At 41.6% G+C, this 144,179-nt stretch overlaps 2 protein-coding genes across 9 annotated transcripts; both read left to right on the top strand.

The window, feature by feature from the left end:
• Positions 1 to 6,486: 6,486 nt before the first annotated feature.
• On the top strand, positions 6,487 to 38,967 carry LOC143701402 (interleukin-1 receptor type 1-like). 2 transcript variants are annotated; one of them, XM_077194782.1, is made up of 11 exons: positions 6,487 to 6,900; positions 18,737 to 18,826; positions 23,225 to 23,477; positions 26,146 to 26,326; positions 26,778 to 26,943; positions 27,822 to 27,884; positions 28,729 to 28,864; positions 29,752 to 29,897; positions 36,014 to 36,157; positions 36,304 to 36,468; positions 37,291 to 38,967. In XM_077194782.1, exons 2-11 carry the CDS (start codon positions 18,739 to 18,741, stop codon positions 37,680 to 37,682), a joined length of 1,734 nt encoding a protein of 577 aa, XP_077050897.1. In that variant the 5' UTR covers positions 6,487 to 6,900; positions 18,737 to 18,738; the 3' UTR covers positions 37,683 to 38,967. The 2 variants fall into 2 exon arrangements, with proteins under 2 accessions (XP_077050897.1, XP_077050898.1); XM_077194783.1 differs by lacking the exons at positions 6,487 to 6,900; positions 18,737 to 18,826; positions 23,225 to 23,477 and adding an exon at positions 23,906 to 24,110.
• Positions 38,968 to 50,000: 11,033 nt separating this feature from the next.
• On the top strand, positions 50,001 to 118,187 carry LOC143701403 (interleukin-1 receptor type 1-like). 7 transcript variants are annotated; one of them, XM_077194788.1, is made up of 11 exons: positions 50,001 to 50,608; positions 72,035 to 72,151; positions 82,993 to 83,212; positions 86,348 to 86,510; positions 86,999 to 87,158; positions 104,632 to 104,688; positions 105,012 to 105,126; positions 105,224 to 105,363; positions 105,441 to 105,581; positions 114,086 to 114,244; positions 116,242 to 118,187. In XM_077194788.1, the coding sequence occupies exons 2-11, from the start codon at positions 72,091 to 72,093 to the stop codon at positions 116,619 to 116,621; spliced, it is 1,596 nt and encodes a 531-aa protein (XP_077050903.1). In that variant the 5' UTR covers positions 50,001 to 50,608; positions 72,035 to 72,090; the 3' UTR covers positions 116,622 to 118,187. The 7 variants fall into 7 exon arrangements, with proteins under 7 accessions (XP_077050903.1, XP_077050899.1, XP_077050905.1 ...); XM_077194784.1 differs by lacking the exon at positions 50,001 to 50,608 and adding an exon at positions 71,475 to 71,627; XM_077194787.1 differs by lacking the exon at positions 50,001 to 50,608 and adding an exon at positions 71,521 to 71,627 and having other exon boundaries at positions 72,040 to 72,151.
• Positions 118,188 to 144,179: the final 25,992 nt, after the last annotated feature.

Genomic DNA, 144,179 nt, shown 5'->3' on the forward strand with positions numbered 1-144,179 from the left:
ATTCTGACCCTTATTCTTACCCTTATTCTATCCCTTATTCTGTCCCTTATTCTGTCCCTTATTCAGTGCCTTATTCTGACCCTTATTCTGTCCCTTATTCTGACCCTTATTCTGTCCCTTCTTCTGACCCTTATTCTGACCCTTATTCTTACCCTTATTCTATCCCTTATTCTGTCCCTTATTCTGTCCCTTATTCTGTCCCTTATTCTGACCCTTATTCTGACCCTTATTCTGTCCCTTATTCTGTCCCTTATTCTGTCCCTTATTCTGACCCTTATTCTGTCCCTTATTCTGTGCCTTATTCTGACCCTTATTCTGTCCCTTATTCTGTCCCTTATTCTGTCCCTTATTCTGTCCCTTATTCTGTCCCTTATTATGTCCCTTATTCTGTCCCTTATTCTGTCCCTTATTCTGTGCCTTATTCTGTGCCTTATTCTGACCCTTATTCTGACTCTTATTCTGTCCCTTATTCTGACCCTTATTCTGACCCTTATTCTGTCCCTTATTCTGTCCCTTATTCTGTCCCTTATTCTGTCCCTTATTCTGTGCCTTATTCTGTGCCTTATTCTGTGCCTTATTCTGTGCCTTATTCTGACCCTTATTCTGACTCTTATTCTGTCCCTTATTCTGACCCTTATTCTGACCCTTATTCTGTCCCTTATTCTGTCCCTTATTCTGTCCCTTATTCTGTCCCTTATTATGTCCCTTATTCTGTCCCTTATTCTGTGCCTTATTCTGTGCCTTATTCTGACCCTTATTCTGTCCCTTATTCTGTCCCTTATTCTGTGCCTTATTCTGTCCCTTATTCTGTCCCTTATTCTGTGCCTTATTCTGTGCCTTATTCTGACCCTTATTCTGACTCTTATTCTGTCCCTTATTCTGACCCTTATTCTGACCCTTATTCTGTCCCTTATTCTGTCCCTTATTCTGTCCCTTATTCTGTCCCTTATTATGTCCCTTATTCTGTCCCTTATTCTGTCCCTTATTCTGTCCCTTATTCTGTGCCTTATTCTGACCCTTATTCTGTCCCTTATTCTGTCCCTTATTCTGTCCCTTATTCTGTCCCTTATTATGTCCCTTATTATGTCCCTTATTCTGTCCCTTATTCTGTCCCTTATTATGTCCCTTATTCTGTCCCTTATTATGTCCCTTATTATGTCCCTTATTCTGTCCCTTATTCTGTGCCTTATTCTGTCCCTTATTCTGTCCCTTATTCTGTCCCTTATTCTGTCCCTTATTCTGTCCCTTATTATGTCCCTTATTCTGTCCCTTATTCTGTCCCTTATTCTGTGCCTTATTCTGTCCCTTATTCTGTCCCTTATTCTGTCCCTTATTCTGTCCCTTATTCTGTCCCTTATTCTGTCCCTTATTCTGACCCTTATTCTGACCCTTATTCTGTCCCTTATTCTGTCCCTTATTCTGTGCCTTATTCTGTCCCTTATTCTGTCCCTTATTCTGTCCCTTATTCTGTCCCTTATTATGTCCCTTATTATGTCCCTTATTCTGTCCCTTATTCTGTGCCTTATTCTGACCCTTATTCTGTCCCTTATTCTGTCCCTTATTCTGTCCCTTATTCTGTCCCTTATTCTGTCCCTTATTATGTCCCTTATTATGTCCCTTATTCTGTCCCTTATTCTGTGCCTTATTCTGACCCTTATTCTGTCCCTTATTCTGTCCCTTATTCTGTGCCTTATTCTGTCCCTTATTCTGTCCCTTATTCTGTCCCTTATTCTGTCCCTTATTCTGTCCCTTATTCTGTCCCTTATTCTGTCCCTTATTCTGTCCCTTATTCTGTCCCTTATTCTGTCCCTTATTCTGTCCCTTATTCTGTGCCTTATTCTGTCCCTTATTCTGTCCCTTATTCTGTCCCTTATTCTGTCCCTTATTCTGTCCCTTATTATGTCCCTTATTATGTCCCTTATTCTGTCCCTTATTCTGTGCCTTATTCTGACCCTTATTCTGTCCCTTATTCTGTCCCTTATTCTGTGCCTTATTCTGTGCCTTATTCTGTCCCTTATTCTGTCCCTTATTCTGTCCCTTATTCTGTGCCTTATTCTGTCCCTTATTCTGTCCCTTATTCTGTCCCTTATTCTGTCCCTTATTATGTCCCTTATTATGTCCCTTATTCTGTCCCTTATTCTGTGCCTTATTCTGACCCTTATTCTGTCCCTTATTCTGTCCCTTATTATGTCCCTTATTATGTCCCTTATTCTGTCCCTTATTCTGTGCCTTATTCTGTCCCTTATTCTGTCCCTTATTCTGTCCCTTATTCTGTCCCTTATTCTGTCCCTTATTATGTCCCTTATTCTGTCCCTTATTCTGTCCCTTATTCTGTGCCTTATTCTGTCCCTTATTCTGTCCCTTATTCTGTCCCTTATTCTGTCCCTTATTCTGTCCCTTATTCTGACCCTTATTCTGACCCTTATTATGTCCCTTATTCTGTCCCTTATTCTGTGCCTTATTCTGTCCCTTATTCTGTCCCTTATTCTGTCCCTTATTCTGTCCCTTATTATGTCCCTTATTATGTCCCTTATTCTGTCCCTTATTCTGTGCCTTATTCTGACCCTTATTCTGTCCCTTATTCTGTCCCTTATTCTGTCCCTTATTCTGTCCCTTATTCTGTCCCTTATTATGTCCCTTATTATGTCCCTTATTCTGTCCCTTATTCTGTCCCTTATTATGTCCCTTATTATGTCCCTTATTCTGTCCCTTATTATGTCCCTTATTCTGTCCCTTATTCTGTCCCTTATTATGTCCCTTATTCTGTCCCTTATTCTGTCCCTTATTCTGTCCCTTATTCTGTGCCTTATTCTGACCCTTATTCTGTCCCTTATTCTGTCCCTTATTCTGTCCCTTATTCTGTCCCTTATTCTGTCCCTTATTATGTCCCTTATTATGTCCCTTATTATGTCCCTTATTCTGTCCCTTATTCTGTCCCTTATTCTGTCCCTTATTCTGTGCCTTATTCTGACCCTTATTCTGTCCCTTATTCTGTCCCTTATTCTGTCCCTTATTCTGTCCCTTATTCTGTCCCTTATTATGTCCCTTATTATGTCCCTTATTCTGTCCCTTATTCTGTCCCTTATTATGTCCCTTATTCTGTCCCTTATTCTGTGCCTTATTCTGTCCCTTATTCTGTCCCTTATTCTGTCCCTTATTCTGTGCCTTATTCTGTGCCTTATTCTGACCCTTATTCTGACTCTTATTCTGTCCCTTATTCTGACCCTTATTCTGACCCTTATTCTGTCCCTTATTCTGTCCCTTATTCTGTCCCTTATTCTGTCCCTTATTATGTCCCTTATTCTGTCCCTTATTCTGTCCCTTATTCTGTCCCTTATTCTGTGCCTTATTCTGACCCTTATTCTGTCCCTTATTCTGTCCCTTATTCTGTCCCTTATTCTGTCCCTTATTCTGTCCCTTATTATGTCCCTTATTATGTCCCTTATTCTGACCCTTATTCTGTCCCTTATTCTGACCCTTATTCTTACCCTTATTCTATCCCTTATTCTGTCCCTTATTCTGTCCCTTATTCAGTGCCTTATTCTGACCCTTATTCTGTCCCTTATTCTGACCCTTATTCTGTCCCTTCTTCTGACCCTTATTCTGACCCTTATTCTTACCCTTATTCTATCCCTTATTCTGTCCCTTATTCTGTCCCTTATTCTGTCCCTTATTCTGACCCTTATTCTGACCCTTATTCTGTCCCTTATTCTGTCCCTTATTCTGTCCCTTATTCTGACCCTTATTCTGTCCCTTATTCTGTGCCTTATTCTGACCCTTATTCTGTCCCTTATTCTGTCCCTTATTCTGTCCCTTATTCTGTCCCTTATTCTGACCCTTATTCTGTCCCTTATTCTGACCCTTATTCTGACCCTTATTCTGTCCCTTATTCTGTGCCTTATTCTGACCCTTATTCTGACCCTTATTCTGACCCTTATTCTGTCCCTTATTCTGTGCCTTATTCTGACCCTTATTCTGTCCCTTATTCTGTCCCTTATTCTGACCCTTATTCTGTCCCTTATTCTGACCCTTATTCTTACCCTTATTCTATCCCTTATTCTGTCCCTTATTCTGTCCCTTATTCAGTGCCTTATTCTGACCCTTATTCTGTCCCTTATTCTGACCCTTATTCTGTCCCTTCTTCTGACCCTTATTCTGACCCTTATTCTTACCCTTATTCTATCCCTTATTCTGTCCCTTATTCTGTCCCTTATTCTGTCCCTTATTCTGACCCTTATTCTGACCCTTATTCTGTCCCTTATTCTGTCCCTTATTCTGTCCCTTATTCTGACCCTTATTCTGTCCCTTATTCTGTGCCTTATTCTGACCCTTATTCTGTCCCTTATTCTGTCCCTTATTCTGTCCCTTATTCTGTCCCTTATTCTGACCCTTATTCTGTCCCTTATTCTGACCCTTATTCTGACCCTTATTCTGTCCCTTATTCTGTGCCTTATTCTGACCCTTATTCTGACCCTTATTCTGACCCTTATTCTGTCCCTTATTCTGTGCCTTATTCTGACCCTTATTCTGTCCCTTATTCTGTCCCTTATTCTGTCCCTTATTCTGTCCCTTATTCTGACCCTTATTCTGACCCTTATTCTGTCCCTTATTCTGTGCCTTATTCTGACCCTTATTCTGTCCCTTATTCTGACCCTTATTCCCATAAACTTTCCATCGTTTAACTTTCATATACTGTAGTGACTGCAAACAACCACAAAAAGACACACAAGATCAAAGTAAAGTATTATCCCTTTTTGAACCAGATACTGATCTAGTTTTTCTTCTGACTGATTCGATGTATGTCATAATGCCAAGCGGTGTGTGTGAAGCAAGACAAGAACACAGTGAGCAACACCAGCAGAAAGACAGCGCACTCTAGTGGCCAAAACCAGTTGGGTCGACATGGAAAAACATTTCTATTTGGCATTCCTCTCTAATTTAATGCAAACTGAATCAGCATGATAATTTGAATGAAAATGAAGATGGATGTGAGAATGAGTCTGTGTCTGGTGTGTTTTATCAGAACTGAACCTGATTCGAGATGATCTGAAGAGCTTCAGCATCTGAGCGGATGTACAGCCACATGATCCTCATTTACTTACAGTTGAGAATACAATTCCTAGAAATAGATCCATATCGTATTTCTTCTTATTACCTCTAATTTTTGCTTACATTTTTCAAGGTCCTGAATCTCAGTACAGATGCATGATATAAAGCATCTTCATTATAAAGCGCTGATAGACTCAGTGAAGGAGTTTATTTCTCTTCCCAGTGAAACAGGGAACGTTCTGGTAAGTTTCTCTCAAAGTTATAAACAAAAGTTCTTCCAGTAACGTTAAGAGAGCATTCATTCAAAGTTATCTGGTCCTTAATAATGTTCTCAAAACATTTGTGCAAAAACATTATTTATACATTGTTCATGGAGCGTTTTTAAATGTTTCTACTTGTTTTAGAAAGTTCAGAGAACATTCCATGTTTGTCGAATGATACGAATGATTCCCTTAATGTTCACATAACCAGGAAAAACATTTTAAAATGTTTACAAAAAAACCTGAACATTCAGCAAATAATGTTTTTATAACCTAATGGAAACGTTAGCTAAATGTTCTGTTTAGCTGGATTATGATTTATTGCTTAATTAAATGTATAAACAATAAAACACTTGAGAACACATGAGAGGCCGTGTTTTCCTGGTTTATCTATGGTTCGGATACGGAGTGTGTGTGAGGACTCGTGGGATTGAACAGAATCTCCACAGTCTGGAGGAAAAGTCCCTGCAGAAGAAAGATGGAAAGTGTTTATTCCTATTATAGAACAACATGAAACGGGAGGTTGTTTTCCCAAGCCTTCTCGGATCTGATGAATCCCTGAGGATCACCGATATAAAACACTAGAGTTATTCTACAGACTCCTGAAGAACAACAGTAGAAGTTACACTTACATTAACACTAAACAATAACAGCTCAAATCCTCACACAGTTCATAGTTTAATCCACAGAGGATCCGGCATGGGATAATCCTGGATAAACTACAGCGTTTGTTCTGATTTCCTTCTTCTACTAATATAATTTGTCTGTCTGTAAAGTCCTAACTCAAAATTACCTGAAATCTAAATTCTTTTCCTCTTATTTTTGCTCCTGAAACAAATTTCTATTTCTATTTTGATTTCTTAAAAAAAAAATCTCACATGCCAAATTCATGCTTTAGATTTACTTCAAATTTGTTAATTGCATTTTTATTTTATTTGTTGTATTTTATAGTTTATATTCACAGTATTTTAATATAAACAAATGTAGTGACCATTTGGCAGAAATGTAAATGTAAAATGTTTGCTTCATTATTTTTTTGCACCATGGTATTTTATATTGTTCACTGTATTTTACTCTTTTCATTGCTTTGGCAATAAATTATGTAATAGAATAAGAGCAACAGGTTTTGACATGTTCACTCATTGAACTGAACTCGTCTCTGCCCCCTGCAGGACTCAGGCTGTAACTGCACATGCTCATTCTCGTACCGGGATCGGGCTCAAGTTTACTTCATACCTCAACAACAACACTCGAAAAACATTGTTAGATCGTTTAAAAATAAGCAGTTTTAGTCAACGTGATAAAATGATTTAAGTTTCAGCGAGATCTTTCTCTCCGCCTCTCATTGCGCAACTCTTGGAGAGGAAGCTTCCCAAACCTCAGAGGATATTGCAAAACCTGCTTTTTTCTGTGGATATGGAGAAGTGGCACAACTGATCTGACACACACACACACGCACGCAGATATACGGGTTCTTTAGGCTCCGATGAACACGTAAAGCTGTCTCTTTAAGACAAACTAATGTACATGACTGGAGTATAAAGCGCGTTTTACTGAGGGAATCATGTTGTCTTGGGAAGAAGGACTGTAGGTAAGATTCCTCACTTCAGAATCTGTTTTAGCTCATTCATTTATATCTATGCTTTAACTTCTGTGCGTGGGTTTGTTGATGAGAACATTTCCACATTTCCTCTGAAACATGCGGTGAGGAAGAATCCTTGCATACCATTTAACTCGATGAATGAATGTTCATGTTCCTGTCTGTTTTCTGTCAGAAGTTAGGACACTCTTACTCATTATTTTTTATGACCTTTTCCGACATTTTAGAATTACAGTAAACCCATAAGAATTAATCACATATGCAGTTATTGGAATTATGTAGTGACCCAAAGAAAAAAAAATCCAACTTAAACAAATGAAAACTTTGTATTTGAGCTTCTTTGTGAAGATTCAAGCTCTGTGCATAAGGTACATCATGGGAGGCTTTTAAACATGTGCTGCTCAAATGCTTGTGATTTTAGTTGCATGAAAAAATTAAAATAGAGACAAATTTACATGATTGCATTAAATTTAGCAAGCTAGTTCTAGATCTTTAAGATCATGTGGAACATAACCGCAGACTGGTGTAAATGAAGCGTCCGGTATTCCTGGCTTTGACAGTGTTTTATTAGTTTGTACAGTATTTTCCTGGCACTAGTTATTAAATTGACTCAGCACAGATGTTCTGGAAAGAAAAACTCATTTTGAAGTGTGGTTTTGAAAGTCATCATCAGTGGTCTTATATATAGACATATCATACACATTACTTTTTTTAAATTCTCATATCATTTCATCATATAATTTAATTTTGTTTTAACTTTATTATTACCAGACCAATCAAATGAAAAAGTGACTGGTAGATAACCCTGACCACACTAAAGCCTGGATAAAAGCTTTCCATCATTCATGTAATCAACAAATCATTTCACACTCATATTTTATATTCACGTTTATTTATTTGTCTATTTATTTAGCCTATGGTTTAAATGGCTTCGATATGACATATATATTGAGTTAGCTAACACATTGTTTATGTGACAGAAGGTTTTGAATCTTGCAGCGATTACTTTTTGAAAACACCAAAACAAGCTGTAAAAGGCTTGTTTTATAGAAAGCCCCTTGTGTAATGTGAAGATGGCGTAATGCAAGCGAGTTTGTGTGCACAGCATGTTCTCATGCGTGATGTCATGCGTGTCCTCATGTGTGTCCTCATGCGTGATGTCATGCATGTCCTCATGTGTGTCCTCGTGTGTCCTCATGCGTGATGTCATGCATGTCCTCATGTGTGTCCTCATATGTGTCCTCATGCGTGATGTCATGCATGTCCTCATGTGTGTCCTCATGTGTGTCCTCATGCGTGATGTCATGCATGTCCTCATGTGTGTCCTCATGTGTGTCCTCATGCGTGATGTCATGCGTGATGTTATGCGTGTTCTCATGCGTGTCCTCGTGTGTTCTCATGCGTGATGTCATGCGTGATGGCGTGCGTGTCCTCATGTGTGTTCTCATGCGTGATGTCATGCGTGATGTGGTGTGTTCTCATGCGTGTCCTCATGCGTGTCCTCGTGTTCTCATGTGTGTTCTCATGCGTGTTCTCATGCGTGATGTCATGTGTGTCCTCATGTGTGTCCTCATGCGTGATGTCATGCATGTCCTCATGTGTGTCCTCATGTGTGTCCTCATGTGTGATGTCATGCGTGTCCTCATGCGTGATGTCATGCATGTCCTCATGCATGTCCTCATGTGTGTCCTCATGTGTGTCCTCATGTGTGTCCTCATGCGTGTTCTCATGCGTGACTTCATGTGTGTCCTCATGCGTGATGTCATGCGTGATGTCATGCGTGTTCTCATGCGTGTCCTCGTGTGTTCTCATGCGTGATGTCATGCGTGATGGCATGCGTGTCCTCATGTGTGTTCTCATGCGTGATGTCATGCGTGATGTCGTGTGTTCTCATGCGTTTCCTCATGCGTGTCCTCCTGTTCTCATGTGTGTTCTCATGCGTGATGTCATGTGTGTTCTCATGCGTGATGTCATGCGTTCTCATGCATGTCGTCATGCGTGTCCTCGTGTGTTCTCATGCGTGATGTCATGTGTGTTCTCATGCGTGATGTCCTGTGTTCTCATGCGTGATGTCATGCGTGATGTCGTGTGTCCTCATGCTTGTCCTCATGTGTGTTCTGATGTGTGTTCTCATGCGTGTTCTCATGCGTGTCCTCGTGTGTTCTCATGCGTGTCCTCGTGTGTTCTCATGTGTGTCCTCATGCCTGATGTCATGCATGTCCTCATGTGTGTCCTCATGTGTGTCCTCATGCGTGATGTCATGCATGTCCTCATGTGTGTCCTCGTGTGTGTCCTCATGCGTGATGTCATGCATGTCCTCATGTGTGTCCTCATGTGTGTCCTCATGCGTGATGTCATGCGTGATGTCATGCGTGTTCTCATGCGTGTCCTCGTGTGTTCTCATGCGTGATGTCATGCGTGATGGCATGCATGTCCTCATGTGTGTTCTCATGCGTGATGTCATGCGTGATGTCGTGTGTTCTCATGCGTGTCCTCATGCGTGTCCTCGTGTTCTCATGTGTGTTCTCATGCGTGTTCTCATGCGTGATGTCATGTGTGTCCTCATGCGTGTCCTCATGTGTGTCCTCATGTGTGTCCTCATGCGTGATGTCATGCATGTCCTCATGTGTGTCCTCATGCATGTCCTCATGTGTGTCCTCATGCGTGATGTCATGCATGTCCTCATGCATGTCCTCATGTGTGTCCTCATGTGTGTCCTCATGTGTGTCCTCATGTGTGTCCTCATGCGTGTCCTCATGCGTGTTCTCATGCGTGACTTCATGTGTGTCCTCATGCTTGATGTCATGCGTGATGTCATGCGTGTTCTCATGCGTGTCCTCGTGTGTTCTCATGCGTGATGTCATGCGTGATGGCATGCGTTTCCTCATGCGTGTCCTCGTGTTCTCATGTGTGTTCTCATGCGTGTCCTCGTGTGTTCTCATGCGTGTCCTCATGCGTGTTCTCATGCGTGATGTCATGTGTGTTCTCATGCGTTATTTTGTGTGTTCTCATGCGTGATGTCATGCGTGATGTCGTGTGTTCTCATGCGTGATGTTGTGTGTTCTCATGCATGTCCTCATGCGTGTCCTCATGCGTGTCCTCATGTGTGATGTCATGTGTGTTCTCATGTGTGATGTCATGCGTGTTCTCATGCGTGTCCTCATGCGTGTTCTCATGCGTGATGGCATGTGTGTCCTCATGCGTGTTCTCATGTGTAATGTCATACGTGATGTCATCCGTGATGTCGTGTGTTCTCATGCGTGTCCTCGTGTGTTCTCATGCGTGTCCTCATGCGTGATGTCATGCGTGTTCGCATGTGTGATGTCATGCGTGTTCTTATGCGTGCCCTCATGCATGTCCTCGTGTGTTCTCATGTGTGATGTCATGCGTGTTCTCGTGCGTGTCCTCATGCATGTCCTCATGCGTGATGTCATGTGTGTTCTCATGCGTGATGTCATGTGTTCTCATGCGTGATTTCATGCGTGATGTCATGCGTGATGTCATGCGTGATGTTGTGTGTTCTCATGCGTGATGTCGTGTGTTCTCATGCGTGTCCTCATGCGTGATGTCATGCGTGTTCTCATGTGTGTTCTCATGTGTGATGTCATGTGTTCTCATGCGTGATGTCATGTGTGATGGCATGCGTGTTCTCATGTGTGATGTCATGCGTGTTCTCATGCGTGTCCTCATGCGTGTTCTCATGCGTGATGGCATGTGTGTCCTCATGCGTGTTCTAATGTGTGATGTCATGCGTGATGTCATGCGTGATGTCGTGTGTTCTCATGCGTGTCCTCGTGTGTTCTCATGCATGTTCTTATGCGTGTCCTCATGTGTGTTCTCATGTGTGATGTCATGCATGTTCTTATGCGTGTCCTCATGCGTGTTCTTATGCGTGTCCTCATGTGTGTTCTCATGCGTGATGTCATGCGTGTTCTCGTGCGTGTCCTCATGCGTGTTCTCGTGCGTGTCCTCATGTGTGTTCTCATGCGTGATGTCATGCATGATGTTATGCATGATGTCATGCGTGATGTCGTGTGTTCTCATGCGTGTCCTCATTAGGGGTGTGACAATAACCGCATCACCACAATATCGCGTGAATGAGATGCCTACAGCGGTGTGAGGTCATCACCGCACTTTTTTTTTTCTGCTGAAAGTTTTCTATACCTCTTCGTTACGTTGGGCAACGTTCCTCTCATTACTTTATTTTAATGCAATACATGTTTATTCCAAGCACGCTGTATCTTTTTATGGGCAGGAGCGATGCTCAATTGCAAATGAATCACTCTTTTGAGTCGATTCTGTTTAAAGACTTCATCAAACAAGTTGGCTGATCTGTCTAAATCGGTTCGCAAATCAGTTTGAATGATCTGTTCAGTTTCCTGCACGCACTGAATCACTGAAGCGCTTTCAATTCACACTCGACCGCCAAAACCGCGGGATTTGTTGCTTCTTCACCGCGGTAAGAAAAAATCCCATACCGTCACAGCCCTAGTCCTCATGCATGATGTCATCCGTGATGTCGTGTGTTCTCATGCGTGTCCTCATGCGTGATGTCATGCGTGATGTCGTGTGTTCTCATGTGTGATGTCATGTGTTCTCATGTTCTCAGTTACATTACTCGCATGAGAACACGCATTGTCATGGGTATCGTCATGCGTGTTAGGACTGATTCAGACCAGAGGCTCCAGGCGATAACGCAGATTTCTGTGCTTGTGAGAACTCATCCCTTGAGTGCTTTTCTCTCTGATGGAAATACTGTAAAGTGCATGTTAACTTGTGCTTCACCCTGTCAGGAAGTAGTTGAACTGTTATTATAATGATGTGGCATGTTGGAATGAGTTTTCCCAGGTCAACTTCATTATCATTTCTTCAATCCAGTCCCACCCACACTTTCACTGGACTTGACAATCAGGTTCATAGTTCATTCTGATCATCCATCAGCAGTCAGTAGATCTGTTCTTCTTTGTTTTTCCAGTTCTTAGCAGAAATGGTTAAACCGGATTGCAAATATTTATGTGAATCAACCCAAAATTATTCAACACGCCTTTAAGAGTCACAGGGTGTTTTTAGACCAGGGGCCTGATGTATACATGTTGCGTACTCACAAAAAAGACATTGAAATGTGTGTACGCAATTTCCATGCACATATCAAGATTTATAAAAAATAAACTGAGTGTAAATATGTGCGAACTCTTTTACTGGAGTGAGCAAAGTAATGAAGAAACAGAATGATTTTATTAATTTACACATTTAGATTAAATATTCCACTCTCATTAATGGAGTTAAGCACTGAAATTACATGGTCATCATCCAGAAGTTAAACAAAAAGTTTATGAATTTAGATAAATGTGCTGCTTTTGAGCACTTTTCCTGTGGCACATAGTATTATTTTACTGTTGTAATGAGAGCTATATGCGCATGATAATTCCTCTTTAAACTAAACAGAACTCATGTTCAGAGAGCACACTTTCGTTCGCTGTTCGAACTGTCATTCTGTGACCTTCATCACAACATCATGAACTGTATTTGAAGCATAGAATTATAAGGAAATAGTAAGATTTGTGACTTTTTTTTTGTTTTTTTCAATGAGTCAGACAATTGTATTTTCACTGAAAAAAATGCTTATCTGTTTCCATTAAAATATATAACCATCCTAAAACATATGTTTAAACTCTAAAAAAATGCTGGGTTGTTTCAACCCAAATTTGGGTCAAATATATGGACAAATCCAGCCTTTATTTTATTTTTTTTTACTTTAATTTAACAGGGGAACCAGACTGAGATCGAGATCTCTTTTTCAGCTGAGCCCTGTGAAACATGTAAACATATACAATGTCATACACTAAGAATACATACACAAAGAAGACATCCAAATCAACAAAAACAATCACAAACACATAAGACATCATATAAATCCTCCAATACATTTTTAAATCGGGCCAGGGACATAAGATTGTTTATCTGAAGTTTGATCTGCAATTTATTCCATATATATGGGACAAAATAACTAAATGCAGACCTACCCAGTTCTGTTAAGATTGATGGGGTCTTTAATGTAATCCACCTTTGGGATCTTGTTAAAATATTTGTATGTCTAATGAAAAGCAAAGAAGATATGTAGGGAGGTAATTGTAAAAGAAGAGCTTTGTAAATAAAAATGAGAGCATGTTTCTCACGTCTCACAGCAAGAGAGGTCCATCCCACATGTTGGTATAAAATACAGTGATGAGTTTTATAGTTATCACCAGTGATAAACCTAATTGCACAGTGATATATAGCATCCAGAGGTTTTAATGTAGCGGTAGAAGCGTGCATATAAATTATATCACCATAATCTAAAACAGACATTAAAGTGGCCTGAATAATTTGTCTTCTATGAAGAGATGACAAACAAGCCCTGTTTCTATAAAGGGAACCCCATTTTGATTTTTAGCTTTTTACTAAGTTCAGCAATATGCTTTTTAAAAGAAAGCCTGTCATCTAACCATATACCCTAGATATTTATATTCGGAGACCTGTTCAATTGGAGTACCATCCAGGCTAGTAAGTACAAAAGTATTTCTTAAGGAAAGTCTTGTTTTAGAAAACAACATAAAATTTGTTTTTTTTAAGCATTTAAAACCAATTTAAGTTTTAAAAGAGATCTCTGTAAAATCTTAAAATCAGACTCCAACATCGTTAAAGCTTGCTCTGCTGAAGGGGCAGTAGCATACAACACAGTATCATCTGCATAAAAGTGAATTTGACATTTTCTAATACCATCACCAATATTTTTTATATACAACGAAAACAACAATGGACCAATTACTGAACCTTGAGGCACCCCTTTTAGTAATGCTAATGGCTCTGACTTAACCCCATCAACCAAGACGGCTTGAGTTCTATCTGTCAGGTAGTTAAAGAACCATCTGTAGGCATGAGGACCCAGCCCGATAAATGAGAGATTACTCAAAAGTATATCATGGTCTACAGCCGGGCTATTCAATTGGCGGACCAATATCTCCATATGGCCCGAGGCCACCCCAACCTCCCTCCTCTTCTGTTCCTGGCGGTGCGGCTAAATTCGGTTAGATATGCGCGTGACCGCAGTGGCGCCTGCAGCTGTACGGCTATACGCACTGTATGTGTAACATGAGCGCTCCGACTGACCTGAGAAACGTTTTCAGTCCGAATATTTCAGCAGTTATTATGTGTGTGTCCCGTATTTCTGTCGACTGAACTAGCGATGTCGATCATTCCTGAATTAATCATTATTTGCTTCGATTATTAATTTCCTCTCCATGAATTGGCGAAACTCGCTTGCATAACGGTCTGAAGCGATTCGGATTCGTTCGGACCGTTCTGTCACTGAATCATCTGAAGCGGTTTCTCGGTCAGTAAGAACAAATAGCGCTGTTTACAGTTGTTTCACTAGTTTACTTTGAACTACGCAGCGCGGCCCAGTGGATAACGGAACGCAAGCTTAAAGGAGTTGCGTTTACTAGTCCCGGACACTATTATTAAGCAGCGTTGTGACATCCAGTGAGAAGCGTTTCAACCTGACACATCTCTCTGTTACAAACCACAAATCACTCAATGATTTTAACTAGTTTTAAATCGGATGAAACAGCCTCAACATTCCCAACACGACTGATGAGGTAAATAGCAGAAACATTGTGCCATGAACAAAGTTAGAAGACGAAATCCCTAATCACCAGCCTTACAAACATTTACCATGAATGTACTGTAGTAATTTACCATGGTTTAGGCAGAAATGTGGAATATTTATATTGAATACTATGTTATTTATATTGCATTAGATTTATTAGGGGGCTGGAGAAATATGTAATTAATTGTGTGTATATTTTTTACCTGTTCAGGCATTTTTTATACATTGGGAGTGAGTGAGTAGCCATGCATGGTTTTACCTATGGTTATGAAGTCTCACTGTCAGAATATCTTAATTTAAGCCTATAATAATTATTAATAAAAGAATTCTTACCAATAGGTATGATCTTGTATAATTCATATATTTGTACATAGCTGCTGTAAATAAGTTATTTATTATGGTCTGATAAATCTGCATACTGTTGGGTTCCACATTTCCAAGGAAATACAATACTTTTGTTTACTTTAGCTTACTTATTGATACTGTTATGTTTCAATAAATAAGCTAAACCCATCGGCCCACCTCAACTTTTGATTTAATAATCCTGTCCTCGAATGAAGCTAATTGAATAGCCCTGGTCTACAGTGTCAAAAGCTTTTGACAGATCTATAACCAATGCAGCACAGTGCTTTCCTTCATCTAATGCATTAGCAATATCATTCACAACAAGCATTGTGGCTGTGGTGGTGCTGTGTTTAGGTCTAAAACCGGACTGATTGATACTAAGCAAATTATTTTCGGAGAGAAATGATTGTAACTGTTTGTTAATTAAAGACTCAAGGATTTTTGCAGGACAGGGTAGCCTAGAAATAGGTCGGTAATTATACAGATTGTTACTGTCACCTCCCTTATGTAAAGGCAAAACAAAAGCTGCTTTCCACACCTTTGGGATAATTCCTGTAGTTAATGATAAATTAAAGATATGAGTCACAGAGCCAGCAATGATGTGTGCAGCAGACTTTAGTAAGTAAGGATCTAAGTTATCAGCACCTAGGGATTTTTTGTATCTAAGTTACTGATAGCAGCTAGGACCTCTCTCTCTGTGAATAATTGAAAACTAAAAAACTGGTTATTATTTTCCTGTTTTTTAAGGGGAGCTAAGTTTAGTAAACAGGGTGAAGAGTCATTTACCGGGCCAAGGTCATATTAGTCACATTTTTGTTCAACTAAAAACCCTGCAGAAATAAAGTGTTTGTTAAAAGCATCACATATATAATTTTTCACACTTAAAATACCGGCATCTGAAGTAATTTGCTTTGGCAGAGAAACAACAGAATTTCCTTGTTTCAGTGAATTAACGGTTTTCCAGAATTTAACAGGATCACCCGCAGAATCAGTCATAGTACATTTATTTCTCAATGGTCTGAAAGTCAGCCAATCGGCTGGGATATCTGTTTTCCTTGCCAATGACCAAGCCTGATTCTTAAGCCGGAAAAGGTTAGATAATTCTGGAGAGAACCATGAATTTGTCCGATTTTTTTATACGATAATTCTTAAAGGGGGCATGTCTATCAGAAATATAGTTAAAAATACAAGAGAAATGAGCAAGGGCTAACTCTGAGTCCAGAATGCTACTAGTAGATAAAAGCTCAGAGTGATACAAATGTAAGTTAAAAGCTTGCTGTGAGAAGTGTTTAAAAGTTCTCTTACAGATAATATGGGGGTCAGGATATTTGAGTCTAGTATTTCTTATGCAGGCAATCGGACAATGATCACTGATAATATTAGCAAAGACCCCACTGGCTATATATTTATGGGGAGTATTAGTTATAATAATGTCTAACAGAGATGATTTTTTCGGGTTTTTTACATTAGGGCGAGTTGGGTAATTTATCAGCTGTGTTAAATTTAGCTCAGTACAAATGTCCTTGAGTCTATCAGATATAGGGGACAGCCAATCAAGGTTAAAATCTCCTAAAATCAATAATTCTGATTTTACATAAATAGAGAGTACATCAAAAAGCTTAGTAAAAGTGCACAGAGTGGCTGAAGGGGGGCGATATACCCCTGCAAGAGTTAAATGAGCATTGTTACCAAATAGCACATTTAAAACTAAACATTCATATTGATTTGGGACAGAAATAGACATTAACACCGAAACATTTAGGCAAACATTTTACATAAATTACAATTCCTCCCCCTTTACATATTCTATCTACTCTAAACATATTGTAGCCAGTTAACTGTACATCAGAATCAGGTACAGAGTCTCTCAACCACGAGTCAGATAGAATAAGAATGTCAACATTAGATTGTGAGACCAGAACTTCAATTAGGTCTAAGTTTTGAATCAGACTTCGTACATTTAAATGAATAATTCCCAGCCCCCATTATTTTCCTAATGTCTTGTACCGTTAAACATGGTATCATGGGGATGGGAACATGCATATGGTAATGATATGTAAAAATGCAGAGTAAAAAACTGCGTTGGAAGCTCAATATATGTTATTTCAGGAGAAAATTGAATTCAAGGAGACAGTTCACCCAAAAATAAAAATATTGTCATCATTTAAAGTAGATTTTTTGAATTTAAAAAACAAAACAAAACTGTATTTTATTGTGTGGACAAAAAACACCATATATTGTCAAAATCCTCTTAAAATGAATTGCATGGCAGGCTGGGTTTATATGAAGTGTTTAATCAGGGTCATAAAAGGACAGTGGTCATTAAATCTGGAAGCTGTAAACATGGAACCGGTGGACATCATCGCCCAGTAAAAACTATTTGCTAATGAAGTAAATGTTTAGCAGTCCACGAGTGGTTAAGAACAGGGTTAATATAGGCTATCTTAGATCCTGTTTAATTTCAGCGCGTTCCCTTTTTCTCTTACTTTCATTCCTCAAATTCCCAGTTGTTTGGCTGAGCAAGCAGCTTAAGTTCCTCTGAAATGTCTCCTCTTTTAAAGATCGAAGACTTGTGCAAGAATGACAGCTCAGTTTTACAGGATCGGATCGAGTCAGCACTTCTCATGGGTGTTCCCGGAGAAGAGGGAAGCGAGAGTAGCAATCATAACCAGTATTTACAGATTTTGCAATCTTATTTTCAAAAATGTCTGTTTTGTAATTTTATTTGTTCTTTTGAACCTTTATTTGCTGCTTGTCTGATCTGACAGTAAAAGATACAATACATAATGTACAATATTTCAGTTTTAAAAAGTTTGTAAATTGAGTAAATATTGTGTAAAATAAGTGTGCATTTAATTCCCACATCTGTATTTAATTAATTTGGAGTGTGTCTCCTTTTGACATTTATTTGTATAGAGAATATTGTTACGGTGTTTATTCATTTTGTCATGTTTCTGGTTTGTGGTTTCTCTGTCTTTGGTCTTTTATTCAGTTTGTGCCTTGTTAATTGTAGTCTGTTATCCTAGTCATGTCATTATTAGGTCCCTTGTTTCAGGTGTGTTGTCTTGTTAGGTTGTATGGTCCCGCTCGGTGTTCTGATTTGCCCCAGCTGTGTCTTGTTCCCTCATCCCGTCTGTGTATTTAAATCCTGTCTGCTCTTTTGTTCGTGGTCAGTTATTGAATGTATGTTTTAATGTGCGTACCACGAGTATCTTGTCTGTATCTGAAATTAAAGTCTACTGCTGCATTTAGATCCGCCTACTGCCTTTGCTTCCACGCAAATTCGTAACAAATATACAGTACATTTTTTTAAATATAGTGAGAAAATATCATATAAATGTTTTTCTGGCCTGGATCAGGGTTGAACTTTGAGTTTGTGTCTCAAACACTGTTGACTTCCAGTTAACATGAGGTTCAAAGATCATTAAACAAGTCTAACAATGTCATAAAAGCCTGAATATTATTTATATGGTTCTCCAATATTATATACAGGAAAACCTGCAAATAACAGGGACATTTAAAATCGTGACTGAAGACTTATATAAGCATATATAAGCTCTTTTTTTTTGCGATCAGTTAGATATTGATTATTAATATCTACTGTAATATTCTAAATCTAAATAGCCTATACGTTTTGTGTATGATAACAGGTTTCTTTGAATTCCTAATTTCTTAAATTCAAATATGGAAATACAATTCTGAATTCTGCTTGCTATCTCAGTTCAGATTCAGTTGTTTAGTTCTGAATGTCACACACACATTTATTCCTTTGGTTATTCTTAACTCTATTGATTTAGTGGTTATTAATTCTTAACTCTCTGTCTTTCTCTACAGATATGGGTCGGTTGTCCATTGTTTTTCTGGTCGCTTTACTTCGGGCAACCGAATGTGGCGTAATATCAAATAAGGAACCTTTAGGTTCAGGTAAGAAGTTGCATCAGTTTCCCTTGTTAACTTACACTGGTTGAATGATATACTGGTGCTCGTAAAGGAAACTAAACTCAATTCAAGCTCGCTGAAGACGTTTGATCATAAACTCTGTACAGAACAGCATGTGAGAATGATGATAAGTACATGTGCGTTACGGAGGGTTTAATATATAATATATAAATATCTAAAGAAGTAACATAATAATCTAGGCTGGATTTGAGTTTTATAATCTAGAATAAATTTCCTTCACAGCTAAAGGATGAAATTCACCATGAATGTTTCTAAACTGAATATACAGTATAAAACGCATCGGTTTAAATCTGCAGTTGTTGAAAAGTTGTTGAAAAAACAATTATTTTATTAAAAGGACATTGTGTAGGATTTTCTCCCATCTAGCGGTGAAATTGTATTTTGCATTCAAACGAATTGTGCTCTCCAGCATAGATATCCATAATAAAGGCTAGATGTCTCGTCCGCGCTGCTGGCCAATGGAGGTCGACGTCCGCACCTGGCGGCCATCTTGTCACAGGCAGCTCGCTCACTCGTAACATTGTGTTTTATGGTGCACATACTTTTTAAATAACCATAACTTGCTCAATTTTCTACAGATTTTCAAGCGGTTAGGTTTGTTATAAACGTCAGAGATGTAGTTATCACACTGTATACTTATGAATTATAAGTGTATAAATAAATAATCATCCAGAATTATAGCCACGTTGATACCGTTTGTAAGAAACCAAACCGTTTGTAAATCCGTCAAGATTTCAACGAGATACGAGTATTTGTGTTCGTGCTGATCACTCATCTTACATCAGGTAAGTTACCACAGAGCCCCTCAGAAATCTTGCCTGTGACAAGATGGCCGCCGGTGATGACGATAGAGACTCCGCCTTAAGACATCTAGCCTTTATTATAGATATCTATGCTCTCCAGTGCCTCGCTTTTTCAAATGTGTGTTGCATCTACGGAAGCTATTATGTACCAAAAAGCTATGACAAACAATGCAAGAACAATCATGCTCTATTAAAATATATTCTTATCGAATTTCTAGGTTACAAAAAGTAAACTTACAAACCTTGTTTTTAGCGCCTTCACTTTATTCAATAGCTGCTATTCATCAAAGAGCCTGTTTAACTATAAATGTTCTACTTTTTATATTATAAAGTACACAACCAAGCAATGAAAAAAAGCATGTCATTAAGACTGTAATATTGACTTAGCCTATCTGTCGAGGAGAAAGCAGGACTTCAGCGTCTCTTTTCAAATCTTTCTCCTGCATTAGTTCTTTCCATCTGGAAAAGCTATCCCGACATTGACTCTTGTTTTTTGTAATCTCCGCTCTCGTTTCCTTTTACGTTCAATTGTGGACTTTTTTGGCGACGAGGATTTCTTCTCCTGTGGCTCGGCATATGTATGCCATTAAAAATGACAGCTGCATTGCACTGTTTTAAAACAGCCTTTTAAACTCGCCGGGTCGTGAAACGCCTCACGCTGCTCTCTCCTCCGGTTCTGCTGCGTTCAGTCACGTGACGCTGGCTCTGAACGAAAACGCCTTGTGGAAACATGTTGGCCTAGTACTTTTTGACCCTCTGCTATTATAGTTTTTCAATATGGCGGAACAACATGGAAGCCTCCATGGACCTACCCGTCACATGTATATAAAGATAATAAATTCTTCGTTTTTACGAGGATAAGTCAGATAATTGGCAGAGGTATTTGTACACCATTGAGGACATATTTATGAATCAAAACATTGATTTTAGATAAGAAAATACCTAAAAAGCTATGTATAGTCTCTTTAAATTTATTTTCTTTATTTAAAAAAAACAAACAGTTTTTTGTCTTCTTTATTTAGTTTCAGTTATTTTAGTAAACTTAAACTAAACGAAAAGAGAAATGTTGCTTTGGCAACTAGCTACTTTTTAAGACAATATTTTTAAAATATATAAAAACAACAATAACTCTACTTGAGGCAGAAATTGTGGCGTTTGTGCAGATGAGCCTCACGCGACTACATCATTCAAAAACCACAGCCAATCAGAACAGCGCGTGGGCGGAGTCTCGCGGCAAGTGTATGGCACCAGAGATTAATCTTGACAAGGAAATGGGATTACGTACATAATCAAATTCACAAATATTGCACCATTTAAACATTATTAAAAATACTGAGTTACTAAAACAATATTTGTCATAGAATAGTAGGTATATCTGCAGACCGGAGATGTCCAAAAGTGGCCGGGGTCTCCACACAAAAAGATTTGCGCCATTGGTTCTGGCTTCAGCCAATTGTCATTGAATTACATTTTAAAATAAAAATGTGTAAATACCAGACTAAAATACCTAGACACCGAGACTGAATCGATACCATGGGGAAAAAAACGAAAACAGTAAAAGTTACTGAAAAATAGGGTTAGGCTGCCATGCAGGCTAGAATTGCAAAACATTATTGGAAAATTCTTATAACTGACATTTCTCTGGGCCAATCGGAATCTTAGCACTTGCGTCAGAATCTTGAAGAATCTGAAACTTCACAATAATAATTGGGAATGTGCTAATTAGACTGGAGTGAGACCATAGACGTCTTTCGAGCTGTTGTGATCTGTTTTGGGCGTCTCTAATGATGCGTGACAGTCACACAGATCGCTGTGAACCGATCACATGTTCCGCTTTACAGCGCGACTAAAAACCATGAATGAACTCAGGGCTCGACATAACGCTTGTCCGGGACAAGAGGAATTTTTGAAAGAGCAAGTGAAAGATAATTTTATTTGCCCGACCGGACAAGTAGCTTAACTTTAGTGACAACAAATAACCAGGCCAGACCTGCATCGAGAAGCATCGAAACACAAGAATGATTGTGATTTTATTACATTCAATGTAAGTTAAACAGTGATTGATAATGGGTAGTGTATTTCTGCTACAGCGTCGCGTTGTTTTTGTTCTATTTCACCGACGAAAATATTTCCAAAGGGAAGCAACTGCAGCGCGTGTTTAGTTACTGAATGATTCAGCGTTTTGGACGAATCTTTTGTATGAATGACTCAATGATTCACTAATAAAGACGGTCACTTGCCGCCACCTATTGGCAGTTTAGTTTAATGTTTATGTATTGCATTTTATTTATTATTTCTTTTATTTATTATTTCTTTTATTTATTATAAAAATAAAGCGTTGTGGAATTTTTCGGTTCGTGTACCTACCCAAAGTGATAAGATAAAATAAAATTCTGCATCAAAATTTATAGACAAGTAGTTTGTTTAGGCATGGTTTGTAAGAATTATAAACCTGCGCACATATATTCAAACGCACATAACTATAGAATCAATTCTTAATGCGCATGTGAACGCCATCAGCGTCTATCACAGGTTCACGTTTAAAGTCTGTTTAGAGAGAACGGTGTCGTCTTAGCGGCCCCTAATTTAATAACAAATGATCATTTAATCGGAAGTGAATCAATCAAAACTAACTTTAGCTGGAAAAAACATTTTTCAAGAGCCACTATAAAACCAAACCAATCTCTGTTACCTTAAATTATATGTTTATCTCTGTAAAGCTGCTTTGAAGCGATCTACATTGTTAAAAGCGCTATATAAATGAGGATGACTTGACTATTTGTATTTTCAAACATTTATTTAAAGCATCGATCTCATAACATTATATATTGCAGTTGTAATTTTGCAGTGCAAATTATTTAATTTGATGGGTAACAGCTCAATAGTGTCTTATTATTATAACTGAATTTATTGATCAAATGTAAGAATTAGACATGAAAGATGATGCATACATTTAATAAGGTAATGAAAATTCTCTTTATAAAAATAAATAACACTCTGGGGTAAATATCACAAATATGAAGATTTAAGTATGTTAAATCTGAAAATATTGCTTCAGAATAAATATATTTACACCACCAAAAAATCCCCCCCCCCCTCCCGTACATGATACAGTACATACAATTTGCTATTTACTGTACCTGATAGGACCCAAGTCCTGCCAAACCAAACACAAATTAAATAAAGCACATAAACATTTAAATTTACATTTAATCATTTAGCAGACGACGCTTTTATCCAAAGCGACTTACAAATGAGGACAGCAATAGAAGAAATTAAACTAACAATAGGACAACAATATCGAATTTTTCCTGAGATTATCATGGCCATACTTTGTGTTGTTGTTCCAGCCGCGACGTTGCAGAAAAATAGAAATCATTTCTATAGAATCGTCGCGGTTGGTTAAGACAAAACCTCTGAGTAATATGGGAAAGATTCCTCTTCTGGCGTGTCATTGTGTGTTTTTGCACACAGTGTATATTGTTCAGTTTCTTCACCATATCTTCTTCATATTGTTCTGTCTTGTTCACTAACGTCTTCATCGTGTTCTCTTCTACAGAATCCTGCAGGGACTTCGGACTGGCGTTTGAGCGTATGTTTGCGATCCCCGGGGAATCTCCGCTGTTGGAGTGTCCGTTGCAGATCCAGTATCTGTTCGATCCTGCAGAAACGCCGTATAACGTGACGTGGTTCGAGGAGAGAACAGGCTCCGAGATCTCAGACGGCCAGCAGAACGTCTCGCTCTCAGGAACATCTCTGTGGTTCCCCAGCATCCGCATGCAGAGCCAGGGAACATACGTGTGTGTGCTCAGGTATGAACGTCTTCCTCTTTTTGTAAAGGTAATTCTACATGTTTAATGATAATGCATCATAGGAGGCACCAAGCCATTTCACTGGCAGAAAGGGTTTTCTTCATAGTAGGCATGAGTTGAAACTATCTGGATCGTGTAAAGCGCTATATAAATAAAGATGACTTGACTAAAATAGTTCAAAAATATTGCGTTTAAAATGTAACCCTCTGTATTAACTTCTTATATTCAGGAGAACAGCACGCTTGATCATCTGATATTGCCTAACTACAGCATTTATATAAATATAAGACAGAAACTCATACAGGGGATTTTTGTCCACATATATTGAATTTCGGGGTAACTGCATTAACAGGATGAGGTTTATTGTCACATGCAACTGGTTTGGCAGTGAAAGGTTTTTATAAAAGAGCTTTGGAAGAGGATGTGGTGAATCTGAACTCGGGGAGATGGGCTTCCACACGCAACAGAAATAAATAAGACGTGTCATTTTGCTTGAAGAGCTAGAAGCCTATTTCCAACGCTAGAACGTTGAGATGTTTTCCACTGCACCTCTGTGTTTTCGAGAGACTCACTCTGTTGACCGAAGAAATAAATGGATGGAAAGATCAGGATATGTGTGAAGTTTCCAGGATGGTGAGAAGAGTAAACCAGTGTCGTGTTGAGCAGATGTTGACCTTTAGACAATACACACGCACTTACTGTAAGCTCAGAGAACATGCTGATTTGCTGAGGGTGAGCAGAAGTGGTGCTTAGCTGTTCTTCTGTGTAAAGTAGAGAGCGAATATGCTGGAAGCTCTTGTTTATATGAAACGAGTGATGCGTGACGTCAAAACCCGGGAAAACTAATTCACTGCTGGATCCTTACAGTTTTCCTGTGGGGGTTTTATTTGTGTGTGTGTGTGTGTGTGTGTGTGTGTGTGTGTTTGTGTTTGTGTTTGTGTGTGTGTGTGTGTGTGTGTGTGTGTGTGTGTGTGTGTGTGTGTGTGTGTGTGTGTGAAATCTGAGCGCTTAATACTGTGCAAAAAATGTTTAAATTTGATTTTAAGTCATTTCTCTTCATTTTTTTTCCATTATTTCTTTTTTTTTAAATAGCTCACACTAAATGTCTGATAGGTGCTATTGAATTATACAGCAATAATAGTCAAGTCAAATTTTTTTATATAGTGCTTTTTACAATACTGATTGTTTCAAAGCAGCTTTACAGAGATAACAGGAAAATAATGTAACAAAGTTTGTTTCCAGTAGAAATTAGCGTCACAGTCCAGCTTAAGTAAGTTCAGTGATGTTTCATTTCTGTTGTAAAAAAGTTATTAATTTAGTTAATTTATATATATATATATACATATAAAGCCGCTCTGGAGAAAACTGTGACGTCATCGTCCAGCTCAGTTCAGTTCTCATATAATGGTGTCAATGCAGGAGATCAATAATATTGTTGAATATTAAATTGAAGCAAGACAAAAGCCAATGGTGACATAGGCTGTAGTGATAGTGTAGTTATAGATGTGAGTACCAAAACTAACCACTAGGTGTCAGTAGCATTACACTTATCTGTAGAGTAAGCAGACTGAGAATGCATAGTTGATATAAAAAACTGGATGACTAGTAATTTCCTACTCATCAATTCTTAAAAAACAGAGATTTTAATTATTGGACAAAAAACTTCTTCACGTAATAACCTAGAATACTGTCGAACACTTGATGCTGCTCTGTCAAGTCCTCGTCATCTGTTAGGAACCTGTGTGTGTGTGTGTGTGTGTGTGTGTGTGTGTGTGTGTGTGTGTGTGTGTGTGTGTGTGTGTGTGTGTGTGTGTGTGTGTGTGTGTGTGCTCTTTGATACCAATATTTCATTTTCAAACTCACGTGTCTACAGCCCTAAATATTAGCGTAGATGCCATTGTTCTTATGATGTAACGAGTACATCAGGATTTATGGGAAGTGTTCCCAGTTCCGGCTGACCTAATCTAAGCAGCCTAATATTGAATTATAGAAGTCTATAGAGTGTTATGTGAATGCTAGGACAAAGAGATGTGTTTTTAGTCTAGATTTGAACTGACGGACTGTGTCTGCTTCCCGGACAATGTTAGGAAGATTGTTCCAGAGTTTTGGTGCTAAATAGGAAAAGGATCTACCGCCAGCAGTCGATTTATATATTCTAGGTATTATCAACTGGCCAGAACTTTGAGATCGCAATAGACGTGAAGGACTATAATGCGTTAAGAGCTCGCTCAAGTACTGGGGAGCTAAACCATTTAGTGCTTTGTAAGTAATCAGCAATATTTTAAAATGTATACAATGTTTAATAGGGATCCAATGCAGTGTTGACAGAACCGGGCTAATATGGTCGTACTTCCTGGTTCTGGTAAGAACTCTAGCGGCTGCGTTTTGAACTAGCTGTAGTTTGTTTATTAAGCGTGCAGGGCAACCACCCAGTAGAGCATTACAATAATCTAGCCTCGATGTCATGAACGCATGAACTAGTTGTTCCGCATTTGTCAATGAGAGCATATGACGTAATTTAGATATATTTTTAAGATGGAAGAATGCGGTTTTACAGATATTAGAAATGTGACTTATAAATGAAAGACTTTCATTTAAACCCTAACCCTATCTAGTGTAAGTCAGTGCTACAGACAGTCTCATTATAAAGTCTGTCGTTCTTCTTCAGGACTCCGAGTCAGTGCTACAGACAGGCCGCAGTGCTGGTGGTAAGCGAGATGACGTCTGGAGACTGTAAGCGACCGGAGAGGGGATTCCAGAGCATCAGTGCCGGTGTGAACGATGTCCTCGCCTGTCCTCTGAGGAGATACATCAGCAGTGTGGATCATCCCTCCATCCAGTGGTACAAGGTACAAACACATCATTATCTTCATACGGGATCAAGGTCGCCGTCGAGGCCTTGAAGGAATAACAGTTCTGCCATTAATTACTTGCCTCTAATGTTGTTTTTCTGTTGAACAGAACCAACATATTCATATTTCCCTTGACCTTTTAAGAGTTTATTAGTTTTAATGACTAGTTTATAAAGTTTCATGTCAGAAAAAATATGTAGGTCTAAATTTATGCATTTGAATTGTATATAAAATTTCAATCCATTTGGATAACACAGTTTTAACGAACAAACTCAATGTGATGCATGTCAATAAGTCAGGATTAAAACCGGTAAAAAACGGGTATATTGCTTGTTCCACACTTAGCCAAAACAAAAATATACATCATCTTTATTGTGGATCTGTGCAGCTGCCTAATATAAACTATTCCTTTGTCTTGTCTGTGTCTGCTGTCTTCTCTGATCCTCAGAACTGTGAGCTTCTTCAAGAAGATGAAAAGTTTGCTCCCAATGAGGATATTCTTAACATACGCAAAGTGCATCTCGATGACGCTGGATTGTACACCTGCAAAATGACCTTTAGTTTAGGTGGAGTCGTCGGTGAAATGGCTGAATCTGTCGAGTGTGAAGTTCACGGTGAGCGTTTACTGCACAATGGGCATTATTTAAGGTTATATGTGTACATCTAGGGCCTGTTCACACCTGCTATTAACATCTATTAACAAGCATTTCATATCCGGGTTGCATTTACACCTTCATTTCAATGCATTCCTAATGTGACCGGATAGAGATCGCACTAACCCATGCAAAATGCAAATCGACTCTTACATATCTCACAAGAGATGCATTAACTCAAACATTTCCATAATCTCCCCAGTTTTAAAAACATTGCTAAATAATTCAAAATACTTTACATTTCTTTTTGTTTCCTTATGAAAAATTCAGCAAAGAATGTCAATAGAGATAAGAAGTATAAGAAAGATGAGAAGTTTTAAAGTGAAGAAGTGTAATTGAGTTTTCTTTTCTTGTATAAATTGTTGAGCGAATCACAAGAGCACATGATGGAGTTTCAAACAAACAATCAGAACAAATGAGGAAAAAAGACAGACAAAGCATTTCATGCAATGCAATTGCAATTAATTTATCATCTTTGTTATATTTAACAATGTTATCTCCTATTTCACCCATAATAGTCTATTCATAAAAATATTCTTTCTACCACTGTCCACATATTCTATCTCTTTAACCACGATGAAATGCTACTTTAAAATATTAAACTAAACCGCCAGTAGAGGGATCAGAGAGACGGGGTCGGTGTACGACATTACACACATATTTACACACATATTTAGCTCTGATTAACGAATGTGAATAATCATGCATAACAGATAACTGCTCCAGAAATGCTTTGTTAAATTTATCTCAATAATTAATAAGAAACTAAAACTAAAGCATTTATTTAATTATTTTGTCAATCGGCCTTTTAATGTGTTCTTTTTTTATAATTATCGCAGATGAATATTTGGAGAAACCGAGGTTGATTGAGCCAGTTAATGAGATCATCAAAGTTCAGAGAGGTAAGCTGGAGATTTATTTTAATTATCAGAATATATTTATTTATTCATGTATCTTTTATTTATCTCAGTTTTTTAGCTACTCATATGTTCTGTACACTCAAAGTTCAGTTACTTGCGCAATAAACCACATCCTGCAACTAAAGTCACTGTAACCCTTTTACAATAAGTTCCAATTTCCTGACATTAACCATGAGCAATACTTCCAAAACATTTCTTGGTCACACTTTACAATAAGGTTCATAAGTTTCATTATTTAATGTTTTAACTAACATGACCTAACAACGAGCAATACATTTGTCACATTATTTAGTAATGTTAGTGAATAAAAATCCAGCTGTTCATTGATTGTTCATGTTAGTTCACAATGCATTAACTAATGTTAACAAATACAACATTTGATTTTAATAATGCATTAGTAAATGTTGAAATTAATATTAAATAAGATTAATAAATGCTGTGAAGTATTGCTCATTCTTGTTAACGAAGGTAGTTAAATAATGTTAACTAATGAACCTTTTGTAAAGTGTTACCCATTTCTTAAATGTAAATTTCAACATTTAACAATACATTATTAAAATTATAAGTTGTGTCTGTTAATATTATTAAATGAACCCGAGCTAACAAGAACTAGTAACGAACAGTTGTATTTTCATTAACTAATGTTAACAAAGATGAATAAATACTGTAGAAAATGTATTGATCATTGTTATATAATGTTTGTTAATGCATGAACTAATGTTAACTAATGGGCTCTTGTTGTTACCGAAGCTACAACTGTAAGTGTGTGTGACCTGTGAGAGTCGGAGAATATTATGAACTCGAGCTGTGTTTGTTTGTTTTAAAGGTTCATCCTTCAGGAAGGATTGTGTTGTATTTGTTCCGGGAAAAGGCATTCCCCTGGTGGCAGTGCTGTGGAAAGTTGTGGAAGAGGAATTTATCTCCGAAAACACGTCGCTTCGCATTCATCAGGATCGCATGAAGTGAGTACTGAATTTAGCTGTGTTTCAGATTACACAAAGACAGGGAATGAAGTTTGAATGAAGTATCCTTTGTTGTTTGAAACGATACAGACTAGATTTATATATTTATTATGAACAATCTTTTGATAAACTTCCTACAAGAAAAAAGAGAAAATACTCAAAATAAACAAAGCACCTTTCATTTGTCACTATAACAGACGTAGTCCAGTAAGAGGTGTGTGTGTACGTGTATGTGTATTTGTGTGTGTGTGCGTGCGTGCGTGCGTGCGTGTGTATGTGTGTGTGTGTGTGCGTGAACCTCACTCCCCTGATCTCAACAGACTGTGGTCTTTAGCCTCCATGTTTGAGCGCTCGCCTCTCACGCATACGCATCCGGGTTCGAGTCTCGCTTGGAGCGGGCAATTCGAGCTGGAGGGGCTACATAATGCATTTCAATAGTTGGATAATACAAAAAAAAGCTGTTACCACATGATTATTTTATATTTAAAACATTTTCATTAATTTTTCCCAGTCAAAATTATGTCACAGTTATGCATTGTGATATATGCCATTACTTATATGAGTATAAGTAAAAAGAGATATAAGAGTTCAGTCATGCCTGATATAGACCTGTAGGCATATTATCATGCATCTGTCATGAGTCACAACAGAAGGAAAATATTAATATAAAAAAAGACTAATTGTAAAAAGATAATAACTTTATTGACAGTAGAACCATACCGTTTTCACAGTTTCTGTGTGGGATTTATTATAAGGGATTACAATTATTAGGTGAAAGAATATATATTGGTAAATATTCCTGTTTATTAGTAGGCAATGTTATAACGGTGAATTATAATCAATATAATTTTAAGTTGAAAGTTTAACTGTGTCCTTTGCTCTTAAAGTGAAAGCAGAACGGAGGAGGGTTTTGTGTTAGTGCGCACACTCTCCGTGTCAGATGTTTGGCAGGAAGATTTCTATCTAAACTTCACCTGTATGGTGTCCAGCAGCCGAGGAACCCCGAGCGGACAGTTCTCACTCGTTCCTGCAGGTGCGACTCAAGCATCACAGCATCACAGCATCACAGCATCACACCATCACACCATCACAGCATCACAGCATCACACCATCACACCATCACAGCATCACAGCATCACAGCATCACACCATCACAGCATCACACCATCACAGCATAACACCATCACAGCATCACACCATCACACCATCACACCATCACAGCATCACACCATCACACCATCACAGCATCACAGCATCACACCATCACACCATCACAGCATAACAGCATCACACCATCACACCATCACACCATCACACCATCACAGCATCACAGCATCACACCATTACACCATCACACCATCACACCATCACAGCATCACACCATCACACCATCACAGCATCACACCATCACAGCATCACAGCATAACACCATCATTCTATCACACCATCACAGCATCACACCATCACAGCATCACACCATCACAGCATCACACCATCACAGCATCACAGCATCACACCATCATTCCATCACACCATCACAGCATCACAGCATCACACCATCACACCATCACAGCATCACACCATCACAGCATCACACCATCACAGCATCACACCATCATTCCATCACAGCATCACACCATCACACCATCACACCATCACAGCATCACACCATCACAGCATCACAGCATCACAGCATCACTCCATCACACCATCACAGCATCACACCATCACAGCATCACACCATCATTCCATCACAGCATCACAGCATCACACCATCACAGCATCACACCATCATTCCATCACACCATCACAGCATCACAGCATCACACCATCACAGCATCACAGCATCACACCATCACAGCATCACACCATCACAGCATCACAGCATCACACCATCACAGCATCACACCATCACAGCATCACACCATCATTCCATCACATCATCACAGTATCACTCCATCACACCATCACAGCATCACACCATCATTCCATCACAGCATCACTCCATCACACCATCACAGCATCATTCCATCACACAATCACAGCATCACACCATCACACCATCACAGCATCACACCATCATTCCATCACAGCATCACACCATCACAGCATCACACCATCATTCCATCACACCATCACAGCATCACACCATCACAGCATCACACCATCACACCATCATTCCATCACACCATCACAGCATCACACCATCACACCATCACAGCATCACACCATCACAGCATCACACCATCATTCCATCACATCATCACAGTATCACTCCATCACACCATCACAGCATCACACCATCATTCCATCACAGCATCACTCCATCACAGCATCACACCATCATTCCATCACAGCATCACTCCATCACAGCATCACACCATCATTCCATCACACCATCACAGCATCACTCCATCATTCCATCACACCATCACAGTATCACTCCATCACACCATCACAGCATCACACCATCATTCCATCACACCATCACAGCATCACTCCATCACAGCATCACACCATCATTCCATCACACCATCACAGCATCACTCCATCACTGCATCACACCATCATTCCATCACACCATCACAGCATCACACCATCACACCATCACAGCATCACTCCATCATTCCATCACACCATCACAGTATCACTCCATCACAGCATCACACCATCATTCCATCACACCATCACAGCATCACACCATCACAGCATCACACCATCATTCCATCACAGCATCACTCCATCACAGCATCACTCCATCACAGCATCACTCCATCACAGCATCACTCCATCACAGCATCACACCATCATTCCATCACAGCATCACTCCATCACAGCATCACTCCATCACAGCATCACACCATCATTCCATCACACAATCACAGCATCACACCTCACAGCATCACACCATCATTCCATCACAGCATCACAGCATCACACCATCATTCCATCACACCATCACAGCATCACACCATCACAGCATCACACCATCATTCCATCACACCATCACAGCATCACAGCATCACACCATCACAGCATCACAGCATCACACCATCACAGCATCACACCATCATTCCATCACATCATCGCAGTATCACTCCATCACACCATCACAGCATCACACCATCATTCCATCACAGCATCACTCCATCACACCATCACAGCATCACACCATCATTCCATCACAGCATCACTCCATCACACCATCACAGCATCACACCATCATTCCATCACACCATCACAGCATCACTCCATCATTCCATCACACCATCACAGTATCACTCCATCACACCATCACAGCATCACACCATCATTCCATCACACCATCACTCCATCACAGCATCACACCATCATTCCATCACACCATCACAGCATCACTCCATCACTGCATCACACCATCATTCCATCACACCATCACAGCATCACTCCATCATTCCATCACAGTATCACTCCATCACAGCATCACACCATCATTCCATCACACCATCACAGCATCACTCCATCACACCATCACAGCATCACAGCATCACACCATCATTCCATCACAGCATCACTCCATCACAGCATCACTCCATCACAGCATCACTCCATCACAGCATCACTCCATCACAGCATCACACCATCATTCCATCACAGCATCACACCATCATTCCATCACAGCATCACTCCATCACAGCATCACTCCATCACAGCATCACACCATCATTCCATCACACAATCACAGCATCACACCTCACAGCATCACACCATCATTCCATCACACCATCACAGCATCACACCTCACAGCATCACACCATCATTCCATCACAGCATCACACCATCATTCCATCACAGCATCACACCATCACTCCATCACAGCATCACACATCACTCCATCACACCATCACAGCAACACACCATCATTCCATCACTCCATCACAGCATCACACCATAATTCCATCACACCATCACAGCAACACACCATCACAGCATCATACCATCATTCCATCACACCATCACAGCATCACACCTCACAGCATCACAGTATCACTCCATCACATCATCACTCTAACCCTAACCTCCATCACACATTACTCCATCACACCATCACAGCAGCACACCGTCACTCCATCACACCATCGCAGCATCACACCATCATTCCATCACACCATCACAGCATCACTCCATCACAGCATCACACCATCACTCCATCACATCATCACAGTATCACAGCATCACACCATCATTCCATCACAGCATCACACCATCACTCCATCACTCCATCACACCATCACAGCATCACACCATCACACATCACTCCATCACACCATCACAGCAACACACCATCATTCCATCACTCCATCACAGCATCACATCATCATTCCATCACACCATCACAGCAACACACCATCACAGCATCACACCATCACAGCATCACTCCATCACAGCATCACACCATCACTCCATCACAGCATCACACCATCATTCCATCACACCATCACACCATCACACCATCATTCCATCACACCATCACAGCATCACACCATCATTCCATCACACCATCACAGCAAAACTCCATCACAGCATCACACCATCATTCCATCACACCATCACACCATCACAGCATCACACCATCATTCCATCACACCATCACAGCATCACTCCATCACATCATCACACATCACTCCATCACACCATCACAGCATCACACCATCACTCCATCACAGCATCACACATCACTCCATCACACCATCACAGCAACACACCATCATTCCATCACTCTATCACAGCATCACACCATCATTCCATCACACCATCACAGCAACACACCATCACAGCATCACACCATCACAGCATCACTCCATCACTCCATCACAGCATCACACCATCACTCCATCACAGCATCACACCATCATTCCATCACACCATCACAGCATCACACCATCATTCCATCACACCATCACAGCAAAACTCCATCACAGCATCACACCATCATTCCATCACACCATCACAGCAACACACCATCACAGCATCACACCATCATTCCATCACACCATCACAGCATCACTCCATCACATCATCACACATCACTCCATCACACCATCACAGCATCACACCATCATTCCATCACACCATCACTCCATCACATCATCACACATCACTCCATCACAGCATCACACCATCATTCCATCACACCATCACAGCATCACTCCATCACATCATCACACATCACTCCATCACAGCATCACACCATAATTCCATCACACCATCACAGCATCACACCATCACTCCATCACACCATCACAGTATCACTCCATCACATCATCACACATCACTCCATCACCGTATCACTCCATCACATCATCACACATCACTCCATCACACCATCACAGTATCACTCCATCACACCATCACAGTATCACTCCATCACAGCAACACACCATCACTCCATCACACCATCACAGCAACACACCATCATTCCATCACTCCATCACAGCATCACACCATCATTCCATCACACCATCACAGCAACACACCATCACAGCATCACACCATCACAGCATCACTCCATCACAGCATCACACCATCACTCCATCACAGCATCACACCATCATTCCATCACACCATCACACCATCACACCATCATTCCATCACACCATCACAGCATCACACCATCATTCCATCACACCATCACAGCAAAACTCCATCACAGCATCACACCATCATTCCATCACACCATCACAGCAACACACCATCACACCATCATTCCATCACACCATCACAGCATCACTCCATCACATCATCACACATCACTCCATCACACCATCACAGCATCATTCCATCACACCAACACTCCATCACATCATCACACATCACTCCATCACACCATCACAGCATCACACCATCATTCCATCACACCATCACTCCATCACATCATCACACATCACTCCATCACACCATCACAGCATCACACCATCACATCATCACACATCACTCCATCACAGCATCACACCATAATTCCATCACATCATCACACATCACTCCATCACACCATCACAGCATCACACCATCACACATCACTCCATCACAGCATCACACCATAATTCCATCACACCATCACACCATCATTCCATCACACCATCACAGCATCACTCCATCACATCATCACACATCACTCCATCACAGCATCACACCATAATTCCATCACACCATCACACCATCACTCCATCACACCATCACAGTATCACTCCATCACATCATCACACATCACTCCATCACCGTATCACTCCATCACATCATCACACATCACTCCATCACACCATCACAGTATCACTCCATCACACCATCACAGTATCACTCCATCACAGCAACACTCCATCACACCATCACAGTATCACTCCATCACACCATCACAGTATCACTCCATCACAGCAACACTCCATCACACCATCACAGCATCACTCCATCACCATCACAGCTTTTTAACACTTTATTAGTCCAAAATCTTGCTGCATGAAATATAATTTTGTTATCGGCTGTTGTTGTTTCGCTTTGAGTGTCGACAGACCAGTGACTAGTTAACTGCTTAAATGAGCAATGGGTGTTTCTCCTTTAGTGGCTGACATTTAGAAGAAGTGAAAACCATCAAAGTCACAAGTCTTCACCATATTTGTGGTTTTATTTTGGGAAAATCTATTGGTTTGTCTGAAGTTTTAATGGTTGACTATACATTAAATCACTCAAATAATTTGAATTATTGAACATATTAAATTAATAATTATATCTCATTTATGTTGATTCAACATAAAGATATGTGGACTCGATGTGTTAATAATTTTATTATTAAACCACAACCCAAATAATTTATATATTTATTTACTTTTTTAAAATAATATTTTGAATGCACCTTTGTCCATTATTTTATTAACTAGTTTATTTACTTGTTGACTTTTGTAGATACCGGCATCGTTTTCATGACACATTTGCCTTGTTTATTTATTAAATAGTTGTATTATTTATTCTGTTTACAGAATGACATGTTTTAAAGTTTATAATGCTTTCAAATGATTTTAAAGATTGGTATGTGGAAAATAAAATTTCTATAAGCAATCATATGATCTACTTTCACTATTATACCAGCAACACATAAACAGATTTCCACATCCACAGATCCGAATCTCTTTTTGCTTCTCGGGCTTCTCCTGGGGTCGGTGGCACTGCTTTTCATGATGGGAGTTTTTCTGTGCACCGTATTCAAAGTGGAGCTGGCCTTGTGGGTTCGGACTGTGTTTCCATTCCTCTACAAAACCACAGGTACTCATATAAACAGGAAATATACTTTTGCACGTTAGCAGTTACTTGGAAATAACTAAGTTACAAAACTGGAGTTCACACCTTCCCCTGCGGTCAAAGCATTACAGGACATGCTGAAACTGTGTTTCTGATGATGTTTCTTCTAGATGGTGATGGTAAGCAGTATGACGCCTACATTGCCTATCCGAGAGTCCTTGATGGCTCGAGTGAAAAGGCTGAGGTGTTTGCGATGAGCACTTTGCCGCAGGTCTTGGAGGGCCGGTACGGTTACAAACTTTTCATCCTGGGCCGGGACGGTCTACCTGGAGAAGGTAATTAAAAAGTTTGTAACAAAACAAAGCCCTGTAATATAAACCAGCAGTTCTTCTTGTGATCACATTGGAAATCAATGCAAACATTAGCTGTATTACAGCAGTCTGGGTTAGGGCTGCATTATTTAGGGAAAACATCTATTTGGGATTATAATGATAAGGTTTGCTGTGCTTGCTAGTAGGGCTGCACAATTTGGCCCAAAATTTTGTGATTTTATATATCAACATGACTAAATAATAATTTTTAATATTGTTTTGTTATTAATATCAAACAAAATGTTATAATTATAAATAATGAGTAATCAAGAAAATAATATAATAATTAATAAGAATGGTGCATGTTATTTCATGTCCCCTCATTATTTGTGGTGAAAAGCTGTGTAATAAGTCATACATTTTAGGTAATTTTTGAGAGCCTGATTACAAAAACACAAGTCTCACCATTAAAAGCCACGTCCCAAACACAATTATAATGATGTTCTCATCATAATTCTATGTAGCTGATATGACAGACTTGCGCTGCACATGTTGCACTGAACTGTATTTTCCTATTCCTATAAGTGATTCCAATCATATTTAAAGCAATTTAAAACCATCATGTTGAACAGTGCGCATCTCAAGTGTCTCAGCTGAAGGAAATAATACATTATTCATCGGCTTTAATAAATCGGCCAAATCTTTTTTTCGGCCTGATAACGGTAACATTAAAAATTAAGATATGTCAGCATTGATATCGATATGCTGGCCGATATATCGTGCGTGCCTAATGTTAACTTGAATCCCGATGTTCTTCCTGGCTGATTCTCCTCTTCATGTTTCCAGCGGTGGTGGATGTTGTAGAGGAGGCTCTGACCCACTGTCGTCGACTTCTTCTCCTCTACACCTCGACGTCTCTCTGCAGTCCCGAGGCGCTGGAGTGGGCCGAGCAGCAGACGGGCCTGTACCGAGGGCTCGTGGAGAACACCGTGAGCATCGTGCTCCTGGAGCTGGAGGAGATCCGAGAGCCCGACCGCCTGCCTCACTCAGTGAGACTCCTCAAGGAGAAACAGGGAGTGTTACAAGCCTGGAAGAGAAGGAAGAGGTGGATGTGCTGCGACGGGAAGATGGAGGAGCGTTCGACCTCTCTCGACCCCTCGGCACGCTTCTGGAGGGAGGTGCGCTACCATATGCCTGTCAGAGGAAAAGCCAAAAACAGGAATTGGTTTAGTTTCTAGCTTGAAGGGATGCAGTCAGCAATCTGGAGGTGAAAAGAAGCTTTAGCTTTGCCTTTAACTATCGAGTGCAACAGGGACCACACACTTTTTCACCAGCCTTTCTTCCAGAGTTTTTTGTTTTGTTTTTTGTTTTAGTAAAGAAATATAAACAGAAAAGCCAAACGTGTCAGCTCCCACATGGATCTGAATATTGCAGTCTTTTCTCTTTATTTTTGGAGACAAACCACTCATCCCTAGATGCATTTTGAATATATATGTGTATCTTTTTTTAATGGAGGTAAATTTTCTCGATTTTTACTTCTGGAGCCCAATTGCTCCTTAAATTACAACCCAAAAATATCAACCACAGAACTCTTGATAGGAAGACCCAGAGATCTGTTGCGCACTGAATCGGAAACCGAAACCAGCACAATGTTTTCAGGTTCACGTGAGAGCTGAAAGTGAACTCAGGCTGCTTTTACACTTGGCATTAACATGCGATCTCCGTGGTCAGATCAAGCTGACCGGATCATAAGCCAGTCAGGACACGCTGCGTTTAGACCTGTCCACATCAAGCGGCTTCTGTATCAGGATAACAGATCGGATCTCGCATTCCCACGGGAAAAAAAAGAAAAGAAAAAAAAGAATGGCTCCGGTGCAAAGTCGTGGGTTTTACTTTTAAAAACAGTTTTCAGTCGGGGGACATGTTACAAATCTCGCAAAATGAGGATGATGAAGAGGCTGCAAGTCCTAATAATGTGGACAGATGCCGTAATGGAAACGGTACAGAGAAACGTGTCCGAGAACGTTGCAGCTGTGGTTGGAAAAATGCGCTTTCTTTACAGAAAATGAATGGTTCTACAACTTTAGGGTGCAAAAGCAAACATTTCAGTATATTTGCGATGTACTTGGCACTCGACTGTATCGCAAAATTACACCGCTCTCAGTCCCGGAGAGAGGAGGGGAATAATGACAGTGGGGGGGGGGGGGGGGGGGGGGTGACGTCCACCTGTGAATGCAGACACGATGGCTGGATTGTTTACATTACACTGAGATCCAATCACAATGCATCCTCGACTCCCTCCGGACCTGGACACACTGATCGGATAACATTCCCATCAGAAGCACGTTTACACTTGTCTTTTTAATGTGTATGTGGAACATCCGGATACAGGTCGCATGTTAATGCCCAGTGTGATGAAGAGAACTTGAGCTCTTGCACACCAGTCATTCTGTGGACACAAAATCGAAAACTGTAAATACTATGTCAGATGTGAAATATGTATATAAAAACCAAAAGATTTTATGATTTTTGTCATTTTTTCACAATTCATACTTGTGCTCTTGTGTTTATAATACAAGGATTCACACACAATCAGTGATATATTTCTTGCTTAATGTGTTTTATTTTTTGTGATTTTTACTCCAAATATCTTTACATTTTTTATGTTCTATGAATATTCAATTCACATTTATTTGTATAGCACTTTTCACAATACATATCGTTTCAAAGCAGCTTTACAGAGTCCACATTACAATTTAGAGTGATATGTTATCAGAGGAAGCTGTCTAAGTTATGAATTTAATATAGAATTGTACATATACAAAATCACAGTTAGCTAAAAATTTATTAATGTAATAATTTAAAGCAGAAACAATCAGATTATTGAAGTAATGAATACTTGTTTGTTATCAATTGATTATGACATTTAGAAAAATGTAGCAATATATAGAGACAGATTTTTTTAAGTGCCCCATGATGCTTTTTGAGATATCACCTTTCATATAGTAAGTAATAAAGCTGTTTGTGAATGTAAAAAATCTGCAAAGATCAAAGTGCAGATAACTGGTATTCATGTTTGTCATGTTAGACTCAGTTCGTGCTGAACCTGTGTAGGTTTGTAACTCGTTTGCATAATGCCTTTATTGACCTTCATTGGCCTTCATGCTGCCCGCTAACAATGACGCCATCGTAACTGTTCGTATCACTAGACGTGCATCCCGATTCGAAGGCTGTGCTCGAGGGGCGACGAAGGCTGTCCCAGTTCGAAGGGGCCATCAAATGCTCAGTACGTTCCTCGGGCCCTGAAGGACACAGATGGACCCTGGGTTAGGACCCACACTCAGGCCCTAAAGAGAGCAGTCAGAACAATGGAGCGAAACTGGAAGAAAACAAAACTAGAGGTATTTCGGATTTCATGGAAGGAGACCACGATTGCTTACAGAGAGGCTTTAAAAACTGCTAGATCTGCTTATTTTTCAACCCTATTAGAAGAAAATAAACAAAACCCTAGGTATTTATTTGAAACAGTGGCTAAACTAATGAAAAATAAAGCTTCAAGCCCAGATGTTTCCAAGCAGCACAGCAGTAATGACTTTATGAACTTTTTTACTTACAAGATTGATGATATCAGGGAGAAAATTATAACTTTTTTAATTCTCAGACTCAGAATGCGGCTGAAATCGAGTTATACTTTTATTTTAGTTAAGCATAACTCGCATGTTGCCGCAACTTTTGAAGTAGCATGGCAGGATAAATGTAACTTTTCCATACTAGCTTGACGTTACCTGCTCCTCCGGTAGTGTGAGACTCGCGGTGAACTGCTGCGTATGAGGAAACTGCAGAAGAAACTCCGCCTACCACTTCATCTCCGGCAAATGCTTCCGCCAAAAAATTTTTTTTATAATATATTTTTTTAAATTATTATTGTAAGTGGCAATAGTGTATAAGTGTATTGTTATCTATTATACTATTTGTACTAATAATTATTATTTACAATTATCATAGAGGGCCACAATACATTTGGAAACAAAAGGGGCAGGAGCTTGATTTCTGCATTTCAATTCAATTCAAATCAAATTTATTTGTATAGCGCTTTACACAATACACATTGTCTCAAAGCAGCTTTACAGAAAGTGCATTTCGGAAATGTACATAGAAAAATACAGTTAGTTAATCATGTATTAATTTATGGCATAACATATCGCCGGCTTTGAGTCGTCTCTTCACAGGCGTCGAGTCGTCTCTTCACAGGCGTTGGGGCATCTGAAGTCTCCGTGAGAGGCTGGATACAAACTGGAGCTGACGAACGCTATTTACCTCGGGACTAGCGTCCCGAGATAACAGCAGAAAGGCAGATGGGAAATAATTAGCATAGCTGATGTTCATAATGTTAATGCATTCATTAACCAGTGTAGAGATGATAAAATTGGTGTTATATGATTATATTTTCTTGACCTAGTAAGAACTCTAGCGGCTGCATTTTGCACTAACTGTAGCTTGTTTATTGAGGATGCAGGACAACCAGCTAATAAAGCATTACAGTAATCTAGTCTCGAGGTCATGAATGCATGAACTAACTTTTCTGCATCAGAAACAGATAGCATGTTGCGTAGCTTAGCAATGTTTCTAAGGTGGAAAAAGGCTGTTCTTGTAACATATGAAATATGATTTTCGAAAGTCAAGTTGCGGTCTAGTATAACACCCAGGTCTTTTACTGTAGTGGATAAAGTAACAGGACATCCTTCTAAATTAAAGTTGTATTGTAAGGGATTTTGTGGGTAGTTTTTTGGACCAATAAGTAATACCTCCGTTTTATCTGAATTTAATAGCAGGAAATTACACGTCATCCAGCATTTTATATCATTTAGACACTCTGTCAATTTAGATAAGTTAGTGTTTTCATCTGGTCGTGATGAGATATATAATTGAGTGTCATCAGCATAACAGTGGAAATTAATTCCATGTTTTCTTATAATATTACCAAGTGGCAGCATGTATATTGAGAATAGCATTTCTAACATATTTACACTGTTCACTGCGTTTCTAACATATTTACACTTTCCACTGGGTCTCAAACATATTTACACTGTTCATTGCGTTTCTAACATATTTAAACTTTCCACTGGGTTTCTAACATATTTACACAGTTCACTGCGTTTATAACATATGTACACTGTCACTGAGTATATAACATATTTACACTGTTCACTGCGTTTATAACATATGTAGACTGTCACTGCGTTTATAACATATTTACACTGTTCACTGCGTTTATAACATATGTACACTGTCACTGCGTTTATAACATATTTACACTGTTCACTGCGTTTATAACATATTTACACTGTCACTGCGTTTATAACATATGTACACTGTCACTGCGTTTATAACATAACATATGCACACTCTCACTGTGTTTATAACATATGTACACTGTCACTGCGTTTATAACATTTTTACACTGTCACTGCGTTTATAACATATTTACACTGTTCACTGCGTTTATAACATATTTACACTATCACTGCGTTTATAACATATGTACACTGTCCAGTGCGTTTTTAACATATTTACACTGTCACTGCGTTTATAACATATTTACACTGTCCACTGCGTTTATAACATATGTACACTGTCAGTGCGTTTATAACATATGTACACTGTCCAGTGCGTTTATAACATATTTACACTGTCCACTGCGTTTATAACATATTTACACTGTCCACTGCGTTTATAACATATGTACACTGTCACTGCATTTATAACATATTTACACTGTCCACTGTGTTTATAACATATGTACACTGTCACTGCGTTTATAACATATTTACACTGTCACTGCGTTTATAACATATGTGACCAGTCACGGAAACTAGGGACACAAGTCGGTTCTGGGGCATTTTGAGTTATTCATAGATTCTGAGAGTGTAATATCCAAACTTTCCAACGATGTGTAACATGTGGAAATCTGATAATATTTGGAGAAGTTGTGGCCATTTTAAAGTAGGCACTTAAAAAAGCTCAAAGAGGAGAAAACGAGCTCTAAAGATTGTGCAGTTCTCACCTGTCTCTGCTGCTGGGGGTGACAATAGGGCTCATTTACATCTCATTTAGATAAGCCATACCCCCTGTAAAGCTCCTCCATGTGCTTTACAGCTTTTTTTACACTTCGAATGAGTGCACTTCTGCCGCACTAGGCGAAAAACAATTGTGCTGCCCCTCTATTTGCAACGTACCAGCAACAACACACAAAGACCAATAATGCCATATAGCCTGCATATAACGCGAAACCAGCAACAACATATAAAGACCAATATGCCATATACATATAACGCAAAACCAGCAACAACACACAAAGACCAATATGCCATATAGCCTGCATATAACGCAAAACCAGCAACAACACACAAAGGCCAATATGCCATATACATACAGTATAACGCAAAACCAGCAACAACACACAAAGACCAATATGCCATATACATATAACGCAAAACCAACAACAACAAACAAAGATCAATAAGCCATAGGCCTACATATAGCGCAAATAGTACGCAACGCTCGTGTGCCCAAAATGTCAACAATATTAAAGTTTATGTAGGAGGCAAATGCCTGCTGGCATTTTTCTTTAAGCAGTCATTTCTGCAATTTTCCAAATAATCACATTTCACCTCCTCAAATTACTGTTGCAAATCTCTTTACACCACTTTCTTATGTGCGTATACACACACAAATGAAATGTCCGCAAGCACATTATATCATCAGCAGGTTCAGCATCTTAAATAACGACTAAAGAGCAAATTAAGCTTAACTTACATTTCAGAAACACGCACGGCAGGCCTTCATCGCAGCAGCAAAGGTCTTAACTGCATCCTCTATTTCGATTCTCCGTCACATATGAAACAGCCAGCCACCGCTGTCAGCGAGCCGAGCCGCCGTATTGAAGCACTGAGGGCGAGCGCGCTGCGCCCATACCTCCGGTTCAGTTTCCCGAGCCCACGAAGTGCGGCGAAAACATTTTCGGTGTAACTGCCAGACGGTTCATCTCGTCTGCGACAATCTTTGCGGCATCCATCTTCATTGAATTTTGATATCAGAGAGAGCTGGCCAGAGCACAGCATAATAAGTAGCCATGTGGTTGACTTGGAGGGCGGGGGCAAAAGCGCCGGGTTATTCAGTATGGAAATACACACAGACAATGACACGCCACGCCCCTACTGCATGCTAGAATCTACGAAAACAAGCCGATTTCAACCTCAAAATGTAAGCTTTTAAATATACCAATACTGCTATCTCAAACATGGAGAGGCTTCTTCGTGATTTCAATTAACAGATTCTCCAAAAAATTGAAAATCACCAATTTTGAAAAAAAACTCTTCTTTCTCATTTTGCTCGAAAGTTGTGCTGCCGACTTGTGTCCCTGGTTTCTGTGACGGGTCACATATGTACACTGTCCAGTGCGTTTATAACATATTTACACTGTCCACTGCGTTTATAACATATTTACACTGTCCACTGCGTTTATAACATATTTACACTGTCCACTGCGTTTATAACATATTTACACTGTCCACTGCGTTTATAACATATTTACACTATCACTGCGTTTATAACATATGTACACTGTCCAGTGCGTTTATAACATATTTACACTGTCACTGCGTTTATAACATATTTACACTGTCCACTGAGTTTATAACATATGTACACTGTCCACTGTGTTTATAACATATGTACACTGTCCCTGCGTTTATAACATATTTACATTTTCCACTGCGTTTATAACATATGTACACTGTCACTGCATTTATAACATATTTACACTGTCCACTGTGTTTATAACATATGTACACTGTCACTGCGTTTATAACATATTTACACTGTCACTGCGTTTATAACATATGTACACTGACACTGCGTTTATAACATATGTACACTGTCACTGCGTTTATAACATATTTACACTGTCACTGCGTTTATAACATATTTACACTGTTCACTGCGTTTATTACATATTTACACTGTCTCTGCGTTTATAACATATGTACACTGTCACTGCGTTTATAACATATTTACACTGTTCACTGCGTTTATAACATATTTACACTGTCCACTGCGTTTATAACATATGTACACTGTCACTGCGTTTATAACATATGTACACTGTCACTGCGTTTATAACATATTTACACTGTTCACTGCGTTTATAACATATTTACACTTTCACTGCGTTTATAACATATGTACACTGTCACTGCATTTATAACATATTTACACTGTTCACTGCGTTTATAACATATTTACACTGTCCACTGCGTTTATAACATATGTACCCTGTCACTGCGTTTATAACATATGTACACTGTCCAGTGCGTTTATAACATATTTACACTGTCCACTGCGTTTATAACATATGTACCCTGTCACTGCGTTTATAACATATGTACCCTGTCACTGCGTTTATAACATATGTACACTGTCCAGTGCGTTTATAACATATTTACACTGTCCACTGCGTTTATAACATATGTACCCTGTCACTGCGTTTATAACATATGTACACTGTCACTGCATTTATAACATATTTACACTGTTCACTGCGTTTATAACATATTTACACTGTCCACTGCGTTTATAACATATGTACCCTGTCACTGCGTTTATAACATATGTACACTGTCCAGTGCGTTTATAACATATTTACACTGTCCACTGCGTTTATAACATATTTACACTGCCCACTGCGTTTATAACATATGTACACTGTCCACTGTTTATAACATATGTACACTGTCACTGCATTTATAACATATTTACACTGTCCACTGCGTTTATAACATATGTACCCTGTCACTGCGTTTATAACATATGTACACTGTCCAGTGCGTTTATAACATATTTACACTGTCCACTGCGTTTATAACATATTTACACTGTCCACTGCGTTTATAACATATGTACACTGTCACTGCGTTTATAACATATGTAGACTGTCCAGTGCGTTTATAACATATGTACACTGTCCACTGCTTTAACATATTTACACTGTTCACTGCGTTTATAACATATGTACACTGTCCACTGCTTTAACATATTTACACTGTCCACTGCGTTTATAACATATTTACACTGTCCACTGCGTTTATAACATATGTACACTGTCCACTGCTTTAACATATTTACACTGTCCACTGCGTTTATAACATATTTACACTGTCCACTGCTTTAACATATTTACACTGTCCACTGCGTTTATAACATATTTACACTGTCCACTGCGTTTATAACATATTTACACTGTCCACTGCGTTTATAACATATTTACACTGTCCACTGCGTTTATAACATATGTACACTGTCACTGCGTTTATAACATATGTAGACTGTCCAGTGCGTTTATAACATATGTACACTGTCCACTGCTTTAACATATTTACACTGTCCACTGCGTTTATAACATATGTACACTGTCCACTGCTTTAACATATTTACACTGTCCACTGCGTTTATAACATATTTACACTGTCCACTGCGTTTATAACATATGTACACTGTCCACTGCTTTAACATATTTACACTGTCCACTGCGTTTATAACATATTTACACTGTCCACTGCTTTAACATATTTACACTGTCCACTGCGTTTATAACATATTTACACTGTCCACTGCGTTTATAACATATGTACACTGTCACTGCGTTTATAACATATGTAGACTGTCCAGTGCGTTTATAACATATGTAGACTGTCCAGTGCGTTTATAACATATTTACACTGTCCACTGCGTTTATAACATATGTACACTGTCCACTGTTTATAACATATGTACACTGTCACTGCGTTTATAACATATTTACACTGTCCACTTCGTTTATAACATATTTACACTGTCACTGCATTTATAACATATTTACACTGTCCACTGCGTTTATAACATATGTACACTGTCACTGCGTTTATAACATATTTACACTGTCCACTGCGTTTATAACATATGTACACTGTCACTGCGTTTATAACATATTTACACTGTCCACTGCTTTAACATATTTACACTGTCCACTGTGTTTCTAACATATTTACAATGTCCACTGCATTTCTAACATATTTACACTGTCCACTGCGTTTCTAACATATTTACACTGTCCACTGCGTTTCTATCATATTTACACTGTCCACTGCGTTTCTATCATATTTACACTGAAGGAACAGAAATGGGACTGATGTACTCAAACATATAACTTTATTAAACACTAGACAATAATATATTGGTTGGCAATCAGAGCAAGCAAATGTTCACCATAGGTAACACTGAACAAAATTCTACAATAAAAAAAGTCACAGTGAATTAAGTCTCATAGTAGATGAGTTACAGTGTATAAGTCTCATAATTCATAGGCTACAGTGAAAAAAGTCGAATAAATAGATACTTTTCACATACACACACTCCAACACTGTAAGAGATACTTCACATCAAATAAGCCGTACACAAACACTAACATGGTGTTTCACACTAGTGAACACTGCAAAATAAGCACTTTCCACACAGGAGATATTGCACAATGCCCATAGGCTGAATACGGTGATATAATGATTACCAAACAAACAGACGAAACAAACAAACAAAACACAAGTAAGCAGGCTATCACTAGCAGGCCTCCACCCTAGGCCTACCTAATTCCAGGTCCGCACAGAACGATGGTGGCAGATTTCCGACGCACGCACATACATCCAAAGAAATGAAAACTAAAACAGTGATTAAACCCAGGAAAAACAGTGGCTAGTTGGACAGACGAAGGCAATCCTCCTGTAATCACAAGCATAAATGGTTTATAATGCTACGTTTGGTAACATCGTGACAATTTAAAACAAGATTAGATCTCTGACTGAAAGACTATAACTATAACTAACGAAAAAGAAAGCTTCAAGCCCAGAAGTTTCCAAGAAACACAGCAGTAATGACTTTATGAACTTCTTCACTTATAAGATTGATAATATTAGGGACAAATTATAACTATGCAACCGTCTACTACAGTATCGGATCAGGGAGTGCATTGTAGTCTCCCTGAGGAAAAATTTGATTAATTTGTTGCTATAGGAGAGGAAGAATTTTGCAAACTCGTTAATTCATCTAAATTGACAACATGTATGTTAGACCCTATACTGACTAAGCTGCTGAAAGAGATGCTTCGAGAGGTCATAGATCCTCTTCTTAATATCATTAATTCGTCCTTGTCTCTAGGAGACGTACCAAAAACCTTTAAGCTGGCTATGATTAAACCGCTTGTTAAAAAAACGCAACTTGATTATACAAAATTAGTCAATTACAGGCTGATCTCAAATCTACCTTTTCTGTCAAAGATACTAGAAACGGCAGTATCCTCACAACTGTGTTCCTTTCTTGAAAGAAATGGTATTTGCGAGGACTGCGCATCCGCGTGCGGTTTGTGTTTGGAGCTCTGTCGAATTGATTCATAAATCCTTGATTTTCTTCTTTACCAATCATTTATAAACAAGCACTATCTATTTTTACAGCATGTGAACCTATCTTCCATACTATTCCTTATAAAAAACAATTGGATTGCTTTGATATCGCTGCTTAGATCCAACTTTCCGAATCTCCGCTACTAGCCTTTAGCCCGCTAGCATTGCACACGTGGCCTCTCGCCTTTCGATCGTCTCATTTACACCCATTTCACTGAAAGGATATGGGTTATATCCAGGATTTTAGTCCTAAATTAGTAGTGATATTGGTAGTATTACTACTATTTTACTGTTCATCTGTTATAATGGCGAATATATCGGATGTGTGTATAACGTTACCTCTGAGTGCAGGTGAGGACACATTCGAGCTGCATTCGGTGCTGTTGGAGCTGGAGTCCGTGGAGAAGCAGGTCCGTGATCTACTAGAGAGGCAAGCCGAGCTGCAGATCAGCGATCAGCGCTTGAAACATCACGCGCCGATGCTGACAAGTCAGTGCTTAGTAACTTTTTGACTCCGACCTCGTCTACTCCGTGTGCTTCTCTGCACAGGACCCAAGCACCCAGGACGCGATCATCCCTGGCTTCATTCACTGCGGCACCGACACAACACCATGGACCCTGGGTGATCACTGAGGACATCACTGGACCCCTGCTGGATCCCTTTCAGTTTGCTTACAGAGCAAACAGGTCTGTGGATGATGCAGTCAACATGGGACTGCATTATATCCTGCAACATCTCGACAGACCAGGGACTTATGCAAGGATCCTCTTTGTGGACTTCAGTTCGGCCTTCAATACCATCATGCCTGGTCTTCTCACAGCCAAACTGACCCAGCTCTCCATACCATCCTCGATCTGTCAGTGGATCACCAGCTTCCTGACGGACCGGCAGCAGCGAGTGAGACTGGGGAAACACACATCCAGGACTCTCACCACCACCACTGGCGCCCCCCAAGGGTGCGTTCTCTCCCCACTGCTCTTCTCCCTGTACACTAATGTCTGCACTTCTAAAGACCCCTCTGTCAAGCTCCTGAAATTTGCCGACGACACCACTGTCATCGGTCTCATCCGGAACGGTGACGAGTCTGCTTACAGACTGGAGGTTAAACAGCTAGCTGTCTGGTGCAGTTATAACAACCTTGAGCTAAACACGCTCAAAACAGTGGAGATGATCGTGGATTTCAGGAGGAACAGCCCAGCACTCCCCCCACTCACCATCATGAACAGCACTGTGGAAGCAGTGGAGTCATTCAAGTTCCTGGGCACTACCATCTCTCAGGACCTGAAGTGGGACAATCACATTGACTCCATTGTGAAAAAAGCCCAGCAGAGACTGTACTTCCTTCGCCAGCTGAGGAAGTTCAACTTGCCACAGGAGCTGCTGATTCAGTTCTACTCAGCCGTCATTGAGTCCGTTTTATGCACATCCATCACTGTCTGGTTTGGTTCAGCTACCAAATCAGACATCAGGAGACTACAACGGACAGTCCGGACTGCGGAGAGGATCATTGGTGCCCCCCTGCCAAACCTCCAGGACCTGTACTCTTCCAGAGTGAGGAAGAGAGCAGGTAAAATCATCACAGACTCCACTCACCCTGGACACCACCTGTTTGAACTGTTACCGTCAAGACGGAGACTCAGATCACTGGCCGCAAGAACATCTCGGCACAGGAACAGTTTCTTCCCACAGGCCATTTCCCTCCTGAACAGTTAACACACTTCCTAAGGCATACGCCTTTAAGTGCAATACTCCCACTGATTAGTGCAATATCCTACAACTCAGGTGATACTTATATGTAGATTTATTTATTTATAATATTCAAAACACTGTAAATATGTTCATAATCTGTAAATCTGAAAATGTCTTTTCTGACTAAACCCAACTGTGATACTTTTATTCTCATATATTTATATTTTTATTCTTTATTTTTATAATTTGTAGTATTATGTTTCTTTTTGTATTTGTATTTGTAGATGTCCACTGGAAGCCTCAGTACCAAAACAAATTCCTTGTGTGTGCAAGCACACTTGGCAATAAAGCTCTTTCTGATTCTGATTCTGATCCCTCAGTGGAAGACACGAGCCAGGACCAGACCAAGAACCTCTCCTCCCCTCCCGGTCTTCGAGATCTCCACCCGGAGCGCTTCTCCCCTCTTCGCGAGTTGGAACGCGACGACGCCGTGATCATCGGCAGTTCCATCGTCCGTCATGTCCGTGCTACCTCAGGTAAAGGTAAGGTGCGCACTCACTGCTTTCCTGGTGCTCGTGCTCTAGATGTCGCTGCACATGTTCCCGAGATCCTGAACGGTGACGAGCGCGTCGGACCTGTTGTGCTGCACGCGGGTCTGAACGAAATCAGGCTGCGGCAGACGGAGGTTCTGAAGAAGGACTACAGGAGCCTGATCGAGACGGTACGCAGCACATCGCCTGAAGCAACGATCATCGTGTCTGGACCGCTTCCCACGTACCAACAAGGACAGGAAAGGTTCAGTAGATTAATTGCACTAAATGAATGGTTAATGTCATTGTGTAATGAACAGAAACTGCTCTTTGTAAATAATTGGAATCTGTTCTGGGAGCGACCTAGGCTCTACCGTGCTGAATGCCTGCACCCCAGCAGAATCGGAGCGGCTGTTCTGTCGGACAACATCTCCAAGACGTTATACACCATCTGACTAGTAAGTCAAAGTCCAAATCACAGTCTTTAGTGTCCCAACTTAATTGATATAAGTAGTGTAGAACATTATATAGAAACTAGCCGCGTTTCCACTGCCGGGCCAAGGCCGAGCCGTGCTAGTGCGTGCCAGGGCCAGTCGCGTTTCCACTGTCACTTCCGGTGCTTGAGAGGGGCTTACTTGGGGCCAACGGCCAGGATTTCTGGCCCGTCGAATACCTTGGGCCAAAGCAGGCCAGCTTGGGCTAGAGGCGTGGTCAAGGTAAAAGGCGGAGTTTATCGGTGTTAGGGAAAGGTATGGTCTGCGGCAAGATGCACATTTCACTTTTTTATATAGCGCAAAATTATCGCTGCTCGAAATGGAGAATCGCCTGTACTGGTCTGTCGAGGATTCCAAAGCTCTTCTGAGCATTTGGGCAGAAGAAAGAGTACAACGTCAATTTGACAGCGTGTGCAGAAACGAGGATGTTATCAAGTACAGCATTTATAAATATTTGCTAACCCATTCATTAATACATTACACTCCAATGTTTGAATTGTTACAATCAATTAACGCACTGTGAACAAACTAACAAACCAACAGCTGATTTTTTTTGAAAATCTAGCGTTAACAAAGATAAACAAATACAGTAACAAATGTATTGCTAATGTTTCGTTCATGTTAACCCATACATTACATACTTTACTTTCTTGCAAAGTGGTACTGTAAACATTACTTCCCTAATTATGGGAAATGTAAATGCATATATTAATAATCATGGGTATAAATAGATGTATTAAACGAATAATACATTTTTTACATTTATATTTTATGCATTTAGCTGACGCTTTTATCCAAAGCGACTTACAATTGCTATATATGTCAGAGGTCGCACGCCTCTGGAGCAACTAGGGGTTAAGTGTCTTGCTCAGGGACACAGTGGTGTCTCACAGTGGATTCGAACCCGGGTCTCTCACACCAGAGGCATGTGTCTTATCCACTGCGCCATCACCACCCCTAATACAATGACAGTTTAACATTAACACCTAACTTTATTTGTATTAATATAGCAAGCAAGATATGATAAGCTAGCAAAATATTTGTGTCTTTTCAGCAGATAGTAAAGTTAGTGAAAAGCTCATAAAAACAACTCCCTGCAATATGATTTGAAGTTATGCTCACATCGACTACAAGATACGAATTAACTATACTATAAAATAAAATATTTACCGTTTCCATCCATTGCTGGCGACTCTGCATTCGCTGTAACCGAATTGCACGTCGTTGGATCACTCTCTTTCGCCTTGCAGCCAACATAAGCTTCCGCCGTTGTCACCGCTGAACCTCCATCTTCTTATCTTGGTTTTGCTGCCTCATCTTCCACCAAGCAAACACCAAAAAGAGCAAACAAACAGACGCTTCGGTCCTCTCCATCTCGATCGTCTTGTGTTTTTAGCAAGCTAGTGTGTCCTGTAGGGGTGGGGGAAAAAATCGATTCTTAGATGCATCGCGATGCGGACTCGGACGATTCTGAATCGATTCACAAATGTCAAAAATCGATTTTCAAAAAAAAAACGTTTTTTTATTTTTTTAGATATATAGCCTATTTATAATGACGTAATATTGACGGAACTCAAACGACGGAACTCTGAAGCGCGGAAGTGCAGTGCCCGGACCGTCTGTCTGTGGCGTGTGCACATAACAGAGACGCGATGGCTGAGCGCGAAATCCAAACACCCTCCTCGTTAAAAGCTGACGTGTGGAAATATTTTGGCTTCTATGAAGTTGAAGGGGGAAAGGAGCTGGACAAGAGCCACACTAGTTGTAAGCTTTGTAGAATAAAACTAGAATATTTCGGCAACACGACAAATATGAGAAGCCATATGACACGTTTCCACCCAGAGGAGGAAAAACACTCGGCTGTAACAGAGCCGTTTCTATCTATGGCTCTGGGCTGTACCGGTGTTCAGACGATTTCTGCTGCCTTGTCTAAAAATGCTACCCAAGCGCGAATCGATCACAGATAATGTTGATTCATTCTCAATTGTTTCCATAATGGTGTAAATCTCACAATATTATGACATCGTTATTTCATTTTAATCAGAGTAAGTGTATGGGGAGCATATTTTGATATTTTAAATGAACTAGCAATTATCACATTTGATATAACAAGTAAAAATGACATTATTATATTAAATAAAATTATAATAAAATTCGAAGTTAAGAGTACAGTATAATGTACTGTTTTTATTTTTAAAACGGTGTGAAAAGTGAAAAAATTATCATCAAATATTCATCTTTGACCTGTCAAAGTTTCCTACAAGTCTCCACAGCAAGGATGCATAGACTTATGTGCGTGGTAAGCAGAAGAAAAATGAGTCTGCACATGCGCATAACCGGTAAGCAGCACATCTCGATGGGTAGAATGAATCGTCAGAAGACCTGTTGTTGTTATATTATTAATTTACTACAAGTATGCTGCTAGTTCAGGCACACATTTATTTTCCTGTTGGTTCTTTGCAATGTTAATAACATATATTGTACGTTAATTCTTTATGGGTCATTACTTTGTACTTTTAAAGCAAAGTATTTATATATACACACACACACACACACACAAAAAAAAGATTCAGATAATCGATAATCGCTTTAGCATCGAATCGCAGCCCTCTGAATCGTAATCGAATCGAATCGCGAGGTGCCTAGAGATTCCCACCCCTAGTGTCCTGCCTGAATGAACTTCATAATTCCCGCTGAAATGGGGGGGGTTGTATGACGTTCGATCCAGGAAGCTGTGTTAAGGGCGGGGTTTATGGCAGCGCTGCGGGGCTACTCCCGGCAGTCGAAACGCAAGCCCGCTGCTTGAGGCCCGAGGCCAGTTGCCCGGCTCGGCTCGGCTCGCTGTTAGTCCTGGCCCGGCCCTGGCCCGACAGTGGAAATGCAGCTAATGTGTATATTCCTCGTTTAGTGAGGCCAAACAATAAATCTACTGTAGGATCTAGGAAAATTCTTATTGTAATTAAACCAGAAAATCGTCTAAATCATACACTAGATTTAATTATATCATATGGAACCAATCCAACCGATATAGATATTGTACCGCAAAGTGATGTCACTGATCATTACATGGTAACTTGCGTAATACGTACTGCTGAAATTTGTCATGTTGCGCTACGTTATCGACCAGGCAGAACAATCCTTCCAACCACTATAGATAGATTCTCAAATAGCTTACCTGATCTATCTCAGCTGCTCAGTGAACCCAAACAAACAGATGAACTAGAGGAAATGACTAGCAGTTTGAGCACCATTTTCTCTAGTATATAATAGAAATTGTTGCACCAATTAGATTAAAAAAGGTTAGAGAGAAAACTAAAGCACCATGGTACAACAGTGCTACGCATGCTATCAAGAGAGAAACTCGTAACTTAGAGCGTAAATGGAAACAAACTAATTTAGAGGTCTTTAGAATCGCGTGGAAAGACAGTATGTCACGTTATAAAAAGGCTCTAAAAGCAGCCTGGGCTGAGCATCTCCGCAAACTAATAGAAAATAACCAAAATAATCCAAGGTTTTTATTTAACACCGTGGCTAGACTAACAAATAAACAGACATCACCAGAGCAAAATATTCCGTTACAGTAAAGTAGTAATGATTTTATGAATTTCTTCACTGAGAAAATAGAAAGCATCAGAAACACAATTGTAAATGTACAATCCTCTATGATGTCTTATGATTCAGCCTCAATTATCGCCCCTCAAGAACAACTACACCGCTTTACAACTATAGGACAGGAAGAGCTAAATAAACTTATCATTTCATCTAAACCAACAACATGCCTATTAGATCCAATACCCACTAATCTACTGAAAGAAGTGTTACCTGTAGTCAAGTCATCCTCATTTATATAGCGCTTTTAACAATGTAGATTGTTTCAAAGCAGCTTTACAGAGATAAACATATAATTTAAGGTAACAGAGATTGGTTTGGTTTTATAGTGGTTCTTGAAAAATGTTTTTCCAGCTAAAGTAAGTTTTGATTGATTCACTTCCGATTAAATGATCATTTGTTATTAAATTAGGGGCCGCTAAGACGACCCCGTTCTCTCTAAACAGACTTTAAACGCGAACCTGTGATAGACGCTGATGGTGTTCACATGCGCATTAAGAATTGATTCTATAGTTATGTGCGTTTGAATATATGTGCGCAGGTTTGTAATTCCTTTCAAACCATGCCTAAACAAACTACTTGTCTTGTCTATAAATTTTGATACAGAATTTATTTTATCTTATCACTTTGGGTAGGTACGCGAACCAAAAAAAAATTCCACAACGCTTTATCTGTAGAGTGGTATAGGGAACTAGCAGAGGTTAGTTGGCACTTCAGCACTGCATTGTCATCAGGTCCAGGCGAAAGTCCTTCGTCAGATCTAGAAACGGCCTGGATCCGGCAGGCTGCGGGAAAACCTCGGGATAAACAAAGACACTAAAATTAGCGTAGATGCCATTATTCTTATGATGTAACGAGTACATCAGGATTTAAGGGAAGTGTTCCCAGTTCCGGCTGACCTAATCTAAGCAGCCTAATATTGAATTATAGAAGTCTATAGAGTGTTATGTGAATGCTAGGACAAAGAGATGTGTTTTTAGTCTAGCTTTGAACTGACAGACTGTGTCTGCTTCCCGGACAATGTTAGGAAGCAGCAGTCGATTTAGATATTTTAGGTATTATCAACTGGCCAGAACTTTGAGATCGCAATAGACGTGAAGGACTATAATGCGTTAAGAGCTTGCTCAAGTACTGGGGAGCTAAACCATTTAGTGCTTTTTAAGTAATCAGCAATATTTAAAAATGTATACGATGTTTAATAGGGATCCAATGCAGTGTTGACAGAACCGGGCTAATATGGTCGTACTTCCTGGTTCTGGTAAGAACTCTAGCGGCTGCGTTTTGAACTAGCTGTAGTTTGTTTATTAAGCGTGCAGGGCAACCACCCGAGAGGAGCATTACAATAATCTAGCCTTGATGTCATGAACGCATGAACTAGTTGTTCCGCATTTGTCAATGAGAGCATATGACGCAATTTAGATATATTTTTAAGATGGAAAAATGTGGTTTTACAGACTCTAGACACGTGACTTTCAAATGAAAGATTGGTATCAAAGAGCACACCCAGGTTCCTAACTGACGACGAAGACTTAACAGAGCAGCCATCAAGTGTTAGACGGTATTCTGAATCAGAATCAGAATCAATTTTATTGCCAAGTAGTGTTGTGCACATACAAGGAATTTGCTTTGGTAATAAGGTGTTACCGAGGCTGCTATATTCAGCGCCAACCTGAGAAAAAAATACAGCATGACATGAGGAGAGGTGAGGAGAAAAAAAGGCAACCCCCAGACTATGCTCCTGTAAGGAGTACAGTCTGGGAACAGGAAAAAACACCTCAGCAACATTAGCACATAAACAGTACACTCTACAAACAAGACATTGCAACACGGTTGGGAGTGGGGGATGGAGGTAGTCCAGCCCAGGCAAGCAGCATCCGGTCCTGCAGCCATTATGGCGCTGGTCACAGACCCGCCTGTCAGACTGGGGGTACGAAGCGGCGAAGGCGTGGGATGGGGTGTGGGGCAGGTGCATATCTGTGTATGTGTAAGTTCATGTGTGTGTAGGCCTGGAGAGAGTCGCTAAGCCGGCACCATAATCTAGGAGCCTCAGTCCGCAGGATTGTCGTAGCGATACACAGCAAGTTGCCATGGAGACAACCCTGATCTTGTCCCAGGCAGAGTCAACAATCACCAGGTGTCTGAGGAGTCGGGGAAGGATCGCAAGAGCGGCTCACTGCAGTGCTCTTCCGGGAGAGTTGTTGTTCCAGCAGCGGCCTTGGCCAAGGCCAGTGCTGGTAGGGGGGTGCAGAAACAGATAAGATTGGGATTGTTTGGTCTTCGGGCGAGTAGCCGCATACAATTTATACAGGCTATTCTCCTGGTCCATTTTGGTCTCTGAAACGATCCATTTGCCTTTGCAAAGCTGTGAGCTTCTCCATGATGTTATCCATATTGTGGTTCATAGACCCAGTCTGAGTGCTGACAGCTCTGCCCACCGCTTCAATCATCACGGGCAGCCTTGCGGGGCTTTGGACAGCTGTCACCGTCTGCTTAGTTCCTCGATAAACCAGGGCAATGCCTAATCCAATCAGCAGAAGACCTGTTATCATGGTGCCGAATAGGTAGATATCTTCAATGTCCTCCACGGAAAGAGCCGCCAGACACACGACCCGCCACCTCTCCCACGCGTCCATCGTGTAGCCAGCTGCGAACGTCCCGGCAGGGCAGACAGGTTCCCCCGAACCCAAGCTTCTCGTCGAGAAGATGGTGTCAATTGCATTGAGAGACCAGTTGATCAAATCCATAATTTATTGGTTTTTGGAGAGCAGTGTAGCGAGAGTCTCTCAAAGTACAAGACAGTAGACGTGACGAGAGAAGCAAAGCAGGAGAGGTAAGGGGAGGGAGAGGGAGAGAAAATTTGACCGCCTTCGTTGAGAGCCAAGAGGGAAAGGTTATTCTAGGTTAAAGGTTAAAATTCTAAGTTATTACGTGTGGAAGTTTGTTGTCCAATAATTAGAATCTCTGTTTTTTCAGAATTTAGTAGTAGTAGTTTTTCAGAAATTACTAGTCAATCCAATTTTTTATATCAACTATGCATTCCGATAATTTTGTGAATTGGTGACTTTTGTTAGGTTTGGAAGAAATATAGAGCTGAGTATCATCAGCATAACAGTGAAAGCTAATTCCATGTTTCCTAATGATATTTCCTAAAGGTAGCGTGTACAGAGTGAACAGCAGCGGTCCTAGTACTGAGCCTTGTGGTACGCCATACTGAACTTGTGATCTATAAGACATCTCTTCATTTACTGCTACAAACTGATAGCGGTCAGATAAATATGATTTAACCATGCTAATGCAATTCCACTAAAGCCAACACAGTTTTTTAGTCTATTTAAGAGAATGTTGTGGTCAATGGTGTCAAATGCAGCACTAATATCAAGTAACACTAATAGAGAGATACAACCACGATTGGATGATAAGAGCAAATCATTTGTGACTCTAATGAGAGCTGTCTAAGTGCTATGGTGCGGTCTAAATCCTGACTGTTTTGTACCTCTAGTTTTGTTTTCTTCCAGTTGCGCTCCATTTTTCTGGCTGCTCTCTTAAGGGCCCGGGTGTGCTCGTTGTACCATGGCGTTGGACTATTTTCTTTAATCTTCTTTAAGCGCAACGGAGCAACTGTGTCTAAAGTGCTGGAAAGGAGAGAGTTAAAAGTTTCTGTTGCAATATCAAGTTCTTCTAAGCTATCTGGGATGCTGAGATGATGAAACTGATTAGGAAGATTATTGATAAAGCAATCTTTAGTGGCAGAAGTGATAGGTCTAACATACTTGTAACACGGAGTTGGCTTTGCATCCTTGGCTAAATGTAATTTACATGAGACTAGATAATGATCTGAGATGTCGTCGCTCTGCTGCAGAATTTCAACAGCATCAACATTGATTCCATGTGATAATATTAGATCTAGAGTATGATTACGACAATGAGTCGGTCCTGACACGTGTTGTCCAACTCCAATAGAGTTAAGAATGTCTTTAAATGCCAATCCCATTGCATCTTTTTCATTATCTACATGTATATTAAAATCACCAACAATTAGGACTTTATCTGCAGTCAATACTAATTCTGATAGAAAGTCAGCAAATTCTTTGATAAAATCTTTATGGTGCCCTGGTGGCCTGTATACAGTTGCCAGCAGAATTCTCAAACTTGATTTATCGTTTACATTATATATTTTTACATTAAGCACCAACACTTCAAAATAAGTATGTTTAAAACTAGACCTGTTGTGGAAGGTAATCCATAATAATCTTTATCTTTAGGTCATGTTCCAAAAATATTCAAGCAGGCGGTAAAAAAACTCATTAAAAAACCGCAATTAGATCCAAATAACCTAGCAAATTACAGACCCATTTCAGATCTTCCATTTATGTCTAAAATACTAGAAAAAGTTGTGTCCGCTCAATTGTGCTCTTACTTGCAAGAAAATGATATCTATGAAAAATTTCAGTCAGGATTCAGACCGCATCATTGAACAGAAACTGCGCTAGTTGAAATGACAAATGATTTACTTTTAGCTTCTGACCAAGGCTGTATCTCAATATTAGTTCTACTCGATCTTAGCGCTGCGTTCGACACTATAGATCATAAAATACTCTTGGATCGACTACAAAACTATAATGGTGTTCAGGGACAGGGACATTAAGCTGGTTTAGATCGTACTTATCAGACAGTTATCATTTTGTCTGTTTAAAAGGGGAAAAATCGTAGATACCGTCAGTAGACTATGGAGTGCCGCAAGGATCGGTGTTAGGCCCTCTGCTATTCTCAATATATATGCTGCCACTTGGTAATATTATAAGAAAACATGGAATTAATTTCCACTGTTATGCTGATGACACTCAATTATATATTTCATCACGACCAGATGAAAACACTAACTCATCTAAATTGACAGAGTGTCTCAAAGATATAAAATGCTGGATGACGTGTCATTTCCTGCTATTAAATTCAGATAGTATTCAGATAGTAACAGAGGTATTACTTATTGGTCCAAAAAACTACCCACAAAACCTCGTACAATACAACTTTAATTTAGAAGGATGTCCTGTTACTTTATCCACTACAGTAAAAGACTTGGGTGTTATACTAGACCGCAACTTGTCTTTCGAAAATCATATTTCATATGTTACAAGAACAGCCTTTTTCCACCTTAGAAACATTGCTAAGCTACGTAACATGCTATCTGTTTCTGATGCAGAAAAGTTAGTTCATGCATTCATGACCTCGAGACTAGATTACTGTAATGCTTTATTAGCTGGTTGTCCTGCATCCTCAATAAACAAGCTACAGTTAGTGCAAAATGCAGCTGCTAGAGTTCTTACTAGGTCAAGAAAATATGATCATATAACACCAATTTTATCATCTCTACACTGGTTACCTATTAAGTTCCGTATCAATTACAAAGTACTACTACTGACCTATAAAGCCCTAAATGGTCTAGCTCCTGTGTATTTAACAGACCTTCTATCGCCATACAATCCATCGCGTTCTTTAAGATCACTAAATTCGAGGCTTCTGGTTATTCCTAGGATATCTAAGTCCACTAAAGGAGGAAGGGCGTTCTCGCATTTAGCTCCTAAACTCTGGAATAGCCTTCCTGATATTGTTCGAGGCTCAGACTCGCTGTCCCAGTTTAAAACTAGATTAAAGACGCATAATGCTTCACATAATGCTTACCTTTTATACCACTGTTGAATTAGATCGAATGCATTAATATTATGAACAGCAGCTATGCTAATTATTTCCAATTTTCTTTTCTGCTGTTATCTCGGGACACTAGTCCCGAGGTAAATAGCGTTCGTCAGCTCCAGTTTGTATTCAGCCTCTCACGGAGACTTCAGATGACTCAACACCTGCGATGAGATGACTCAACGCCTGTGAAGAGACGACTCAACGCCGGCGATATGTTATGCCCTAAATTAATACATGATTAACTAACTGTATTTTTCTATGTACATTTCTGAAATGCACTTTCTGTAAAGCTTCTTTGAAACAATATGTATTGTGAAAAGCGCTATACAAATAAATTTGAATTGAATTGAATTGATTTTCAGTCCGGATTTAGACCGTATCATAGCACTGAGACAGCTCTCATTAGAGTCACAAATGATTTGCTCTTATCATCCGATCGTGGTTGTATCTCTCTATTAGTGTTACTCGATCTTAGTGCTGCATTTGACACCAGTGACACCAAATGATTTAAACCATGCTAGAGCAATTCCACTAATGCCAACATAATTTTCGAGTCTATTTAAAAGAATGTTGTGGTCGATAGTCTCAAATGGGTTACTGCGAGAAGCGAGAACTGTCCGGACTTGCCTGCCACAGTTGCCAAGTCCGCTTATAATACTTTGGGCTTTTTTTCTTTGTAAGTCGCGTTAAAAAAGCACGGGTTGCGGGTTGCGTTTTTTTGGGCTTATTAAAAAAATATGGTTGCTTTTTAGGAAAATCTGACAAGCAACTTTGTTTTCTTTACATCTATGGTCACGGTTGCCGTTTTCTCAATCTCCAATACATTGATTGACACTGTCTGCTCACAGCCATAGCCAATCAGTGCAATTGTATAAGTGCTGTGGCGTAATTCGTCAAAACATTCCGGCGAATCCGCCCCCTTATTGGACAAAAATCCCGTTCAACGTGCAGGCAGCCGCGCGCGACGCTGTAATCCAATGATAGACGTTGGGGAGATGATGGACAGTGCAGGGGAGAAGAGGGATGACCTTCTTTTGTAAGGTAAATTTGTAATTTTTACAATGTTTTTGTAATAAATTAATTATAACAGGCTTTAATAAAAAAAAAAAAAAAAACTAGTCTATACTAACATAAGATACATATGGGTCAAATTTATTTTATTTAAAAAAAAAAAAAAAAAAATATATATATATATATATATATATATATATATATATATTATAATGTGTGTGTGTGTGTGTGTGTGTGTGTGTGTGTGTGTGTGTGTGTGTGTGTGTGTGTGTGTGTGTGTGTGTGTGTGTTACATATCCCCGTCTTTTCTTGATTGTCTTTTTGTCCTTTTCCATCTCTCCAAACCTTTTTTAAATCCTTTTTTCCTAATCCGTTTATCCTTTTCTAATAAAGGAGTGGTTTCAGTTTAATATGTTGCAGGCTCATTTATTGGTAATAAAAAATAAATGATAATGCTGAAACTAAATAATCTAATAATATTGGGCTTGTTTGGGCTTTTTTTTGAAGCTACAGTTGCTTATTTGTCTCGCGAGAGTTGGCAACTGTGTTGCCTGCGCTTTTTTCACTCCTCCTCTCACTGCAGCGCCGACTCTCGACTACACTTCAGGTGAGGCGAGGCGAGGCGCATCTCAAACAAGCCTATTCAGTGCCAGTGGGCAGTCCTTCAAGCTACACTTCCCGTCTCAAACTCCCTACCCGCTACATATATATACCTCCTTAAAGAAATCATCAGTTTGTCCTGAAACCTGGTCTTCATCGTCTCTAAAGCTCGAACTACTGTGCTCTGGAATGATGGACATTAAAGTGTATGTTAAAACGTGGCGTCTGTTTGCATTTTGCTTCTGCACATGTTTAAGGGTGGTTCATTTGAACTTTTAATCTCTTGTATTACTTTATATACTTTTGCCTATTTTAATCTACAGCAATGCATCATAATAACACAACATTTTTAGTGTTTCTATAGTGTTCACATTTTTTAACCAATGTGTAATATCTAACTAAATGTAATATCCATTATGTCTAAAATGTCACTTTTTCATAAAAAGTACAATATTTGCCTCTGAGATGATGCTGAGTTGAATACAAATCTAAAGTACTTTACATTTAGACTCAAATACAGAGTAAATGTATATATGTGAAAATATATTGTCACAGTTACATTTAACATAAGAAATAAACAAGGTTACTAGTTGCTAACGATAGAAAAGTGACATTACACAATTTAACCATACATATTTTACTTGGTTATGGTACAGTCTCCTGTCGTCATCGGCGTTGAACCGTGTCAAAATCCTATAAAAACTCTGATTTTTTTCTGAAAGTTTCTGATTCCATTTCTCTTATTAAAACCCCCTCACAAAAATCCACTGTCAAACAGCTGCTATAGGCCTTGTGACAACACTCGGCTCATTGTTGCCAAGTCTGGAATTGGAATTAACTTAATCTGTTACTGTGGGGTGTTTGTATAATCCACGGGTAGGGATGGGACGATTACCGGTTTCACTATAAACCACGATAAAATGTACTGACGGTTAGTATTATCGTTTAAAATTCAATTATCATTAAAACCGTCTTTGATTATCGCAATTTTAATAACTCACTATAAATCCTGTCCAGCCAGCAACAGTCTGACGCAGCACGCAATGTTTTGTTTTGTTTTTTATTCGAGAATGAATGGCGGAAGGCAGTGACCGTGTTCGGGAGATTTTTCAGCCTTTTAAGAGGACCAAATATGAGGTGTGGTCATATTTTGGCTTTTACAAAAAATCCTGAGGGAAACGTAATCGAGGACGGTCACCCTGTCTGCAGAACATGCACAAAATAAGTCGCTGTGATAGGAGTAAACACATCAAATCTGCCGAGTCGTCCTGTGTGACCATCACACACTGTAGCGAACGCAAGGCAAATTAACTTTGATCTCAATACTAAAACTATGTCTGGGAAATAATTGGGCACAAAATGTTGTTTTGAGTTGAAATATTTTTTTCTCACTCACTTGAAATAAACTTGAAGCTTCCGCGAAGAAAAGTTTGCAGCAATAAGTGGCTTTGAGCCAAAGACGAACAAACAAGTTCAAACAAGACTAGAGTGACATTTAAGAGATAATAATGTGTATTCATTGTACACTTATAACACCGATTTTTTTTTTACCACATAATTACGGGGACATATTGAATAGAGATTAATGTCTCTTCTTACCTGTTAAATCCATTTGTACAGCGTACAAAACTCGTCCAGACAAGATGATCACAACAATATTATCAAATTCTTTAAACAATAAATCAACTCTGATTTCATTTTCAATACAATCAAAAACGAAGACGCAAGATGACAAGTTGTATTTGAATGAAATGAGAGCGAGCGTCCGTTGTGATACATGGATGTGCGCTGTTATAATGCGTTGCTATGGACGACGGTCATTATAAGGAAGGAAATGCCACAGAATAGAATCTTACTTTAAAAAGTGCATGGAGCTGCTTGTTTTATTTGTTGTTCGTTGATTTTCAAATATAAAACTTGTTGAAATGTTTTCAGTGTAAGCATCAGTTCTTTTTTAACACGTGCATCTTGTTTTAACAAAACCGTAATAATATTGATAATCACGATAATTTCGGTCACTACAATCGTGATATGAAATTTTCATACCGTCCCATCACTATCCACGGGTCAAAGTTGTCTTTACTTCAGTGATATTTCCTCCTCGCCTCCCACTTTTGGGTTAGTTTTGGCCGGGATTACGCTACTTTTGATTAATTGGGAGGGTTTTGCTGTGCTGACGCAGCTTGTGTATCAAGTGCTGAGGAAGATCTGAGATTCAGATTATGCTAATGAGTGTTTTGTTTCCGACCAGTCACAGCAAACTGAGCCATCTGACCAATCAGAGCAGAGCAGCTCTAGTTTAGAGAGACTGAAACCTTGATCGAACCGTTTCAGACACTGAGAGGAAAGAGCTGATGCTGCAGTGGGTGTTATGAAAAGGTTAATGTGTTTTTTGACCTTGGATTCATGTAAGCCTGCTGTAGGAGACTCAAAAAGAGCACTAGCCAAAATAGCATAATAGGGGCACTTTAATGTTAAAATACCACCTCTCAGTAAGTAATCCCTAACCCTAACTTTCTGAAAAGTGTAACACTGTGACACTTCTTAAAACATTGCTCTGTTTGTTTGAGCATCCTGACTATCTGTCCGATAGCAGACGAAACCTGTTTAAGGACAGTCATTGGTTTGCTCTTCACTTTGGCTGCTAGAAGTACAGAAATGACATGAGAAGATTTTCAGAAAAGGCAACAACCACAAAGAGCGACCTAGAATCTGTTCCACAGGTTTCCGATCAATGCTGTCAGTTTCTGTGACCTTTGGACTTCAGTCAGATCAGACACTCAGATGCTCAATTTAAAAAATAAAGTGAAATTAAACATCTGTATGCATCTGTATCATTAGAGACGGCTTTCAGGGGCACCGCTAAGGGGGGGGGGGGGTTGGGGGGGGTTAGGACGATTCTAAGGGCCCACACACTTTTGGGGCCCCCAGAGATCGATTTCATTAATGGAATGGGTGCGGTAGGGCCGACGTCTTTATTCGACGTCCGTGGGACCAAATGTGGTCGTTTGTGGACGTCTTTTCAAAATCAAATTTAGACTAATTTTAGACGTCGTTTCTATACAACTTCTTTAACTTTAGTCCCATGTTTCAAAAGGGTGGAGGACATGTTTTATGTACCATGTATTTACATTTATGCATTTGCCAGACGCTTTTATCCACAGTGACTTGCATGGCATTACACACTTACATTTCAATCAGTTCCTGCTTTCCCTGTGAATCGAACCCATGATCTTCGCATTGCAAGCACCAACTCTCTACTGTTTGAGCTACAGCATTACACCTTAATATGCGTCTCCAGTTCCCTTTCGAGAGGTCTCTCCTATTGCGTAAGTAGCTTACGCTATGGGAAAACTCCTTTTCTCGAGAATACTGAAGTCTTTATGTAAAACGCATTGCAGCTGCACAGCTGACAGCAATGAACGAAGGAAGCTCGGTCATTGGCTGTGCTGCGGCAACTTGCTCGAACCAATGACGGGGCGACTCTGAATGCGCGACCAATGAGCGCGCTTCGCGCCGGCGCGCGTCAGAGCCTGCCAAGATGGGCGTGGCCAAGAGCTATTTATTGGGCGCCCCGTCATGAGAGTTCTTAAGATTTAATCTCCTTCAGCGAACACCTTCTTCGCTGGATCCTCCGGATTATTGAAGCCTTCGCCGCCGTCGAAAAGCATACCAGCGGGATTGCTACGAGGACGTCGGCACCTTCAGCCGCCTTCGAACGCCATCCTACTGAGCCATCCGGCGTGCCACACACGCAAGTATCTTTACATCTGTTCGCCCCGCGACACTTGTAAAAGAGCAATTTTCTGAGGCGTTGTTTCAAATGCCTTCCTGCGCGTCGTGCAGAGACCTTCTCCCGGACGGGGATCGTCACATCATCTGCGCTCGCTGCCTGGGCCGGGACCATGCAGAAGCTGCTTTGACCAAGGGCGGATGCCCGGAATGTGATGACCTGGGTCTCTCCGCACTGCGGGCTCGCCTCGCCGCTTTCACTGTGAGCGAGCCCATCGCCGCCACCCCTCTGTGTGAGCCGCGCACTAAGAAAAAGCGCCGCTCACAGAGGCTTCCTGAACCTGAGCTCAGTGACGTCACGCCGAGCCAGTCTCCGCGTGCTTCACCGCCGCTCTTGCCTTCCCCACCGCCATTTCAGTTCACCCAGCCGGAACTACACCCCTCTAGCAGAGCGGTGGGCCTTGTGACTTTCGGCGCGTCCGAGGACGATGGGGGAATAGATGACAGCTTGTCCATCGACGCTGCATCGGACGACTGGCCGGGCTCCACTCTCGACCCCGCCCCGTCGACGCTAGCTAGCATGAGCGGGGGCTCCACCATGGATACCGAGATTATCCGTGTCCTCTCTAAGGCCGTGGAAGACCTCGGGCTCGATTGGTCTTCTCCCGAAGAACCAACCCGGAGCCGATTGGATGAGTGGTTTCTGCAGGGGCGCCAGCAGGCCCCTCGGCAAAGGCCTTCTCCCTTCTTCCCGGAAGTTCACGACGAACTCACCAAGTCGTGGAAAGCCCCCCACTCTGCGCGCTTAAAGCCTTCTTTTTCTTCTTCGCTCTCCTCTGTGGACGGCGCGAAGGAAAGAGGCTACGAGGGAACAACGCCCCTCGAGGAGGCCGTGGCCAATCATCTCTGCCCGCCCTCCACCACCGGATGGAAAGCCAAAGCTTCCCACCCCTCGAAGCCCTGCCGCACTACTTCTGCTCTCGCCGGTCGCGCCTACGCCGCCGCCTGCCAAGGTGCATCAGCGCTTCACTCAATGGCGGTACTTCAAGTGTTCCAAGCCAAACTTCTCCGCTCTATGGACGAGTCTGGCCCCGAACCCGAAGCCTTCAGGGACCTACGCAGCGCAACTGATATAGCTCTGCGAGCCACGAAGCCCACCGCCCAGTCTATTGGCCGTGCCATGGCTAATTTGACTGTTCTCGAGCGCCATCTGTGGTTAACTCTGATGGAGATGAAGGACGCGGATAAGGCGCCATTTCTCGACGCGCCTATCTCCACCAGCGGGCCGTTTGGACCGGCGGTTAAGGGTTTCGCCGAACGCTTCACTGAGGCCCAGAACGCTTCACAAGCTATGCGCCATTCCTGCCCAAGCGCTCCAGCTCATCACAGAGCAGACAGAGACCGCTACAGCCGCAGCGGGCTAGAACAGCTCCCACCGCCTCTCAGCCCGCGCCTCAGGCTGACACTCGACGCCGCTCGCGCTCTCACAACCGCAAGCCGCCGTCTGAGCGACGGGGTCCTCGGCCCAAGATTGTGCTGAACCCTGAGCCTCGAAAGCCGTCCTAGCCACAGGAATGAGAAGAGAGAGTGCGTGTCTCGCAAAAGCCGGACCACTCTCTCTGCAAAAGCTCAAACATTACCCAGTCCCCTTACAGGCGGCTGGATATGTCCATACAGCAGTCAATGGGCCAGTCAAAGAGCTCGCTCACCTGCAAACAAACGCCGTTTTTACGGCGACGCACAGAAAACACAAAAAGAGTCTTTTTCTGCCTGTGTCACTAAGGGTTCACATGTCCACAAAGTGTGCATTCCCAGATACTGTCAAAACAGTGCCAAATTCATTCCCAGCTCAGGCTGCGCGCCCCATGAATGTAGATCACGTGCCTACGGTCATGTACGCACCACTACACACAAGCACCGTTCACAAAGTTATAAATTCACCCCCAGTAAAAGCGGGAAACATTATAAAAGTGACGAGTGTGCCTACCACTGTTTATGCACCCCCACTTATAAACACTGTCCTTACAGTGTGAAACACAACCCCAGCTCAGGCTGCGAGTTTTACAGACACAGCGCGCGCTGTTGTAATCACATACGCGCCCATTCACTCAGCTGCTCAGCGCGCCCCCGCGCCTCTGAGAGCTATGAGCTCAGGCGATTCGCTGGCCGGGTCCCTACGTCACAGCGGCCCGCCCCTAGCCTGTATTCAGCCCATATCTGTACACGCAGCAGCATGGGAAAATATTCCAGATATGCCGAAATGAATATTGGATATAGTAAAGCACGGATACTCGCTCCAGTTCGCTCGCAGACCACCACGTTTTACGACTGTGGTCGAGACGAAAGTGAGAAAGGAGTGTTCACATGTTCTACGCACCAGGTGCGCAAACTAATAGAAAAGGGCGCTGTGGAAACTGTTCCCCCCTCTATGAGCGAGGAAGGTTTTTACAGCCGCTATTTTCTCGTCCCGAAAAAGGATGGCGGTCTCCGCCCCATCCTAGATCTCAGACACCTGAACAAAGCACTAATGATTCGCTCGTTCAGAATGTTAACAACCAAGCATATCCTCGCGCAAGTACGCCCAGGAGATTGGTTTCTCTCAGTGGATCTGAAAGATGCTTACTTTCACATTCCAATAGCGCCTCATCACAGGCCGTTTCTGAGATTCGCTTTCGAGGGACAGTCTTACCAGTACACAGTACTTCCGTTCGGCCTGTCCCTGGCTCCCCGTACATTCACGAAATGTATGGATGCAGCACTTTCCCCCTTGAGACGAAGGGGAGTGCGAATACTGAATTATCTCGACGATTGGCTGGTCCTAGCACAATCAGAGAGTCAGTTAATAACACACAGATCTTGGATTATCATCCATTTAGAATGCCTGGGTCTAAGAATCAATTTTGCAAAAAGCATACTATCTCCCAGCCAGAGGATTTCTTTCCTGGGAATAGTTCTAGACTCGATGCAAATGACAGCGCGTCTCTCATCAGAGCGCGCGCTCACCATCCGGCGCCTTGCAACATCATTCAGGGCGGGCGCGTGCGCCCCCGTCAAGCGGTTTCAGAGGATGCTCGGTCTCATGGCCTCAGCATCGGCCGTACTCCAGCTAGGATTGTTGCATATGCGCCCTCTCCAACGCTGGCTCAAGAGCCGCGCCCCTACTCACGCGTGGCGTTCGGGCCACCTTTTAATCAGAGCGAACCACGGCTGTATAAAAGCCCTGACGCACTGGAAAGCCGCCGACTGGTACCAGTCAGGCGTGAGTCTGGGTGTGAACACAAGGAGAAAGATGACAACGACAGATGCCTCCAAAATAGGTTGGGGGGCCCTTTACGAGGGCAGGCCTGTCTCCGGCTTTTGGTCAAACCCGGAAAAGCGCCTACACATAAACTGTCTGGAGATGAAAGCGGTCGCTTTGGCTCTCAGAGCCCTGCTTCCACATCTAAAAAACGAACACGTCCTGGTCCGAACGGACAACATGACGGTAGTTTCGTACATAAATCGCCAGGGTGGACTCAGGTCGAGCTCCATGCATTCAATGGCCAGGAGACTCATTTTATGGTCCCAGCACAACTTGCGCTCGCTGAGAGCAGCGCATGTGCCAGGCGCCCTGAACCAGGGGGCAGACATGCTATCCAGAGACAAGATTCTCCCAGGAGAATGGGCTCTCAACCCGCTGACGATTCAGTGGTTATGGAAAACCTTTGGCAAAGCGGAGATCGACCTCTTCGCCTCCAAGGAGAATGCGCACTGCTCTCTTTTCTTCACGAAAAGCACGGACGCACTCGCCCACAGCTGGCCGAGCCGCCCCTTATATGCCTTTCCCCCGATCGCGATGCTGCCACAGGTCATCAGTCGGGTCAGAGAGGAGCAAAACGCAGTGCTTCTGATAGCCCCACTCTGGAAGAACCAAACATGGTTTCCAGATCTGATGCAAATGCAATCTGCACCACGGCCGATTCCACTGAGGCCAGACCTCCTCAGTCAGGCCAGCGGGATGATATTTCATCCCCGCCCCGATCTGTGGGCCCTTCATGCATGGCCCCTCAACGGGTTGCCAGGAACCTCACGAGCGGAGCACTAAAAACCATCGCTGAGGCGCGGGCGCCCTCCACGAGACGCTTATATGCTCAGAAATGGAAAGTGTTCAGTGACTGGTGTAATGCCAAGGGCCTGAACCCTGAAACATGCGAGATTACGAACGTACTCGCTTTTCTACAAGGGCTTCTGGAGGCGGGCCGCACCCCCTCCTCGCTCAAAGTATATGTGGCGGCCATCACAGCGTCACACGACCCTGTAATGGAACGTCCATTGGGAAGAAACGACCTAATTATTCGTTTCCTAAGGGGCGCTAGGAGGATGAACCCTTCACGCCCCCCCTCAGTGCCGATCTGGGACCTAGCTACTGTCCTAGACGCTCTTAAAGGGCCCCCGTTCGAACCACTCCGAACCGTGCACCTTAAACAGCTCTCGCTTAAGACTGCGCTCTTGCTGGCACTCGCCTCGGTCAAGAGAGTGGGCGACCTGCACGCGCTTTCGACAAGCGCTGCCTGCCTAGAATTCGGACCTAACGACTGCAGGGTCGTCCTTAGACCGAAACACGGGTATATTCCTAAAGTGCTCACCACTCCCTTCAGAGCACAGGTTATCTCCCTAACTGCGCTGTCGTCTCCAGCAAACGAACACGACGCTAATCTACTCTGCCCCGTTAGGGCTCTCAGAGTGTATTTGGAGCGTTCTGCCCTATTCAGACAGACAGAACAACTGTTTGTATGCTTTGGCGGCCGTACGAAAGGTTCCGCCGTTTCAAAGCAGAGAATCTCTCACTGGATAGTTGAGGCTATAGCACTGGCTTATGAAGCTAAGGGACTTCAATGCCCCTGGGGAGTCAAAGCACACTCCACCAGGAGTGTGGCTTCTTCCTGGGCATGGTCGAGCGGAATACCGATCAAGGATATTTGTGCGGCGGCAGGCTGGGCCTCACCGTCCACATTTATCAGGTTCTACAACCTACAGGTCCCGACATTGCATTCCAATGTACTATCAGCATGATGCTAGTTGAACTACGAGTTCGTATCTAGATTATGTATGTGCTTGTGTCACACTGAGCGCCTTCTAGCCGCTCTGTATTTTTTCCCACATATAAAGCTCGCCTCTGCCGGCTAGTTGGATGATAACTTTGCTTTTCAGCTCAGGCCCCTGCCTCTGGCTATCATAAGGCGAAGTTCAGCATGCACGGCATTTTGCATGGTGTTCCCATAGCGTAAGCTACTTACGCAATAGGAGAGACCTCTCGAAAGGGAACGACTCGGTTACTAACGTAACCTCGGTTCCCTGAGAGGAGGGAACGAGTATTGCGTAAGCTGCCGTCCTTGTGCTTGGTTAGTTCGCTTCAGTCGTTTTAACCTAAAGAACTCTCATGACGGGGCGCCCAATAAATAGCTCTTGGCCACGCCCATCTTGGCGGGCTCTGACACGCGCGGGCGCGATGCGCGCTCATTGGTCGCGCATTCAGAGTCGCCCCGTCATTGGTTCGAGCAAGTTGCCGCAGCACAGCCAATGACCAAGCTTCCTTCGTTCATTGCTGTCAGCTGTGCAGCTGCAATGCGTTTTACATAAAGACTTCAGTATTCTCGAGAAAAGGAGTTTTCCCATAGCGTAAGCTACTTACGCAATACTCGTTCCCTCCTCTCAGGGAACCGAGGTTACGTTAGTAACCGAGTCGTTATCACCTGCTGCTGAGACAATCAAATGGAAAGTTTTTGGAAAATGATCTTAAATAATTATAAATAATCTGTATTCATATGTATTAATCATGTTGATAACAACAATGTTGATATTTGTAAATTTCCTGCACCTGTAATAGAGACGTCCAAATGAGGTCCAAAAAAATGACCCAGTTATGTTGGGTCATGGTTGGACATCCAAATAGTGGACCTAGTTTGGACATCGAATAGATGTCCAGAATTGGTCATGGACCGACGGACCCAATATAGACATGATTTGCACGTCTATCCGACGTCCAATGTTTAGTGGGTTATGATTTAAAGAAAACTGAAATGATTTCCATTATGTGTAATAGAGAATACATAAAAGTGCAATTGCAATGCTGCACTGAGACTGACGGTTATTGGCAGGTTTGTGTTACTGAAGTGTGTTACTCGTGTTAAACCGCATGTTCAACAGAATGAGCCGTTCTTGAAAGGGAAATAGTGTTTCGTGGTTAGTGTGCGCCAGTCTGGAGGAGATTCCGAGAAACTCGATGTTGCTGAGCTCTACTTTCTGATCCGCTGCTCGAGGCAAGACTCACTAACCCTTCGCTCTCAGTAAGAAAAATGTAAGTCTATACTTTTGTGTTTCTGTGTTATATTATAATAGTGTAAATATGGGCTTTAAACTTTGTCCCACACACGCATATTTCTTCGGGGAAATCCCTCAGCCTTCGCTGAGAATTAGGCTATCGCTGACACACGAACATCACACGGAAAACCCGAGACTGAGCATCATTTTGAAGTTTTAATTCCTATCGATCGTTTATGATAGTTTTATAACCGTAAATAGTCAAACTTGCACAGAGAATATCAACTGCCTACTGAAATGCAGGCTTTGTTATGTTTCTCAGGAGAAAACGGGAAATATGACAGCTACGTGCTTTGTAATTGAGTTTTGTATCGGATGTTTCTGTCAGCCACTATTTTAAAGCCTATAATGAACATTGTGTTTGTCTCTGTTTTCTGTTGTCAGTGCAGGCGCTGCTGTTAGAACCGGTCAAACCACCTTAACAGCCACGAAAACCCGAGATGAGTTTTTCCACAGTTTATTTTCAATGGATCATGTTACTATCCACCCTTTGGTTTGCAGGTAAGAGTCTCTGTTTTCAGTGAATTCAGTGGTTCGATTTATGATCATGTTACTCCATGAGGAAAGTTAGGACTCGAGTTTGTTTCTGTCGCGTTCGCTCTTGTTTAAACAACGGGAAATAATGAATGATATCTATGCATTTATTAGCTATTTAGCATAATTTACCATAGTTTGTGATGATGTTGAAGTTTCAGTTCTAGGCGTTAACTATGTAGCCTATAATTTTCCCCAGTTCATACGTGCAGTATCTTTTACATGCTGCCCTTAAACGCGCTCTGTGTTCTCAGTTTCTCAACTGAAATCAGGTCAGTATCTTCAGTTGAGAAAATGCCCCTTTTACTTTCCGTTCTTAAACGTCTCAGAATCAAATTTCAGACTTCGCTAATAGTCGCTCAAGAATATAAGAAGTAAAAGAGACACTCAAAATAAGTACTAGTGATGGCCGGTTCGTGAACGAATTCATCGTTCTTTTGAACCAGTTCCTTTTAGTGAACCGGTCGAACCAGTACACTAAATCGGACTGAATCGTTCGAAACAGTTCGCGTCTTGCGTCAGTGCTGATCCACAAGTTATTAAAGATACTCACTTTCAGACGTGCCTGACAGTCCCTCTGACTCGAAATAAACCAATATCCCGGAGTATATTTTACTGTAGTAACTCCAACAGTTCACTGACCTGAGACATCAGACTTGTTGGTGCTGATTGCTGAGAGAGAAGTGATGAGCACGAGCAGCTGATACTGCGCATGCGCGTACTACCGAACCAAACGAACAGGTACAGCGTTTTTCGAAATCGAATCACCATTACACTCACTGACTGAACCGAAAACGGTTTCTTTCTGAGAAACGCGTCCGACATACTGAGAACCGATGAGCTGGAGACACTGAGCATGCGTGTAATACATTCTACTTTATTATCTTGTTGCAAACCAAAAAGTTCCAAATATTGGAAATGTTTATGACTTAATTACTGTATTATCACTGTATGAGTTTTTGAAACAACTGGTGGAGCGAAAGTATTAAATTGTTTATTTAAAAAAAAATCTTGTCTTAAAGGGGTCATGACATGATAAACCAAATTTGCCTTGATCTTTTGGTACATAAGATATCTATGTACTATTAAAACTTCCTGCAAGTTTCATAGCTTAAGACGTCCTCCCCATTATAAACGAAGCATTTATTTAATCAAGCTCTAAATACAGCTCATTCTAGATCCATGGTATGAAGTGACGTCACGGTGCGAAGTGACGTACCAGTCGTTTGCATATGACCGCCTCCAGCGCAAGACAACTACGCCTTTCACATCATCGCATGCGTTGTCGTGCAGCGAGTGGGTCTGTTTACAAGATGACTGCGATGCTACGCAGATGTGCTGTTCCTGTTTGAGTCTTTGAATACGCTGCCGAACGATCCAGGCGTCAGGGAAAACAGTCGGATACAGTTTATTTGCAGCATATGCCGCCCGCCAAAGCTTAATTTGAACGGTGAGTGATCAGATGAGTGTGACAGGATATGTTACTGAAGAACGAGCAGAGAGAGAGAGAGAGAGAGCCCCGGCCGCGCGCGCGCCTTCAAACTCTCTCTCTCTATCTCTCTCTCTCTCTCTCTCTCTCTCTCTCTCTCTCTCTCTCTCTCTCTCTCTCTCCCTCCCTCCCTCGAGCATTTGAATCAAAATCAATTGAGAATTGACACGATTGTAAAAGATCGGAAGACCAAAGTTTCACGTGGTGGAGCATTGTGTAGTCTACGTGTGATACAAAATGATAAACGTTAATAATTTATGCATAAGCAGCACTGACGTTAGCCAATCATAACAGTGGGCGTTAACACTGAACTCTTAAAGGGGACACACCTCCAAAACAGACTGTTCGAATCAGAAGTGAGAAACAGGGTGGGAAAAGGTCATAAATCACTATATTTTTATAGTTTTTTTGTACAAAAAACTATAGTAATACTATAATTGCACCTAAGGGAACATAATAAAACAAAACAAAAAAACATGTCATGACCCCTTTAAATGACTGTGCATTGTTTTAGTTGAAGATGCTGTTGAAGGCTAAATGAAGAGTGTTTTATGATCTCAATAAGGGATTTTGGACAAAAATAACTGAGTTGCAGTAGCATAGGCTGTTTTAACAGGAAGCAAGGGCGATTTATGAAATTCCTGTACTGTAATTATAGTTAATGACACATTCACAAATTTATTTTGTATTAAATAAAATGTTTTAATAAAACTGTCAAAGTGTTTCAAACAATACAAATTTAACGAAGAAGAATAGTTGAAAACCAGTGCACTTGCACTGTATTTAACTCAGGCAATGCCTGTTATTATCTTGCAATATTGAACACAGATTTAATTAGGCTCTAACATTCAGAAATATGAATGTTGTTTATAAAGCATTACAGCAAAATAATTAACATGAAAGCACAACTGCTACATTTTAAAGGTTTGAAACACAATTAATGTTTTGTAAAACGGTCAAACTTAAACATTTAGGGTATTTGTGTTAACATTAATGCATGATATTTTAAGGGACAGCTTATTTCTAAATAAGTTCATTAAAGTAGGCCTACAGCGAGAGCGGTTCAAAAGCATATGGAGCTGCCAGCTCTCTCTCTCGCGCGCGCGATCAGCGATTCTCAAGAATTGTTGCAGTTTCGAATTACCATTACACTGAACCGAAAACTGTTTCGGAATAACACTGTTTATACGGTATAACACTGTTTTATACGGAATAACACTGTTTATACGGAATAACACTGTTTTATACGGAATAACACTGTTTTATACGGAATAACACTGTTTTATACGGAATAACACTGTTTATACGGAATAACACTGTTTTATACGGAATAACACTGTTTATACGGAATAACACTGTTTATACGGAATAACACTGTTTATACGGAATAACACTGTTTTATACGGAATAACACTGTTTTATACGGAATAACACTGTTTTATACGGAATAACACTGTTTATACGGAATAACACTGTTTATACGGAATAACACTGTTTATACGGTATAACACTGTTTATACGGAATAACACTGTTTTATACGGAATAACACTGTTTATACGGAATAACACTGTTTATACGGAATAACACTGTTTTATACGGAATAACACTGTTTTATACGGAATAACACTGTTTTATACGGAATAACACTGTTTTATACGGAATAACACTGTTTATACTGAATAACACTGTTTTATACGGAATAACACTGTTTATACGGAATAACACTGTTTATACGGAATAACACTGTTTATACGGTATAACACTGTTTATACGGAATAACACTGTTTATACGGAATAACACTGTTTTATACGGAATAACACTGTTTTATACGGAATAACACTGTTTCATACGGAATAACACTGTTTTATACGGAATAACACTGTTTATACTGAATAACACTGTTTTATACGGAATAACACTGTTTATACGGAATAACACTGTTTATACGGAATAACACTGTTTATACGGTATAACACTGTTTATACGGAATAACACTGTTTCATACGGAATAACACTGTTTATACGGAATAACACTGTTTATACGGAATAACACTGTTTCATACGGAATAACACTGTTTCATACGGAATAACACTGTTTATACGGAATAACACTGTTTCATACGGAATAACACTGTTTATACGGAATAACACTGTTTTATACGGAATAACACTGTTTTATACGGAATAACACTGTTTATACTGAATAACACTGTTTTATACGGAATAACACTGTTTATACGGAATAACACTGTTTATACGGAATCACACTGTTTATACGGTATAACACTGTTTATACGGAATAACACTGTTTCATACGGAATAACACTGTTTATACGGAATAACACTGTTTATACGGAATAACACTGTTTCATACGGAATAACACTGTTTTATACGGAATAACACTGTTTATACTGAATAACACTGTTTTATACGGAATAACACTGTTTTATACGGAATAACACTGTTTATACGGAATAACACTGTTTCAGACCGGAATAACACTGTTTATACTGAATAACACTGTTTTATACGGAATAACACTGTTTTATACGGAATAACACTGTTTCATACGGAATAACACTGTTTTATACGGAATAACACTGTTTCATACGGAATAACACTGTTTATACGGAATAACACTGTTTATACGGAATAACACTGTTTATACGGAATAACACTGTTTTATACGGAATAACACTGTTTTATACGGAATAACACTGTTTTATACGGTATAACACTGTTTATACGGAATAACACTGTTTATACGGAATAACACTGTTTTATACGGAATAACACTGTTTTATACGGAATAACACTGTTTCATACGGAATAACACTGTTTATGCGGAATAACACTATTTATACGGAATAACACTGTTTTATACGGAATAACACTGTTTTATACGGAATAACACTGTTTATACGGAATAACACTGTTTTATACGGAATAACACTGTTTTATACGGAATAACACTGTTTTATACGGAATAACACTGTTTATACGGAATAACACTGTTTATACGGAATAACACTGTTTTATACGGAATAACACTGTTTTATACGGAATAACACTGTTTTATACGGAATAACACTGTTTATACGGAATAACACTGTTTATACGGAATAACACTGTTTTATACGGAATAACACTGTTTATACGGAATAACACTGTTTTATACGGAATAACACTGTTTATACGGAATAACACTGTTTTATACGGAATAACACAGTTTTATACGGAATAACACTGTTTCATACGGAATAACACTGTTTATACGGAATAACACTGTTTCATACGGAATAACACTGTTTATACGGAATAACACTGTTTATACGGAATAACACTGTTTTATACGGAATAACACTGTTTATACGGAATAACACTGTTTATACGGAATAACACTGTTTTATACGGAATAACACTGTTTATACGGAATAACACTGTTTTATACGGAATAACACTGTTTTTATACGGAATAACACTGTTTTATACGGTATAACACTGTTTATACGGAATAACACTGTTTATACGGAATAACACTGTTTCATACGGAATAACACTGTTTTATACGGAATAACACTGTTTATACTGAATAACACTGTTTTATACGGAATAACACTGTTTTATACGGAATAACACTGTTTATACGGAATAACACTGTTTCATACGGAATAACACTGTTTATACGGAATAACACTGTTTATACTGAATAACACTGTTTTATACGGAATAACACTGTTTTATACGGAATAACACTGTTTTATACGGAATAACACTGTTTATACTGAATAACACTGTTTTATACGGAATAACACTGTTTTATACGGAATAACACTGTTTCATACGGAATAACACTGTTTTATACGGAATAACACTGTTTCATACGGAATAACACTGTTTATACGGAATAACACTGTTTATACGGAATAACACTGTTTATACGGAATAACACTGTTTTATACGGAATAACACTGTTTTATACGGAATAACACTGTTTTATACGGTATAACACTGTTTATACGGAATAACACTGTTTATACGGAATAACACTGTTTTATACGGAATAACACTGTTTTATACGGAATAACACTGTTTCATACGGAATAACACTGTTTTATACGGAATAACACTGTTTTATACGGAATAACACTGTTTATACGGAATAACACTGTTTTATACGGAATAACACTGTTTTATACGGAATAACACTGTTTATACGGAATAACACTGTTTCATACGGAATAACACTGTTTATGCGGAATAACACTATTTATACGGAATAACACTGTTTTATACGGAATAACACTGTTTTATACGGAATAACACTGTTTTATACGGAATAACACTGTTTATACGGAATAACACTGTTTTATACGGAATAACACTGTTTTATACGGAATAACACTGTTTTATACGGAATAACACTGTTTATACTGAATAACACTGTTTATACGGAATAACACTGTTTATACGGAATAACACTGTTTATACGGAATAACACTGTTTTATACGGAATAACACTGTTTTATACGGAATAACACTGTTTATACGGAATAACACTGTTTTATACGGAATAACACTGTTTATACGGAATAACACTGTTTATACGGAATAACACTGTTTTATACGGAATAACACTGTTTATACGGAATAACACTGTTTTATACGGAATAACACTGTTTATACGGAATAACACTGTTTTATACGGAATAACACAGTTTTATACGGAATAACACTGTTTATACGGAATAACACTGTTTATACGGAATAACACTGTTTCATACGGAATAACACTGTTTATACGGAATAACACTGTTTCATACGGAATAACACTGTTTATACGGAATAACACTGTTTTATACGGAATAACACTGTTTTATACGGAATAACACTGTTTATACGGAATAACACTGTTTTATACGGAATAACACTGTTTATACGGAATAACACTGTTTATACGGAATAACACTGTTTTATACGGAATAACACTGTTTATACGGAATAACACTGTTTTATACGGAATAACACTGTTTATACGGAATAACACTGTTTTATACGGAATAACACAGTTTTATACGGAATAACACTGTTTATACGGAATAACACTGTTTATACGGAATAACACTGTTTCATACGGAATAACACTGTTTATACGGAATAACACTGTTTCATACGGAATAACACTGTTTATACGGAATAACACTGTTTATACGGAATAACACTGTTTTATACGGAATAACACTGTTTATACGGAATAACACTGTTTATACGGAATAACACTGTTTTATACGGAATAACACTGTTTATACGGAATAACACTGTTTTTATACGGAATAACACTGTTTTATACGGAATAACACTGTTTTTATACGGAATAACACTGTTTTATACGGAATAACACTGTTTTATACGGAATAACACTGTTTTATACGGAATAACACTGTTTATACGGAATAACACTGTTTATACGGAATAACACTGTTTTTATACGGAATAACACTGTTTTATACGGAATAACACTGTTTTATACGGTATAACACTGTTTATACGGTATAACACTGTTTATACGGAATAACACTGTTTATACGGAATAACGCTGTTTCATACGGAATAACGCTGTTTACACGGAATAACACTGTTTTATACGGAATAACACTGTTTCATACGGAATAACACTGTTTTATACGTAATAACACTGTTTATACTGAATAACACTGTTTTATACGGAATAACACTGTTTATACGGCATAACACTGTTTATACGGAATAACACTGTTTATACGGAATAACGCTGTTTCATACGGAATAACACTGTTTATACGGAATAACACTGTTTTATACGGAATAACACTGTTTATACGGAATAACACTGTTTTATACGTAATAACACTGTTTATACGGCATAACACTGTTTATACGGAATAACACTGTTTATACGGAATAACGCTGTTTCATACGGAATAACACTGTTTATACGGAATAACACTGTTTTATACGGAATAACACTGTTTATACGGAATAACACTGTTTTATACGGAATAACGCTGTTTATACGGAATAACGCTGTTTCATACGGAATAACACTGTTTATACGGAATAACACTGTTTCATACGGAATAACACTGTTTATACGGAATAACACTGTTTATACGGAATAACACTGTTTTATACGGAATAACACTGTTTATACGGAATAACGCTGTTTCATACGGAATAACGCTGTTTATACGGAATAACACTGTTTCATACGGAATAACACTGTTTATACGGAATAACACTGTTTATACGGAATAACACTGTTTTATACGGAATAACACTGTTTATACGGAATAACACTGTTTTTATACGGAATAACACTGTTTTATACGGAATAACACTGTTTTTATACGGAATAACACTGTTTTATACGGAATAACACTGTTTCATACGGAATAACACTGTTTTATACGGAATAACACTGTTTATACGGAATAACACTGTTTATACGGAATAACACTGTTTTTATACGGAATAACACTGTTTTATACGGAATAACACTGTTTTATACGGTATAACACTGTTTATACGGTATAACACTGTTTATACGGAATAACACTGTTTATACGGAATAACACTGTTTATACGGAATAACACTGTTTTTATACGGAATAACACTGTTTTATACGGAATAACACTGTTTTATACGGTATAACACTGTTTATACGGTATAACACTGTTTATACGGAATAACACTGTTTATACGGAATAACGCTGTTTCATACGGAATAACACTGTTTACACGGAATAACACTGTTTTATACGGAATAACACTGTTTATACGGAATAACGCTGTTTCATACGGAATAACACTGTTTATACGGAATAACACTGTTTCATACGGAATAACACTGTTTATACGGAATAACACTGTTTATACGGAATAACACTGTTTTATACGGAATAACACTGTTTATACGGAATAACACTGTTTTTATACGGAATAACACTGTTTTATACGGAATAACACTGTTTTTATACGGAATAACACTGTTTTATACGGAATAACACTGTTTTATACGGAATAACACTGTTTTATACGGAATAACACTGTTTATACGGAATAACACTGTTTATACGGAATAACACTGTTTTTATACGGAATAACACTGTTTTATACGGAATAACACTGTTTTATACGGTATAACACTGTTTATACGGTATAACACTGTTTATACGGAATAACACTGTTTATACGGAATAACGCTGTTTCATACGGAATAACACTGTTTACACGGAATAACACTGTTTTATACGGAATAACACTGTTTCATACGGAATAACACTGTTTTATACGTAATAACACTGTTTATACTGAATAACACTGTTTTATACGGAATAACACTGTTTTATACGGAATAACACTGTTTTATACGTAATAACACTGTTTATACGGCATAACACTGTTTATACGGAATAACACTGTTTATACGGAATAACGCTGTTTCATACGGAATAACACTGTTTATACGGAATAACACTGTTTTATACGGAATAACACTGTTTATACGGAATAACACTGTTTTATACGGAATAACACTGTTTATACGGAATAACGCTGTTTCATACGGAATAACACTGTTTATACGGAATAACACTGTTTCATACGGAATAACACTGTTTATACGGAATAACACTGTTTATACGGAATAACACTGTTTTATACGGAATAACACTGTTTATACGGAATAACGCTGTTTCATACGGAATAACACTGTTTATACGGAATAACACTGTTTCATACGGAATAACACTGTTTATACGGAATAACACTGTTTATACGGAATAACACTGTTTTATACGGAATAACACTGTTTATACGGAATAACACTGTTTTTATACGGAATAACACTGTTTTATACGGAATAACACTGTTTTTATACGGAATAACACTGTTTTATACGGAATAACACTGTTTCATACGGAATAACACTGTTTTATACGGAATAACACTGTTTATACGGAATAACACTGTTTATACGGAATAACACTGTTTTTATACGGAATAACACTGTTTTATACGGAATAACACTGTTTTATACGGTATAACACTGTTTATACGGTATAACACTGTTTATACGGAATAACACTGTTTATACGGAATAACGCTGTTTCATACGGAATAACACTGTTTACACGGAATAACACTGTTTTATACGGAATAACACTGTTTCATACGGAATAACACTGTTTTATACGTAATAACACTGTTTATACTGAATAACACTGTTTTATACGGAATAACACTGTTTTATACGGAATAACACTGTTTTATACGTAATAACACTGTTTATACGGCATAACACTGTTTATACGGAATAACACTGTTTATACGGAATAACGCTGTTTCATACGGAATAACACTGTTTATACGGAATAACACTGTTTTATACGGAATAACACTGTTTTATACGGAATAACACTGTTTTATACGTAATAACACTGTTTATACGGAATAACACTGTTTATACGGAATAACACTGTTTTATACGTAATAACACTGTTTATACGGCATAACACTGTTTATACGGAATAACACTGTTTCATACGGAATAACACTGTTTCATACGGAATAACACTGTTTTATACTTAATAACACTGTTTATACGGCATAACACTGTTTATACGGAATAACACTGTTTATACGGAATAACACTGTTTTATACGGAATAACACTGTTTTATACGGAATAACACTGTTTATACGGAATAACACTGTTTCATACGGAATAACACTGTTTATACGGAATAAAACTGTTTTATACAGAATAACACTGTTTATACGGAATAACACTGTTTATACGGAATAACACTGTTTATACGGAATAAAACTGTTTTATACAGAATAACACTGTTTTATACGGAATAACACTGTTTATACGGAATAACACTGTTTATACGGAATAACACTGTTTTATACGGAATAACACTGTTTTATACGGAATAACACTGTTTATACGGAATAACACTGTTTATACGGAATAAAACTGTTTTATACAGAATAACACTGTTTTATACGGAATAACACTGTTTCATACAGAATAACACTGTTTTATACGGAATAACATCGTTTCATGCGTAACGGTCAGCAACCGTACATTTGTCCTGACCCTGATGTTCTTTGACTAATGGTGTGCTAACCATAAGTGCAAAAATAATGCAGGGTTAAATGACATGGAATAACTAGTACTCCTGTTATTTGAAATCTGTCCTCTACACTTGTATTAAAACAGTAATTAGTCTCTCACTGACAAATTTATTTTCATGTTTTCATCTTGAAGAGATGGAGATGCACATGACGCATCGCAGATCAGTGAATTTCGTTGCTGGTCTTGCATTTTATCTTCAGTGCGATGGACACAGTCAGAATGAGAGTTTGAGCTGGAGTCGTGTTCCCAGTCAGAGCTTGGGAAATATCACTGGAATAACCGTGAGGAACAACACACTGTGGTTCCTTCCAGCCGAGCTCGTCCACAGCGGAGAGTACTCCTGTTTCAGCAGGTATTGCTTCAGTTCACTTTGTTTCTATTGAGTTGGGTTTGACACGTGCATACTGAATACTGAAGCCCACTTGTTTTAACACAAACCATGTTGTTTTTTCCTGCTAAGGTCCATTTACAATGTTAGTTAAGTTGAAAATGCTCTTTTGGTCATTCAAAATGGAACTGAGTCATTTTAACACTCTCTTGATATTAACAAGTATTTTTTTAAATGAAAATGAAATGGCCTAATGATCAGCGTTCTTTAAAAAAATATCCAACTCTTCTTTCTAACGTAGTGGAGGATTCATCAGAAGAATCTGACACTAGAACTTCCACGGGGTAAAATTTATCCATGGCTGTTTTTTGAATGTACATAACAGCTTTTCAATAAAATCTCCCAGTCATTGACTTTACTAAAATTGTGTTATTTACAATTCCCAGACAGCAACATAGTGTCGGCCCAGATCCGGGCCACATCCGTTACATGTAGATTCAATGCTTACAGATGTGTTCTGCTGCATCCATCTTCCCTGTAACGTAACACCAGAGCACTGCTGTTTACCCATAGACAATAAAAGATGCTATTAGTTAGCATAACTAATAATCACTGACGAGCTGCGCATAACTTATAATCACTGACGAGCTGCTCATAACTAATAATCACTGACGAGCTGCTCATAACTAATAATCACTGACGAGCTGCTCATAACTAATAATCACTGACGAGCTGCTCATAACTAATAATCACTGACGAGCTGCTCATAACTAATTATCACTGACGAGCAGCTCATTACTAATAATCACTGACGAGCTGCTCATAACTAATAATCACTGACGAGCAGCTCATAACTAATAATCACTGACGAGCTGCTCATTACTAATAATCACTGACGAGCTGCTCATAACTAATAATCACTGACGAGCAGCTCATTACTAATAATCACTGACGAGCTGCTCATTACTAATAATCACTGACGAGCTGCTCATAACTAATAATCACTGACGAGCTGCTCATAACTAATAATCACTGACGAGCTGCTCATAACTAATAATCACTGACGAGCTGCGCATAACTAATAATCACTGACGAGCTGCTCATAACTAATAATCACTGACGAGCTGCTCATAATTAATAATCACTGACGAGCTGCTCATAACTAATAATCACTGACGAGCTGCTCATAACTAATAATCACTGACGAGCTGCTCATAACTAATAATCACTGACGAGCTGCTCATAACTAATAATCACTGACGAGCTGCTCATAACTAATAATCACTGAGGAGCTGCTCATAACTAATAATCACTGACGAGCTGCTCATAACTAATAATCACTGACGAGCTGCTCATAACTAATAATCACTGACGAGCTGCTCATAACTAATAATCACTGAGGAGCTGCTCATAACTAATAATCACTGACGAGCTGCTCATAACTAATAATCACTGACGAGCTGCTCATAATTAATAATCACTGACGAGCTGCTCATAACTAATAATCACTGACGAGCTGCTCATTACTAATAATCACTGACGAGCTGCTCATAATTAATAATCACTGACGAGCTGCTCATAACTAATAATCACTGACGAGCTGCTCATAACTAATAATCACTGACGAGCTGCTCATAACTAATAATCACTGACGAGCTGCTCATAACTAATAATCACTGAGGAGCTGCTCATAACTAATAATCACTGACGAGCTGCTCATAACTAATAATCACTGACGAGCTGCTCATAATTAATAATCACTGACGAGCTGCTCATAACTAATAATCACTGACGAGCTGCTCATAACTAATAATCACTGACGAGCTGCTCATAATTAATAATCACTGACGAGCTGCTCATAACTAATAATCACTGACGAGCTGCTCATAACTAATAATCACTGACGAGCTGCGCATAACTAATAATCACTGACGAGCTGCTCATAACTAATAATCACTGACGAGCTGCTCATAACTAATAATCACTGACGAGCTGCTCATAACTAATAATCACTGACGAGCTGCTCATAACTAATAATCACTGACGAGCTGCTCATAACTAATAATCACTGACGAGCTGCTCATAATTAATAATCACTGACGAGCTGCGCATAACTAATAATCTCTGACGAACTGCGCATAACTAAAAATCACTGACGAGCTGCTCATAACTAATAATCACTGACGAGCTGCGCATAACTAATAATCACTGACGAGCTGCTCATAACTAATAATCACTGACGAGCTGCTCATAACTAATAATCACTGACGAGCTGCTCATAACTAATAATCACTGACGAGCTGCTCATTACTAATAATCACAGCCTTTGCCATTTCAATATTGCGATAAGCCAAAAATGGTTTAAGTGTGATTACATGAAAATTGCGATTAATCGTGCAGCCCTAATCGCTACTGTTGCTATTTATTCAAGTCTGACCGTTTCCTGAAAAAAAAATATTTCCGATCTATGATGTAATGAATACTTTTTTGAATAATTAAGCCAATTTTATTGGTGTTGTTCTCTTTTATTCAAATTATAAATGAACTAAACAAATTAATAATTAATCAGGTGAGGGTTAGGGTTAGACTGTGGGCTTGAATTTGTCGTTGCATTATACATCCTATCCAGTGCGGTGAATTATTATAGTTCATTATTGTCTATGTAGGGTATTTTAGTCATTTAAATAATTTTAATATGTTATTAATGACATTTTATTATAATATTACACCATCCAAATATGTATTTATTTCGTAATTCTCGTTGTCATTGCAGGCTGGGTTAGCCCATATTCACCATTAAGAAAAGTGATTAGCCTGATTAAAATAGCCTTGAACATAAAACAACAGGACAAAAACATAGTTGACTACAAAAAATAATAATTTCATGACTCTAGACTTTACTTTGTGAAGACAGTAGTCATGTGTATGGGTAAAGTTTACCCTCTGGTGGTTTTATGTATACAACGTCCCTGGTGGTTCTAATGCTAAACCAAATATTGAGAACTGAGAATTATCAAATAAAAATCAAGGTGTAGAGTGTAAAGATGCAAACATAAAATAAAAACACCTTTGTATTAGCACTGTATGTTTTGTGTTCAGAATTCCATATCAGCCTTTCTTTCATCCCAACGATTGTTCTTCTTGTGTTCTATATGGCAGAAATGGCAATGAAACCCAGGAAATTATATTTGAGGTCTCCGTTCAGAATGAAACATGCCCCCATATGAACAGAAAAGACGATGTAAAGAGCACAGTGGAACTCGAATGTTACCTTCGTCTTGTCTTTGATTTAGACCCTGGAGCTCAAGTGACCTGGCGAAAGGTAAGGGGTGCCTGCAAAAACCATAAGTGACACACATATTCACACTACAGCATAATACGGTTGTAACACAGTTTTCGGACCGGACATGCCGCAACATGCAATTTCTTTTTGACTCCGCCCACATCTCGTTCTTGTTCTGTTTTTAAAACTCTGAGTTTATTTATTTACAGAAGTGGTGACCACGTTTACACTAAATCTGTGTAGCATAAACAGAACTGAAGTGTGCATTGCTCAAAAAGACCTGCTAAAAATGACTAAAAATCATTTGACTTTAATACATCTGGTGGTTAATATTACTTACATCAAAAATAGCAAATGTCAAACAAGTTTGGCAAAACAATGCTTTAGTAATCAATATGTTTAGCATTGTGGGTTCTGTAGTTGCATACGTACAGTACATGGTCTTCTGATTTAAAGGATTCACTTGTATACGTTGCCTGTGCGTGTGTGTAGATGCTCATTGTAATCTCTCTGTTCTCTCTCCGTAGGACTGCCATCCACTCAATGTGGAAAACAAACGGAAAGTCCCGGTGAACAGATCAGATAAGATGGTTGGACTCTTTACTTGCTTTGTGAACTTTACTTTTGAAGGGCTGAACTACTCTGCTGCCCAGACTACAAAAATCTACAACCAGTCTTCAGATTTTGGTAAATGACAATTCAATTCAATTTAAATGATCATGTTTTAAAGTAAAATTAAAGCACTCAAAATACACAGCTCAAAAAAATGGGAACACTTAAATCACACATTTGATGTCAATGAATGAAATATTAAATTTGAAAATATTTATACATTCTATAATTTGTTAAGAACAAAATTATGTGACAACAGTCATCATCACACTGAGCGGTGAATTCAAAATCAATGTAAATAACGGAAGTTACAGGCTAATCCAACTTGCATGAAGAGACCGAGATCTCTTTTTCAGCTGAGCCCTGTGAAACATGTAAACATATACAATGTCATACACAAAGAAGACATCCAAATCAACAAAAACAATCACAAACACATAAGACATCATATAAATCCTCCAATACATTTTTAAATTGGGCCAGGGACATAAGATTGTTTATCTGAAGTTTGATCTGCAATTTATTCCATATATATGGGGCAAACTAACTAAATGCAGATCTACCCAGTTCTGTTAAGATTGATGGGGTCTTTAATGTAATCCACCTTGGGATCTTGTTAAAAAGTTCATCACAGCAACTCATAATGTAAGTCAGTGGTGACTTGCCACAAGCCTGTATCCGCTCACGACATCATCTGGGCATGAGACGTCCTGATGACATGGTGTCCTATGTGATCTCCTTCCAATCCTGGATTAGGGCATCACCCAGACAGCAACATAGTGTGGGCCCAGATCCGGCCCACATCCGGCACATGTGGATTCAACACGTACCAGATTTGGGCCGAATATGGGCCGACACTGTTGCTGTCTGGGCAGTGAGCTCCTAGACACTCTTGGTGGCTTCGGATGCTCCGATACATAATGTCCCAGAGGTTCTCAGTTGCATTTAGGTCTGGGGAATGTGAGGGCCAGTTAATGGCATCAATGCCTTCATCATCTACAAACTGCCTACACACTCTATCCACATGAGGGTAGGCTCTGAGGATTGTATCACGGTACTAACAGTGAGTAAGGGAAATATTGGCCAGGATATTCCTCCGCAGACCATTACTGAGATCTAGAAGAAAATAGCGTCATGGTCCACCTTAAGTATATTTACATTTACATTTAGTCATTTAGCAGACGCTTTTGTCCAAAGCAACTTACAATTGAGGACTAAAGCAAGCGAGTCATTGGAAGAAGCAAAACAACACAAGAAGTGCTCAAGATACAAAGTTCAGACATTTCTCAGAGTAGCATAAGCCAGACAAGGGAGGATTACAGGACAAGGAACGTTTTTTTATGGTTAAGTGCTCACGGAAGAGATGAGTTTTCAGTTGTCTTTTGAATGTTGTCAGGGATTCTGCATTCCGGACGAGGGTGGGGACGTCATTCCACCAGCATGGAACCGTGAATGAGAACGTTCTGTGGCAAGCAGGACGAAGCCGAGGGCCGAGGGACGTGAGAGAACGGCGCGAGGCCGGCATCTCTCACGGAGGAGCGGAAGCATAAAGGAGGAGCGACGACTGTGAAGATCGAGAGACGACAGGCCTGTGTTTATGTTGTGTTTTATTTGTGTTTTGTGTAGCCAGCAGTCGTCGCTCCTCCTTTATGCTTCCGCTCCTCCGTGAGAGATGCGAGACTGGTGCGTCTCACAGGTGTCATTTATTAACAATCACGCCATCGGCCTCGCGCCGTTCTCTCACGTCCTCGTCTTGCTCACCACATTCTGGAGAGTGATTTTGTGGCTCTCTGAGATGGTACAACGAGCCATCGCTCATTGACTGATCGTAGGCTTCTGGTAGGGGTATAGACTCGTAGGAGCGAGTGAAAGTAGGAGGGAGCTGAGCCTGTGGTCGCTCCGCTCCCTCAAAGCCTTGTCAAAGCCTTGAACTTGATGCGAGCCGCGAGTGGTAGCCAGTACAGAGAGATGAACCGAGGAGTGACGTGGGCCATTTTGGGCTCGTTGAAGACAAGACAGGCCGCTGAGACACTGAAGACAAGACACTGAAGTAAGTTCAGTGATGGTTCATTTCTGTTGTAAAAAAGTTATTAATTTAGTTCATTTATAGCCGCTCTGGAGAAAACAGTGATGTCACCGTCCAGCTCAATTCAGTTCTCATATGATGGTGTCAATGCAGGAGATCAATAATATTGTTGAATATTAAAGGTGCAGTGTGTAATTTTTAGTGGCATCTAGTGGTGAGGTTGCGAATTACTCCCAACAGAAGTTATGGTGGCCGACAGGAAGTGATGTCATCGTCTAAGACAGCAGAGAGTAGCCAGTTAAGCAATGAGGTTTCTTTACAAAGATAAATTAAAAAATGAGGTTTACTTAATTATTCAGTAAAACGATATGTCATTGCGAATATTACTGTTATTCATCATTGTGTCAGTGTTTTATTCGCTGACTTTAGCTAGCTTCTTTGCACAAAGAACAACATAGTTGTGCTGACAAACTGCCTGGGAGCTTCTCTTCCCCTTCAATCAGTGGTGAACCAGGTGGAACAAATCTTAAAGGCAATCAGTGCCTGGCTCTGTTGTTGTCTTTAGACCGCAGTGGAAGGAGCATTTATAGCACCACAAGACCAAGGAAACTTCATCTTTGTCATCAAAGTGATTGTGCAAGACCAAGCCCTCCACAAAACTGTGAAGGACAGCCGGTAAGCGCCATAATGGCCATGTTTTGGCTGGATTGACTTAAGCAGTGCAGTGCTAATGTTGCTCTGGAAAAACACAGACTCTCAACTTTTGTTGACTTTGATAGGACTTTTTGCAGTGGTATTTGTGACCTCAAGTTGTTAGGTTTTATCAAACAATTGAAGGTAAAGAAAGAAAAGATACTTGGTTAAAGGAAAAAAATATATATACATTTTGAAAATTAAAATACCAACTGATTTGTTTGGTATAACATATCTAGTTGTGTGGCTACAATGATACTTTATAATAATTCTTTACTAGAAATATACGGCTTAAAACTAATGATTAGAAAGTAAATGAATGTTTTGCTACTAAAAAAAATATTTTGTATTGCATTTGGCTAAAATGTGAATTTGGCTAAAGATTCTAATTATGATCATTTGATTTAAAATGGTGGGTATTTTTTGATAATATTTGCTTAAAATTGGAAACCTTGTAACTTATAATGACAGTGATGTGTTTATCTGAGTTAAATGTGAATACATTTGTTTATTTAATTTGGCTGCCAACTCAGATAATAACTTGTACTTATCTCTCTTTTGAGTTTTTTCACCTGTTTAGTGCCCACCAAAGAATGGTTAATAAAAGACAAACAACTGATCCCATGGCTGTTTATTGAGTGAAATCCAGTTAAGATCTTCATGTGGAGGGACTGTACTTTTAAAGTGAGGAATTGCACAAGAAATAAATTACAACTTGACAATAGTGATGAAACGCATTTGTCCGTTTAGGGCCACTGTAGAAACATGTCGATGTAAGGGGACCCGCAGTGTTTGTAGATAGAATGGATGTTTATTGAGTGAAATCCAGTTAAGATCTTCATGTGGAGGGACTGTCCTTTTAAAGTGGGGAATTGCACAAGAAATAAATCACAACTTGACAATAGTGATGAAACGCGTTTGTCCGTTTAGGGCCACTGTAGAAACATGTTGATGTAAGGGGACCCGCGGTGTTTGTAGATAGAATGGATCATTCTAAGGTAATAAAAACATAACGGTTCATTATGTAAGGTCTTTATACACCACTGAAATCATAGTTATGTATATGATCAGTGCCGCTGCTAGCCATTTTGGTGCGCTGTCACGGAATGCACACGAGAGAAGGTAAGATCCAAGTGCAGCTTTATTATAGGGTAATCCGTATTCGTAGTCAGCCAGGCAAGGGTCAAAATCCATACAAACAGTCCGATAAACAAGAAGCAAAACAAAGTGGAACAGGGAAGTGCAACACGACAGAAAACAAGGAATCCACAAAGAACACAGAAGCAGACAGGGTATTTATACACACATAACTAACAGGGTGATGGGAAACAGCTGTGTGCAATGATCAGATGATGAGTGCAGACAAAGCATTATGTTAATTGCAGTTCATGATGAGTGGGTGACGATATGGGGAAGAGACCTCTAGTGGACACCCAGTGAAACACACACCAGACACTGTGACATAACCCCCCCTCTACGGGGCGGTCAGGGCTCCGGCGGCCAGGGCGAAACAGAGAGTCCATCAGGCGGCCAGGGCGAAGCAGACAGTTCATCGGGCGGTGTTCGGTTTTTTCAAGAATTTCCCCACCGAACAGGGCGTCAGGAGAGAACACGTTTTCATAACTCAATGTGGTTTTGTTTACTTGGATTTATTTCTTTTCCACATATAGTTGATGAGTCCACAAACAAGGTTATAAATAGGGGCGGCAGTGGCTCAGTGGTTCATGTAGGTTGTCTACAAACCGAAAGGTTGGTGGTTCAATCCCCGGTTCCACCTGACCAAGTGTCGAGGTGTCCATGAGCAAGACACCGAACCCCCGGTTGTGTGTGTGTGTGTGTGTGTGTGTGTTAACCCCACCTCCCACTTTACCGTGTAATCATGTGATTCCAAGCGGTCACAGCCTTACATATATATATATAAAAAATTTTTTTTTTTGGTTCTTCTCATCATGAAAAATAAAACCATTATTGACTCTGTTCAGACACCTCCACTGACAGATACATAGTATTCTGTCGGGTTTATCCATTTCCTTGAATGGTAGTGCAAGTGATGGTAAAAGAAGCATAAAGTTCTAGGAGTCATTGGTCTCCCACAGGAATGAGGACTACCAGTCTTCTCACATCTCTCCGCAGGATGACTGACGTCGGCTGCTGAGGGTTCCTCTTAAGTTGCCCACCTATTTGGGAGGCAGAAAGGCTTACACACACCTTAATGTCTGCATCTCTCACAAGTCCTTTTTTATCAGGGTACACGGCCTGTATCCGGCCGAGCCGGAATTGCCCTCGTAATGCGTTTTGATCAGCAATACAAACAATGTCAAAACATTCTACGTTCCTTTGTGTCCGGTGCCACTTTGGTCTAATGAATAAGTTAGGTCCGGCAGGTTCGCTCCACTTCTTCCAGAACATATCCACACCAATCTGGATGGACCTGAGACGGCGCCAGGGATGGGTACACAAGTCAATTTCTCTTGTATCTCCACTTTGCCTGGTCCTCCCGAGAAGCAGAGCATTGGGGGTCAAATACTCTACAGAGTCTTCTTGTTCTTGTGCTCTGGCGTCAATCGGCCTTTCATTTGTGAGGTTAGCTGCCTGGTAGAAGAGTGTTTGGAGCTCACCCCAAGTGAGTGAGTTTGTTGTACCTCCAAGGCTAGTGAGGGATCTTTTTACATTTGCATTTATTCATTTAGCTGATGCTTTTATCCAAAGCGACTTACAATTGCTATATTTCAGAGGTCGCACGCCTCTGGAGCAACTAGGGGTTAAGTGTCTTGCTCATGGACACATTGGTGTCTCACAGTGGATTCGAACCCGGGGCTCTCACACCAAAGGCATGTGTCTTATCCACTGCGCCATCACCACCCCTTTTTTTACGAGCTTAACTGCAGCTTCCGCAGCCCCATTACGATGAGGTGCGTCCGTCGGGTGAAAGTTCCATGCCCACACTGTCCCATTCTTGGCTGCTTTGTCCTCTATGTATACTTCCCGTACGGTCGCTAGGTACCTGTGCAAGTCTTGTAGGGCAGGTTTAGCTCCAATAAAATTGGTTCCCCTGTCTGACCACAATTTTCTGGGATGGCCTCTCATTGCTACAAAGCGAAAGTAAGTTTGGAGAAAGCTTTCAGATGATTGATCATCAACTAGATCCACATAAACTGCTCTTGATGCCATACAACAGAATACTATGCCCCAAACTTTCTTTCCTGTTCTTTTCTTGACAGCATCCTTGATCTCGAAAGGGCCAAAGAGGTCAAGTGTGGTATATTCAAATGGGTTAACACGCTCTGATCGTTCTGGCGGCAGGTCACTCATCATCTGTTGGCACATCTTACTTTTTCTTTTGCGACATGTAATACAGTCATTTACAACTTTCTTCACTATCCTCCGACCCTGCATAATCCAAGCCTTCCTCTTGGTACGCAAAAGCGTGGAAGCAACACCTTCATGGTTCTCGTTATGAGCTTCTCTTGACAGTAGTGTTGCGAGCCATGAACGGAATGGAATTAAAGGAACAGCTGTTCCATCTTCTTTCCAGCTCTGGATTCGTCCTCCACAGAGAAGTATTTCTGTGCCCTCATCCCTGTGGACCACCAAGCGATTTAGAGTTGAGTCCAGAAACTGACAGCCATCTTGGGCCGCGAAGACCAGGTCTCGGAATGCTTGTGCTCTCTTCTCAGTCGACAGGATAGAATGGTTTGCCTCCCACTTTGATGAATCTGGTGCTTGACACCTTTTCAGCCAAGTTTCTGCAGCCCATCGAGTCCAGGCCAAAGAGCCACACAGTCTGGAAAGAGAACTGTAACGTTGAGGTTCCACCAGACGCACCAGTCCAATTATCCAAGGCTTTTTCTGCTTGTATTCTGCTCATGTTACACCAGGGATAGCTGGTGATGTCGATTTGTCAAGCTTATTTAGGTCTTCTTTTCCTTTAGACTGAACCCTGGTGACCACTGCTGAGAAGGCTTTCCGCTGAAGTTTTCCCACATCTTCAGCAGCAGAGGGTACAATCTCACTAGCCATCTTCATAGGCCAGTCACTTTTGGAATTTTTCAGAAACTCAGGTCCTTGCTGCCATTCTGTCCCTTCGCCCAGTTCCTCAGGAGTTGCACCCCTGGTAAGCATGTAAGCAATATTTCTTTTTTTTTTTTAATACTGTATTTTTATTCTTTTCCTTTTGAAAAAAAAAAAATAAATTCCAAAATAAAAATAATAAAAAACAGCCACAGCAACATACAATTGTACAGAACAATCGTTTGGTCACTCATACATTCTTGCATAAAACAAAATTAATGAAAGTATGTATTTCAGTATATACATCAATACGTCAGTATATATGCTCAATAAACATGTCATGAATTCGTAAACACAATCCATCTTTCCCAATACTGCAAATACTTATCCATCTGTAGGTTTAAAGCGAAAGTCATCCTCTCCATATCTTGGACACTGGACATGATGTCCAGCCATTCAGCCTTTGTTGGGGGTTCAAATTGTAGCCACTTTCGTGTTACAGCTTTCTTGCTGGCTGCTAATAATATCTTTAAAAGGTACTTGTCTTTTATCATCAAATGAGCTGCTAAGTTTCCCAGATAAATTGTAGGAAATGAGCAGTCAATTCCATCACCAAAAATAAAATGTATTACCTCCTGCCAGTATGACTGAATAGCTGGGCAGCTCCAGAATACATGAAAATGGTCTGCCAGCTGTTCCCCACATTTCCTCCAACATAGACCACTTCCCTTCTCGCGAGACTGAAAAGATTTTAACTTGGGGGTTACAAAGTATCTAATAAGATTCCGCCAACAGAATTCTCTAACATTCCTGGCGGCTCGGCCGATTTGCCGTGTTCGCGCTCGTTGATCGCTGCCAGCCGGCCTTCCGTGCTTTTTCCGCAGACGCCTCAGCAGTTTTCTCCCACTCAATCGGGAACCCCCTCTTCTTCAGATCCTCTGCTGCTTCCACTGCGTTTCCATAAGTAATCGGCCCAGTTTCAAAAAAGACTCGCAGTTTCGCTGGTGGCGGTGTTTGAAACCGTATTCCCTTTTCTCTGAGAACCCTCCTGATCTGCATATACGCCTTCCTTTTTGCTAGCGTTTCTGCAGGATAGTCATGATCGAAGTAGATCCTCCTGTCGCTGTGGTAAATCTCCTTTTTCTTCCACGCAGAAGGCAGAACCATCTCTTTAATTTTAAACTGCTGGAAGTAGACGATCACCGATCTGGCTTGCGCTTCTCTAGGCGGTATGGGGCCGAGCGCTCTGTGGCATCGTTGTATTCCAAGGTCAACATCAGCAAGGGGTTCCAGCTCTTTTCTAAGAAAGTTTTCTATGAATTGGAAGATATTGTTTCCCTCAGTTCCCTCCGGGATCCCATAAATGCGAACATTGTTACGCCTTGAGCGTGCTTCCAAGTCTGTTAGCTTTAACTGCAAACTTTCCTGAGCTTGTAGTGACTGGCTCAGTGCCTCTCTAAAGTCAACTGACCACTCTTCAGCTTCGGCTATCCGAGCCTCGGCCTCACTCACTCTGTCCGTAGTCGTTTTTAGATCGGTTGCGACCTCGTTAAGCTTCTGGTGAATTTCCTCTCAAAATTCCTTTAGCTCCTTCTTCAAGTCATCTCTGATTCTGTCTCGAAAATTACTCAGCTCAGTCTTCAACTCCGTTGACATCATTTTTATGTCTGCGCGGATGGCGGCGATGTTAACTTTCATATCCTCATCTGTTAGTTTAGCATTTTGTTCATGCGCGCCATTACTCTCTCCTTGTTCCTCGTCCATGACGCCCTCAGTCGTTATTTTCTCACTCTTCTCTGCTTTCCCAGTCTGTTTTCCCTTGCCTTTCCTGTATTTTTCCCCTTCCATCATTAATTATACAAAGATCAAATCTTAATATTTTCAAATTGGGGAATAAACTCCGACCGAACGGGAGTGCGGGATTATGCGGCCATACGCTTCGAATTACCACCGGAAGTCCAGCAATATTTCTTTTGCCTTCAATCCACCTCCAATCTTCCACATTTCCAGCTTTCTGAATTTCACCAATTCGGTTAGCAAAATAGGTCTGGAAGCCATAGCTGCTTTTTTGAATGGCTGCTAGGATTGTTTGGCTATCCACGAAGTGAAACCTTTGCTTGACTTGGATCTGGCAGTGTTTTTCAAAGTATTTCTTTAGGCGGGTAGCAAACACAGCACCACAGAGCTCCGATTTGATTACATCTCCTTTCAAGTCAAGAGGCGTGAGTTTCGCTTTGGATTCTACCAACTTCACTACAACCTTATCGCTGGTTTCCCACCTCAAATAAAGTACATCCCCATAGGAGGATTTGCTTCCATCTGAGAATGTGATCCCTATTGGCAACCCTTTAGCTCCAGGCGGCATAAGGCTTCTCTCAAATTTTACTTGACCCAGTCTTACGAATTCTTCAAAGAGAGTTATTGCCGCTTCTCGAAGTTTCAATGAGAGAGGAGGATCCCATGTATTTTTAGGTGGGTTGTCCCTACCAGCTTCCTGGAATGATTCTCGAACCAACATTATTCCCTTTTGGATGGAATTTGGCTGGTGAAGCAAGACCAACCGGGTCATATAATGTGGCTATCTGGCTAAGAAGTATGCGTCGGGTAAGGGGGTCTGGTGTTCCTTCCCTGACATCCTCCATGCTCAGATTAACTCCCGTCCTCATTTTACCTCTTTTCTTGGAGAAGTTGATAGATGTCAGCAACCGAAGTTTGTCAGTTTCAGGTTCGTAACCGACTCCGTGTGCTTTGTTCTCCCCCTCATGAATCTGGTTAGGCAGTACCAAGCTCCTCGGCATAGTAGCTTCTGTAGGGACTCCACCCCTCAGACTTTGGCATTATAGAACCCATGGTTTCAGGAAGAAGCCTCCCACTTTTGACATCTCCTCCACTCCTTTGGTGATCTTTTTCAATGTTTCAGGATCATTGTGTGAGGTTAGGATATCATCCACATAGCTGTCCTCAATCAGAGCTCGCCGTTCTTCCACCATATCAGCAAACTGAGGCAGGTTGGCAGTTTCTCTCATTGCGACTTGGGCGATACATCCTGCAGGTTTATCACCGATATTTACTCTGACGACCGCAAACACCTCAATATCATCTTTAGGGTTGTCTCTCCAGAGAAATCAGTGGATGTGAACTTCCTGATCTATCAGCCACACTGAGTTATACATTTTCCTTACATCACCCAGTGCGGCATGGCGTCCACTCCTGAACCTCAACAGGACTCCTCTTATGGGATTGAGTACATCGGGACCCTTGTGAAGGAGATTATATAAACTTATACCTCGATACTCTTGGCTACTATTCAACACAACTCTCACTGGGGTTGAAGAGGAATGCGGATTCGGTGCAACCAGATGGCTGATATACAACTTAGGTCCTTCCCACTTCTTTATTTCCTCTTCCATAAGTTTAGCAGCAGCCCCTCTTGAAACTGTCTCATCTATTTGTTCTTTATATGCAGCTTTCCACATAGGTTCCTTCTCCAGACGCTTCTCAGTGTTTCTGAAGGTTGCCTCCACAGCCTGCCTATTGTCGGGCAGTGTCTTGAGGTCCGTCCTCCAAGGATAAGCCGCGTCCCAGTGAGGAGACTTGCTGTGTTTGTCTGCCAATACGTATGTTAGGCATTCTTTTATCTTTTCCAGGTCTCGCTCCTCCTTGAGGGTCATCTCTTTTCCTCCAGGAGGGCACCTACCACACTTGCAACCGTCACATTGAGGACTGCACGCAGCTCCAATGCTGTCCCACCTGAACCACTCGAGGACCTCATTGTTAAGTAGTTTTGGTGCTTCGGATAAGCGCATCTCCTTCCTCCTCTTGAAGTAAGATGGTTTCTTTGTAAGCCATCGAGGCTGATCTCATGGTCCTTGCAAGTGAGTCTCAGAGTGGTATACTTCCAGATTGACAGTCTCAATAAGATCAGGATGGGTTCCTCCAACAGTCTTTCCCAGCGGACAGTCCCAGAGGACAAGGTCTCCTACTATTTTAATTGGCTGGGGACAGTGGCGTATCCAGGACATTTTTTGGGGGGTGGCCAAGATGGGGCACAAAGCTAGTGTGGGGTGGCCATGGCATAGCAAAGTTAATGCGTATATGTACGCAGCCGACCATGGTTCGAATCCCGGTCCTTTGCTTCATGTCACATCCTCTCTCTCTCCCATGATTTCCTGTCTCATAACTGGTCAAATAAAGGTGACTATCCTGTTAAAAACAGTCCTAACCACCTATCACAGTCCCCAAGTATCTCTGGTTATTTTAACATGTCTATTTTTAATCAGTAATTATGGTCAGGATAGGGTAAACATTTTCAAAGAGCTATTTTCTTGTAGTGGATTAACTTGTCTCTTCATAAGTTAGAGTAGCAAAATAAACTTCTCTTAACTCATCCTATATAGAATAACGTGCATCAGTCATCAACTCATCATCTGTGTCACCTGTATTGTTACCTGAGTTTGCTTTACTAATTGAGGCACCATCTTGTGGTTACATAAAAACACAGAAATCCAACAGGACAAACCAAAATGCTTAAAGATAGGACCTTACCTGTAAAAGCAAAATAAAAACTAAGCTTTTAAGAAAAAAAGGGTGCTTTACATGCTTAGTATATGTTATTATTTAGCTTAGATATAATTTGTTAGAGATACTGGAATTTGAATTTCTTAATTTGTTCTTTGCCAGGTGTGTTTTTATTTAACCACAAGAGGGGACTTAAACTAGTAAAGCAAACACGGGTAACAGGTAACACAGAGGATGGCCTGATGACTGAATAATATCATTAGGATGCCTTGTGATGTATGAAAATGTGCAAAAAGTGGTTTTCAACTAAGACAGTATTCATATCCAAGGCCCCGTTGAAGGTATAAATTTAAACATTGGCTTTGATTCAGCATATATTACTACGTTAATTTAAGTGAAGATGAGCTAACTGATACAAACAAAAACAGCCCTTAAATAACAGAGCAAATAAATAAATCACAGCTTGTTCTTGTGTTATAACTTAAATCTAGACTTTCACACTATATTTCACACACGGGTTGGCCAAAAATATAACATTAGCTCTATTGAACACACACATCTGCAAAAAACACCCTCAAGTCTTCAGTCCAGAAAATAGCATTCCATGGCGGTGTAATGAGTGGAAATAAGGTGTGGCCCCTTTAAGAGCTGCGCGCGCGCCCTCTTCAACTGTCTGCACTCTGCACTCTTAACTTGGTTTGCAGGCTGCTAAGCTAGCTAGTAAAGTGTAGTTCGACTTTTTCAGTTTTCCTACACATTCAGAGGGAACTACGATATAACTAAACATTAAATTACCATACCTCTCAATCTACAGATTCCAGCGTTTTTATCATTGTTGCTGTTGTAACTGTGACCGACCGTCCTCCTGTTTCACGGAGCAGCAGCAGCCAGCGCGGTCATCTCATGGGTCACCTGACCTGCATGGCCAAATGTCCGCTGAGCAGAAATCAGCTCTCACAGCCTCAGTACGACCATTACGGTGTTAGTTAAAAATGTAAAACTGGCCCTAAATCAGTTGATCAGCTGTCATCATTGATTGACAGCATTTCTCTTGTTTATGCAAATTATGCAGTGGAGAGAACCTGTTTGCTGGATCAGTTTTGTGCATAATCCACTCCTTCTTGAGTGAACTGGGAAGCTTGCTTTCAAGAGATTGAGCATCAACGCGGTTCTTCACAGCGTCCTCTTCACCAAGAATCTGGAGGTTACACAGTGGCCTTTCCACAGCCTGGATTAATTCAATAGTTCTTCTTGGATTGTTTCCTTTGACAGGGGGAAGAGACTGGACCTCATTGACGATCATAAGGACTATTTTCGCTCTGTTTCCATATTTGCGTAGAGACTATTTAACAAGTGAAACTTTTTTATACATTCCACACCTTGTGGGTTCCCCAATTCTTGAACGTCTTCCCACTCAATCTTCCAGCGATAATAGTCTCTCATGTCACCAGAGAAAGTGGGTAGCCGTACTTTTTCAAAGCTGATTTGAGGCTTGAGATTAAAGTTTCCTTTGGTCCTTTCCGGGCTGCTTTGCTGTAAGAGGGGACGGGTGTTCATGTTCAATACCCCCGTATACCTCTTGGGCTTCAGCTTGTGATCGGAAGACATGTCAGGGAGAGAGAGGAAAGAAGCATCTTGCATCGGATCCCCAGCTGGGCCGCTATCATCTCCCAGGTCATCTCTACCCCTTACTTGGTCTGCTTCGTCCTCCTCCAGTTTGTCAGACAACGCCAGGACCCTCTTCTTTTGTGTCTTGTGGCGTGTCCTGAGATCTAACGCCTTCGAACCAGGAACCAACTCCTTCCATTCTACTAACATTTCTCCGAGTTCAACAACCTCTCTTTCAAGAGCTCTATTCCTTAACCTGGGGTCCTTGATTGACTTCCTAGGGTTAAGTTCCTCTTCCTCTGCCTGAGTGATGGCCGTCTCAGCTGTTTTAACCTGTTTGAAGAACGCCTCCTCAGCGTAACTGGTCCAAAAGGATTCCTGAGTGGCTACTTTTACCTCAAGGAACCTGTTTTCACACTCCGCTGTCTTCACATCAATTTGATCCACCGATGCTTTCACCTCTTCATCCATTGACTCCCTAAGGGCTTCAACATACTCATGTCCCGCATCTGTGACTTTCAAAAAATCCATCCTGAAAATCTTCCATTCTTTGAAAACCTCAGTCGGTTCCAAAAGTCTGGGTTTGGTGAGAATATGAGCCCTCTTGGTGAACGAAGCCTGAGCTCTTGATCGCACATTTTTTAACTTCTCCAAGTCTGCTATTGTTACTCCTTTTGCGTTGACCAAAGAGCTGTCCCACCCAGTGTGTACTTCCGCTCCTTTACTTTAATCAACAGGCAGTTTAATTAATGGAAAACTTGGGGTCAGTCACGAAAGTGAGAAGCCAGCTGTTTCGGGTTGATTGAAGCTTTCTTAATGAAGCACTGCACTCACTCCAGTGCAGTGAGCCTCGATTTATAACTGTTCGTTTTTTTCAAGAATTTCCCAGGGCGTCAGGAGAAAACTCGTTTTCATAACTCATTGAGGTTTTGTTTACTTGGATTTATTTCTTTTCCACATATAGTTGATCAGTCCACAAACAAATAGGTTATAAACCTATAGACATAAAAAACAATGTAAATGAAAAGATTAATAACCACTTACATAACATACTATAAATTCTGAATAATATAAAACAAATTCCACTAAACATTATGGAATAATATATTACTCAACATTCTTTATAAATATTATAATATAATTTAGTGTTCAATCTAAATGACTATACAAACATAAACATTAAACACAGAAATCCAACAGCTTCATAAATACAAGATTTACACCAATATTCAATTATAATTAAACCAATCGCTCTAAAATCAAAGAGATATTCTCAGTGCGTTGGCCCAAAGTAAATCAAGTGAGTGTAGTTTTATATAGTGACGCTTTAGCATAGTAACTCATTATCAACGTAAGACAACAAACTACATTTCCCATCCGGCATCACAAACCAGGAAGTAACTCATACGAAAGTGAACTATTCCAAATCCAAACATTTACTTGTATTACCGCGAATACTATTAATACAACAACATTAAACATTTGGTTGTAAACGAGGTTTTATCAGTGTTCCCACGGCAACATTTACCAATATTTATCTACACATAAACTGCGCGCATATGCCACGGTAGCACAATGGTTGCACAGACAAACTTTCCCCGCATTTCAATAAGCGTTTCATTATTAAACAGCAGCTTACCGGTGGCGCATCTCTCCCGACGAGACAACATGCAAACTAACTCTTGCTTCTGCGTATATCTCATGCTCATACTAACACACCGTTTTAAGATCTCGCTGATTTGCGTTTCAATCCGTAACTGGTCCCTCCTTCAATCAAGAACGGGAACCTCCTACCTATTTCCCTGCGTTCTGTCTCTACTAACCCACCCGTGCTGTAGTGAGCGCAACAGGCGGCCAGGGCGAAGCAGACGACCCATCGGGTCATGGCGGTGGAACAGGAACAAACCCTGACTCAGGCACAGGAACAGACACCGGCTCAGGCACAGGAACAGACACCGGCTCAGGCACAGGAACAGACACCGGCTCAGGCACAGGAACAGACACCGGCTCAGGCAGAGGAACAGACACCGGCTCAGGCACAGGAACAGACACCGGCTCAGGCACAGGAACAGACACCGGCTCAGGCACAGGAACAGACACCGGCTCAGGCACAGGAACAGACACCAGCTCAGGCACAGGAAGAGACACCGGCTCAGGCACAGGAAGAGACACCGGACTTAACAGACTTAAGCCATGAAAATGTCACAAGTAATAGAAATAAGCACAAATGTCAGAGCATGTCAGAACACCTCCAGGGCCCGAAAACACCTCAGACCCCAGAGGGTTAAGCGCAAAGAAGAAACTGTCTAAAGTACTGGAAAAGAGAGAGTTAAAAGTTTCTGTTGCAATATCGAGTTCTTCTAAGCTATCTGGGATGCTGAGATGATGAAACTGATCAGGAAGATTATTAATAAAGCAATCTTTAGTGGCAGAAGTGATAGCTCTAATATATTTGTAACACGGAGTCGGCTTTGCAGCCTTGGCTAAATGAAGTTTACACGAGACTAGATAATGATCTGAGATGTCGTCGCTCTGCTGCAGAATTTCAACGGCATCAACATTGATTCTATGTGATAATATTAGATCTAGAGTATGATTACGACAATGAGTAAGTCCTCACACGTGTTGTCTAACTATAGAGTTAAGAATGTCTTTAAATGCCAATCCCAATGCATCTTTTCCATTATTTACATGTATATTAAAATAACCAACAATTAGGACTTTATCTGCAGGCAGTACTAACTCTGAGAGAAAGTCAGCAAATTTTTTGATAAAGTCTGTATGGTGCCCTGGTTAATATACTGCTGGGCCTATTTTTCTGCTGGAGGTCCTGGACATCTTGTTCAGATACATGGTATCATGGATTCTAGCAAATACCAACAGATAAAACATCTAAACCTGACTGCCTCTGCTAGAAATCTTATAATGAGGCGTGGATGGATCTTCCATCAGGACAAAAATCCAAAACAAACATCAAAATCAACACAAAAATGTGTAACTGAGCACAAAATGAAGCTTCTGCCATGACCGTCCTAGTCCCCTAAACTGAACCCTATAGAAGATGAGTGGGGTGAACAGAAGAGAAGAAGCACCAACATGAACTTGTGAATCTGCAGATCTGGAGAGCTTCTGTCTGGAGGAATGATCTCTGATCTCTGGTTAGGTGTTATCCAAACTCATCAGGCATTACAGAAGAAAACTCAGAGTTGTTATCTTGGCAAAAGGAGGTTGCAAAAAGTATTTAATAACAGGGAGCCAGTAATTATGGCCAGCGTGTTTTGGAGAAAAGCATTTATTTCATAATGTGATCCCCCCGCCCCCCCACATTCAATTCTTTCACTTCAATGAAAGGTTAGATTTTTGCTAATTTTTTGAACGAAAGATCAAATGGATTAAGAATGCAGATTTATTTTTTACAGCCTTTTTTGATCATATTTACCAGGGGTGCCATTAATTCTGACCAAAACTGTACCTATTTACAATAAGCACTTAACTCTAAATCTAGGAGAGAAGAGCATTCTAGAGAAAGAGCAAGTAGAGAGCTTGAGTTTGAGCATGCGCACATAATATCTGAGCGAGAGCAGAAGAGCCACGAGATTTGAAAATGCGCGTCCAGTTTAGTGCGATAGTGAAGAAAATCTGCCTGTTGAGCGATTTGTGCTCGTGCATAACTTGTAGCCTATGCGCTCTCGACCTTTGTCATTAAAATAACGCCATAGAAACGGCCTCAAATAAATATAAAAGGGGAAGACAATCGTGTTTGAAAGCTGCAACAGCTTTTTTTATTGGTTAAAATCAATGGAGAATATCTGGTATTTTTACGTGGGTGCTCGAGCCCTGAGCACATATGCTGCGCCGTGATTGGCTGAAGTGACACACACACTGGCCGTATGGTGCGTTCAAGTCATCTTGTATAGATTGTAATTACGAGTTGAATGCACTTGAACGCCACCACAGTGTCGTAAATACCAGTGGGGAGATCGGGACTTTCTTTAAGCCCTGATCTGTACGAGTTGTGGGCGTGTCAGTGAAACATGGCGGAATCAATGGATGCAACGTCTGAAGTTGACGGTAAATTTTAATTGAATTTCAATGTTTACACATCCTAGAAACTGTTATTTATCATGATCATCATTAATCTAGTTATAAGCAGCAAGTTAATGAATTACAACAAAAAATGCTAACAGTTTACATTGGCTTCATAAGTTTATTAAAAACATAAAAAGAAAAACATACCTGATGCGCAATTTTTGTTCTTCGTTTTCTATAAGCAGAGTTAACAAACCTTGCTGTATTTTGTGTGATAAATTAAAAGAAGGTACACCGCCATCTTGCTCCGACCAACTTAAGTCGTAAACACGACTTCCCACCTCGTACGTACGAACTTCCCAGGAGGACATGAACGCACCAGTAGGGCAGAAACGTCCCGAGCAAATTCAAGAAGAAAGTAATAAACTACAGGCACTTCTAGTGATGATTGAGAGGCATTATTTTTGTATGAGTCTGTCCTTTTACTTAAAAAAAAAAAAATCCTGCATAGTTTCAAAATCCTTTAACTTGATATAGTAAAAAAAATAAGAATCTGAAATAAGAAGTGCGTGCCCTAATAACATCCACACACAGTAGAGGGCAGTATAGCGCTGATGTAGAGACTGACAGATGATGTGATGAATGTTTCTCTGTGTGTGACAGTGGTGACGAAGCCTAAAATCATCTACCCAAAGCATGAGACAAAACCCGTAACACTAGGTGAGTGACGGCTATGAAACACGCTGAACTCTTCTGTTGCTGTACATGTCAATTCGAGTTAGTACTTGTACTGTTTTAACTCGAGGCCATTTATGTGATTTTGTGATCTGCAAAAAAAAATGTATGCAAAAATATTAGCATTTAGGAATTATCTCTTTCCATTCATGATTATGAATTTGAATTGAATTTGTAAAAAAAAGACAACATATTAAATTGAATTTTAATTAGAATGACATGAAGACATGTCTATTGAATTGCAATATAAAGAAAAGTCATGAAACCGAAACATTATGAAAAGCGCAATAATATTCATGTGATCGCAGGTGAAAGTTTGAACCTGAGCTGCAAAGCTCTTGTTGGGAAGAACGACATGGATGAAACTGACATATACTGGACGAGTGACTCTGACTCTCTCACTCTGAGCTACGAGAGCACCACGTAAGGAAAAAACATACGTTTGCTCTTTATGTAATGAGAGAGGGTTTTGTTTATGATGTGACTAACCATTTTGTTTCTGCATGTCTTGTTTTTCCAGCATGAAGGAGAGCGAGCAGCTGTTCAAACTTTCTGTTTTATACATCTCAGAAGTCACAGCTGAATATCTGAACACTGATCTCGAATGTATCGTTCAACACCCGGCAGGTTCAGATTCTGGAACAGTCCGGCTTATCCCAGGTCAGCTCTAGGTTACATTGGACAATACTTTTGATTACGTCCTCTTTTCCAACTTGCTCCTTCTCTTTTTCTCTCAGCTTGTCAGATGGAGCGTCATTATTGGATCGGCCTCGGTCTGGTGGCTCTGGTCACGTTACTGGCCGCTGTGGCGTTCCTCTTCAGAGTCGATCTGGTTCTGGTTTACAGGGATGTCTGCTCGTCTTCTGCCGTACGCAGCGGTACATCTTTACCTCAAATTTTTTTACTGACTGTTTTCTGTAGAGATGCTTTCAATTACATGTCTATGGTTTTCTTTAAAAATCAAACTGATTCGATCATAAATGGCATGAAATATTTATAATGAAATACAAGTGGGTGAATTTCACAGCAACATCAAAATCAACTGAAAAAAATAGAAATTATATTTTGGATTGTTTTTTTGTTGAAAAAACATTATTTTCATGACAATTAAGCACATTTTAAAATTCTCATCATAATGCATTTGAATGCTTTTTATTTTAACTCCTGTTCTTGTTATATTCTCGTAAGAATCTCATTACTGTAATACAGCATTTTTTATCAGCCTAAATTTAAGTTAAGTCAAGTCACCTTCATTTATATAGTGCTTTTTACAATACAGATTGTTTCAAAGCAGCTTTACAGAGATAACAGGAAAATAATGTAACAAAGTTTGTTTCCAGTAGAAATTAGCGTCACAGTCCAGCTTAAGTAAGTTCAGTGATGTTTCATTTTTGTTGTAAAAAAGTTATTAATTTAGGTTATATATATATATATATATATATATATATATATATATATATAGCCGCTCTGGAGAAAACTGTAATGTCATTGACCAGCTCAGTTCAGTTCTCATATAATGGTGTCAATGCAGGCAGATAAATAATATTGTTGAATATTAAAATAAATGTTCAATTTAATATCCCCAACTAAGCAAGCTAAAAGCCAACGGCAACAAAGTGAAAAAGGCGACAGTGGGAAGGAGTCGAAACTCCATCAGTGACAGAATGGAGAAAAAACTCAAGCTCAGTCGGGGGGGCAGTTCTCCTCTGGCCAATGAAAGAACAGTGTACGATTATGATTCAGGGAGTTTAAGGTATTATAGGTCAGAAGTCAGATTGGACTGGAACAATAAGAATATTATCCAGTTCATCTGTTTGAAGATCGGAGTCACGCCGGGATGGAGAGTCTTGTTGACACACAGGGAGAGTCTAGTTGACACAAGCTCTCAGGCCTGATAGCGCTCCGGCGCCATGCCGGATTTCCGGCGTACAGACGTGTCTGTGAAAAAAAAAAAAAAAAGCAACAGCAAAAGAAGCGGAGTTCGACCAATCATAGCGCTGGGTTCATTCCGCAAATAGCAAGCGGGTATGATTGACAGATGCGTAAGGCCTATCATTAAAAAGAGACTTGAAAATTGACAGCAATAAAGAATCCCGCTCAATCCCGCTTCCACTCCGGCGGCCGCCTCTGACCAATAGCATCCAGCTGCAGCCCCGCAGACTCACCTCCGGCTAGACACCACTGGCTGGACACCAGTGGATACACAGCCTGCGTCATTTCCATTTTCTCCGTCATTTCCGTCTCGCTGCTAATTTCCGTTTTCACCGCTGGATTGACATATATTTATTTTCTGTTTTCACCAGTGGATAGACAGCATTCTTTGCAGGCTTATTTGCACACGTCTTTTCCGTATTGTCATTTCACTTTTATGACTTAAAATATAATATAATAGCTGTGTGCAAATTGAAATATGATCTTTATAATATGTCTTTACATAAAACAATTCTCAATAATATACTTAATATTATAACAACAATAATTCATGCAAACTGCATTCACAAGAACCTTGAAAATATATATTGGCTTAAATTCAGCCTAGATCAATGGACTATAATGTTTTGTCAATACAATAGACTTGTACATGTGTTAATTGACCACAGTTTTTTGCCTTGCCCATTTGGATATTCAGTTCTTATTTTTTTTGTAAATGTAACCTTATGTTTTTAAAATATACGTAGATTCACATGATCAGACAATTTACCAAACAATCCAGATCAAATTAACACTTCATGGTTTTGCAATATTTATTGGAAATTACACAATCTAATAAGTATAATTAGTCAAATCGGACCATCAGAATGAAGATGCCACAGTCAGGCCCGTAAGGTTGTGGTGGAAGTCCCTGGGTGCTTCTCATTTCTTATTTGTGCATCCTCGTTTCCTTTCCTCGCTTCCTTTCCTAGCGTCTCAGCTCCTCCCCCTATAGGATACGAGGGAAGGCTGCAAGGAAAGAAAACGATGACGGAAGAATCGAATGAAAGCTTTTTTATACATTGGAATACTTGATCACTCGAGCGTCACTTCACTGCGTCATCAGCAGCGCTCAAAGGGTCTGCCCTCATGTTGTTTCAACAAAGAATAACAATATAGCAAGATACCTTGTTGAAATATTTGAGATATGTAGTTTATATAAACTGCAAAGGTAAAGAATAAATTAAAATGATTGTGATCAGAAGGCGGAGGAGAATTGATACGTGCGTCACGTTTAGTCGATAAAACACTTCCGCATAGGATACAGCTGTGTATCCACGCTCATGACTCCTCTGGAAGCCTCCTCACTCCTCGATCCTCGACTCCTCGCGGTGCAATTAGAGAATTGAGATGTCCTTCAAGATGGCTGCGCTCGATCGGTTTCCGGGTCATAGGATGGAGGACAGAGGAGACGAGGAGACGAGGAGGGATATTGAGAAGCACCCTCTATTTCAAGAGAAAATAAAACATGAACAGTTCCAAATAAACTATTGCACACTGTGCACACCACACCTCATTATTATTTTTTCTTACCGCTGACATCTGCATGGCACGTCAAATTTGAAAAGTGAATGACGATATGGAAATGACGTCAGTTTGAAAAGAGAATGACGATACGGAATTGACGTCAGTTTGAAAAGTGAATGACGATACGGAAATGACGTCAATTTGAAAAGTGAATGACGATGCGGAAATGACGTCTGCTGTCCATCCACTGGTGTCTTAAAGAAGTGATTCTGCTGGGCTGCAGCTGGATGCCTCTCCCTCTGACTGAGCTCATGAGCGAGGACAGTAGGCTACAGTAGTCACGGTACTTCTGACTCCTGAAGGTAAACGGGCTGGGGTGGATGTGGAAAGTTGAAGTATTGTATTGAGTTAACTTAATCTGGATTCTATTATCACACGAAATGATCGCAATCGCATGGGTTATCTTAAAATACTCCGTCATTCATGTCACTCAGATAAGATGAAGACATCATACAGCCATGCAAATTATAAAAAGCTTAAGTATTGATGAACAATAAATCTAAATAAAATTAAAATCGCTATGGCTTATTCTGATTATGAAAGTGCTGTGATTTGTGGATTAATTTACTGATAAGCGCGAGTCTGCAAACAGTCGGAGCAATCGGGGGAAAGGCGTACAGGCGTGTCCTCGGCCACGCCTGCACCATAGCGTCCAACCCCAGCGGGGCTGGATGACTGAGAGAAAACCACAGTGGACAGTGTGATGTCTCCCTGGACGCAAATAGGTCTACCTCGGCACGACCATACTGCATCCAAAGGAGCTCCACCACCTCGGGGTGGATTCTCCACTCCCCGGGCCTCGGCCCCTGCCTCGACAGGATGTCCGCTCCCCGATTTAAATGCCCCGGGAGATAAATCGCCCTCAATGAGAGAAGCTTCCCCTGGGACCATAGAAGGATCCGGCGAGCCAGATTGTATAACGGGCGAGAGCGCAGACCCCCCTGATGGTTTATGTAAGAGACCACCGATGTGTTGTCGGACCGGACAAGAACATGATGACCTCTCAGGTCTGGCAGGAAGTGCTTCAGAGCCTGAAACACTGCCAACATCTCTAGACAATTTATATGCCAAAATCGATGATGGTCCTGCCACAGACCATGTGCTGGGCGACCACTCATGATCGCCCCCCAGCCTGTGAGGGAAGCATCTGTCGTTAGCGTTACACGACGACAAAGAGCTCCCAACACAGGTCCCTGGGACAGAAACCAAGGATCCCTCCACATTACCAGAGCACGGAGACAACTCCGTGTAACTTTGATCACGCGGAGGGGGTTTCCCCTCGGGGAGAACCCCTTGGTCCTGAGCCACCACTGTAATGGTCTCATGTACAGCAGGCCGCAGGGTATAACACTGGACGCTGCTGCCATCAGACCCAGCAGTCTCTGGAACTGCTTTACAGTGAGCAACTGGTCTAGCTTTACTCTTTTTACAGCTGAGAGAATCGAAGTGATGCGAGCAGGCGACAGGCGAGCCCGCATTGCCACAGAATCCCATAGTACCCCCAGAAAGGATGTTATCTGTGATGGAGATAGAACACTCTTTTTGGCATTCAGCCTCAACCCCAATTTTTTGATGTGTGTGAGGACGACATCTCGATGCCGAGCCGCTTGCTGCTGCGATTGAGCGAGAATCAACCAATCGTCTATGTAGTTCAGTATACGAATGCCCTGGAGCCGCAGCGGGACTAGCGCTGCGTCCATGCACTTTGTGAACGTGCGGGGAGATAAAGCTAGGCCAAACGGAATAACACGATATTGGTACGCTTCGCCCCCGAAAGCGAACCTCAGGAACTTCCTGTGTTGTGGAAGGATGGAGATGTGGAAGTATGCGTCCTTCAGATCTATCGTGACAAACCAGTCCTCGGACCTGATTTGTGACACGATTTGCTTTAGCGTAAGCATCTTGAATTTGAGCTTGGCTACAGCACGATTTAATAGGCGCAGATCTAAAATTGGACGCAACCCCCCATCCTTCTTTGGAACGATGAAATATCGGCTGTAATAACCTGACTCCTCGCTGGGAGGAGGAACCCGTTCTATAGCCTCCTTTTGAAGGAGCGTTTTCACCTCTTGTTCCATTACCAGAGCCTGCTCGGGGCCCACCACGGTGGGCAGGACCCCATTGAATCGAGGAGGAGGAGATCTGAACTGAATGGCATAACCCCTTTCTATCGAATGCAGAACCCACTGAGATATTTTTGGAAGACTTTTCCACTCTGCCAGAAAATCTACTAAGGGTACCAGCCTCTCGAGGCTGGCCTCTGGAATATTTTGAGCAGCAGACACAGCGCCCTGTAACGGCGCACCAGCAGGGGACGACTGGTCTGACTGCTCTAAACCCCTCCTCAGAGGGGGCGAGCGTCCCTCGGGAAAGCGCTCGCTGGGCCCGTCTGCGCCCCGACACGAAGGCGGGGTTGGCAGAAGGGACCCCTGAGGGCACCGTGAGAGAACGGGCACCGTCTGAAGCGGTGAACACCTCCCTCTCACGGTGGGGACCACCCTCAGCATCCTGACACCCGTGGCGTCAGGACTTCTTAGACGAAGCCTTCTTAGCCATAATGACTGTCCTCAGATCAGTCTTACCACTAGAAGGCTTCGCCTGAGACTGTCGCGTCTGTTCCCACTGTTTAGAAGGGGGGCCACGAGACGCGACACTCTGCCTTTGTTGCGCCCTATGTGAGGAGCTAGTCGACGGCTTGGTCTGCCCTCGCCCAGCAGACCCTGGGACATGAACTTTAAGTGGGAGGAATTTTTGAAAAGCTGCAGCTTGTTTCTTTTCTTCCTGAAATTTATCTATGACCGTGTTTACCGCGTCACCGAATAAACCAGATGGAGAAAGTGGAGCATCCAAAAGAAAAGCTTTCTCTTTATCCTTCATATCAGACAGATTAAGCCACAAGTGTCTCTCTGCGGCCACCAGGGCTGCCATAGAACGGCCCATTCGTTTAGCCGATTCCCTGGTGGCACGCAGAGATAAATCTGCAGCCTGACGCAGTTCTTGAACCACGTCAGTACTGACCTCCTCACTCTCACTCATATCTTTTAAAAGATCGGCTTGGTATGCCTGCAAAATTGACATAGTGTGCAGACACGCCGAAGCCTGACCAGCCGCCGAATAAGCCTTATCCACCAGAGCCGAAGTATTTCTGAGAGGCTTGGTGGGTAAAGCTGGTTTCTTAAGAGACGAGGAAGACTCAGCAGAAAGATGGCTAGCTAGAGTCTCCTCCGCCTTGGGCATTGCCCCATAACCATATAACTTAGCCCCCGATATATTAGAATATGTGGAAGTCTGGGGGCTAAACACACGATAAGAGGCGGTTCTCTTCCACGACCTCGACACCTCGGTGTGGAGATCGGGAAGAAACGGAAGGCACCGCCGTGGAGGCTGAAAGCGGGAAGGCAAAAATCGTTCGTCAAGCTTGCTTTTAGAAACATATTCCTGCCTAACAGCTGGCCACTCAATGCTTAGTTTTGATACAGCACTAGTGAGCACCTCCATAAGCTCCTCATGTTCAGGGGAATGAGGTGACGAATCCTCAACATCCCCTGTCTCAATACTGACACCATCCAGCTCCTCAGAACTGGATAGCTGCAGTATTGGTGCCTCAGCCTGGGGGTAAGAAACCGCAATGCGTGCTTCCACACCCGGAACTGAGGCACTGGAACTGGCAGGTAAAGGCTGAGATAAGGCAGAGCCCGTCTCAAACCCCGCTGACAGATCCATTTGCGATCCCCACGACAGGCGCCGCCGCTCTGCCTCGACAGAAGCGGGACCCGAGCCGTGGGGAGCGCGAACCGAACCACTCTCCTCGAAGAGTGATCGGCGGGAGCGGAGCGTTCTTAATGGAAAACGCTCGCAATGCTCACAATCAGCCCCCTCGAGAGCTGACTGGGCATGCTGCACTCCCAAACAAACAACACACAGATCGTGTGTATCCCCACCCGTGAGAAAACGAGTACAGGGGGGAACACACTTTCTGTATTGCTGCTCGCTCGTCATACTTATAGTTTTTTACGTGAAAAACTCCTGCCTAGCAATCACTAAGAACAGACAAAAACACAGGGACAGATTCACACACAGAGCGCTTGCTGAAGACAACAGAAGCTGTCGCCATTGTGTTCAGGGGTGTGCTTTATAGTTTCCTGGTCGATGACGTCACTCGTGACGTTCCGTCTCGCCATTGGGCTGATTCCATACGTGCTTCATGACGCACAACGCAAGAGGTGTTCCCGCAGCGTTTCACGCAGCTCGACGTTCCTGAAAGGGAAGTCGTTTTTTCTTTTCTTTTTATCAAGTAGGCTGTCATATTTGGATATTGGAATAACAAATTAAGTAGAACTATCTTAAATGTACAAATGTTTTTTTTTACTGTTTTCTAGGGGTTTCTTAATTTTAGACTAGTTGACCAGCACACATTATTTTGCAATGCAATATTAATCATGAAAAAAAATACATTGCAGTGCAGTGCAAGTGAAATTTAGGATTTTGGTCGAATTCATAAAATAATGACAAAAATATATGACAACAATATAAGAAGACTAGAAGAACAATCGCTCATCACTTTGTGTCAGAAATTAACGGAGGATAAACTTGCCCTTACGCATCTGTCCCAGGGAAAAAAGTCCAGGTACAGGTTCACCATCTGATCTGGATACGGCTCAGATCCGGCTGACTAAAGTAATCCTCGGAAAAAGCAGAAACACTAACATTAGTGTAGATTTCATTCTTCTTATGATGTAGCGAGTACATCGGGTGTTATAGGAAAGGTTCCCGGTTCCAGCTGACCTAATTTATGCAGCCTAATAATCATTTAACTGATTTGAATACTAGGAATGTATAATGTTATATATGTTTGCCAGGTTAAAGAGATGTGTTTTTAGTCTAGATTCGAACTGACAGACTGTGTCTGCTTCCCGGACAATGTTAGGAAGATTGTTCCAAAGTTTTGGTGCTAAATAGGAAAAGGATCTACCGCCAGCAGTCGATTTATATATTCTAGGTATTATCAACTGGCCAGAACTTTGAGATCGCAATAGACGTGAAGGACTATAATGCGTTAAGAGCTCGCTCAAGTACTGGGGAGCTAAACCATTTAGTGCTTTGTAAGTAATCAGCAATATTTTAAAATGTATACGATGTTTAATAGGGAGCCAATGCAGTGTTGACAGAACCGGGCTAATATGGTCGTACTTCCTGGTTCTTGTAAGAACTCTAGCGGCTGCATTTTGAACTAGCTGTAGTTTGTTTATTAAGCGTGCACAAACTAATTGTTCCGCATTTGTAATTGTAAAAATTACCTAGGGTTTAGTTTATTTTCTTCTAATAGGGTTGAAAAATAAGGTGATCTAGCAGTTTTTAAGGCCTCTCTGTATGCAATCGTGATCTCTCACCATGAAATGTGAAATACCTCTAGTTTTGTTTTCTTCCAGTTTCACTACATTTTTCTGCCTGCTCTCTTAAGGGCCTCTGTGTGTGTGTGTGTGTGTGTGTGTGTGTGTCTGTGTCTGTGTCTGTGTCTGTGTCTGTGTCTGTGTCTGTGTCTGTGTGTCTGTGTGTCTGTGTCTGTGTCTGTGTCTGTGTCTGTGTCTGTGTCTGTGTCTGTGTCTGTGTCTGTGTCTGTGTCTGTGTCTGTGTCTGTGTGTGTGTGTTCGTTGTATCACGCCGTTGGACTATTTTCTTTAATCTTCTTTAAGCGCAACGGAGCAACTATGTCTAAAGTGCTGGAAAAGAGAGTTAAAAGTTTCTGACGCAATATCTAGTTCTTCTAAGCTGACAAATCAGTGACAAAAACTGCAAAGCACAGCTTGTTCATCATTATTAATCATCAAATTATAATTATATTGTCATTTTATTGTGTATTGATTATTCTTGTGCTTCATTTAAGATGGAAAGTCGTATGATGCGTATGTGAGTTATCTCCATGGTGACCAACTCATCTCATCTTCCGCAATGACCTTTGCCCTGCATTTCCTTCCTGAGATGCTTGAAGATCTTTATGGTTATAAACTGTTCATAAGTGGTCGTGATGAACTTCCTGGGGAAGGTAAACATCCTGTCACATGAACACAACAATTGGGTCTGTTCGGTCTAGAGCTAAAAATATGAATCTCAACCATTTTCAGCCTTTAGACAGTATAAATGTCTATTTATGTATTTGCTCTGAAATAACTTGATTTCTCCCCCCATGACTCCCTCAATCATTTAATCAAATGAGTCATTCAAAATTGTTTAATGTAAGAAGTAAAATACAATAACATCCTGTTCAAATTATGAATGTATTTTTTCACACTGTTTTCACTAAATGGAAAATATGATCATTTAAAGGGATAGTTCACCCGAAAATGTAAATTCTGTCAGTATTTACTCTCCCTCATGTTGTTCAACCCCGTAAGACCTTCGTTCATCTTCGGGACACGAATTAAGATATTTGTGATTAAATCTGAGAGTTGGATCACTCCTCCATAGGCTTCTAAGGGATTGACACTTGTTCCCCGAAAAGTTATTAAAGACATCGTTAAAATAGTCCAAGTGACTACAGTGGCTCAATCTTAAGTTTATCAAGCGACGAGAATACTTTTTGTACGCAAAAAAAACTAAAATAACGACTTTATTTCAATTATTCATTTCCTTCTCTGTGGGCGTCGAGTCAGTTAGCGTAGTGTGATAGCGTAGTGTGATAGCGTAGTGTGATAGCGTAGTGTGATAGCGTAGTGTGATAGCGTAGTGTGATAACGTAGTGTGTTAGCGTAGTGTGATAGCGTAGTGTGATAGCGTAGTGTGATAGCGTAGAGGGATAGCGTAGTGTGATTGCGTAGAGGGATAGCGTAGTGTGATTGCGTAGTGTGATAGCGTAGAGGGATAGCGTAGTGTGATAGCGTAGTGTGATAGCGTAGTGTGATAGCGTAGTGTGATTGTGTAGTGTGATAGCGTAGTGTGATAGCGTAGTGTGATAGCGTAGAGGGATAGCGTAGTGTGATAGCGTAATGTGATAGCGTAGTGTGATAGCGTAGAGGGATAGCGTAGTGTGATAGCGTAGTGTGATAGCGTAGTGTGATTGTGTAGTGTGATAGCGTAGTGTGATAGCGTAGTGTGATAGCGTAGAGGGATAGCGTAGTGTGATAGCGTAGTGTGATAGCGTAGTGTGATAGCGTAGTGTGATAGCGTAGTGTGATTGCGTAGTGTGATAGCGTAGTGTGATAGCGTAGTGTGATAGCGTAGTGTGATAGCGTAGTGTGATAGCGTAGTGTGATAGCGTAGTGTGACAGCGTAGTGTGACAGCGTAGTGTGACAGCGTAGTGTGACAGCGTAGTGTGACAGCGTAGTGTGATAGCGTAGAGCTACGTCACACATAGACTCACTATTGGCCGACGCTGGTCATGTGTGTGATGCGTGTGACGTACAACACAGAAGCGCTGCGCTGTTACACTAGTGAACTCACTTGACGCCCACAGAGAAGTAAATCAATAGTTGAAATAAAGTCGTTATTTTTGTTGTTTTTATGCGCACAAAAAGTATTCTCGTCGCTTGATAAACTTAAGATTGAGCCACTGTAGTCTCTTGGACTATTTTAACGATGTCTTTAATAACTTTTCGGGGAACAAGTGTCAATCCCTTAGAAGCCTATGGAGGAGTGATCCAACTCTCAGATTTAATCACAAATATCTTAATTCGAGTCCAGAAGATGAACGAAGGTCTTACGGGGTTGAACAACATGAGGGAGAGTAAATACTGACAGAATTTACATTTTTGGGTGAACTAACCCTTTAAACAAATTAAATAGATGCAAATAGTTAATCATAAACTATGCCATGATTTTTTTGTCATAATTCTGACCCGTTTTATTATGTGTCACTGACAAATATGAATTTCGTTAAGTTTATTCATTTTATTTTATATATTTTTAATCCAAATGGATGAAAATTTTAAATGCAAATAAAATACACAAATTTTAAATTTAGACCTAAATATTTTTGAGTGAATGTTGTAGTGCAATCCTGCTAAAAACTAATCAATTTGACACTAATCAAGTCTCTTTTTCAGCGGTGCATGAAGTCATTGCTGACAGAATGAGCCGAAGTCGAAGGCTGATCATTGTTCTTACATCACAGTCTCAAACCGATACCACCAAGAAGTCCCTGATATTAGACGACTCTGTGCGTCTGGAAGAATCCCCCTCTGCCCAGATGTGTGCGGCGTACGAGCAGCGAGTGGGTCTGTATGACGCTCTGGTGAAGCAGGGTCTGAAGGTCCTCCTGGTGCAGGTGGAGGACGGTGTTGAAGAAGCTTCACTGCCCGAGTCTCTGCGCTTCATCCGTCGCAACAAAGGCATCCTCAAGTGGAGGCAGAACGCCAGTGATCGTGCAAACAGAAGGTTCTGGAAATACGTGCGTTACCACATGCCTCCGGCTCAGAGGCAGTAAATACAGCGTGTTAAACTAGTGCAGCTCCACATTTGGGCTCGGTTTCACAGACAGGGCTTAGATTAAGCCAGGATTAGGTCTTAGTTCAATTAGGGCATTTAAGTTGATTTTATAAACGTACCCTACAAAAAAAGATTACAATCTAGAGACACAACAATGGCACTGACATCTTTAAGATATGCTTTTAGTTAAAACAGCTCAAACATGCATTTTAGTCTGGGACTAGATTAAACCTCGTCTGTGAAAACCTTGACAGTGTTTACAGTTGTTTGAGTAATGGCCAGTCCTTTCTATTCTTTTTATTTGTTTTTATTTTTCCTTTATTCTTTGTTGATCATGATTATTATTCTTTTTTTCTTCTAAATTTTTTATACTAAATATTCAGCTTTTACAGCTTCTAGTGTTCATGTCAGAAAAGTTTCTGTTTATTCTTTTTTTTTGAGAAAACAAAACAAAACAATGCAACAAAAACAATCACTGATTTTTTTCGTCAAAATTCATGTCAAAGTTGCTTGCCAATGGAGTTTTTATTTATTTCGTGACATAATTGTTTATTGTAATTTTTATTATAATTAATAAAAAAGTAACTATTGCATTTTTTGAAAGCAGTAAGTATTTTAGTAATTTCCATGAGAGTTCAGGGTGTTTTTCCACTAAACGTCGTGTCTAAGAGCAGCCATACCTGTAGGATATTATCACTGTCACTGTGTGTTTTGCTCTTTTCTCGTAAGTAAGATTACCTTTCTTTGCCCCCAAGAGAAAACAGGAAGTTTTTGCTTCTTGCTTTTTGTCTGCCCATGCACCCTGGTGAATCAAGAACTGCCACTAGACCACTGTTAAATGACCCAAATCAAACATTGACAAATATACTTACCTTAGAAATGGTTTGCTATATATATTTTTGCTATATTTTTATGAAAGCCTGAGCAGTGAGTTCTCAGCATGTCTGAAACGGACTGTTCTCAGTTCAGTTAGTGTACTTTCTAGAGTAACTGAAGCGCTACTTAGAAGAGTTGACAAAACCCGACAAATCCCTGGAGTTCTTCAGGAACACTAACGTGTGTGTGTGTGTGTGTGTGTGTGTGTGTGTGTGTGTGTGTGTGTGTGTGTGTGTGTGTCTGTCTGTGTGTGTGTCTGTCTGTGTGTGTGTCTGTCTGTGTGTGTGTCTATCTGTGTGTGTGTCTGTCTGTGTGTGTGTCTGTCTGTGTGTGTGTCTGTCTGTGTGTGTGTCTGTCTGTGTGTGTGTCTGTCTGTGTCTTAACAATAAAAATAAGTTGTAAATGCATTATGTGTGTTCGTTTGGTTAAGGTGTTTGGCCGAACAGTCTGAACTGCTGTTTGTTACACAATATTTCACACAGAACTTGGAGAATGACTCCACGATATTTTATTCTGGATTCAGCTACAATTAGACACACAACTTCTTCCAGTTCTGAGATATGTGTAACCATTTCTGATAAACATGGACGGGTTACAGTTCAAACATCCACGTAATCTTTTTTCTAAATACAGTGATTATCCTGTCTATTAAACGTTTAATAAAATCTCAGTGAATATTCAGACCTGCCTTCTGACCGAGAGAGAGCATTTGTCATGTATAGGTATGAAGGTACAGTAAATAGCAAATTGTATGTACTGTATCATGTACGGGAGGGGGGGATTTGTTGGTGGTGTAAATATATTTATTATGAAGCAATATTTTCTGATTTTACATACTTAAATCTTCATGTTTGTGATATTTACCCCAGAGTATCATTTATTTTTATAAAGAGAATTTTTATTACCTTATTAAATGTATGCATCATCTTTCATGTCAAATTTTTACATTTGATAAATTCAGTTATAATAATAAGACACTATAGGGCTGTTACCCATCAAATTAAATAATTTGCACTGCAAAATTACAACTGCAATAAATAATGTTATGAGATTGATGCTTTAAATAAATGTTTGAATATTCAAATGAAAAAAATGCAATACTTAAACATTAAACTAAACTGCCAATAGGTGGCGGCAAGTGACCGTCTTTATTAGTGAATCATTGAGTCATTCATACAAAAGATTCGTCCAAAATGCTGAATCATTCATTTACATTTACATTTACATTTAGTCATTTAGCAGACGCTTTTATCCAAAGCGACTTACATTTGAGGATTAAACCAAGCGAGTCATCAAGGAGAGGCAAAAACAACGCAAGAAGTGCTCAGAATACAAAGTTCAAACATTGCTCGGAGTAGCATAAACCAGACAAGCGAAGATTTCAAGAGAAAGGTTTTTTTTTTATGTTAAGTGCTCACGGAAGAGATGAGTTTTCAGTTGTCTTTTGAATGCTGTCAGGGATTCTGCATTACGGACGAGGGTGGGTAGGTCATTCCACCAGCATGGAACCGTGAATGAGAATGTTCTGGAGAGTGATTTAGTGCCTCGCTGTGATGGCACCACGAGCCGTCGCTCCTTGGCCGATCGTAGGCTTCTGGTAGGGATGTAGACCCGTAGGAGCGAGTGAAAGTAGGAGGGAGCTGAGCCGGTGGACAATCTGTAAGCAAGTGTCAGCGCCTTGAACTTGATTCGAGCAGCGAGTGGTAGCCAATGCAGGGAGATGAACAGCGGAGTGACGTGGGCCCTTTTGGGCTCGTTGAATACAAGACGAGCAGCAGCATTCTGGATCAATTGTAAGGGTTTAGTTGCACATGATGGAAGACCAGCTAGAAGAGCATTGCAGTAATCAAGCCTAGAAATAACCAGGGCCTGTACAAGAAGCTGTGTTGCATGCTCAGTTAGGAAAGGCCTGATCTTCCTGATGTTGTGCATTGCAAACCTGCATGATCGAGCTGTCTTTGAAATGTGGTCTGTGAAGGTTAGCTGGTCATCAAAGATTACTCCAAGATTTCTGACTGACCTTGATGGGGTGATTGAGGATGAGTCTAACTGGATAGTGAAGTCGTGCTGTAGAGACGGATTGGCATGGAGAACAAGAAGCTCAGTCTTTGCCAGATTGAGCTGCAGGTGATGTTCCTTCATCCATGCTGAGATGTCCGCCAGACAGCTAGAGATACGTGCAGCTACTGTGGGATCGTCTGGTTGAAATGAGAGGTAGAGCTGGGTGTCATCAGCATAGCAATGGTAAGAGAAACCATGTGCCTGTATGATGGGTCCCAGTGATATGGTGTAAATGGAGAAGAGGAGGGGTCCAAGGACTGACCCCTGGGGAACCCCTGTGGTCAGTCGATGTACTTTGGATACCTCGCCTCTCCATGCGACCCTGAATAACCTACCTGTGAGATAGGACTCAAACCAGTGGAGGGAAGATCCAGTGATGCCCAGTGATGAGAGGGTGGACAGAAGGATCTGATGATTCACAGTGTCGAAGGCAGCAGACAGGTCTAGGAGAATGAGAACTGATGATTTGGAAGCAGCTTTGGCGATCCGCAGGGCTTCTGTGACTGAAAGTAATGCGGTCTCGGTCGAATGCCCTTTCTTGAAGCCAGATTGGTTAACATCCAGCTGGTTATTCAGAGACAGGAAAGATGATACTTGGTTGAAAGCAACTCTACTTGGTTGAAAGCAACTCATTCAGTAACTAAACACGCGCTGCAGTTGCTTCCCTTTGGAAATATTTTCGTCGGTGAAATAGAACAAAAACAACGCGACGCTGTAGCAGAAATACACTACCCATTATCAATCGCTGTTTACATTGAATGTTTTTTTAATATTATTAGTTTTGTTGACAGGGACAGTGTACATTAATTAGCATTACTGCAAATGCACCAGAATTAGCCAAAAGGCTATTTTTAATCCGTTGTCCCTGGACAGATCTTAATATTGTCTACCTTAAAAAAAACAGCTTTAAAACATTACAAGGAAAATACAAATATAAAAACAATAATACAATATGACTAGTTAAATCCTTTAGGTTAATACAGTGTACAACTTCACTATATTTTCAACATTAGGTTAAAATTAAATATAATAATGTTGAACACAGTTACCCAACAGGGACACAGATGACAGCACGATTGGGTAGAGGGAAATTATATATACTTATTAGTGTTGACATGACTGGTGTATTATGAACCAATTTTTTAGATGCTTTTTAAACAAGGTGTATGTAGTGAGTTCTCTAATATTCTGAGGAACGGAGTTCCAATTTTGTGCTGCTGAGACTAGAAAAGCATGCTGGCTCACTGCAGTTTTCTGCAAAGGAACAACACAGTCCCCTCGGGCAGACTCTCGTGTAACTCGCTGTGAGGAGTTCCTGATGTTTACAAACTTATTGAGTGGGGGGGATGACAGACCATAAATTATTTTATATAACAGACATAAGTTAGAATACTTGATAACATTTTCCCAACTCAAAAGTTTATGCTTTTGTAATATGGCACAATGGTGAGATCTAAATGGTTTTCTATCTAAAATTTTGATTGTTTGCTTGTAAAGTGACTCTAATGGTTTTAACATCATTTTCTTTGCTTGTGACCATGTTGTATGACAATAAGTGATGTGGGGCAAAACCATACTGTACATTAACATTTTTGGCGGCCTCAGTTGATAGGTTGGATCTTATAAAACGGAAATTTGCAATATTAAATTTAACTCGATTACAAACCAGTTTTATCTGTGATTTAAAGGTTAGTTTAGAGTCTATTATGATGCCTAGATATTTAAATTCTGACACAACTTTATTTTTTTCCCCTAACACATAAATATCTTGTTGATTATTTGTAGTGTTTGATTTCCAAAAGTACATTGAAACTGTTTTATTTACATTAAGTTTTAAACAAGATTGATTTAACCATTTAGAAACTTGAACCATTGACTGTGTAAGCTTTTCAGCAACTTGTTTGCTGTTTTTACCATGGGTATAAATAACTGTATCGTCAGCATACATTTGAATACAGACGTCTGGACAGCATGACGGTAGATCGTCTATATAAAGTGAAAATAACAGTGGTCCCAAAATAGAACCCTGAGGAACCCCCTTAGAGATGACAAGGGGTGGTGAATGGCAGTCACTAATCCTGACTAAATGTGGGCGATTCGATAGATATGATTCTATCCATTTTACTGCATCTGACGAAAAATTGAATTTATTTAATTTGCTTAATAATATTTTATGGTTCACAGTATCAAAGGCCTTTTTTAAATCGAGAAACACAGCTCCAACCACACCACCTTTATCCATTAGATGTTTAATATTTTCCATGAAAAAACAATTAGCAGTTTCCGTGGAATATTGAGTTCCCTTTCAGTCGAGAACGTCAGACGTAGTCGACGGTCGACTGAATTGGGAGATCGCTAGAGAGCCTGTCTTCTTCGAGTACTATTGAGCGAGCCAATGTAATTGGCGTGCGTGATTCGCATCACACACTCCGCCCCCGCGGCGCGGGTATAAATACGGAAGTGGATGCACGCACTAGTTGCCTTTCGCTTCGGAGCCGATCGTTTGATGTCTCTGAGAGTGCTGTTGTCTACAACGAGCGAGTGTGTCGGTGTTCTTCAGGAAGACTCTCCCAGTGCTGGTGTTCTACAGCGCGAGTGCAGCGGTGATCGCGAGCTTTGAGCTCTCAACTGCTGTTTTAACAGCAACAAATTTCTAAATGTTTGTGTGTGTTGATGGCTGGTTAGAGGGCGGAAAAGTGAGTGCTTCACTGTTTCAGTTCTCTGTTCAGTGTTGCCGCGGTCATTCCCCTGTGTGCTCCGGCACTGGTGACGGTCCTATTTTCTGAAAGAGCAACACGGGTGCGTTTGCGTCTTTTTCAAGATGTCATTCCGCCCGTGCGTTTCTGGGTGAGGTCGTTCCCTGTCTCTCTCTGATGGTCACAACTGTTGCGTCACGTGTTTGGCTTACAGCACGCTGAGACAGCTTTTGTGCACAGCTCATGTTTTCACTGTGGGAACATGACTGTCGCAGTGTTGAGGGCGAGACTCGCCTTCGTTCGCGGAGAGCGAGTCCCCATTACCATGCCCCACCCTCGGGTGCTGTGTGGTATGGGTGACCGGAGGATAGTGTTGGATGTCCTGCCCGGTAACCATTCCCTGTGGGCTCCTCACTCCTCCCTTCCACTGCAACCACTGGAGCCTCCTGTGTTGTCTGCTGGTCCATCTGTAATGGGTGGGCCAGCGGTTTCACTCGGGGCTCCCCTGGAGGACAGGACGCCGATTGCAGCATCGGATGGTGAGCTGACTTCTAGAGATGATGACTCGGCTGCATTGTCTCCCTCCGGGAGTTCAATGTTGCCCGAGCCGGATCCAGAATTATCAGCTATGCTGAAACAGGCCGCCGAGGCTGCCGGGCTCGAGTGGAACCTCCACCGTGTCCCGTTCAGTCTCGGTTGGAATCTGGAGTTTGGTATCTTGGGGCGGGCCGCGCTGGTTCTCAGCTCGCCGCCCCAGTGCCTTTCTTTCCCGAAATGCATGGAGAGCTTATCAGGTGGTGAACAGCATCTTTCTCTGCCAGAAACTGCCTGAATAGCTTTTCCCCCTCATTACCCTTGATGGAGGAACGGTGAAGGGTTGCGAGGTGTCCCTCCATTGGAGCGGTCTGTCGACACAGGTGCACCTGTGTCCGGCGGCCGCTGCCTTTTGGGGGGATCCTCGTCTCCCCCCTAAGGCCTGTGAGTTTCGTCTGTTCCGACGGGCAGAGCTTACAAAGCCTGTGGGCAAGCCCCTTCCTCTTGCGTGCCATGGCGTTGCTGCAGGCTAGGGCACCCATGGCATGCACGAGGGTAATCCAGACCGTGCGCTCATAGGTGAGCACCGCACTGCATCCGACCTCACCCTCCGGGGTACGGGGGTCGTAGCGTGCGTGATCGGTCTGGCGATATCCACCTTGGTGGTCCAGTAGCGCCTTCGTTGGCTCAGCCTGGTTGGTATGGCGGATGCGGACAAGGTTCGGTTCCTGGTCTCCCCAATTTCCCAGGTTGGGCTGGTCGGCGACGCGGTGGAGAACTGCATCAAACAGTTCTCTGCCGCTCAAGCGCAGACGGAGGTCATCCGGCACATCCTGCCCCGGTGGCCAGCTGCTGCTTCCACCCGCCGCCGGTGGCAGCTCCTCCGCCTGCTCGTCGCCGTGGGCGTTCTCCGGCCGCCGCTCCTGCTGGCCCTCCGCAGCAGCCTCCACCCAGGCCTCAGCATGGAGCCGGCCGCAGTAGAGACGCCCAGCCCGCTCCAGGCGCTGCCAAGCCAGGTGGCAAGCGACAGCGAAAGCATTCCGGAGCGGGCCGCCCAGGAATGGATGAGATGCTCTTGGAGTGGCACGATCACTCCCTCCCCCCGGGTGAGGGCCGGGTGGAGCCTTTGTTTGTGTGTGTGTCTGTTCCGCCGCTGGCTCCCTAAAAAAAAAAAAAAAAAAAGCGGAGCAAGCGGTACCCACACTTCAAAGAGAGAGCAATTTCATCTGTTCCTGGGTCCCAAGAGGGCCAGTCTGGCGGGTGTGACCCTGTATAGCCTTACACCCCTCAGCTCCCCCTTGGTCGCCAGCAGGCAGCTTGGTGCGTTCGAGGACCCGGTCATCCGCCTTCTCACGCGCCCACTGCCGCTTGTGGAGACAGGTAAGTGTTGCACAGCACACTAACACCACTCTCTCTACTTTGCTGCCCCACCTCAGGCTCGGCTACCCCGCTCAAGTCAGTGATAGTCATCACATTAGGTGTTGAGCAGACGTGCTCCTGAAAATTCAGTGATATTCATCACACCGAGTGTTGAGCAGTGCTCCTGACTTGTGCGTGCTTATCTTATCCTGCTGGCGAAGGATTTGATATAGCCGCTCCTCCAGCCGGTACGAAGGCCAGTTGTAAACTCGTTCTTCGTGCTACTAGGTGGTGGGTCGTGACCATCTTGGCCCAAGATTGGTCTGCAGCTTTGACCTGAAAGACACGTAGTCTCCTTCCCCTCGAGTGCTCCAGAGCCCGTTGGGTCTTCAGGTCAACTGGAAGAGAGTAATCTCGCCCACGGGCTGAGTGTCTCTTTTTTCAGTTTTGGAGAGGTACTCGGTCCAACACGTCTCTCCAGTGAGAATGTGTCCAGCTGGTGTTGAAGTGAGAAAGGGTCCCACTGAAAAGATTCAGAGGCTCCTGGGGTATACGATAGCCGCAGCCTTTGGCTTCCTTCGTATGTGACCGCTTCAGCGCTGGCTTTACGATCGAGTCCCGAGGTGACCGTGGCAGAGTAGCTCACCCTGTGTGACTATAGTTCATCCCGGTCTGCTGCCAAACCCTCCTCAGCAGAGGGGCCATGTACAAAGGGCGTGTTTTAACGGGGGCCTGGGCGACCCCCGACTACACGGGCATTCGTGCCTCGAGTTGTTAGACATTGCGGGTGTCACAAACTCTCCCGTCACCTCCTCCTTGGAGTCAGACGCTTCTGAGGGCGCCTTGTTCCACTCCTCCCGCTTACTCAATCGTGCCGCCATCGAGCCTCACGACAGTTATAGCCAGGGCAAGTGGAGACTCCATCCCCTGGGTCCGCTGGGTCTTGACCATTCCGGGGCCGCTCAATTGCCCCCCCGGTTTTATTTTTCCGCCAGTGTTTGGGTAAACCGAGCGGACTACCCTTGGACACACACTGGGTCTCAGCTGCCCCGGGGGCCCGCAGAATACGTTTAACCCCAGTGAGCCTTCTAAGAAGTGACTGCGACTCAGGGTCGCCTTGCCCCTGCTCAAGTCAGTGAGATCATCACACTTCATGTTGAGCAGAGTTGCTCCTGAAACTCAGTGAAGTTCATCGCACTCAGGTGTTGAGCAGCAATGCTCCTGTAGCTCAGTGAGTCCATCACAGGTAGCTCAGTGAATTCATCACACGCAGTGCTGAGCAGAAATGCTCCTGGTGCTCAGTGAAGTTCCTCGCACTCAAGTGTTGAGCAGAAATGCTCCTGAAGCTCAGTGAGTTTATCACACTCAGGTGTTGAGCAGTAATGCTCCTGAAGCTCAGTGAACTTGTCACACTCAAGTGCTGAGCAGAAATGCTCCTTTCGTTCAGTGAAATTCTTCGCACTCAAGTGTTGAGCAGAAATGCTCCTGAAGCTCAGTGAGTTTATCACACTCAGGTGTTGAGCAGGAATGCTCCTGAAGTTCAGTGAACTTGTCACACTCAAGTGCTGAGCAGAAATGCTCCTGTCGCTCAGTGAGGTTCTTCGTACTCAAGTGTTGAGCAGAAATGCTCCTGAAGCTCGGTGAGTTTATCACACTCAGGTGTTGAGCAGGAATGCTCCTGAAGCTCAGTGAACTTGTCACACTCAAGTGCTGAGCAGAAAATGCTCCTGAAGCCCAGTGATCTTCACATGTTGTGTTGAGCAATGCTCCTGTCTTTTGCGCCCGTCACTTGCACCTACGTGCCAAGTCAGGAGAGGAACAGGTCTTCATAGTTGCCCCTTATTGGCCCAACTAGACCTGGCTCCCATCAACAGCCTTCCTGACTTCCCCGGAAAACTCTTCGGGGGCGGGGCACGATGGCACACGCGTTCTTCCCCCGGGGATTCCGGGCGGTCTTACATCTGAACGCGGAGGTTCAAGAGGATAAAGAGGGACACAAGGATTTACAAGACCTTGCCCCTCAGGAACCTGACGATCAGAATGTGCTTCTGCATACTTCTGCAACACGATGAGCGTCGTTTAAACACCGAGGCAACATCATTTTGAGGGTGATTTAGGAAAACAGCCTACTGCAACCCATTTTGCAGGAAAGAGAGCACTGAAGTGATCGAAAGCTTTCAGGATCTCCTCTGGAGAGAAGACGCACTCAACGACTAGGTTCCACTTCTAAAGGCGTAAGCACGCTACCCCATTCTAGGGGGTGCTCGCAGAAGTGATGGTAACTATCACACATTCTTGTGATAGCCACCTGAACCTCCGCGTTCAGATGTAAGACCGCCCGGAATCCCCGGGGGAAGAACGCGTGTGCCATCGTGCCCCGCCCCCGAAGAGTTTTCCGGGGAAGTCAGGAAGGCTGTTGATGGGAGCCAGGTCTAGTTGGGCCAATAAGGGGCAACTATGAAGACCTGTTCCTCTCCTGACTTGGCACGTAGGTGCAAGTGACGGGCGCAAAAGACAGGAGCATTGCTCAACACAACATGTGAAGATCACTGGGCTTCAGGAGCATTTTCTGCTCAGCACTTGAGTGTGACAAGTTCACTGAGCTTCAGGAGCATTCCTGCTCAACACCTGAGTGTGATAAACTCACCGAGCTTCAGGAGCATTTCTGCTCAACACTTGAGTACGAAGAACCTCACTGAGCGACAGGAGCATTTCTGCTCAGCACTTGAGTGTGACAAGTTCACTGAACTTCAGGAGCATTCCTGCTCAACACCTGAGTGTGATAAACTCACTGAGCTTCAGGAGCATTTCTGCTCAACACTTGAGTGCGAAGAATTTCACTGAACGACAGGAGCATTTCTGCTCAGCACTTGAGTGTGACAAGTTCACTGAGCTTCAGGAGCATTACTGCTCAACACCTGAGTGTGATAAACTCACTGAGCTTCAGGAGCATTTCTGCTCAACACTTGAGTGCGAGGAACTTCACTGAGCACCAGGAGCATTTCTGCTCAGCACTGCGTGTGATGAATTCACTGAGCTACCTGTGATGGACTCACTGAGCTACAGGAGCATTGCTGCTCAACACCTGAGTGCGATGAACTTCACTGAGTTTCAGGAGCAACTCTGCTCAAGTCAGTGAGATCATCACACTTCATGTTGAGCAGAGTTGCTCCTGAAACTCAGTGAAGTTCATCGCACTCAGCAATGCAGGAGCAATGCTCCTGTAGCTCAGTGAGTCCATCACAGGTAGCTCAGTGAATTCATCACACGCAGTGCTGAGCAGAAATGCTCCTGGTGCTCAGTGAAGTTCCTCGCACTCAAGTGTTGAGCAGAAATGCTCCTGAAGCTCAGTGAGTTTATCACACTCAGGTGTTGAGCAGTAATGCTCCTGAAGCTCAGTGAACTTGTCACACTCAAGTGCTGAGCAGAAATGCTCCTGTCGTTCAGTGAAATTCTTCGCACTCAAGTGTTGAGCAGAAATGCTCCTGAAGCTCAGTGAGTTTATCACACTCAGGTGTTGAGCAGGAATGCTCCTGAAGTTCAGTGAACTTGTCACACTCAAGTGCTGAGCAGAAATGCTCCTGTCGCTCAGTGAGGTTCTTCGTACTCAAGTGTTGAGCAGAAATGCTCCTGAAGCTCGGTGAGTTTATCACACTCAGGTGTTGAGCAGGAATGCTCCTGAAGCTCAGTGAACTTGTCACACTCAAGTGCTGAGCAGAAAATGCTCCTGAAGCCCAGTGATCTTCACATGTTGTGTTGAGCAATGCTCCTGTCTTTTGCGCCCGTCACTTGCACCTACGTGCCAAGTCAGGAGAGGAACAGGTCTTCATAGTTGCCCCTTATTGGCCCAACTAGACCTGGCTCCCATCAACAGCCTTCCTGACTTCCCCGGAAAACTCTTCGGGGGCGGGGCACGATGGCACACGCGTTCTTCCCCCGGGGATTCCGGGCGGTCTTACATCTGAACGCGGAGGTTCAGGTGGCTATCACAAGAATGTGTGATAGTTACCATCACTTCTGCGAGCACCCCCTAGAATGGGGTAGCGTGCTTACGCCTTTAGAAGTGGAACCTAGTCGTTGAGTGCGTCTTCTCTCCAGAGGAGATCCTGAAAGCTTTCGATCACTTCAGTGCTCTCTTTCCTGCAAAATGGGTTGCAGTAGGCTGTTTTCCTAAATCACCCTCAAAATGATGTTGCCTCGGTGTTTAAACGACGCTCATCGTGTTGCAGAAGTATGCAGAAGCACGTTCTGATCGTCAGGTTCCTGAGGGGCAAGGTCTTGTAAATCCTTGTGTCCCTCTTTATCCTCTTGGGCCTTGTCCCTGGTGCGACTGCACTGCAGAGACCGCCCCTGAGCCACTGCAGGTAGTGAGTTAAAAAATTCTGTTATATCAGTTCTCCTGCTCGCGTGGTCTCTACTAGAGGGTAGGGACTTGCTCGCTTTCGGTCAACGTACTGTGCCTGGAGTCTGGGCCGGCTAACTCTCACAAGCTGAGACCCCGGCTCGGATTGTGCCCAAGGTTCCTACCTCTCCCGTAATAGGAGCAGGTGGTGAGCCTGCAAGCGCTGCCCTGGAGGAGGCAGATCCAGCCCTGGCTTCTCTGTCCGTTCGCTTGGACGTGTACAGAATGCAAGTCATAGACCTCAGACCAGCTCTTCAAATATCTGTTGGAATTCAGCAGAGAGGGAAGGCTGTTTCCATGCAAAGTTGCACTTAGTGCTTGCCTTCATTTCGGCAAAGATCCGAGATGCAACATGTCCACTTAGGTGTTGAGCTCCTCTATGATGAGTGTAAAGTGCTCCGCCTGGGCGTTGACGATATACTTTACTAAACAGATTCTAGAGTTGGGGGCTGGACGACACCTAGTTGAACCGCTGCTTCCCGTGGGCTCCCTTCTCATGAAGCCAGTTTCACCGTGAGCCCGGTTCAAGTGTCGGCTTGCTGCGCCATTCCCCTCCTATGGACTGGATACGTGCGCCTTTCTACTCCAGTTGAGTTCCCTTAAAACTGAACCCTGTTGAGTTCCTCCACACCCCTCCGACGTCGGACGTGCGGAACGTCTGGTGTTAGGCCTACCACTCGTAAGCAGTGTGGAACCTGTGTTAGGCTGGGTCCATATGTTGCGGTCCCTTCGGTGACCCCATATGTGTATTCTTCCACGATACGGCTCCCTGCGGTGAGCCCGGGTCTTCCCTCGGCAGAGTCTCTCTGCCGTCACTGTCCGGTGTGTCTCCCCCCGTCTTAGGCTGGAGCCACCCCAGTGACATTCCATATGTTAGACTGCCCGGTTTCCACCCAGTTCATATGTGTATTCTCCACATTACCTCACTATGGGTTGGATGTGGCTTCCGCAGCGTCCCTATCCTTCCAACGTACGGGGAACGCTTTCCCAGTGGTCCTGTAGGAACAGCAGTGACTTCCCTGGCCTAAGCCCTGTCCTTCCCCGCCTTAAGTTTGCGGGGGCATCAGGAGGCTTTGGTTTAGGCACTGGAAGGTGGCAGCGTTAGTGGCGTGTTCAATGGGTGATCCCAATTCAGTCGACCGTCGACTACGTCTGACGTTCTCGACTGAAAGGGAACGTCCTGGTTGCGTATGCAACCCACCGTTCCCTGACGTAGTCCCCTTGCCACTACCGCTGGACCACCGCTGACCCCGGGTTACTCTCGGCTCCTCAGCGAAAAGCAACTAGTGCGTGCATCCACTTCCGTATTTATACCCGCGCCGCGGGGGCGGAGTGTGTGATGCGAATCACGCACGCCAATTACATTGGCTCGTTCAATAGTACTCGAAGAAGACAGGCTCTCTAGCGATCTCCCAATTCAGTCGACCGTCGACTACGTCCTCCGTTCCCTCCTTCAGGGAACGGTGGGTTGCATACGCAACCAGGACGTTCTAAAACCAAACTGCATAGAGTGAAGCGAAAATGTAGAAGTATTTAGATGTGTTATTATTTGTTGGGAAATTAATTTCTCTGCAACTTTTGATCCTGTAGGTAAGATGCTGATTGGTGTATAATTATCCACTAACAATGGATTTCCATTTTTAAAAACTGGTACAACCACAGCTGACTTCCACACCCTAAGAAATACTGCCTCAATAAATGAGAGATTAACGATTTTAGTTACTGGTGTTAATAATGTGGAACTGAGTTCTTTCAGCATGCACATATCTAAACCAAATATGTCTCCAGTTCTGGAAGCTTTTAATGTTCTAATTGTCTGTAAGATTTCAGATTCTGTCACTGTCCCTAAATTGAAAATAGGCTCTGAATTATTTATCGGGCAAATTTTTAAATTATTAGATGAAAAACTTTGAGCAATAGTTGATACAGATTCAATAAAAAATTTATTGAAAGCATCTGCAGCTTTGTTAGTGTTATTTATAATTTGTCCATCTATCTTAATTTTTACAATTGTTTTCTTTTTTGTGTCCTGTCCTACAAGTTTCTTCAATTGGTTCGAAATCATTTTAGAATCCCCTTTTGCGTTTTCTATTATTGTCAACAAAAAAAATCTGCTTTGGCCTTACGTATAGCCTTAACCGTATTATTTCTCAATGTTGTAAACATATTTTTAGCACTAATTGACTTAGTTTTAATTGCTCTTTTTAACGCAAAATCCCTCTCTTTCATTAGTTTGAGTATATCTGAGTTCATCCAAGGAAGTATATTTTTATTGTGTTTGTGTTTAATTGTACTACTAAAAGCTTTAATTGTTCTCTCAATTATCGCCACGAAAGATGCACAATCCAATTCACAATTCGTTCCCGACAGTATGCGATCCCAATCTATCTGCTGGGCAGCATTTATAAATCCTTCCTGGCAATTTTTTGGGATTCCAACATACTCCCGTTCTCTGGCAGAATAAACAAATCTCTTTTTAGAGAGCTTTCTCGCCACAAGGATCAAATTGTGATCAGAAAGACCAGCCAACATATTCTATGATTTAGTTATTCTCTCAGGTCGGTTGGAAAATACTAAATCAATCTGAGTGCTTCTAGATGTAGTAATTCTCGTTGGCCCTTTGATCATTTGAACTAGATCAAATTTGTCAGTTTTTTTTTTGTTTTCTTCTACATAATATATCCTCCCAATTTATGTTTATATCCCCAAAAATAATGATCTCTTTATTTAGATTAGATTCTTTAAATAATTTTTCAAACCTTTCATAAAAACTGGCATCTGAAGATGGGGGGCGATATATCGCAACAATTGTAAGAGACATCTGTTGTGATAATATGATGTTTAAGCCCACACATTCCAGTTCATGATCATTCTGCCATTGAATTTCCTGACACTGAATGTTCAGAATGTAATAAAATAACAATCATTGTCTGGATGGGCAAGTAAAATTATCTTTCACTTGCTCTTTCAAAAATTCCTCTTGTCCCGGACAAGCGTTATGTCGAGCCCTGAGTTCATTCATGGTTTTTAGTCGCGCTGTAAAGCGGAACATGTGATCGGTTCACAGCGATCTGTGTGACTGTCACGCATCATTAGAGACGCCCAAAACAGATCACAACAGCTCGAAAGACGTCTATGGTCTCACTCCAGTCTAATTAGCACATTCCCAATTATTATTGTGAAGTTTACCGTGCTTGCAACTTCAAACTTATTAGCTTGGCACACCATCAATACACCACAATTTATGAGATTAAAACCATGTTTCTGCTCCAAACTTACTTTATAACTCAAGTCGAGTGTTCTAAATAACCTTCTGTGATCTGATTTGGCTTCAGATAAAAAAAAAATCAGACAGAAAATATAATATTTTATATATAATGCAACGATGATAAAGTCTATCGATTAGCATAACATAATACATATAATCTATTATTATGAAAATGCCTGACATGGCTCGAAGAACACAGGTAAGTCAAATAACATTACAAAAATGTTTATTGTCTTCGAAATGACATAATCTGCAGGGCTCCATATTAAGCCTTTTCATGTTTTTGTCCTTCGGACAAGTAAATCTGTCATTCACTTGTCCGAGTAAAAAAGTTGCTTGTCCGGATGTTTTTTTTTTTTGTGTGTTAATTTATTCTGAAGCAATATTCTCATCATTTAAATCGGCATATTGTAATATCTGCACCTTTAAAGGGCATCTCCTCCCCCAATCGTATTAAATGTATGCTTCATCTTTCTTTTTAAATTCCTAAATTTGATCAATACATTCAATTATTTAGAATAATAAGACATTATAGGGCTGTTACCCTAGGTAAGGCTGATTAAATTAAATAATTTACACTGAAAAATTACAACTGCATAAAATAATGTTATGAAATTGATTTAAATATACAAATAAGAAACGTTGGAAAGAATGAAACTACTTTTAAACATAACACTAAACCGCCAGTAGGTGGTGGCAGGCGACCGTCATAATGAGTGAGTCATTGATTATTTCAATCAAACGATTCGTTCAAACGGCTGATTCATTCAAGAATGAGACATGTTTATGAATGGGTCATTGAATCTTTGACTCAACCGATTCGTTCAAAATGCTGAATCATTCAGTAATGAAAACAGGTTGAGTGTTCCTGTGAGATGCGCCGTGGTTCTGCTGTGATTTTTGTTTGGAACTATTTTCGCTGCTGAAACAGAACAAAAACAGCCAATATTGCACCTAAAATGTAAGTGACTTAATTTGAACTGTTTATTGAACTGTTCTAGGAAATCAATGTCACATTTTCAATCGTGATGGTATTCAGGAAAAATAATTGAGGTTGCTTAACATATGTTTGTCACGGAGCGCTCAATTACGCCTCCCTCTGGTCTCATCCGCTCCACCTCCCCGGAATTTTAGAACTGCACTTCCCATCTCTCTCTCTGATCATTATCAATCTCCATCCCTGCCTGGTTTATCTGATCATCCTCTCGTCACCTGTTCATCATTATCTCCCCTTTATCTGGAGTATCCCTTTCATTGTTAGTTTGCGAAGTCTTGTTTTGCCCCGCAGACATTACCAAGCGTCTCTCCCCGTCTCCCGTTATTATCTGTTCCTTAGATCTTTGCCTGGACCCTGGACTCTGTGAACCTTTGCTGCCGGCCTTGACCCTTGCCTGTCTTTCGTCTCGAGTACTGGATTGTCCCTTTATCTGAGCCTGTTTCAGTTCATGTCTGCTTTTCTCTGCTTTATTTCATGTGTGAATAAATTACTGCAAATGGATCTAAACGCCTCTGACTCACCATTACAGAAGACTTCGCCACCACCAGATCCAGCAGTTTTTCTCCGCCTAGCCCAGGAGGTGTCTTCACAAGCATCAGAGTTGGCTGCACATCGCCAGCAGCTGGTTAAACTGACTAATCTCACGGAGGAACTGGTGAAATCGATGCACGCTCTCACCCCAGCGATCACGGCCGCTAATCAGGCTCCTGCAACCGCTGCACCTGCTGCTTCACAGCCAGTTGTGAGTACCTCTTCCAGCAATCCCAAAATGTCACTCCCCGAAAAATTCAATGGATCACCCATCCTTTGTAAGGGTTTTCTGATGCAGTGTGAGATTTATTTTAAACAGTCACGGGAGCACACCACCGACGACAGCCGTATCTTTTTTGTGTGTTCCCTCCTCACTGGAAAAGCGCTGGAATGGGCAACGGCGATGTGGTCTGGAGGTCAGCTTTCTACTATCTCTTATGATATGTTTGTTACTCACTTCAGAGAGGTGTTTGAACACCCGGCGGATGGAAAGGATCCGGGAGAACTTCTTCTTTCGTTACGCCAGGGAAGTTCCACAGCGGCTGATTACACCCTCACATTTCGGACGCTCGCAGCACAAACGGGCTGGGCAGAGGAACCTCTCAAGCTCTTATACCGAAAGGGTCTCATCTCGGAGCTTCATGGAGAGCTAGCCTGCCGCGATGATGGAAAGACTTTAAATCAGATTATGGATCTCGCCATTCGTCTCGACCATCTCATCCGGGCTCGTCGCTCATCGAACAAAACTAACTTCTTCTTTAATCCCTCTGTCAACACAGAACCCGAGCCTATGCAGATCGGCTTCACACATATCTCTACGGCCGAACGGGAGAGGAGAAAGCGGAATAATCTATGCATGTATTGCGCTCAACCTGGTCATCTGCGAGCTTCTTGTCCAACGAGACCCCCTGGGAGACCCACATCCACAGATTCTATTTCGGTGAGTCCTCATGTTTCTTCTCTAAATTCACTCATGTTAGAGATTTCCCTATCTTCAGATGGAAGGAGTGTTAAAACTACAGCTTTGATTGACTCAGGAGCAGCAGGGAACTTTGTTGATCTTGCTTTTGCCAAAAGTCATCGTCTTTCTCTCGTCTCTTGTGACCCTCATATGGCAGTGGCCGCGCTGGATGGGCGCCCCCTGGGGACAGGGAGAGTGCAGTACATCACACAACCCCTCACACTTAACATCGGTTCACAGCACACAGAAACTATACAACTTTTTTGCCATTAACTCGCCTCTTCATCCTGTAATCCTAGGATTTCCCTGGTTGGAGAATCACAATCCACAGATTTCCTGGTCCGAGAGGAGGATTTCCCAGTGGTCTCCTCTTTGTCAGAAGAACTGCGTGCCCGCTGTCCAAGGTCCTGAAGCATGCCTCGTAACATCGGAGGAGGTGAATCTTCAAGATTTACCGGCAGTTTATCATGATTTAAGCCTGGCATTCAGCGAGAGAGAAGCTGATCAATTACCCCCACATCGAGCGGGCGACTGTGCCATTGAATTTCTCCCTGGGGCAGTTCCACCCCACGGGAGAGTTTACCCGTTATCTCAGCCTGAGACGGAGTCTATGAAAACTTACATCGACGAGCAACTGTCTAAGGGCTTTATTACTACCTCTACATCCCCTGCTTCAGCTGGATTCTTTTTCGTGAAGAAGAAGGATGGTGGTCTCCGGCCTTGTATTGACTTTCGTGGTCTTAATGAAGTGACGGTTAAATATCGATACCCGCTGCCTTTAGTTCCTGCGGCCTTGGAGATGCTTCGCACAGCCCGGTACTTCACCAAGCTGGACCTACGAAATGCGTATAATCTTATTTGCATACGCAAGGGTGACGAGTGGAAGACAGCGTTCTCTACGACTTCCGGTCACTATGAATATCGGGTTATGCCGTTCGGACTTTCCAATAGTCCCTCCGTGTTTCAGGCTTTCGTCAACGAAATCTTCCGAGACATGCTTAACCGAAACGTCATAGTCTACATAGATGACATCCTGATCTATTCTGAGACCCTCGAAGCGCACGTTAGGGATGTGCGAGCCGTCCTGAAACGCCTAATCGAAAATCAACTATATGCAAAAATCCAGAAATGTAAGTTTCATCAGACCCGAATCTCCTTCCTGGGCTACATTATCAGCGCCGAAGGGGTCTTTATGGATGACAGCAAGGTCCAGGCTGTGGTCAATTGGCCTCAACCCTCGTCTGTGAAGGAGTTGCAACGCTTTCTGGGGTTTGCCAATTTTTATCGCAGATTTATACGAAACTTCAGCATTATCGTGGCTCCTCTCACGTCCCTTCTCCAGGGAGGGGGGAGGAGGTTCAGATGGTCCCCCGAGTGCACTTCAGCATTTGAACGGCTGAAAGAGAAATTCACCACAGCTCCCATTCTTCATCACCCTAATCCAGAGAGGGAGTTTATCGTCGAGGTGGATGCCTCGAACACAGGAGTGGGTGCGATTCTTTCACAACGCCATGGTAACCCGGCCAAAATGTTCCCCTGTGCGTTTCATTCTCGCAAGCTCAATTCAGCAGAGCGTAATTATGATGTGGGCGATCGTGAACTCCTGGCCATGAAGGCAGCTTTTGAAGAGTGGAGGCACTGGTTGGAGGGCGCACGTCAGCCTTTTACTGTCCTCACGGACCACAGAAATCTGGAGTACATCAGATCCGCCAAGCGTTTGAATGCGCGTCAAGCTCGCTGGTCTTTGTTCTTCTCCCGATTTAACTTCAAGATCACTTACAGACCGGGGTCTAAGAATGGGAAGGCTGACGCTCTCTCTCGTCTGTTCGATAGTCCCAATGAACCCTCCAAACCAGAGTCTATTCTTCCCTCCACGCTGATTGTGGCACCCGTGCAATGGGATATAATAGCTGAAGTCACTGCTTCGCAGCAAGATCACGCTGCTCCGCCTGAATGCCCTGCAGATCGTCTCTATGTTCCTCTCGAGCTCCGCCATCGTGTCCTTCAATGGGTTCACTGCACACCCAGCGCTGGACATCCGGGCATTTCTGCTACCACTCAGCTCGTCTCCAACCGTTTCTGGTGGTCAACTTTGCAAACCGACGTCATCACTTTCATCCACCAATGTGTCATTTGCAATACCGTCAAATCCTCTCATCTCAAGCCTGCTGGTCTACTACAACCTCTACCTGTTCCTCAGCGCCCCTGGTCCCACATTGCCGTGGACTTCGTTACTGATCTGCCTCGGTCCCAGGGATTCACTACCATCCTTTCAGTAGTTGATCGTTTTTCCAAGTCATGCCGCTTTATTCCTATGGCTGGATTACCTACCGCCCTTCAGACAGCTGAGGCTCTCTTGAATCATGTGTTCCGACTCTTCGGACTTCCAGATGACATTGTTTCTGACCGCGGTCCCCAGTTTTCATCTAGAGTCTGGAAGGAGCTCTGCACTAAGCTAAACATCAACGTAAGCCTCACATCTGGATATCATCCTCAGGCCAACGGTCAGGTGGAACGACTTAACCAGGATCTCATTCGTTTTCTGCGCACCTATTGCCACCAGAATCAACACGACTGGAGTCGCTTTTTGGTCTGGGCTGAGTACGCCCAGAATTCTCTGTTGAAACCAGCTACAGGACTAACCCCATTTCAATGTGTTCTAGGCTTTCAACCTCCGCTTTTCCCGTGGGCTGGAGAGCCTTCTGATCTCCCTGCAGTGGACGCGTGGCTTCGGCGCAGCGAGGCTACCTGGGACTCCGCCCACATCCACTTGCGGCGCGCTATCCGCCACTATCAGCAGCACGCTGATCGTAGAAGGCGCAGGGGACCGCAATACAGGCCTGGCCAGTGGGTGTGGCTCTCTACCAGGGATTTCCGTCTTAAACTTCCCTGCAAGAAACTTTCTCCTCGGTTCATCGGCCCATTCAAGATTCTCCGCCAGATCACTCCAGTCTCGTTTCGTTTGGCATTACCCGCTCATTACCGCATCTCACCCACTTTCCATGTGTCTCTTTTCAGAACCGCTATTACCCCCAGGAGAGAGGTGGTCCAGGAGGAGATCGCTCCAGTACAGGCTCCTCCCATTGAGATCGGCGGCGCAGAGGCGTACCGGGTGCGAGTGGTCCTGGATTCCAGACGCCGCGGCGGGGCACTACAGTATCTCATTGACTGGGAGGGATACGGTCCTGAGGAACGCTCCTGGGTTAGGTCTCAGGATATTCTAGACCCCTCGTTACTCTCCACTTTCCATCGAAACCACCCAGATCGACCCGCACCAAGACCCCGTGGAAGACCCCGTCGTCGGTCAGGCCCTCGCTTCCGGAGCCGCTCGCAGGGGGGGGGCTCTGTCACGGAGCGCTCAATTACGCCTCCCTCTGGTCTCATCCGCTCCACCTCCCCGGAATTTTAGAACTGCACTTCCCATCTCTCTCTCTGATCATTATCAATCTCCATCCCTGCCTGGTTTATCTGATCATCCTCTCGTCACCTGTTCATCATTATCTCCCCTTTATCTGGACTATCCCTTTCATTGGTAGTTTGCGAAGTCTTGTTTTGCCCCGCAGACATTACCAAGCGTCTCTCCCCGTCTCCCGTTATTATCTGTTCCTTAGATCTTTGCCTGGACCCTGGACTCTGTGAACCTTTGCTGCCGGCCTTGACCCTTGCCTGTCTTTCGTCTCGAGTACTGGATTGTCCCTTTATCTGAGCCTGTTTCAGTTCATGTCTGCTTTTCTCTGCTTTATTTCATGTGTGAATAAATTACTGCAAATGGATCTAAACGCCTCTGACTCACCATTACAATGTTAAAAATATAAAATCTCCACATTTAGATTTTTTATAGGCGGTCTGTTGTTAACTGAGTTTGTGTATTGCGCTCATTAGCTGGGCGAGCGTCAAAAGCGCAACCTTACCCTCAGTTTTTTTTTACAGTCTATGGTAATACATTATCCACAATCGATCGCAACTTACAATAAATGTAATAAAATCAGAATCACTCTCTCGGTTTAGTAATTCCCTAGTTATTTGTTTATTTTTGTTATTGATGTTCCAATCAGGCTACTTGTCCGGTCGGGCAAGTAAAATTCTCTTTTAGTCATCCCTTCAAAAAATCCACTTGTCCCGGACAAGCGGACAAGCGTTAATGTCGAGCCCTGTTCTGCATGTTACAGCAGTCTGTTAGCTCTGTTTGTGGTCGAGGATTTGGGATTTCCTGCATTGTCGAACGCTCTTCTTCATGTGTTTCAAATATGGACTATAATGTTCAGTAGAGCGCCCTCAGGCTGCTGGTATGAATTGAAAACTCAGCACATCAGAATACAGCGCTCATAATGATTACATCGACGCTTTGGCGCTTTATACATGGAACTTGGACAGGGCCAGGGCACACAGGCCACTGTGGCCGTACGATGATTTTTTTTTCACGGGGCATGAAGGCCAAAGTGTAGGGCAACGGCGGCCATGGCCGCGGTATAATTCCCATGCTGGCGTTAAGAGCTCGCTCAAGCACTGGGGAGCTAAACCATTTAGTGCTTTGTAAGTAATCATCAATATTTAAAAATTTAAACAATGTTTAATAGGGAGCCAATGCAGTGTTGACAGAACTGGGCTAATATGGTCGTACTTCCTGGTTCTGGTAAGAACTCTAGCGGCTGCGTTTTGGACCAGCTGTAGTTTGTTTATTAAACGTGAAGGGCAACTACCTAAAAGAGCATTACAATAATCTAGCCATGATGTCATGAACACATGAACTAATTGTTTTGCATTTTTTATTGAGAGCATATGATGTCATTTAGATCTATTTTTAAGATGAAAAAATGCGGTTTTACAGATACTATACACGTGACTTTCAAATGAAAGATTGGTATCAAAGAGCACACACACACACACACCCAGGTTCCTAACCGACGACGAGGACTTGACAGAGAAGCCATCAAGTGTTAGACAGTATTCTAGGTTATTACGTGAGGAAGTATTTTGTCCAATAATTAGAATTTCTGTTTTTTCAGAATTTAGTGGGAAATTACTAGTCATCCAGTTTTTTATATCAACTATGCATTCTGTTAATTTTGTGGATTGGTAAGTTTCATCAGGGCGTGAAGAAATATAGAGCTGAGTATCATCAGCATAACAGTGAAAACTAATGCCATGCTTCCTAATGATATCTCCTAAGGGTAGCGTGTGCAGAGTGATCAGCAGCGGTCCTAGCACTGAGCCTTGTGGTACACCATACTGAACTTTTGACCTATAAGACATCTCTTCATTTACCGCTACAAACTGATAACGATCAGATAAGTATGATTTAAACCATGCTAGTGCAATTCCACTAATGGCAACATAATTTTCGAGTCTATTTAACCCTAAAACAGGCAACCTATCTCACATGATACATAGTTTTTATTGTCTTTTTTGGGGCATAAGAACGATTTTTTTCATCAAATTCTTTTACCAGTTATGACAGCCTGGTCTGTCTTGAGTATGCTGGTCACATGATTTGCTTCAGATTTTTTGTGATCAATTAGTCAGCCTGACCTAAATCCAACATGGCTGCCAGTGGTGCAGAACATTCAGATTTTGAGATAAGTAAATATATATGAAACTTACTTTTCTTTTGAAAAAAAAAAAAGATTACTGCTAACATTAATTGTGAACATTGTCTTAAGGTGCTGAAGGAGAAAATTAAGTAATATGTTGTTCATGTTGTTATTTAGCACGTTTAAAATGTATTTGTCTCCTGAGACACGTTGCCTGTTTAGGGTATAAAAAAGGGATTCAACTAGCTCTAATTAAAATGCACTATTCAAACTTAAATGATTGTAATTCAAGAATGCTTTGGAATATAGACCTAAGTTTGGTCTTGTTTTAAAGAAAACAGTCAGCAGATTATTGCTCAAGTGAAAGCACTTCAAAAAATGAAAGTATGAAAAAGTTAAGGAAGTTTAAAACTTACATTAAATCAAATATACTGTACTTAATATTTATTATTTTTTATAAAATATGTATTTTACAAAACATTTTTTACCAACAAAATGAAGCCATATATCTAACCAAGTTGTGTTCCAAATTTGAAGTTGATATCACAAAAATTGAAGTTCCCATGAGATTTTGGTTAGGCATAATACCAAAAATAGCCACCGGGTGACTTACATTCCATTGAATTTAATTGTATGCATCCTGCCATAACAAATTAATAAATTTCTGTCCAAATATCACTTCTGTCACAAAATATTGAACCTTGAGACTCAGACCTTTCTGACAATATGTGTTTTGTCAAGATTAGAAAAGGTTTTGATCTCAAATTATGAAACATGGATGCCCAAATGGGGAGGATCCCAATAAAATAATTTACAGTACCGTTTCTATGGTAACGCAACGTCCAATTTCAAAATGGGTGAAATGCAATTTCAAAATGCAGGCGGCCGTGGCGGTGAAGCCCCTTCGGGCGGCCGCGGCGGTGAAGACCCTTCGGGCGGCTGTGGCGGAGAGGATTCTTCGGGTGACCGTGGGCCCTTGGGCGCCCACAGCGAGGGCCTACTGCCCCCCCCCCAAATAAAATACTTGGGGTGAGTGACAGCCTATGGACAGGACGGACTCAGCGGTGAAGAGGTCTCCGGACTGGTCGGAACCAGCGGTGAAGGAGTCTCCGGGCTGGACGGCGTCAGCGGCGAGGGCTCTGCGCTGGACGGGACCAGCGGCGAAGGCTCTGCGCTGGACGGGACCAGCGGCGAAGGCTCTGCGCTGGACGGGACCAGCGGTGAAGGCTCTGCGCTGGACGGGACCAGCGGCGAAGGCTCTGCGCTGTACGGGACCAGCGGCGAAGGCCCTGCGCTGGACGGGACCAGCGGCGAAGGCCCTGCGCTGGACGGGACCAGCGGCGAAGGCCCTGCGCTGGACGGGACCAGCGGCGAAGGCCCTGCGCTGGACGGGACCAGCGGCGAAGGCCCTGCGCTGGACGGGACCAGCGGCGAAGGCCCTGCGCTGGACGGGACCAGTGGCGAAGGCCCTGCGCTGGACGGGACCAGCGGCGAAGGCCCTGCGCTGGACGGGACCAGCGGCGAAGGCCCTGCGCTGGACGGGACCAGCGGCGAAGGCCCTGCGCTGGACGGGACCAGCGGCGAAGGCCCTGCGCTGGACGGGACCAGCGGCGAAGGCTCTGCGCTGGACGGGACCAGCGGCGAAGGCTCTGCGCTGGACGGGACCAGCGGCGAAGGCTCTGCGCTGGACAGGACCAGCGGCGAAGGCTCTGGTCGAGCAGTCTCAGACTCTGGACACAGTGGGGAGACAGGAACAGAAGGGAGATCTGGGGCTACATCGACGGTGTAGTACGATCCACTCACCCACAGGATGTTATCAATGTATTCCCTCAAGAAACACGTGGTGGCAATAGCTGGGAATTGCCTAAAGAGGGGATCGTCCAGACCAATCCAGAAGGATTGCTTGAGGGCTCCCTCCTTCCAGGACACCTGGTGGGCGAGGTGGAGGAATTCCTCGATGTAGTCCTCGATGGGGCGATGATTTTGGGTGATGTTGAGGAGGAGATCGATGGGATCAATCGTGCAGTGTTGGTCCGTTCTTCTGTTACGGGACGTGGTGGAGGAATCACGAGGAAGACAATGAGGAACAGGAATTTATTTAAACAAAACTCAGGAGTCGCTACACACATCAAACGAGAACGGACAAGGAATAGGGAGAAACAGAAGGCTTAAATAACACAGAGAGACAAAGGAACATAATTGGGGCACAGGTGACACAGATGAAGATGATCAACTAAACACAGGTGAATTAACTGAGGGCAAATGAGGAGCGGGAAAACTGAATAGGACTAAACCAAAACACTAAGAAAAAGGGGGAAACATAGAGTCAAACTGTAACACTGTTAGTCCACTGATCCATTACATTCCAACAAAAATTGTTTGGTTACACTGTAAGGGTTATGCGCCTTTTGGACAAAAATGGCCCCATTGAACCCATTAAAACTGCAATTTTTTGTATCCCAGGGCCATTTAACTATAAAATGATGCAATCTTTGTAAATAGGCTTTCATTCTGTTGGCAAGGCTTCAAAATTTTAATTTTTACTATTTTTTATCAGATGGTGCCATTTTTCCAGGTTTACAAAGCAAATACTCGCTTTATTCCTTTTTTCTGCTTCGGCATATGTTGTGGCAAAAATTCTGTTAAACATCATCACTGCGTAAGGGACACTCAGAGTCAAATTAATAAAAATAAAAGTATTTATTCTTGCAAGAATAGGTTCAGTCTAGTACACAGAAGTTACGCTGTGCAAGAGAGTGACACACAACAGGAAGATATGAGACAGCCTTTATACTGTTTTCAAGGTTCCTCCTCACCCGCTGTACCTTTCACCCACTCAGATAAGGTCCTTACTGCTGTTCTACTTAAAGACACAAACTGGTACTGAAATAAACTGGCCAAAACTGACCGTCCCTAAGGTCAGAGGTCCTGTCCCATATGTTCCTGAAAAGTAACGCACAAGCACGTACACACATATACTTTTAAACATTGAATAGGTTCTTTCTCTTATGATACCTGTTTGGGATCGATCACTATTAAAATTTCCACAACACATATTATAGAGCCAATTGGATAAATTGTGACACGATAATTTTGTGGGTGTGTTGGTATGGATGTCTGAGTGTGGTTTGTATGTGTGTAATAAAAAAATATGTGTGTTTGTGTGCTTGTAATATTTGAGAGAGAAAAACTCAACTTCAAATCTAAAATCCAATTATTGTGTGCACCAGTGGAGTTTTGCTGGCACCCAATGGAGAAAAACTGCGCCCAAACAAAATCTTACCGAAAGCTAATTTTTTTAGACATAATCCTCAAATTTGGAACACAACTTGTTTAGATTTATGGCTTTGAATTTATATCAGTTTGAGGAGTTCAGCATGTTTCATAAAATATATATTTTATATAAAATAATGATCAAAATGTTCATAAATAATTTGTATAAACTTAAACCTTTATACAAAATTTTTGGTTTCACTTGTTCACTTGTTTAACTTCAGCAATAATCTGCCAAGGGTCCTCTTTAAAATGAGACCAAACTTAAGTCTTTACTCCCAAGCATATTATTTTTATGACAGTTTTTTTACATTGACATTTTTGTCCACATTTGAGCTATGTGTAACTTTTTTTGTTTTTGTTTATGCTAACTGCATGAATTTTGGCACAGGTGTATTTTTATTGTAATTTTACTATTTCACCCCCTTTTCCTTTGAAAAATCTTTTTTACACTAGGTACAAAAAAAACTTCCCTATCAGCGCCTTTTGGACAAAAAATGGCCCATTGAAACCCATTAAAGTGGCAATTTTTTATCCCAGGGCCATTTAACTATAAAATGATGCAATCTTTGTTAATAGGCTTTCATTTTGTTGACAAGGCTTCAAAATTTAAATTTTTACTATTTTTTTTTACTATTTTTTATCAGATGGTGCCATTTTTTCAGGTTTGTCTTATAAAGCAAATACTCTCTTTATTCCTGTTTTCTGCTTCAGTATATTGTAGAGCCAATTGGATAAATTATGCAACGATATTTGTGTGGGTGTGTTGGTATGGATGTCAGAGTGTGGTTAGTATGTGTGTTATAAAAAATGTATGTGTATGTGTGTGTTTGTAATATTGAGAGAGAAAAACTCAACTGCAAATCTAAAATCCAATTATTGTGTGCACCAGTGGAGTTTTGCTGGCACCCAATGGGGAAAATCTGTGACCGATCATGGAAAGTAGGGAGACAAGTCGGTTTTGGGGCATTTTGAGTTATTCGCAGATTCTGAAAGTGTAGTCTCCAAGCTTTCCAACGATGTGTAACACATGGAAATCTGATAATATTTGGAGAGGTTGTGGCCAT

The sequence above is a fragment of the Siphateles boraxobius genome, unplaced genomic scaffold (genome assembly GCF_051911475.1).
Source record: "Siphateles boraxobius isolate OS27281-9 unplaced genomic scaffold, OSU_SipBor_1 326, whole genome shotgun sequence".
In the NCBI taxonomy this organism is placed as follows: domain Eukaryota; kingdom Metazoa; phylum Chordata; class Actinopteri; order Cypriniformes; family Leuciscidae; genus Siphateles; species Siphateles boraxobius.

What these genes read in the sequence shown, in the direction of transcription:
- LOC143701402 (XM_077194782.1), top strand. Translation starts at nt 18,739, where the DNA reads ATGGGTCGGTTGTCCATTGTTTTTCTGGTCGCTTTACTTCGGGCAACC. An exon ending in GATCATCAAAGTTCAGAGAG is followed by an intron (nt 27,885 to 28,728) that starts GTAAGCTGGAGA and finishes TTTGTTTTAAAG; the next exon opens with GTTCATCCTTCAGGAAGGAT. An exon ending in ATTCCTCTACAAAACCACAG is followed by an intron (nt 36,158 to 36,303) that starts GTACTCATATAA and finishes TGTTTCTTCTAG; the next exon opens with ATGGTGATGGTAAGCAGTAT.
- LOC143701403 (XM_077194788.1), top strand. Translation starts at nt 72,091, where the DNA reads ATGAGTTTTTCCACAGTTTATTTTCAATGGATCATGTTACTATCCACC. An exon ending in GTCTTCTGCCGTACGCAGCG is followed by an intron (nt 105,582 to 114,085) that starts GTACATCTTTAC and finishes GCTTCATTTAAG; the next exon opens with ATGGAAAGTCGTATGATGCG. An exon ending in TGATGAACTTCCTGGGGAAG is followed by an intron (nt 114,245 to 116,241) that starts GTAAACATCCTG and finishes TCTCTTTTTCAG; the next exon opens with CGGTGCATGAAGTCATTGCT.